This window comes from Ascaphus truei, chromosome 19, assembly GCF_040206685.1.
Source record: "Ascaphus truei isolate aAscTru1 chromosome 19, aAscTru1.hap1, whole genome shotgun sequence".
Taxonomy (NCBI): domain Eukaryota; kingdom Metazoa; phylum Chordata; class Amphibia; order Anura; family Ascaphidae; genus Ascaphus; species Ascaphus truei.
The window spans coordinates 28261410-28405588 of NC_134501.1; the positions used below are offsets into that span (position 1 = coordinate 28261410).

General features: G+C 44.8%; 1 protein-coding gene across 1 annotated transcript; it reads right to left on the reverse strand.

Moving 5' to 3' along the window:
* Positions 1-27830: 27830 nt before the first annotated feature.
* Positions 27831-108711, reverse strand: LOC142470110 (chymotrypsinogen A-like). Its single transcript, XM_075577047.1, has 7 exons — positions 108625-108711; positions 102741-102844; positions 101148-101227; positions 54400-54478; positions 33882-34062; positions 32305-32438; positions 27831-28957 (listed from the first exon to the last, which is right to left on the reverse strand). The coding sequence occupies exons 1-7, from the start codon at positions 108674-108676 to the stop codon at positions 28796-28798; spliced, it is 792 nt and encodes a 263-aa protein (XP_075433162.1). The 5' UTR covers positions 108677-108711; the 3' UTR covers positions 27831-28795.
* Between the last annotated feature and the right edge of the window lie 35468 nt (positions 108712-144179).

Sequence of the window (144179 nt, forward strand, 5' to 3'; positions counted from 1 at the left end):
AGATATACGGTGATGTACTCTCGACACAAAACGATTGGCAGCCAACCCATCGAATCCGCAGACCACTTCCTCCCATATGCTTCGACGACTCTGCTGTAGCTGTGTCGGAAATCTTCAGCCCGTCTTCTCCACCCCCATCTTCTCCGGTTCCATCTGACGACACTGCCGCCTCTGAAATCCACGGGTCACTGTCTCCTTTGCTCTCGGACGACTCTGCTTCTCGCCCGGAAATCCAAAGGTCACTTTCTCCATCCCTCTTCGACGACGCTGCTGCTTCTCCTCTACCGGGTATCCACAGGTCACCTCCTCCACTCTCCCTCGATGCCGCTTCTCTCCATGGAACCCCCATCTCATCCTTCGTTGTACCCATCCCCCCATATGTCCAGACGCCATGCACAAGAAGCAGCTCGTTAGACTGGATGCTGAATGGGATAAGTGTGGATCTCCCCTGGGAATTCTATTGTGCTGGCAAAGATAGATCTGCTTCTGGAGACATTGCTAAATGTGGAGCAATGGATGCTACAAATGGAGCAACGGATGGATCGACGGATGGAGAAGATAGAGGCTGACATAGCGGGCATACATTATTTGCTCGGTGCTAATGCCCCTGTTTCCCTGACGCCGGAGCAGGGGGGTAACATGGATGTGATGAATGAGACCTTCGACCCCCTTCCTTCACCAAGCGCACCCCCTCCACCAGAAAATGTAGTGTACATGTATGCCATTGAGGAGGACATGACAACCCCGTCAAGACCACACCATCAGACAACGACTGGAGGAAAGCTTCCTCCCAGACAACCTAATATCGCCATCGCCTCAAGCACACCCGCTCCCAAAAGACCTACACTCGCTCGCATCGAAACGGTGCCCGACATCTCCCTGTGCGATCTGCCACCGAAGCTCAGGGAGAAGTATAGGGTGAAGAGTGCTGGTGTACCCCACAAGTATGCCTTGTTCTTTTTTAAGCACCATGTTCCCTACTCGTTGTGCTGCGAGTTGTCCTTCAAAGTGAACTACGATGGGAATCGCGTAAAAAAGGCGCTTCCTGTCAATTTAAGGAAAAACATTGTGGAAGAAATGCGGCGCTTTTATCCAGTTACAGATCCTGTAATGAAAGGTGTTCGAGACTGCATAAATGGCGTTTTGCGCCATGCAAGGAATCGGCCGTGGATGGACAATGTGGAGGAGTTTCAGTGAGACCATACTTTTGTGCTGAACTGTATTGAACTGTACATGTTTTGCCCTACAGTACCTGCTGTACTTAAAAAAGGAGATGTTGTTGTGTGTTTTTTTACACAGGACATGCACAACTCCAGTCCCTGGGGGCCGAAAACAGGCACGGTTTTCAAGGTTGCCCTGAAAACCTGCCCTGTTTGCTGCCCTCTAGGACTGAACTGGTGCAGGTCTGACTGACAGTGTTGCGCACCATCCCACTGTACTGTACTATATACAGTACTGTGTTTCTTTAATAAAGGAGATGTTACTTAAAATGCTTCAACATTGTATTTGTAAATAAATGTTTTTGAACTGACTGCACCAATAAAAGAACATGTTGATTTGTCTTACTGTACTGTGCATTGTTTCCATTTGCTCCTTTGATAGTACTGTATAACAAAATACAGTGTTTCTAGAATGTCGAAGCTTGCTGCACTGTTTTTTTACTGCCAGACCGCAAAGCCGCAAGATCGGCAACATTGTAAAAATAGAGCAACGATCGCGCAATTGGGAACTAGGGCAATTGGCGTGGGAACTAGGGCAATTGGTGCGGGAACTTCTGTTCTAGGGCACCTAGAAATAAAATTCATTTTGCCCCTAGATGTTATGAACCCCCTCACTTCACCCCAACAGGGGACCAGTAATGGCGGCGAGAAAGGGTCACGTCGGCAAGGAGGGTCCTATCATTGAGCGTAATGGCGGAGAAAGCTTTGAACCGGCTAAGTCAGAATGAGCAGAAACCTGGAACCCACAACTCCGGTTCTGTTCCACCTAGAGGGCTCAGATTTGGTCACCGTGTAGTCCTAGTTGCGGCAAATTGCGACCCTCTCGTGGCAACAGAAACAGAGCCACTTTGGTAATGTGTTTTAAACTGTATTTTGGTATCTCCAGTTTCGGGGGTCGTGGAAGGCTGATATTTTGCCACTATGGCAAGGGTCCTTCCGCATGAGGACGAGGCGAATTTCAACCCGCTCAGACCCACAGAACGGATTATTTTAAATTATATTCGCGCAATTTGCGTGGGAACTACTTAGGGCCTCGGTCAAGTTCACGGCCAATCGGCGTGGGAACTTCTGTTCTAGGGCACCTAGAAATAAAATTCATTTTGCCCCCAGATGTTAGGAACCCTCTCACTTGACCCCAACAGGGTCCGAGCAGTAATGGCGACGAGAAAGGGTCACACCGGCGAGGAAGGTCCTATCATTGACCGTAATGGCGGAGAAAGCCGTTTCAAACCAGCACGGCTAAGTCAGAATGAGCAGAAACCTGGAACCCAAATCCTATGTTAGCGGAGAATTAAAAATAAGGTGGATGAAGGGTAGAAGGGTAGACCAAAGGGAGTATGTATCCCCCAAAAATTCTAGGCTACTGTAGCTCTATACCCTCTAACAGGGCAGGCAAGTACAGTATATGGAATGATACAGTGTAAGGTTTCCAAATGGTTGATACAGTGTGTAGCACTGACATGTGAAAGGAGATACAATATTGCCAAAAGGGCTACTCAAACAATGTCAGTAGCGACACTTCCCTTTACACTGCTACAGTACTGTACACGCCTATGCATTTCAACAATTGCAAAATGAGACATACATTACAGTACCGTACAGCAGCACAGCACGCAAATGCATGTACTGTACAGTACTTTAAAATAAATGAAATATGCAATTTTACTATTACTGCACGTGCACGCACAGACTGTTTACTGACGTAGGTTGAACCGCGAAGGTATTAGACTTCAAAACAACAGCTCGCAAACGCCCCCATGAGTTTTTACACGGCTTTGCAGTATTGCAGACAGCGAGAATAAAATGCTTAAATCACGGGCGCCAAAATAATGCAATACACTCCGGGCGAAAACGACACAAAACCGCACATAACCGGGATAATCTGAAATTCTCGGAGCTAGCCGAGTTAGAATAAAGGCTGTCGCCACTGTACACATATATATATATATACACACATGTATTAAAGATGCAACATTATTGCTACATGTTGTAGCTCCCCCAGACACTCCTGTGAGTTGCCATAGCAGCCCCAGCCTTTCTCTCAAATGGGCTAGTCTGCTTTCTCCCCCTCTGCTCTGGCCACAGATGGTCTGTCCCCAGACTATCTTACTACCCAGCATACATTGCTTTTTCCTTTCCACCATTGCTCTGGACTCGTGAGTACCTCGCTGTAACCCCTGTAATGGTGCTGCAGGATTATCTTTTCACCTCCCTTTACTACTAAGCACACACAGAGATTTAGACCTACACCTCTACACAAGAGACTGTATTTACCTACTTTCTCCAAAATAAAGTAAGAAAAGTAACAGACCTTGTCGTGCTTGGAAAAGAGGGCGAGTTGACACTATCTGAGCTAAGTCATCACCACGTGACCCTCTGGCTTCCAGAATAAACCTGGTTCAGGGATAACCTGTCTGGTGTAATCCAAGTATACTGCAATGAAGTAGGAGATCCAGAGCACTACGTATTTAGTAAAGAAATGTATTCTTTCAGTGGCATACACAACGTTTCAAGCTTCAATGAGATCTTTCTCAAGTGCCAGTCACTTGAGAAAGAGCTCATTGAGGCTCAAAACGTTGTGTATGCCACTGAAAGAATACATTTCTTTACTAAAGCCGTAGTGCTCTGGATCTTCTCCTTCATTGCAAAATGAGCTATTGTCCATATCTGGATAATAGTTATGATGCCTATATTACTATGTGTTGAGGGGGGGGGTATTTATTTAAATGTATTGCAAAATTTTCAGCGCTACCGACGTGGCAGATGGCGAGTGCGAGGGTTGTTCAGATCTCCGGTCTGATGGGTTGTCTGAGCCACCATGGAGGATATGGGAGCCCAAGGCACAGCTTATAGGCGGCGGGAGAAAGGTGACGCCTTACACTGGCGACACACTTTATTCGAGCTCGGCTAGTCCCACGAATTCGGGTATACCCGGGTGTATTGAGGTTTGTGACTGTTTTCTGCCCGAGTGCATTGAGTTATTTTCCGGCAGGGATTGAAGCATTTTATTCCCGTTGGCTGCAATACTGCACAGTACATATATATATACTGCATTACAATTCATGAATTTATGCCATCAGGTAGACACGCTAAGCATTGCAGCCTATTAAATCCTAATCATTATCATTTAACAGATCAGCCGCCCATCAGCCAGGCATGAACCCAGGCTGGGAAGGCAAATGCAACGGGGCTTGTCAGAGGTGAGGAGCGGCGCATTCCAGGTATCTGCCAGGTACATACCGGGTATTTGCTCGAATAAAGTGTGTCGGTGCAGTAGCTTGGTGAGAGGAGAACACGGAGGGCAAGCTAGACACCCTGTGAGGCTTCTGGAGACAAGGCACCGGCAGGTCTAACCGGGGGTAAGAGGTTGGCTCTGGCTCCTAAGTCTATCCCTGCCTCTATGGAGTTAAGTACCTGCACGTTAATTAGCCCACAGGTGGTGATGGAGGGATATAAGGCCCTGGGAAGCCCATCATTAATGCCCTGGCCATTATGTTCTGGGTTAATATATGGTGGCTTCTTGCTTTATCTGGGGGGCTTTCCTCCCAGGAACATGCCCCTGCTCAGGGGTGTACTGAGGGCTCTGGAAGGCCAGGGGAGGACCCCTAAAGAGGACCAAAGGGCCTAAATCCCCTCCCGGGTATCAGCTACATGGGGTCTGTTCACCCCCTGCTGGGACAGACTGAGGTGCTGGGGTCACAAGATCTAAGACGGCCGAGACAGTGTGTCCTGGAATAGGATTGTTTATTTCTGTTCCCCCTTTTGCAGCTCTCTCACAGCTTTCTCTATTTCAGTTGCATGCTTCTCTGCTCTGAAAACACACTGTGCCTCTGTAACTGATACATTTTAGTTACATTTCCCTCTCCAGACTGCCTATAGCTGGTTGCCTTGACAACTTCTTTAGTCCTCCTAGCTGAGATGGTTTATCTCAACACCCCTGTCTCTGTTCACAGTTAGCGCAGTCCAGTCACTTTTCCTGTGTGACAGGTATCACATACTTCCTTTTCCATCCATGCAGACTGAGTGAGTACTACTACTCTTACCTACCCCCTTGCTATAGCTATTCGTTTTGACCTTCCCTCTTGTGATGACCCAGGGGATTCCTTTCCCTTCTTTCTCTCCCACTGTCCCATCTCCTGCCAATCCTTCTACCCTTTCCACTCCTGTCCCGCTCCATCTACCTCAATCCCACAACCTCAGCGCTTACCCCGCAAGCCTCGCACACCCGCGCAGTCCCTGACCTCCTGCAGTGACACTACTCGCTCCCAGACACTCGTTATGCCCGCGGTCTGTGCCTTACCATCCCTGGCGGCTCCGTCTGCCCCCCTCCAGCAGTGCTCCCGAGGCGCGGCGCTCCGTGAGACTGGTGACGTGGCCTGTGCATGCGCGTACACGCTCCGCCTCTGGGCTCCGTCCCCCTTCTGCTTCCTCCTCCCGGTCCCTGCGGGCCATCTCCCTCTCGCAGCCTGTGCGCGCGCACCCTCCACTTACAGAGGGTTCATTCACACGCTCCTCTTCTCTGGTCTGCCACGATCCTGACTCCTCCTCCCAATCCTTACAGGTCACTCCCCTGACTGCCCCTTCTGTCTCCTCCTCTCATCTCCCTGACCTATCTCTGTTGTCTCCCACTTCTCTCTCTGCTCCTCCCCTCTCTCCTATTGGTGTGCCTTCCTTTATAATCCCTCTGTCCAATTCTTCCTCGCTCTGCATAGTTCCTGTTTCCCTGTGAGCTGACCTATGCTGTGCTCCATCTGTGTCCCTGCTGTATCCTGCTCCTGTGTTTACCTTGGATTTCCCTGGCTTTGACCTCTGCTTGTCCTGGACTACCCTGCTCTCTGTACCCCTTTGAACCTTGCTACGCTCTCGACCACGCTGCTCTCTGGAACCCTTGGACCTGGCTTTGTACACACACGACTCTACTCTCTGGACCCCTTGGACATTGGCACACGGACACGACTATCCCTACGCTTACTCCTACGAACGTTGCAAGTATCGCTAACCACTCTTTCTACAGGCCCAGCAACGCTATACCACACTCCAGGCCTGCTCCCACTGCTGTGGGTGTGTGGTGTAATACCATTCCCACCTCAGTAATGGGTCTTGCCAGGTCTGCAGGCATACAGGCGTGACACCTCTACTACAAAGCACCTTCACTTAGAGACGCACTCTCTACCCACACTACTACTACATCTAAAAGCACCTTTTATTTCTGTGACTCCCTCAATAAAGTTAAGAAAAGATAAAAGGACGTGTGGTGTTTTCAAAAAGGGATGAGTACAGCTACCTGGCTTCATTTATATCCAGCATATAACTCTGAAGCTTCAGAATAGTCCAAACGAAGCTGTGTGCTTTGGGGTCAGCACAGGAAGCTGCTACTTACACAGCCTTCATGCAAAGACAAGCTGCAGTGACACAGCTTCAGGAAAATCAGGCATTGCATAAGCAAGCAGCCTTATACAGTACACAGAGTGCAGCAGGCTCTATATAGCAGTACAAGCAAGCAACTTTACACAGCTAAAACAGATCACAGCCTCTATACAGCAAAACAAGCAGCAGTTTAAACAGCACAGGAAAAAAGAGCAGCACTACACACAGAACTTTCACTGCCCTATTCTGCTTGAGTCCACCCTCTGCACGGCTACACGGGGAGGTACTAACATCACACCCACCCCTGCACATGACCCCATGGCTGAGGTCATCCAGGGCCATGCCACCGGACACCCGCCAGGACAAGGGTCAGAGCCTCCGGACACCTGTAAATACAGCTACCGCTACGCTGACCACTGCAGGACACCGACCGGCACCATCTGAGACAGTCGTCCATTGCTGACACAGGTAACAGACCGCACACCACACACACTGGCTAAAGGCCTACATACACCTGCAGCATGGCATAATTCAGACGCTCACCAGACACCACGCAAGAGAGTGATAACTCAGACACTGAGAACGCTGCGGAACTGCAACAGACGCAGGAAGGTGCTAGGTCTCTAAGCGGACAGTCACACTGACACTAAAGGCCCGCGTAAAATATGAGACTGACATTGAAGCGCACCACACAAGGTTAGGAAAAGCCTGGGAAAAAACACACTTGAAATACGCTATGTTGCTAGCATTGGCAATTATGAAAGACAGCTCGAGCAGGCAATAACCCAATTAGGTGAAAGCCTGAAAGAAAGAGACTTACAGAGTAACATTTACCTGACATGTGACTGCCACGTGCGAACCACTATCGCGGAAGCTGAGAGTAGGAGAAAGGACCTGGCACTTGAGACCGCATCACAGCGCTCCTGCACATCCAGGCATTCATCAAGGTCAGTGCAATCTAATGTGTCCAGCGCAAGCGCAAATGCTACTAAGGTGCGAGCCACCGCAGAGGCCGCACGGGCAAGGGCCACATACGCTCAGAAAGAGGCAGCCATGAAACTAGAAATGGCCCACATAGAAGAGGAGCAGAGAGCCACTGCTGCCACTGCCGCAGCTGCTGCGCGTAAAAAGACAGAGGTGGACGTGAACCTAGAGGACCTAAATCAAGAGAGCGAAGCTGCTTTTGCCATAGCCCAAGCTGAAGTCCTAGAAGCAGCAGCGAAACAGGAGGGCGGGGAGCAACCGTACGGTCGGATTGCCTCAGAGAACCCGACCCAACGAACCGTAGACGACGTGAGGAGCCATCTCAGCGTAAACATTAGCGCACCGTCTAAACACGATGACAGTGTCTCTCTTAGCTGTTAGCCCATTGGAGCAGATGTCCCCGCTTCAGCACGGCCTCGCGTCCCACGTCCTTCCATCCGAGGGGAACTCGGCCCCATGTGAGCTCAGAGAAAATCTCCTCTGCAAGTCAAATACCAAGGACAGGACATCCCCGCTTCATCCCAGTCTCTCATCTATCTTTCTCTGGGACAGCAAACTCTCTCACTCTCTGTGTCACTCCCAGCATGGCAGCTCTCTGTATCTGCTTTAAACACTTCCTTGTTTATTCAAGGAACCCAGGCTGATTAATTAGTTTGCAGCTGCTGCTGGGTACTCTAGGGAAGATTAACTCTCTGTGTGTTGCAAGGTCTCATAGCTGCCCTATTCCAACACCTAGAGGATTATATATATATATATACACACCACAATTATTAAGGTTATGGTGATTAAAAAAAGTGACAAAAACCCTCCACAGTAAAGCATATAGCAACTGTAAATATTACTGTATGTTCATTTGCATGTCTTAGATAGGTCTGCAACACTGTCTTTCCCCATTAGCGCCCACCACACAGTGTTTCTACTGCAGCAAGGGATTCTGGGAAATTACATGCAAATGAGCACACAGTGCCACCTTTTGTCTCAAGCTCGTATTACACAAGCAAATCCTCAAGCCAACACATATGTAGAGAAAATGTAGAGACTTTGTGGATAGAAATTAGCAGTGGAGGTAAAAGTATAAAGACAATGTTTGTGGGAATATGCTATAAACCACCAAATATCTGTGAGATTGAGGAAGCTAAAATATTTCTGCAAATGGAGAAGGCATGAAAACTGGGTTATGTTGGCATAATGGGGGATTTTAATTATCCAGACATAGACTGGAGCAATGAGATTAGCGTTACAACAAAAGGAAACAGGTTTTTGGGGGTGCTTAAAGACAATTATATGACCCAAATTATTGAGGAACCAACCAGGAGAGGGGCAGTTCTGGATTTGGTCATACTGTATCAAACAACGTACAGTAGAAGTAATAACAAATATTCAAGTCCTGGAACATTTAGGTAACAGTGATCATAACATGGTCTCATTTGAAATAAATGATCAAAAAACAGATTACTTGGGTTCAACAAAGACTTTAAACTTTAGAAAGGCAGATTTTAATAAACTGAGGTCTAATCTAGTAGTAATACAATGGGATGATGTTTTTGCAGGGAAAAAAGTAGAAGATAAATGGGCAGTCTTTAAAACATTGTTAGAAAAGCACACTTATCAGTGTATACCCTCGGGTAATAAGTATAAAAGAAATAAGTCAAAACCAATATGGCTAAATAAATAGGTAGGGGAGGAAATGGAAAACAAGAGTAAGGCGTTTAGATTATTTACGTCAGAAGGGACAGAGACATCGTATCAGAATTTTAAGGAATGTAACAAAATTGCAAAAGGGCAATCAAATTAGCGAAAATGGATAATGAAAAAAGGATTGCAATATAAAGTAAGGTCAACCCTAAAAAGTTATTTAAGTACCTTAATATCAAAAAAATGAGAAAAAAAAATAAAGGACCCTTCAGTGTGAGATGGGTAGGCAGATTATTGGAGATAAGGAAAAAGCTGAGGTATTAAATAAATTCTTGCCTCTGTGTTTTCAAGGGAAGAATCAAGTTCAATAGTAGTGCAGCAGGAGGAAGCCACAACCTCCATATTAATGAACAATTGGTTAACTGAGGAAGAAGTTCATAAGCGACTTGAAAAAAATTAAAGTAAATAAGGCACCTGGCCCCGATGGCATACATTCAAGAGTTCTCAAGGAGTTAAGCTCAGTAATAGCAAAACCATTATATTTATTATTCAAGGACTCCATTTCCACAGGCTCAGTACCACAAGATTGGCGTAAACAGATGTGGTGCCTATATTTAAAATGGGAGCTAGATCACAACCAGGAATATACAGACCTGTAAGCCTGACTTCAATAGTAGGAAAACTACTTGAAGGTTTAATACAGGATAATATTCAGGAATACCTAATGGAAAACAAAATTATTAGTAATAGTCAGCATGGATTTATGAAGGATAGATCTTGCCAAACTAACTTTATTTGTTTCTTTGAGGAGGTAAGTAGGAATTTAGACCAGGGTAATGCAGTTCATGTGGTCTACTTAGATTTTGCAAAGGCTTTTGATACGGTTTCACACAAGAGGTTGGTGTACAAAATAAAGAAAATTGGACTCAGTCATAATATATGCACCTGGATTGAAAACTGGTTAAAGGACAGACAACAGAGGGTTGTCATAAATGGAACTTTTTCAGGTTGGGCAAAAGTCGTCAGTGGAGTACCTCAGGGATCGGTACTGGGACCCCTGCTTTTTAACTTGTTTATCAATGACCTTGAGGTTGGGATCGAGAGCAAAGTCTCCATCTTTGCCGATGATACTAAATTGTGTAAGGTCATAGAATCAGAGCAGGATGTAATTTCTCTTCAAAGGACTTGGAGAGACTGGAAACGTGGGCAGGTAAATGGCAGATGAGGTTGACTTTGATAACGTCACGGTTCAAGAGCTTCCTGAAATGCCGGGATTCAGAAGGTCAACGCTTCTAAAGGTAAGTCAAATATTGAATGTATGTAATTTTATTTTAACAGGTTTTTGTATTGTATTTTTTTTTTTTTAAATATTTTTCATTGCCCATTGCCTGATAATGTATTAATCTGGGTATGATGTACCACTAAGCCAATAAATGGGTACAGGGTGGGTATAGTGGTCCAGGGGTGGGTGGTTTGACCTCCCGAGGGGGTAGCGGGGGAGGGTGGGTTAACCCCTTAATTACTATAGCAATTATTAACCGCTAAGGTGATTAAGGGTTTAGGGGCCATTAGATTGTATTTGTTCATGTATTTTTGCTGGCATCGGAGGACATGGACCTGCAGTATGCTGACGAGGCCACCCTTCATGATGGCAGGGGTATGTACAAAAGTTTATTTACTTTATTTATGCTGTGTGATTTAATAATGGGCAAATGAGCTATTAATTGTATAGATAGCAACTATGCACACATTAGAGATATGAAGCAAAATACTTGCGCTTGAAGGTAGTACCGGTGCAACCTGGTTCAGGAATAACCTGTCTGATGTAATCCAAGTATACTGCAATGAAGTAGGAGATCCAGAGCACTACGTATTTAGTAAAGAAATGTATTCTTTCAGTGGCATACACAACGTTTCAAGCTTCAATGAGATCTTTCTCAAGTGCCAGTCACTTGAGAAAGAGCTCATTGAGGCTCAAAACGTTGTGTATGCCACTGAAAGAATACATTTCTTTTCTAAATCTGTAGTGCTCTGAATCTTCTCCTTCATTGCAAAATGAGCTATTTCCATATCTGGATAATAGTTATGATGCCTATATTACTATGTGTTGAGGGGGGGGGGGTATTTATTTAAATGTATTGCAAAATGTACAGCGCTACCAACGCGGCAGATGGCGAGTGTGAGGGTTCTTCGGATCTCCGGTCTGATGGGTTGTCTGAGCCACCATGGAGGATATGGGAGCCCAAGGCACAGCATATAGGCGGCGGGAGAAAGGTGACGCCTTAGCTTGGTGAGAGGAGAGCACGGAGGACGAGCTAGACACCCTGTGAGGCTGGAGACAAGGCGCCGGCAGGTCTCACTGGGAGTAGAGGTTGGCTCTGGCTCCTAAGTCTCTCCCTGCCTCTATGGTGTTAAGTACCTGCACGTTAATTAGCCCACAGGTGGTGATGGAGGGATATAAGGCCCTGGGAAGCCCATCATTAATGCCCTGGCCATTTTGTTCTGGGTTAATATAGGGTGGCTTCTTGCCGTATCTGGGGGGCCTTTCCTCCCAGGAACACGCCCCTGCTCAGGGGTGTACTGTGGGCTCTGGAAGGCCAGGAGACGACCCCTAAAGAGGACCAAGGGGCCTAAATCACCTCCCGGGTATCAGCTACATGGAGTCTGTTCACCCCCTGCTGTGACAGACTGAGGTTCTGGGGTCACAAGGTCTAACACGGTCAAGACAGTGTGTCCTGGACCAGGGTTGTTTATTTCTGTTCCCCCTTTTGCAGCTCTCTCACAGCTTTCTCTATTTCAGTTGCATGCTTCTCTGCTCTGAAAACACACTGTGCCTCTGTAACTGATACATTTTAGTTACATTTCCCTCTCCAGACTGCCTATAGCTGGTTGCCTTGACAACCTCTTTAGTCCTCCTAGCTGAGATGGTTTATCTCAACGCCCCTTTCTCTGTTCACAGTTAGCGCAGTCCAGTCACTTCTCCTGTGTGACAGGTATTACATACTTCCTTTTCCATCCATGCAGACTGAGTGAGTACTACTACTCTTACCTACCCCCTTGCTGTAGCTATTCATTTTGACCTTCCCTCGTGTGACGACCCAGGGGATTCCTTTCCCTTCTTTCTCTCCCACTGTCCCATCTCCTGCCAATCCTTCTACCCTTTCCCACTCCTGTCCCGCTCCATCTACCTCAATCTACCTCAATCCCACTACCTCTGAGCTTGCCCCACAGGCCTCGCACACCCGCGCAGTCCCCAACCTCCTGCAGTGACACTACCCACTCCCAGACACCCGTTATGCCCATGGTCGGTGCCTTACTGTCCCTGGCGGCTCCGTCTTCTCCTCTACCCCCCTCCAGCGGTGCTCCTGAGGCGTGGCGCTCCGTGAGCCTGGTGACGCGGCCTGTGCACGCACCCCCGCAGCTCACGGAGGGCACACGTACACGCTCCGCCTCTGGGCTCCGTTCCCCTTGTGCTTCCTCCTCCCGGTCCCGGCGGGCCATCTCCCTCTCGCAGCCTGTGCGCACGCACCCTCCACTTACAGAGGGCGCGTTCACACGCTCCTCTTCTCTGGTCTGCCACGATCCTGACTCCTCCTCCCAATCCTTACAGGTCACTCCCCTGACTGCCCCTTCTGTCTCCTCCTCTCATCTCCCTGACCTATCTCTGTTGTCTCCCACTTCTCTCTCTGCTCCTCCCCTCTCTCCTATTGGTGTGCCTTCCTTTATAATCCCTGTCTGTCCACTTCTTCCTCACTCTGTATAGTTCCTTTTTCCCTGTGTGCTGACCTATGCTGTGCTCCCTCTGTGTCCCTGCTGTATCCTGCTCCTGTGTTTATCTTGGATTTCCCTGGCTTTGACCTCTGCTTGTCCTGGACTACCCTGCTCTCTGTACCCCTTTGAACCTTGCTACGCTCTCGACCACGCTGCTCTCTGGAACCCTTGGACCTGGCTTTGTACACCGAAGACTCTACTCTCTGGGCCCCTTGGACATTGGCACACGGACACGACTATCCCTACGCTTACTCCTACGAACGTTGCAAGTATCGCTAACAACTCTTTCTACAGGTCCAGCAACGCTATACCACACTCCGGGCTTGCTCCCACTGCTGTGGGTTTGTGGTGTAATACCGTTCCCACCTCAGTACTGGGGTCTTGCCAGGTCTGCGGGCATACAGGCGTGACATTATGCAGAGCCCAACAAACGCAGACCCTCCTGAGGTGGGTACCGGTATCGCCATAGAAATTTCCTTAGAGGCTTTGCAATGTGTTAGTTCTCAATTATCTACGGTCTCCCAGCAATTGGCCACGTTCTCCCCTCAGGAGACCCCCATGGCTCGCACGCCACCTGTGGCCACCTCCTATGCCAATTCTGGGTCCCGGATTCTTTCTCCGAATCGCTACGATGTGGACCCCCTCGCCTGCCGCGGTTTCTTAAACCAATGTGTGGTGCAGTTTGAGATGTCCCCCTCTCTGTCTCCTACTGGCCGCGCAAAAGTAGCATATATCTACGCTTTGCTCACCGGAGATGCTCTAGCCTGGGCCTCCACACTATGGGAGCGCAAAAGTGAAGTAACGCAAGATTACTCTCTCATCAGACACGAGTTTCAACTTGTATTTGATACTCCTGCACGGCGTTAGACAGCCGTCTTCTCTCTTTTTCACATTTCTCAGACCCGAAGATCTGCTGCCAAATACGCCATCGAGTTCCACACACTGGCCTCAGAAGTCCAATGGAACGATGAGGCACTCGTTGCCTACTGGCATGGACTCTCTGATACGTTGAAAGACGACCTAGCGACGCATGCCCGGCCTTCCTTCCTGGAAGAATTGATTACCCTGAGTGTACGCATGGATCAGCGTACTCAGGAGCGACGGCACGAAAGGCACTGTTCTCGCTCTCCTTCTTCTGTTGTTTCTCACAGGTCGCCTACAACACCTCTCCTGGCACTGGAGCCTCCGGAACCGATGCAGGTTGGCAGTCAACAACTTCGGGCCAAGGAAAGAGCGCAGCGTCGCCTGAATAGACTTGTCTTCTACTGTGCCTCTCCGTAACATCGTCTCTAGAATTGTCCTCTGAAGCCGGGAAACGGGCACACCCAGTAAAGGTAGAGGGGCTTCTACTGGGTACTGTCTCTCCTTGCCCCTCATCTTCCGAAGCTCTCCCAAAGAAGTTGATGCTTCCTGCCACGTTGGAGGGTCCGAACCTTTGTCTGTAGGTGGAAGCTTTCGTCGACTCGGGATCGGGTGGTAACTTCCTGGACCAGAACTTCGCGTCGGAGAACCAAATTCCCCTGGTCAGCAGGAAGACAACCATTGGCCTAGAGGCCATCTATGGCTGACCACTCCAGCTGGCATTTATCATTTGGGAGTCTATTCCTCTTACGTTGACCATGGCTGATGGTCATAAGGAGGTAATCATCTTCGATATTTTTCAATCTCCTACTGTGCAAATTATTTTAGGATTGCCTTGGCTTCAACTCCACAATCCGCATATTGACTGGACGGGTACTCGGCCTCTCCAATGGCCTTCATCCCCAGATGCCGCTCCTGTGAAGTCTCCTGTTGCGGTGCTGGCTGGTCTGGATTCCGTTTCTTCCTATCTATTGACCCTTCCTACTGTGTATCATGAATATATGGATGTGTTCAACAAGGTACAAGCGGAGATTCTCCCTCCACATCGTCCATACGATTGTCCTATCGATCTCATTCCCGGGACCATCCAGTCGAAGTCTAAATCTTATCCACTCTCCGTCCCGGAGACCGAGGCCATGACGTCCTATATTCAGGAAAACTTAGAGAAGGGATTCATCCTCAACTCTACCTTCCCTGCCGGGGCTGGTTTCTTCTTTGTGAAGAAGAAGGATGGATTGCTTAGACCGTGCATTGACTTCCGCGGACTCAATAAGATCACGGTGAAGAATCGGTATCCTCTTCTGCTTATCTCAGAACTGTTCGATCGTCTCCAGGGGGTCTCTATCTTCTCAAAGCTCGACTTAAGAGGTGCCTATAATCTCATTCGCATAAGGGAGGGGGACGAGTGGAAGACTGCATTTAACACATGTTCTGGACATTATAAATATCTTGTTATGCCCTTTGGTTTATGTAACGCTCCTGCCGTTTTCAAGAGTTCATGAACGACATCTTCCGTGATGTATTGGGAACATTTGTTATAGTCTACCTAGACGACATTCTAATTTTTTCTAAAAATCTGGAGGAACACATTCAACATACCAAACTGGTGCTTTGTAGACTCCGTTCTAATCACCTATATGCCACGATGGAGAAGTGTTTGTTCCACCAGTCCTCTACTGCCTTCCTAGGCTATATCATCTCCAGCCAAGGCTTCTCCATGAATCCAGAGAAACTAAAAGCTGTTCTCGATTGGCTGCTGCCTAATTCACTCAAGGCTTTGCAGCGTTTTCTCGGCTTTGACAACTATTACAGGAAATTCATAAAAAAATTCTTCAATTGCTCTTCCCATCACCGCACTGACCAAGAAGGGCGCTGATATTGCTTCCTGGTCTCCTGAGGCTATTCGTGCTTTTGAGGTTCTTAAGAAGGCTTTCGTTTCTGCACCCATCCTTCGTCATCGTCATCCCTTCACTTTGGAGGTCGACACCTCGGACGTAGGAGCCGGCGCAGTCCTTTCCCAGAGGATTTCTCCCCAAAAGAAACTTCACCCCTGTGGTTTTTTTTCACGGAAATTTTCATCTGCCGAAAGGAATTATGATGTTGGTAATCATGAACTTTTGGCCATAAAACTAGCTCTTCAAGAATGAATACACCTCTTGGAGGGGTCCAAAGAACCAGTTTCTATTCTCACTGACCACAAAAATGTATTATATATTGAGGGGGCCCATCGGTTGGGGTCTTGCCAGGCTCGCTGGTCACACTTCTTTTCCCGCTTTAATTACACCATCTCATATATTTCTGGTACCAAAAATGTGAAAGCGGACGCTCTCTCTTGTCAGTTCGCCACCGAAACCGAAACTAACGAAACCACGGAGCCTATTCTTCCTGCCAAATGTATAATTTCTGCTAACAACTTTGATGTGTTGGACGAGATCAACAAGGCTCAAGCCCACATTCCCAGCAGATTCAGGGTAACAGAAGGACGCCTATATGCAGCTCCACGCTTTCGCCATAAAGTGTTACTTTAGGGTCATTCTTCTATAGCAGTCGCTCATCCAGGCTTCAAGAGGACAGCAGATCTAATTAAACTGACTTTTTGGTGGCCTAAAATGAACCAAGACATTCTCAACTTTACCACCGCCTGTCCTGTATGTGCCCAGAGTAAGACACTCCATCACAAACCTTCATGGACTTCTCTTACCTCTTCCCATTCCGGAACAACCCTGGAAACACATTTCAATGGATTTCATTGTTGAACTGCCCATTTCTAAAGGGATGAACACCATTTTGGTCGTAGTAGACAGGTTCTCTAAACAGGCACGCTTTATTCCCCTCAAGGATCTTCCCAACTCTGCCACATTGGCGGATGTCTTCTCTAAAGAAATTTTTAGGTTCATGGCATTCCCATTTCTGTTGTCTCTGACCGTGGATCACAGTTCATCTCGAAATTCTGGCGGGCATTTTCCCAAAGACTCGGTATCTCTCTATTGTTTTCTTCTGGATACCATCCTCAAACCAATGGCCAAACAGAGAGGATGAATCAAACCCTGGAACAATATCTACGATGTTTCATATCAGACTAACAAGACAACTGGGTGGATCTTTTGCCATGGGCCGAATTCGCTATAAACTCTCTTAGAAACGAGTCTACTCAGGAGTCAACCTTTTTTATTAACTTCAGTTTCCATCCCAGTAGCCTTCCTCTTTCGCCCTCCCCTTCAGGCGTTCCTGCGGCCGACTCTCACATTGTCAATCTTCAAGAATCTTGGAAAAGGATCCTCAAGACGTTACAATCGGCGGTGGCCAAGCAAAAAATCAAAGCAGACCGTCATCGTCAACCTGGGCCTTCTTTCAAAACTGGCGACCGGGTGTGGTTATCATCAAAAAATATCAGGCTGAAAACACCATCGCCCCAAACTATCTCCTAGATTCCTAGGTCCATTTAAAATATTGGAGAAGATTAACCCGTGGCTTACCGCCTCGACCTACCTCCTACCATGAAGATTTCTTCAGTGTTCCACGCTTCCCTTCTCAAACCCTTCATACCCAGCCCTCATTTTCCTTTCCCCTCTCGGAAACCCAATCCTGTCTCCACCCTTGGACAACAGGAGTATGAGGTTCAATCACTTATTGATTACCGCTGGTCCAAAAATAGGCTACAATTCCTGATACACTTGAAAGGGTACGGTCCGGAAGAACGTTCGTAGGTTACAGCACGGCATATCCATGCCCCAATGCTACTCCTCCAGTTCCACCAGAAGTTCCGTCTAAAGCCCTTGTTGGATCGCTCAGAGATGGATCCTCAAGGGGGGGATACTGTGACGACCCAAGGGATTCCTTCCCCTTCTTTCTCTCCCACTGTCCCATCTCCTGCCAATCATTCTACCTTTTCCCACTCCTGTCCCGCTCCATCTACCTCTTTCCTATCACCTCAGCGCTTGCTCCGCAGGCCCTGCGCACCCGCGCAGTACCCGACCTCCTGCAGTGACACTCCCCACTCCCAGACACCCGTTATGCCCACGGTCTGTGCCTTATTGTCCCTGGCGGCTCCGTCCACTCCTCTGACCCCCTCCAGCAGTGCTCCCGCGGTGCAGCGCTCCACGCGCCTGGTGACGTGGCCTATGCACGGGCCCCCGCAGCTCACGGAGGGCGCGCGTACACGCTCTGCCTCTGGGCTCCGTCCCCCTTCTGCTTCCTCCTCCTGGTCCCGGCGGGCCATCTCCCTCTGGCAGCCTGTGCGCGTGCACCCTCCACTTACAGAGGGCGCATTCACACGCTCCTCTTCTCTGGTCTGCCACGATCCTGACTCCTTCTCCCAATCCTTACAGGTCACTCCCCTGACTGCCCCTTCTGTCTCCTCCTCTCATCTCCCTGACCTATCTCTGTTGTTTCCCACTTCTCTCTCTGCTCCTCCCCTCTCTCCTATTGGTGTGCCTTCCTTTATAATCCCTGTCTGTCCACTTCATCCTCGCTCTGCATAGTTCCTGTTTCCCTGTGTGCTGACCTATGCTGTTCTCCCTCTGTGTCCCTGCTGTATCCTGCTCCTGTGTTTACCTTGGATTTCTCTGGCTTTGTTCCCCTTTGAACCTTGCTACGCTCTCGACCACGCTGCTCTCTGGAATCCTTGGACCTGGCTTTGTACACCGACGACTCTACTCTCTGGACCCCTTGGACATTGGCACACGGACACGACTATCCCTACACTTATTCCTACGAACGTTGCAAGTATCGCTAACCACTCTTTCTACAGGCCCAGCAACGCTATACCACACTCCGGGCTTGCTCCCACTGCTGTAGGTGTGTTGTGTAATACCATTCCCACCTCAATACTGGGTCTTGCCAGGTCTGCAGGCATAAAGGCGGGACACCTCTACTACAAAGCACCTTCACTTAGAGAAGCACTCTCTACCCACACTACTACATCTAAAAGCACCTTTTATTTCTGTGACTCCCTCAATAAAGTTAAGAAAAGATAAAAGGACGTGTGGTGTTTTCAAAAAGGGATGAGTTCAGCTACCTGGCTTCATTTATATCCTGCATATAACTCTGAGGCTTCAGAATAGTCCAAACGAAGCTGTGTGCTTTGGGTTCAGCACAGGAAGCTGCTACTTATACAGCCTTTATGCAAAGACAAGCTGCAGTGACACCGCTTCAGGAAAATCAGGCATTGCATAAGCAAGCAGACTTATACAGTACACAGAGTGCAGCAGGCTCTATACAGCAGTACAAGCAAGAAACTTTACACAGCTAAAACAGATCACAGCCTCTACTGTATACAGCAAAACAAGCAGCAGTTTAAACAGCACAGGAAAAAAAGAGCAGCACTACACACAGAACTTTCACTGCCCTATTCTGCCTGAGTCCACCCTCTGCACGGCTACACGGGGAGGTACTAACCTCACACCCACCCCTGCACATGACCCCATGGCTGAGGTCATCCAGGGCCATGCCACCAGACACCCGCCAGGACACGGGTCAGAGCCACTGGACACCTGTAAATACAGCTACCGCTATGCTGACCGCTGCAGGAAACCGACCGGCACCATCTGAGACAGTCATCCATTGCTGACGCAGGTAACATACCGCACACCACACACACTGGCTAAAGGCCTACATACACCTGCAGCATGGCATACTGCTGCGGCCGAGTTTATTCGAGCATTTGCCCGTTCTCGGCCGCAGCAGTAACCTGGCGCGCGCCGGAGGGTGCCGGGCGCGCGCCGAAGCAGCGGAAGAGCGCCCTCCGATCGGGGCGCTCTCCCTCCCGCTGCCGGGTCCGCCGGGTCCCCCGGAACCCCTTGCCGCCGTCCCCCACATCGCGGGACACCAGGGCTCCCTCGGGGAGCCCTGGACGCACGTGCAGGGGGCGCTGGCACCCGATGACGCGTGACCGCGCATCGGTGACGCGCGGCATGCCGAGGGAGTGGGGCTAGCAAGCCGGGGCATCCCCCGGCTTGCGGAACTAGCCCTGCTCGGATTAAGTGTGTTGGTAGTGTAACTCAGATCCTCACCAGACACAACGCAGGAGAGTGATAACACAGACACTGAGACCGCTGCGCAACTGCAACAGACGCAGGAAGGTGCAAGGTCTAAGCGGACAGTCACACTGACACTAAAAGCCCGCAAAAAATATGAGACTGACATTGAAGCGCACCACACCAGGTTAGGAAAAGCCTGGGAAAAAAACACACTTGAAATACGCTATGTTGCTAGCATTGGCAATTATGAAAGACAGCTCGAGCAGGCAATAACCCAATTAGGTGAAAGCCTGACAGAAAGAGACTTACAGAGTGACATTTACCTGACATGTGACTGCCACGTGCGAACCACTATCGCGGAAGCTGAGAGTAGGAGAAAGGACCTGGCACTGGAGACCGCATCACAGCGCTCCTGCACATCCAGGCACTCATCAAGATCAGTGCAATCTAATGTGTCCAGCGCAAGCGCAAATGCTACTAAGGCGCGAGCCACCGCAGAGGCCGCACGGGCAAGGACCACATACGCTCAGAAAGAGGCAGCCATGAAACTAGAAATGTTCTGCATAGAAGAGGAGCAGAGAGCCACTGCTGCCACTGCTGCCACTGCCGCAGCCGCTGCGCGTAAAAAGACAGAGGTGGACGTGAACCTAGAGGACCTAAATCAAGTCTATGTCTGGATAATTAAAATCCCCCATTATGCAAAAATAACCCAGTTTTGATGCCGTCTCCATATTTGGTGGTTTATAGCATATTCCCACAAACATTTTCTTTATACTTTTACCTCCACTGCTAATTTCTATCCACAAAGTCTCTACATTTTCTCTACATATGCGTTGGCTTGAGGATTTGCTTGTGTAATATGAGCTTGAGACAAAAGGTGGCACTGTGTGCTCATTTGAATGTCATTTCCCAGAATCCCTTGCTGCAGTGGAAACGCTGTGTGCTGGTCGGTAATGGGGGGAAAGACAGGGTTGCAGACCTGCATAAGACATGCAAATGAACATACAGTAATATTTACAGTTGACACACACACACCCAACACCTCACCTCACCAGATTTGATCAATATTATATCAGGTTTAATTCATCTGCAAGCATCAAGTGGTAAAAACAAGAAACATGGAGTAATGTTTCAGACCTCCCGGTCCTTTCTCAAGCCCCTAGGGCTTGCCACCACGGAAGCCTCTTCTCACACATTTTGTAAAATCCCTTTCCCCTCTGCCTGCTTCACAATTACCCCCCCACCCCTCCCCATAAACCCTTCCCATAAACCCTTCCAGCCCAATCATCGTATCCGACTGAGAAGGAACGCTGGGTCCAATGCTCGCCCACTCTACCCTCCCCCACAGCAAGACGGGACACCCTCCCTACCTCACATGGCCATTACACCCCCCAGATTTTCTGCTTGCTGATGTTCTATCCTGTATGGAAGGTCCTGGTCTGTCCGGTGAACATTTGATTGGGAGTGAGGGGAATTTGGCTGGGGAGGAAGCATTACTGAAATGCTGCAGCTGAAATGAATGTCAAAAATTTGCAGTAATGCCCATAATTCTGATCAATCAGCATGCAGCATTTCAATAATGCCCTCCTGTTTAGCGTATACAAATTATTATTATTATTATTATTATTATTATTATTATTATTATTAACAGATATCACTATTAAGTGAATTTCTTTCTAAAAGTAATTATTACTGTAGATCACATAGGTGTGTTTCTAGAAAGACATCTTAATAATTATAACGGGATTCTAGACATTTCTAGAGACATTGTTACATTGTGAAAAAACAAAATAGAAGTGCGCAACAAAAAAACCTCTACTGTTTTAACCCCTTAATCACCTATGTGTTAAATAAATACACAACCTCTGTGTTAGGAACTGGCGTCTGCAGCTGTATGTGTAGGGATGATTAACCCCTAGAACAACTAGAAAACAAGAAAAACAAAAGCACAAACGCACATAGTGAAGTAGGTAAAATCAAATGATTAGTGTTTATAGGGGTAATAAATCTGCGTACATCAGATTAGTAAAAAGACAGCATTTCATGTACATAGACATGTGTCACCAGACGTCACAGGGTAAGTGCTGGATCGAGGGACATCCACCTCACTGCCAGAAACTTTTCCTCCACTCCTGGATGGGCCGTCTGGGCACTTCAGGACGCAGCTTCTGCTTGGGGCTGTATGATTCGAGCTTCACTGGTTTGCTCGTTCTCCAGGGCACCCCTCCGTCCGGCTGCTTGCCAGTGCAGGCACTGATGGAAATCAGAGAGGTTCCAGCCTCCGTTGAGCTGTTAGGTTGTTAGTCCATGTGTCCCGTATTGATTTTACGACGGCCGCAAAGTGCTGATAGCCGTAAGTGATGATTTTGCGGCACTTGAAGGTATACACCCCAATGTTCGAGATAAGCCACAGAAATAAAGGTTACGGGTAAAAAATCACCAATTGGACTTTCTAAAAACATATAATCTATCCAACGCATTTCGTAGCAACGCTACTTCTTCAGGGATATTGAAATTCCATTTATTAAAACTTATATAGCCCTACAACATCCCTCATTGGTCAAACTGTCAATCAAAAAGCACCAATCACAATATAGCAAGGTTAACTCACTCATGTGTACGAGTGATCAAGAGCACTACATGGCTCATAGTAATTACCAGTTTAACCCTATCAGGTATGGCAGGGGTACCATAGAACACTTCTTTATTAATTTATATACACCATATATTAACAAACAATTTATGTAAATAGTAAAAAGGTCAAATATTACAGAATAGCCTATACACTGTTGTAACAATGTGCAAGACTCTGAAAAAAAGCAGAAATTCTGTTATTATTAGTTGAGAGAACACATATTATAACACAATAAAATAATGACCTAGAAAACCTGTTTCATATGATCATTGGGTAAGGTAAAGACCAAGCACAGCAAAAACAGTCAGATAAACAATTATATTCAATACAAGCAACACAGATCTATATTCTCATTTAGACCGTTAACACCTAAAGTTTCTAATTTTTGTATCCAGTATGTTTCTTGGATAGAGACCTCCTTAAGTCTATCACCTCCTCGTCTGTTAAGGGGTATATGTTTAATTCCTTTATAGGTGAGAGAGGAAGGGTCTTTGTTGTGATAAAGAGAATAATGGCGACTTACGCTATGGGTCTGTAGGGCATTTTTAATATTTCTTACATGTTCCTGTATGCGGAGTTTTAAACTTCTTTTTGTGCGGCCTACATACTGTAGGCCGCATGGACATTCCAATAAGTAAAACAACAAATTTGGTGTTGCAGTTTATGAAATCAGTGATAGTAAATGATTTTTGATTCTTGGTTGACATAAATGTTTTCCTTTCAGGGTGAAGAAATTTGCAAGTACAACATTTTCCACAAGGGAAATTTCATTCCAGACTTAAACCCATCCAGGGTCGTCCTGTTTTAGAGTCGGAACGTTTCCCAATATCACTTGGGGCCAGTGCATCTTTCAAGCTTAGCGATTTTCTATATATGAATTTAGGGGCCAAGCTAATATGTCCACTGAGAACCGGGTCAGCTGAAATGATTCCCGAGTGCTTTTTAATGACTATTTAATGACTATAAACCTCTATTTGTCTATGCATTGTATTAAAGTTAGTAATAAAGGGATCAGTAATTTTGTCTCCACTAGTGTCAACTTTTTTTGAACACTTTGGCCTCAGCATTTTACTGCGATCAATTTTTCTAACCCTCTCTAATTCATATAAAAGCTTCTTATAATCATAACCTCGTTCTAAATACCTCAGAAAGAGAAATTGTGCCTGTTCTTCGAAATCTCCTTCGTTACTGCAATTCCTCTATATTCTCATAAATTGGCCTCCAGGTATATTATCAATCCATGATTTTTTTATGGTTGCTGGAGGCCAATAAGAGATTATTTGTATCAACCTTCTTAAAGAAGGTAGATATAGTTACACCCTGTTCCTCCGATGCCAGTAGATTTAGATCCAGATAGTTGACATTCTCTGTGTGTGTAACGTGGGTAAAAACCAAATTATGATAATTTGTGTTGACATATTTGATAAATTGGTCTACTGATTCCTCATCCCCTTCCCACACACAGAGAATGTCATCTATATAGCGGCGCCAAACCACTATGTGGTGTTTGTATGGATTATTATGCCATATTGATACTTCTTCCCAGTTCCCCATGTACAGATTTGCGAACCTGGGGGCAAATCGTGTGCCCATAGCAGTTCCACAAACCTGCAGGAAGAACTGGGAAAGAAAAAGAAAATAATTGTGTGTTAGCACATACCTTATAGATTTAAGGATGAATTGTCTATTTGGATCTGTAAGATGTCGATGTCTCTTCAGGTAATCCTCAACTGCCGCCAACCCCTCAGCATGTGGAATACTAGTGTACAGGGCTTGTACGTCGCATGTTAACCACCTGTAAGTTTTCTTCCATTTGAAATTGGAGAAAAGGTTAATGACAGCGGTGGAGTCCTTTAGATATGAAGGAAGCTCCCCTACGATGGTTTGCAGGAAGTAATCCACATACTGAGAGAGATTTGCAGTCAGTGAGGAAATACCCGAAACTCTTGGTCGTCCCGGTGGGTTTATGAGGGATTTGTGCAGTTTAGGAAGGTGATAAAACACCGGTATTTTTGGTGTCTTATTGTAAAGAAACCCATATTCTTGAGTTGTGATAACAGTTTGTAAAAGTGCCTCATCTAATAACTCTTTAAGGGATTTTAGATAGATATTGGTGGGGTCTGAGCTTAATTTTTTATAGAAGACAGGGTCACAAAGGAGTCGGTGTGCCTCCTGTTCATAGACTGAGCGATCTTGTAGCACCACACCTCCTCCTTTGTCAGCCTGTCTAATAATCAAATTGTAATTTTTTTGCAGAAATTTGAGTGCAAGGTTCTCAGACTTAGATAGATTTGGTCTGGTGTCAACAGATTTGTCATTTTCAATAGTGTCCATTAAGTCTTTATAAACCATATCAAAAAAGGTGTCGACATGGTTCCCTTTAGATTGATAGGGATAAAAAGTAGATTGTGCTTTATAGGGTGTATGAATACAAAAAGAATCCTCACTTATTGTTTGAGGATTTATAATTACGTCAGTAAGCTGACTTGGTTCCTTCTCTAATTTAAGAAAATGTCTCTTCAGAGTTATATTTCTTATAAACTTATTTAAATCTTTAAAGATCTGAAATGAGTTTGCTCCACATGACTTAGAAAAGGATAAGCCTTTTCTTAAAACACTTTTTTGGTCATTTGTAAGAATTACTGAACTTAAGTTAAAAATACCTTTATCATTAGATTTATCCAGACTCTTTAAAATTCTTTTCTTTTGGACCCCGGATCCTCCTCTTTTCCCTCTTCGGGTAAGGGTCTTTTTAACTTTGTCCCAGAGTTCAACTTTTTTTGATGCTCTGCGGTCTGGATCTCTTTCTCTAGCGAACCGTGCCTATTTCTTATCAGATCTAAAAAAAGGGAAGGGGAGGAAGAGGGGATAGGGGAGGGAGCAGGGCGAATCACATGTATAGGTTCTGGTTTTCTAGCATGGGGACAACAAGAATCATTATGCTGGTGGTAGTGCATATCTCTTTTTTTATTATAATGATAATTGTCATCGTAATTTCTCCCTTTGTAGTTTGGGTTTCTGGGATGTCCCTCCCTTTTGGGATATGATCTATCTCTACTTGGATAGTCTCGTCTATCCATATAGTAGTGTCCTCCTTGGTTTATTCCCCTTTCTTTTGATTGCTCATGTGATTTATGAACATATTTATGTTTTATGTTCTCACTGGGGCAGCTAGTAATATCCCCTTTAATTCATTAGTATTTTTATTGCCTGCTCCCTTACTCTTCCCGTCATCCTTTGCCCACGTCCTTTGTCTATTCGTATCGTAGTCGTGTTTATCACGGAAGAATTTGGTGTGCTTAGTCTTTACAGTCTCATCATCATGTTGCTCTAAGTTGGTGCATACTGTACAACATGCTCCATCTCAGAGCAATCAATACTGATGATAAATGGCTCCATTACTTTAATTTGCTCATCAATTTGAGCCCCCAGTTCTTTAAGAAATTTGGTTCTCTCAAAGATAATGAGGCGCACCAGGTCATTTGAACACTCATCTAATATACGTATCCACTCCTTCATGAAGTGCTCATTGTCCCTACCAAAGGTGGGGTTTTTTAAAATACGAAGTCCTCTTGCTAATCTCCCGCAGTCCAAGTACCTTTGCATAGTACGTCTCTCAAACCACTGCTTGCTCTCTGTTATTAGCAATTTTTCTAAGTTTTTAAAGTGTTCCTTCATTGATATTTGTTCATTAGGTAACTCATCAATTATGATCGGCTCTTCTTTAAAGAGAAGATCAAATGCCTCCTCTCTCTTAGCTCTGCATGCTGTCAAACTCCACACCATATTTAAATAGTGTTAAGATACACAGATATCAACTAAATATAAACTTAATATATAATATAATAAAAAACAGTGACAATGTGCTGCACTAATTAAAGTGGAAATACAGTGAAAAAACAAAATAGAAGTGCGCAACAAAAAAACCTCTACTGTTTTAACCCCTTAATCACCTATGTGTTAAATAAATACACAACCTCTGTGTTAGGAACTGGCGTCTGCAGCTGTATGTGTAGGGATGATTAACCCCTAGAACAACTAGAAAACAAGGAAAACAAAAGCGCAAACGCACATAGTGAAGTAGGTAAAATCAAATGATTAGTGTTTATAGGGGTAATAAATCTGCGTACATCAGATTAGTAAAAAGACAGCATGTCTGTTCTAATGGTACCCCTGCCATACCTGATAGGGTTAAACTGGTAATTACTATGAGCCATGTAGTGCTCTTGATCACTCGTACACATGAGTGAGTTAACCTTGCTATATTGTGATTGGTGCTTTTTGATTGACAGTTTGACCAATGAGGGATGTTGTAGGGGTATATAAGTTTTAATAAATGGAATTTCAATATCCCTGAAGAAGTAGCGTTGCTACGAAACGCGTTGGATAGATTATATGTTTTTAGAAAGTCCAATTGGTGATTTTTTACCCGTAACCTTTATTTCTGTGGCTTATCTCGAACATTGGGGTGTATACCTTCAAGTGCCGCAAAATCATCACTTACGGCTATCAGCACTTTGCGGCCGTCGTAAAATCAATACGGGACACATGGACTAACAACCTAACAGCTCAACGGAGGCTGGAACCTCTCTGATTTCCATCAGCACCTGCACTGGCAAGCAGCCGGATGGAGGGGTGCCCTGGAGAACGAGCAAACCAATGAAGCTCGAATCATACAGCCCCATGCAGAAGCTGCGTCCTGAAGTGCCCAGACGGCCCATCCAGGAGTGGAGGAAAAGTTTCTGGCAGTGAGGTGGATGTCCCTCGATCCAGCACTTACCCTGTGACGTCTGGTGACACATGTCTATGTACATGAAATGCTGTCTTTTTACTAATCTGATTGTACGCAGATTTATTACCCCTATAAACACTAATCATTTGATTTTAAATACTTCACTATGTGCGTTTGCACTTTTGTTTTTCTTGTTTTCCAATTGTTACATTGTACAGTATAGTGTATAGAAACACGTGTCGTTGTGGACAGCGCAGGAATAGGCAGAGATATTCAAAGCGCCATCTGGCGGACCCACACTGAAATGCAGTTACATTAATAAACCCCACAAATAATTCTGCTGGTTCATACGTAACGGAAGGGGTGGACCGGCAAAATAGTTTGTGGGTTTATTCTGGCACATGGTCTGAGACAGGTCTGCAACCCTGCCCTTCCCCATTATCTCTTAGCATGCAGTGCTTCCACTGCAGCAAGGGATTCTGGGAAATATATATGTAACGAATCATAATATTCAGCAGAATAAAGGTTTAAAAGAGCATGTGTAAAGTGTGTGTGGTTCTATTGTATGATGTAAAGTTAATAACTATGACATAATAGCTTAAAAAAGACACTAAGAAATAAGTAGAGAAAGACGTATAACATTTTGTAGTTTAAGTCTTTTATTTCCATTTTACAAACACAATCAGTTTGGACTCTCTTTGGGATCTATGTATCACGGGTAACAAATATTTGGCCCTGATTTTATGCAGATATTTTAGATGTTGCCGACGTTATGAAAATATCGCACACGTTACATTGGTTTCGCGTGTAATACACACATCTTGTTTGCGTTAACAAGCGGAATAACAACTGATCTGATTTCGTTCCTGATACATAAATGAGTACATTTTATACTCCAACTTTCCCTTGGTGTACAAACAAACCTGGGTATCGTGTGTCCCGGCGCATAATAAAAACACCCATGTCTATCAAATATTGTAAAAATTAGGCTCATTTGGTGGTTGTTTTGTCCTGCGCTATGTCACACGTTGCAGATATAAATGTAAAACATTGCTTTGTTACACAGCCCCCTCTGGGGGCAGACTGGGGTACCACACGCGGCTGTTTCAAGCATTGTCAGCCGAATATCCTTATTGACATCAATATGTATTTTTGTCTGAAGACGGCCCGAATGAGCACTTTGGGCCGCAATCGGATAATTGGTTGCGGCCATCTCGCATATTAGGTTGGTTCATTTAAGGTTTTTTTGCGGTTAGGGTAGGGGGTTAAGGATAGGGATTAAGGGTTTTATTGTAGGGGATTAGGGTAAGGGGTTAGGGGTTAAGGTTAAGGGGTAGTGTTAGTATTTGGGGTTAAGATTAGGGATTTTTAGGGTAAAATTTGGGGTTTACCCTGGCAGCCAAGCAACCAGGAGAGAGATGTCCCGATGGCGAGGTGTGTGGCGGATAACCGCCGGTGGCGGATTAGTCGAGGAAAAACAGCAGCCACCAAATATCCCACAGCACTTCGGACTGTATAGAATAAGGCTCTTTCACTCATGACAAATGGAAACAGATATCAGACTGATAAAAGATTAAAAAAAGAGGAAATCCTGTTTCTGGGGAGTTGAAAACTAATTCCGGGCAATCATATTGTTAACCCAAGCTTGGATGGAGGGGACATAAGTGTACAATACTGGGGTTGAGGTGCAACAGGAGTTAGTTCCCAAAGACACAATGCCAAGCAGGGTCCAGATTCCATTCTTCAGGCAAACAAGGGGTCCTCCAGAGTCGTACTGAAAGTAGAAACAAGAAACTTAGTTTTCACAATTGTTCTTTACCTGTCTGTGGGTCTGGTCTACTTACACTCAATAATTACCCATCTGTGGGGTCTGGTCTACATACACTCAGTAATTACCTGTCTGTGGGGTCTGTTCTATGTACACTCAGTAATTACCTGTCTGGGGGGTCTGACCTACATACACTCAGTAATTACCTGTCTGTGGGGTCTGGCCTACATACACTCAGTAATTACCTGTCTGTGGGGTCTGGTCTACGTACACTCAGTAATTACTGGTCTGTGGGGTCTGGTCTACGCACACTCAGTAATTACCTGTCTGTGCGCTCTGGTCTACATACACTCAGTAATTACCTGTCTGTGTGGTCTGGTCTACATACACTCAGTAATTACCTGTCTGTGGGGTCTGGTCTACATACACTCAGTAATTACCTGTCTGCGGGGTCTGGTCTACGTACACTCAGTAATTACCTGTCTGTGGGCTCTGCTCTATATACACTCAGTAATTTCTGGTCTTTGGGGTCTGGTCTACATACACTCAGTAATTACTGGTCTTTGGGGTCTGGTCTACATACACTCAGTAATTACCGGTCTCTGGGTCTGGTCTATGTAAACTCAGTAATTACCTGTCTGTGGGGTCTGGTCTTCATACACTCTGTAATTACCTGTCTTTGGGGTCTGGTCTACGTTCACTCAGTAATTAACTGTCTGTGGGCTCTGGTCTACATACACGCAGTAATTACTGGTCTGTGGGGTCTGGTCTACGTACACTCAGTAATTACCGGTCTCTGGGTCTGGTCTACGTAAACTCAGTAATTACCTGTCTGTGGGTCTGGTCTACATACACTCTGTAATTACCTTTCTGTGGGGTCTGGTCTACATACACTCAGTAATTACTGGTCTGTGGGTCTGCTCTACGTACACTCAGTAATTACCTGTCTGTAGGGTTCTGGTCTACGTACACTCAGTAATTACCTGTCTGTGGGTCTGGTCTACGTACACTCAGTAATTACCTGTCTGTGGGGTCTGGTCTACGTACACTCAGTAGACCCTAGACTTGGACTGGTTGCAAATAACCTTTTGTCCTGTATTACTAAGCACAGCATTTGATGGGTTATAATTGTTTGTCAGATATCTCGAGCTTGTGTAGCACACATTTGTAATTGTGAAAATAAGAAGCTATTTATATAAACACCCCGGCGCCAGCCCTGTGCAAAATGTGGGGACTACTAATACAAAAACACCCTCCCCAGATGAATCTTGTGCTATTTTTGTATTTTGACTGATAAATACCCCCTCCTTAATTTATACGCGCCAAAGGGGTATTACATGCCAATGGGACTCTTTCCTTTCATGTAGAGATGGGCCCCAGCGTTTTGATTTCAGTTTTCCTTCTTAAATGTTTTGATTTTGACAATCAGAATTTGATTGTAAATCAATCAATCAATCGATAATAATACTAATAATAATGAAATTATGTCATCTGGAGCTGTTTATTTTCTTATTTAAATATTTTAATTCTAGTTAACAAAAAGAATATTAATAATAGTCATGATAATATTAACAATAAATAATGTGGTTAATTTAGTAGAAAAATAATCGCAAATTAAAAAATGCTCTTAAACTTATGTTCTTTTCTTGGTTATTTGTTACTTACTGTATCTCCCTCCTTTAATGATAATTGATTGTTCTTGCATAGCACTGCTACTATTATGTAGTGCTTTACAGAGACATTGTGCAGACACATTCCCTGTGCTGTGTATTTTACAATCTATGTTTTTGGTGCCTTAGGCATATGGAGATAAGGTGACTTGCCCAAGGTCACAAGGAGCTGACACTGGGAATTGAACCAGGTGCGTCAAATGCAGTGCCAGTCAGTGTCTTTAATCACTGAGCCGATCCTTCAGCCTCTGATATCTGCGTAGTTATTATCTCTGTACCTCTCTCACCATACCACCCTCCATGCCCTTGGGCACCCTGATGCTTTAGACATGTAGAAAACACAACAAGAACGCTTGTTCTAGTGGAGTTCCACAACAGCGCTGGTCATTCCACTTGGATTCAGGGAAGATTAGTTGATTCACAGTTTGGAAACATTGGAACCGCGGCATATCTGAGGCTCTGCTTTAACATCCCAAGCGTACCCATCAAAGTGCCTAATATTTAGCCATTTTCTGACCCTTTACCGCCTCAATTTTGCAGTCTGTTCCCCAATGTAAGTGTACAAATGAATACAATACCAATGGACAAAATATTCTGATTTGAAATAAAGGTTGGCTGTTTTTTTTCACCTTTCACCTACTGTATTTGCTGAAATGCTATAAATCCGTGTTAAACTTTCCACGGAAGGAGGAACATATCTGTATGTATGTTATGTGTTATGGGATTTGGGGCACGTAGTGTAGTGATAATGAGTTCAAGCTTTTGGAATTTTTCATCTAAGATCGGTCTAGCTAGAGAGAAGAGACTTGTCAGATACTGTCAGAGTATTTCACAGGCTGTGCGTGAAGGAGACTGTGTAGAAAGCTGGTGGAGCACTGCAAAGAATTAGGGCTGGAGGCAGATCCGTGAAAAGTAAAAATGCTTTATTCCAGATGCATGGTAGCAACAGCTACATTAAAAAGGGTGCTCTAACGCGTTTCGCGCTATGATAGCGCTTTATCAAAGCTATCATAGCGCGAAACGCGTTAGAGGACCCTTTTTAATGTAGCTGTTGCTACCATGCATCTGGAATAAAGCATTTTTACTTTTCACGGATCTGCCTCCAGCCCTAATTCTTTACAGTGCTCCACCATCTTTCTACACAGACTTCCTCTACAAAACGGAACGGATGCACGCAGTCATGGAGCAGAAGGGGTTAATAAGTGAGTGACTTACTATTTTTCTATAGCTACTGTGACTATAGGGTATGTGCAGGGCTCCAGCCTATGATACAGGATATGATTATCCACATAGTGATTGCACTGGGAGTTTCTTTATATAAGGGCTTCCATGTGGTTTCGCTTTTAAAAGTGGTTATGTTTACTCTGTCCATGTTAGGCTTCATATGGTGAGCCATATACCCTGTCACACATTCATACATTTATACAATTAACATACCCCGGACTCCCAGGCATTATGGCCAACATTGCACAATCCTGGATTTAGAAGCACCATCAGGAGATTCACTTCTCATATTTTGCTGTGCGTGAAGGAGATATTAGGCATGAGAATGCAGTAGAGACAAATGGGATAGAAAGGAGACAGCCTTGAGCTGAGCGCATAAGCTGAGTAGTTGCACAGGGAGAGATCGGAGGCTAATGTACATTGTAATATGGTCCAATGGAAGAAAAACGAACATCGTACCACGCAAGAGGAAGCTCCCGCCGCTCCAGCACACATCGAGGTACTTAAGATTTTTTTATCCCAGAACGTCCTACATTCACGGTTGGAAATCAATGGGAGGGAAACCTGCTGCAGTTTGTTTGGGAGTTGTTCAGCTGGAAAAAAAATCAACATGCCGCAACATAAAGCAATACTAAGCAGCACTACCTATTTCCAGTTATCTTTAGTTTTGAGAACCCAGGCACTTATTGGCTTCTAATAGTAATTACAGTTACTGACTCCAGTTGCCCACTTGTAATGATATCAAATGCCCTCAATCTCCAGTGGGTTGTTACAGGGGCAGTACAAATATAAGGGTAACATGTAAAGGATTAAATAAATATCACATCCCTCGTGAACTACCACATAGAAGACAGAATAATCTGTATAACCTGTATTTCATTCTTCATTCCTTTGTTTATTCACTAAAGTGTCATAGCCATCATTGGGGCCCATTCATCGAATTCTGGTTATCACACCCATTCCAGCATTGACTCCTATTGACGAATGGGCGTTAACAACAGAACGTGTGCGATAACCCGAACCGGCACTTGATCCACGTGCTCCATTGATCATTAATGGCCATTAATGTGACACCAGTTAGGGCCATATTTACTAAGCTTGCTTCATAAGACGCCTTCAATGCTAAAAGGCAACTTACAGCCCCATTTAAATGAATGGACCACAAGAGGCCATAATTAACCACGTGGCGTATCTCCAGAAGACGCCTTACGGGCGCATGATATTCATTTGTATGACTTATAAATGGCCCAATTTACTAAGCCGTGCTGGAAGGAGCCTTATGGTGTAGCGCTGCTTAGTAAACACAGCCCTGAATATTGATTCTTCCTTAAATAGACTCCAGTCGAGTTATTTACTAAAGTGTCTCAGCGGCAAAACTGGGGCAAAGAATTGAATCCGATTTATCAAAGGATAAACTTGAATTATTTCCAATTGAATTTGTTTTTCTTGGTAAATCTGGTGCTGTTTTTGCCCCAGTTTTGCAATCGGGACATTTTATTATATAACACACCAAGGAAGCCCCCCAATGCCCTAAAAATGTCCCCGACCTGGCAGAGGCATACATACCGTTGGTCCTGCCACTCTAGAAGCCCTTCTGCTATACTAGGCACTTGGTCACTTTCGAGGAGGTGATCGGACAGACTGGCTCCCTGTCCACTTCTGTTTCCAGCAATCCGGGCTGTGTTGTGTCGTGCAATTTTTTTCCCGGAGCGATCACATGACTTGGAAGTGCCAGAGTGCCAGTTGCACTTCTGGTAACCACTGGATATTCGGCACTCTAATTGTTAAAGCGTTCAAGCCGATAACCAACTACAAAATGAGCAAGTACCCATGACATTCTGTACCTAGAACATCATAACGGGCTCTAGGTGCCAGGGCCCATGACATGTCAGTACAATGCTGTGAAGTCGTTTCCATGTGCTGGAGAAGATGTTGGTTCCATTCAACTCTTCTCCAGCTTGGGACATTGAATCAGAGTGTAGAGGAGAATATTACAAGATATCCAACTGAATGCTCCATGTTACGGTCTGTCTTACTGATTGGGTTGGTGTAGCCCCATCCAGTGGTGACACATTTATAGCCAGCTGAGAAACCATGACTTGAAGCTGCGAGGCACACAGGGGACACACGGGCGGTATATTCCGCAGGGCTTGAAAGCTTCACCAGAAGGACATTATTCGCTATGGATTTAGCATTGAACAGTGGATGTCTGATAACCTAGAGTAAAAGGAAGGGAAAAAAATTGTGATGTGGATAGCGCTAATGGAAATATATATTATACCCTAATATGAGGGTGGCCCTAGTGGCAAGCTAAGCAGCCGGATGATAATCTGATGGTACAATCAGAATCTGAAGAAGTGTGTGTACGCACACGAAACGCGTAGGGCTATTTTATTTACTGTTGGACATTATAGGACATTGAAGGTGAAGTAGGCTCTGTGCTGATTTTCACTACCCGGTGAGGAGTAGCAGAGGAGTCAGGATCGCCGTTCCTTTCAGTATCGGCAAAAGGTTCCGCCCGCGTGTGACGCAACGTCCGGTGACGTCACTACCGGTCCCGAATTGACACAGGAATTGGAGAAACACACCGGAGACGTCGCTTTCGGGTCCAAGGAACCAGGATACACGGGAGAGCTGACGGTGATCTGGGGGCCCAGCGAATCCTCTACACGTGGACGATAGATTTCATCAGTCTAGCTGACGTGCATTGCCTTTACCCTTCTGCCGTCCTGTGAGTTGCATTCAGGTTTTACCCAACCGGATTGGTGTTCCTGCTAATGTCAAACATTTTATTCATTATAGTTATATTAAAACTAACTTTTATTCCTTAGCTTTGCTTTTGTGGTTGTCAGTCCTGTCTGTGTTTGTCAGTCCTGTTTGTGTTGTTGGTATGTTCTGTGAGTTCATGTCTGTATGAATCATCATAGCTGTGTTGCACTAAATATCTCTTATTTTCATTTCCTGTTCCACTCCCTATGAATGAGGTTGCATCTGGTCATCACAAGAACGACAGGTTGCTGATCATTTTGGAATTTGAACTACCTTCACTGGATATCCAGGAATCCACCTAATTGGACTTATTAGGCGCCGGTATCCCTCTTTGTTTAATTAGAGTAAAAGGAAGACCTATCATACTGGTGATACTCTTCTGAAGAAGAGATCCCTGGGATTCTGAAACTGCAGTCCATCAATGTCGGTCCAAAAAAGCAGGGGGCTCAACTCCAGTCCTCATGCCGCCCCTCCCCCAAGAAGTCAAGTTTTCAGGATATCCCAGATTCAGTACAGGTGGCTCAATCAGTCCCTGCTTCAGCACAGGTGGCTCAATCAGATGCTCAGTCTTTGCGGAGGCAGGAATATCCTGAAAACCTGACCTGTTTGGAGGGGCTTGAGGCCTAGTGTTTAGCGCCCCAGCGTTAAAGGGTCAGTCACACGTAGTGAGCTAAAAACCTCTTATCCGTGTCATCATTTGCTCCCATCAAAAAGATGAAATCTCACTCAAAGTAACTGTGTGACGTTTTGTATTTGGAGAACCCTGAATTAATGCATATTCGCTATTTGTATTTATGTGTTTGACTAATGGTGGCTTCTTAATTACAAAGAAGATTTTACCTGTGTCACTAAAAGACTGTGTCTCACACCAATGTGCTCACACGTGGTATTTTTATTTACTGTACGGGGGAGGGGTTTTGTCACTTTCTTTACATTAGATTCAGTCGCTTTTAATTAACAATGTTACTTAGTGGTCTCTTGTGTAAACACGAGTCAGTTTATATTGTATTCAGGTCTGCTTTATCTGATTACCTGGTTCCTCATTATCTCTTTAAATTAATTAATTAATCAATCAATCGTCAAACTCAATTCAATGGGAAAGACGATGGATGAACAATCTGGTAACAGTTGTATGGAGGTAGGTGGCACGTACCCGAAGAGCTCACTCCTCCTCACCTTTTTAACTTGGGAAATCTTTTCACTTTGCTGCAAAGAACATAATCTACTATGGTTGTTTCCCCTCATACAGCGGTAAAGGGAATTAACAATTGAATGAAAAAGGTGACATACAGTAGTCACAAGATCATTCACAGAAAGTACATTTGTGGTGCACACCACAGTAACATTTTTTAATTTTTTGTGAATATATACAGTGAAAAACCATGGTGGAAAAGTGAAAAACTCTGCTCCGATCACGGTACACAACATACGTCATGCGCTCCTGCAATAGCACCGGCTGTATCAGAATCAGCTGCACCACGTGATGTGACGTCACCACGTCAAAACGCCCACGCCCTACGCATTTCTCTCCAGGCGGAGCTTCGTCAGGGGCAGGTGGATGACGGGATAGTACACCTAGCTATGTATTTATAGCCATTTGCCAATATACTCATTGTTAGCGCTTATTCAGAAGATGACTACCAATCATATATTCACATAGCAGGCTGGACTTAATCATGTTGGGTATAAGTATATAGCGGCTTGGTGTATATATACCCGAGTGGTGTTACACTGTGTTTGTTCATCACATAACATATTGATAAAAGAAAGAATAATAAATCAATCCCGAATTTAATTATAGCAATTAATTAAGCCTGCACTATAAGAGATTATCAGTATAATACTTCAACTGGATACAATCTGAACATTTTGGTGGTAGACCATGGAGAGGGACATGGCAACATACTAGCACAATGAATCATATCATATAACAACATACCAGACTGTCACATGTAGCTAATATTTACAATTTACCACAAGAGAAGGGAAGAACAGATAGAATAGGGACACGCTTAATGTTTTTTCATCAAATGAAGCAAATTCACAGTCTCATAAGATGAATGAAGCAAACAATTTAGATAAATGGGGTGAATGTAAAGCCCTCGTTGAGGCCATGTGGATATAAAGTTTTTAGGCGATATATCCACTCAGCCTCTCTTTACAGCAGTTATTGATCAATCTCACCACCTCTAATGGTATTTTTCACACGATCTATCCCTACAAATTGAAGACATTTAGGGTTACCCATATGTACCAAGTTCACATGGCGTGCAACTGGCGTGTCTGCTTTGTTGATAACAGAATTGACATGTTCTAAAACGCGTCTTCGTAGCTCACGTATTGTTTTTCCCACATATCTGCGACCACAATCACATAGGATAAGATAAACAAAATTGTAACTTTTGCAATTCACAAAGTGTCGTTTTTTATATATATAGATATACACACACACACACACACACACACACACACACACACACACACACACACACACACACACACACACACACACACACACACACACACACACACACACACACACACACACACACACACACACACACACGTTTCAGAGAAGCCTAGTTAGATCAATTACCAGTCATGGCCTTGAACTGGCCCTTAGACTCTCAGCTGTCCCAGCAACAAGTAGGAAGTTAGCAAGAACAAAGTACTATTTTTCACACTAAAACTTACTTCTGAGTAAAGATAATGTAATATGTATATAGTACAGATGTTATAAATTCTTGTAACATTTTTAAATGGTATCATTTTCAAGTTTTTAAAATGTATCTAAAATTACAATACAAAAGGCTTGTGGCCCGTTTACTCCTGAATGTTTTCTGATCGGGCCCCTTTTGAGAACTGGGTGAAGAGCTCGGCCTTAAACCTATCATTGTACTGCTGCGGCCAGCTTTATTCGTGCATTTACCCGTGGATACCCGTAGCTTTTTTCAGCTGGCGCCGAACTTGGCTGTGCGCCAGCCACATCTTCCCCTCCCCTCGCGAACCCCTGGCTGCTCTGCCTCTGCTTCTCCTGATTCACCTGATGCCCAACACATCCCCCTTACCCCGCCTACCCCTTCAACCTCCATCCATCTTCGGGGATGCCGGCAGAACCCTGGCACGCACTCTGGCATGCGTGACCGGCGCACCAGTGACTCGCGGAACGCGTCAGAAAAAAAAACAAATCAGCCGCGTCTGCCCGCACATTGCGGTGGCGGCCGCAGGAGAATAAAGGCGGCCGCCACTGTAATCCTAAATGTGACTGCACTTTTAACCCTTTTCACAGTGTTAAGCTGCTCGGGTGGAGTAACCTTTCATAAAGTATATTAAACACATATTCAATCTTATATAACACAACCAGTGATATATGTTGTTGTATGGTGTTATTGTAATGTAAAATCTACAGCCTGGGCAGGCATATTTACATAAAGGGTTAATGAGAAACCCCTCCTGCTGTGGTCTCCATGGAGAGTTTGTTTGAAATAGATCTGAGCTGCTGTGTTCTAAAACCTCAGAGTTCTGCTTCATCTGCTTGTAAAAGCCTCATTCTGTGTCAGCTGCTCCTCCAGTCAGCAGCAGACCAGTCCTTCTCCTGCTCGCTGACTTGGGCTTTTCATATATGTTGGCCCCTGAGATACAGTAGGTGACTTTAATCAGTTATTCTTTAGCTGACTTAAATTCTGGGTCCATCTACAATATGGATCCAGTGTAGGACTTACAAAAGATGCCACAGCGTAGCTTGCGTCTAATGATGACCAGAGAAAATGTAAGTCTGCCAATGATATTGGCAGCACCACCTCTTGTGATGGTGAGTGGGTAACCAGGCTTTATAATAAAGGTTAAACCCACTTGGTTGCCCCTGAACTGTGTTTTGGGGGTCCTAGAGTGCCAGCACTTGGACCCGAGTATTGTGCCCGAGATTTTTCTGTGCTATACCTGTCCTGGGGTGCTGGGACCAGGAGATTGCTAGGCTGTGAGTTTCAGGGTAGGTTTGACGGAGACATTTCTTTCAGATTGCATCTATCTAGCGGGGTTCCAAAGTTACTGGAGACCCCAAAAATGTACCCAGGATTCAGGTTAGATTTCTGGCTACATTAAAGACCAGTGCTCCGGTCAAAATCCTACCATGAAAAACAGGAGGTCTTGTTTCAGCATAGACCAGAACAGGTAAATGGGGCATGAAGGGGTTAATGTGTCCCAAAGTGTAATGAGGGGTTGCACAGTTCTTACCCAGGTCACCCTAACTCAGGGGTAAGCAGTTTAGGGTTTACTCCAGCCCAAAACTGAGAAGGTTTGATGAAGATAAGGCTGAGCAGGTTTTTATTAAATTAAGAAGTTTATTTATTGAGTGTCGGAGATATGGCTGGTGGGAGAAAAACACAGGTACAGTTTCACTCTATCTCCCACATCAAATAAACTTAGCACGTTTTAATAAAAAAGAATAGAAAAGTATAGGTTATTAAAGCTGTTATATTTTAATATGTTGTATACTGTGTCTATGAAACAAAACATACAGAACCCCAATAAGCTCATATTGAACCCCCAAAATAACCACAATATATATGCGTATAGGTGTTAAAGAGGAGTGCTACTGAGCATGGCAATATATATTTTAAACCACAGACAGAACAGTGTATGTATATATATATATATAGGAAACGCTGTATTTCTCTATACTTGGGGTTTATTTACAAGGATAAATAATATGAATAGGCCCATCGTCCCTTTAAGAAAAACCAAATAATAAAATCAAATCCTATTTCCATTAGGAAAGCTAACTACACATTCAGCTCCAACCCTTACTAATCCGGGTGGATAGCTAAGCTCATTCCACCCCAAACAGATATTATTGCTGAGCATATAAAGTCTTTGTATACAGCAAATAAGGGTTTCGCTTATCTGTAAGTCCAGCCGGCGATGTCACTGCTTCAGCACAACTCTCTAAGCAGTGTCTCTCACACTTCTTTAGCCAGCCTCCGTTAGCTGGGGGGCTCCTCTGTCTCCCCCCCTTCACTGGGGATAACTGTCTCTCAGTGCCTTGCTGCTTCCATACTCTTAAGGCACTCCCTGATTAAATCAGCCAGCAGGTGAGCAGTCATTCCAGAGAGGATTAACTTAACTCTCTGTGGTGAAAAAGTCAAATAGCTGCTCCATTCAGCACCTAGAGGACAGCGATGGCACCACATATCCCTCCCCACAGTGAAACATTATCCTGTGAGCGGCCTGTGCACTATTCCTGTGCACCCACCTCTTTGTCAGACATCAGCCCTTCCCTCCCCCTTTTTTTTCTTGCCTTCCAATTTAGGCATTTTCTTTTTGGGGTAATTACCAGGCCATCTGGGCCTGAAGACTGGTACCTCACAATCTCCTTGTCTTGTGCCATCTGTGCGGTCTTCCTCCTCTTACGATCACGGGCACACTTCTGTCTCATTCGGGGCTGTCTCTTCACAGTGACTGCCCTCATGGCAAGGAATCCACTTTGGGTCTCCTGGGCACTGCAGTATGACTGGATTTCCACTGTGCTACTCCATAGCACCTTGGTCTTCCCATTCCATGCCTTGTGGAAAGTAGACTGTAGTACTGCAATGGTATTGTAGTCATTCTTCCTTGAGCGCCTCACTTGCCTAGGCAGTTCAAGCTTTGTCATCTTATTTTCCAACTGAGCGGTGTCCTCATGGTACCGTTGTCTTCACAGGCATTTGTTTCTGTGGGATACAGACGCTTGGGCTGGGCCAATACCTTTTTCTCCAACTTCAGCTGAGAAACCTCCTGTTGGGCAGCAGTAGAGTCCAACATAGCCTCATGCTCAGTCTTTAGGGCCTCGAGTATCTCGTCCAGGTCATGCTTTTGTTTGGCGGTCAGCACGCTCAGACTCCAGGTCCTTCCTCAGGTCTTAAAGCTGTCCTTCTGTGTTTCTTTTTTCACTCAGTGTTGCTGCCAGTTCAGCTTCTTTGGCGTTGATTCGCGACTCCACATCTCCTAGCTGGTTCAGCGCAAGGCTTAAATCTGTTTCTTTTACTCTATTCCTGCAAGTGCCGGTGCTCCTGCTAGACCTTGTCCAGCTCCAGCTGCAGTCGGGCCCTCTCATTGGCCGTGTGGTCCAGCAGCTTGCGGGTATCAGCCATCTCGGTTTCATAGCGCAATGTCAGGAAAGCCACCTGACGGACGGTCACCTCCTCCCTCTTGGCGGGCTGTATTTCTGCTCAGCAATCTGCATCTGCAGCTCTTCAATTTGATCCTGCAAGTCCCCTCTCTGGGCCTTCACCTCTTCCCGGTGCTTGCTCTGGGCTTGCATCAGCGCCTCGTTCATCTTTTGGAGCTCTGCAGTTTTTATCGCTAGGACCACCGCTGCTTCTGTTTTCCAGGCCTCTTTCTCCTTGGCGTACCGACTCATGGGGATGGAGCTGTCTCTCTGCTTCTCCAGCTCCTGCTCCAGTCCCTGGACCTTCTCCCACTCCCTCTCATATAGAGTCACCTGGCATCTAAGCTCTGCCCCCAGCGATGCTCTTGTGGCATACAGCGTGGCCCTCAGCTCCTCTGCTTTTCTGTGGGGACATACTGGGTACTCAGCCGTTCCTGTAGCACTTGCTGCTTCTCTTTGGCCGCTTGCAGACTTGCATGTAGCTCTTGCAGCTGTCTCTGCTATAGGTGCGCTGCTTGTGTGTGCTGCTCCAGGGAGACACGTTGCATCCTCACTGCATTGTGTAGTGCTTCCTGCACCTCCAGCATTTCCTGGATCAATTGCTTCTCCACTTTCCCTGCTTGGTGAAGCTTTTTAGCACCTCTACTGATCTGGTCAGTCAAGCCTGAATTTTTCTGTCCCAGGCCTGTATTTGCTCTTTTTACCATTACTAAACGAGTCAGGATCTCTTCCTCAGCATCCTTCAATTCACAGACCTCCCGGCGTGAGAGTTCCAGTTCTGTTTTGAGCGCGCGAGCCTCTTGCTGCGAAACTTCTAAGTCTGTGTTTAAGTTTTGCACATCTCTCTTGGACATCTCATAGCATAGTCTCCAGTCAGGACTTGTTCTCTCTGGTACGCTCGGCTCTCTGCACATGGTGGTAGCGGCAGCCTCTGTCATCTCTAGGCGTGTCGTCGTTCCCGTGACTATTGCGCCAAGCGCTCTGGGCTGTAGCTCATCTCGGGTCTCGTGTAGGGACATAGTCATCTGCTGCAAACTCTGCTTTAACATAGCAGTATTCTCATCATGGCTCCGCTGTAACTTCGGTTTTAAAGTAGCAATACTGGGCACACATTCTCTCTTATCATTACCGTCATCATCATCATCAGAGTCACCATCCTGCCTGAAGAGACAGTCTTTGGTGTGGTTCCGCTTTTCACACCATAAATATCCCGGGTGCGGTTCCTTTTGTGGGACCATGCCAGGATACCCATTCCTGAAAGGACATTGTTTTGTGTGGCCAGGCATATTACACATAAAACATATTGTATCCTCCATTTTCTACCTTCAGGTGTATTCTTCACCTTGAACTATTGGAGGCGCTATTTCATTTATACACAGCACTTGCTAGCTGCAAATTCACTCGCTTCAGAAAAAAAAATTGGTTTTCTGCTTGAGTTCAGTACCTTTAAATCTTCTGACCTCTGGGTACTATTGCATCCACACTTCACACATTCTCTGTGCATGCTGTAAGCACAACTGGTCCTACACATTGGGACAAACTTTGCTTGCTTTTAACTTCAGTTGGGCAGCCATTTTAAACCCCCGCATTTATCTTCAAACCCATAGTTTCCGCTGCTTCTGCCTTAGGGACTGCCCTCATTCTCCACCATATTGTGATGCCGACACCAAATTGCAGTCTCTTTTGTCCCAAATGAGGCAGGAAACGCTGTATTTCTCTATACTTGGGGTTTATTTACAGGGATAAATAATATGAATAGGCCCACCGTCCCTTTAAGAAAAAACAAATAATAAAATCAAATCCTATTTCCATTAGGAAAGCTAACTACACATTCAGCTCCAACCCTTACTAACCCTTACTACCACCGTTGATGCTTTGGATAACAAATAAACACTTGGTTTCTTTTTTTATGTTTTTTTATTTTATGGGTTCCTGTTGCTGTGTGTGGATTGGTTGGAGAGCTTGCTGTTCGACGGGAGTCGGTGAGTGGGGCAGCTAATGTTAAGTTATCAAAAGAAATTTATATTTTTGTAACTTTTACAGGTTGTTTATTTTTTTTAATGAGATAGTATTTTTTTTATTATCATTTTTTGCCACTCTATGTATGTATGTTTGTATGTATGTATGTATGTATGTATGTATGTATGTATGTATGTATGTATGTCTAGATCGATATACTGTATACACACAGGGTAAGAAATTATTTTGTTGGAAATGCTTTTTTTGCAGTATTTAAAATGTATTTTGCTATGCAAATGTATCACGCTATGTAGTGTTCTCTTATCTCTCCTACATACATCTACATATTGCTGAGTGTGCCCTTGAGGGAGATCCAGACTGCATTTATTCCAAACGGGTAGCAGCCCAAATTGCAAACTGCTTACTATACTTCTGAATCTTGTGAGTTGGCTGAACACTCGAGCCAAGATTACAACATAAGCCAGATTTCTGCATTCCATACATCTGCACTTAAATTTGTGTATTCTCTCTTTCTCTTTATCCCTTATATGCTCCTCCTGGATTGTTCGAAATATATCTTACGCTTTGGAACCCGTGAAACAGGTCCCACCAGAGGGTTTCAGCTGGGTTATTAATTATCACACATCATTATATTATTAAATATTACGTTCTTAATTCATTTTAATTTTTTCACTATATCTTCTAATATTGTATTTATCACTTTTAAGTTGTTTTGCGCCTGAGTTCACTTAATTCACAATGCAAGTATGTGAACAAATGAACATTGCATATATCCTATGCATATGTCAAACATTATATAAAAAATTATATAAACAATTCTCATTAGTTAAATGAATTTGTGAAAAGAATATTAAATCTTATTGTGTGCTATTTATCAATTAAAATCATATGTGTGATATATTATAACCTCTTGAATAATACATACTAATATATGTGATGATAATATGTGATGAATAATAAGCAATAAACTGAATATTATAAATGCGATGAATGTAAAGTGTTAAATATAAAGAGTGCAAAATATGATCCCGACCAGGGGCCCCCTCAGACGACACCACATAGGGAAACAGAGGGAACATGGTAAACATGTTCAAACCAGACCTCTGTGACCCTACTGACAATGAACAGAGGAAAATAGCCACTACACAATTGTACTTGTATCGATGCAATTATTGAGACCCCCTGGACTTAACGTGTCCAATATATAAATCCAGTAGGTCTCCCTGATATTAAGTTTCTTATGTCTATCACCGCTAAGTAATGTGGAAGGGATTAATTCTAACCCCATAACAGAAAGTGAAGAAGGCTCTTTATTATGTTTTTCAAGGTAATGTCTAGATAGACTATGTGTAGTCAGACCATGAATAATATTATGCCTGTGCTCTAGAAAGCGTGTGCTCAAAGCACGTGCTGTCCTGCCAACATATTGATAACCACACGGGCATATAATAATATAAATAACAAATGTGGATAAACAGTTGACCTTTTACTGCATGGATAGATTTATTGAAGTGTGAAGAAATGTAATCCACTTTTTGTAGATGTCTACATGTTAGACATCTAGTACAGTACATCCACAAGATGAATTACCATTTTTGGGTATAACACGTGTACAATGATCGATGTTTTGCTTCAAACGACTAGGAGCCAAGAAAGTTTTTAGGTTCCTTGCTTTTTAAAATATTATAGGAATTCTTGGTGGTAATTTTGGACCAATAATAGAATCTCTCAAAATAATACTCCAATGTCTATTTAAAATAGATGTTATACCTTGCGCTGCATTGTTATATGTGGTAACAAAAAGAGGAGATATAGCAGATGTTCTTAGTTCACCCACACTTTCAGTATTACCTCTCAAATAATTCTTTTTAGACTTCTTAAACAGATCCACACGATTTAAAGCACCAACCTGTCTAAAAGTCTCATGAATGATGTGTATATCGTAACCTTTGGCTATAAATTTTTGGACTAACAATTCCCCCTGGGCCAGAAAATCAGAATCAAGAGAACAATTTCTCCTGATTCTGAGAAACTGGCCCCTGGGGGTGTTGTCTAACCACTTTCTGTAATGGTTATTCTTGTCATGTAAATAACTGTTTGCTGCAACAGACTTGAAATGAGTTTTGGTAATCATTTCATAATCCTCATTAATATCTAGTTCTAGATCTAGAAAGACTATCTTCTTCTTATTGATGTCAAATGTAAATTTCAAATCCATGTCATTGTTGTTAAAAGAATTTAAATTTAATTCCAAATCTTCCAATTGCCCATCGAAAAATCATAATAATGTCGTCTATGTAACGGCCATAGAACACCAGGCCGGCCCCCAGATCCGCATCCCCCCAAACATGGCGTTCCTCCCACAAACCCATGTAGAGGTTCGCATAGCTGGGGGCAAACATTTTATATTTTTTATGATCAGATTTTTGAGATTTTTTAATTATGATACATTATATGTTATTCATATATATATGTAAAAATATATAAGAAAGCGCCTGTGATAACATACACCTAAATTGCTGCAACCCTGGTCCTGACTAGCAAGATGCCCCACCCTGCAAAGATGCCTATTAACAATCATATAAGTATATCAAATTGTGGTATGAAACAGGATGATGGAGATATATAAAATATATACGTATTAAAAATAAAAATAAAAAAGTGAAAAATAGTGCAAACAAATGAATAACATATAATGTATCATAAATAAAAAATCTCAAAAATCTGATCATAAAAAATATAAAATGATTTATATATATATATATATATATATATATATATATATATATATATATATATATATATATATGCATGATGAAGCCACTGTACAAATGAATGGGTGAAGGGTGGGTATCAGGCCAGGGTGGCTTAACCCCTTCATTACCTTTGCGGTTATTAACCGATAAGGTGATTAAGGGGTTAATTGATATCAGAATGTCTTTGCAATGTATTGGCTATGTATTTTGTTGGCAACGGAGGACAGAGGGAATTTGCTGGCGAAGGGGCTTCATATTGATGAGGTTAGTAGAACTTTATTTATTTTATTATGCTAGTTTATGTGTTTAATAATGGACAAATAATCTATTAGCCATATCTGGATAATAGTTATTTTGCCCATTACTTTACTGTATGTGTGTGGCGGGGCGAGTGGTGGGGTATTTATGTATTTACATGTATAGGACAGGTTTATTTTTTTTAAATATAGGGTTGTTTCCTTAGGTCTCCTCGGATGCTCACGGGTAGCGGGCTGGCGGGTCCACGGGGGAAACCTGCGGGGAAGAACCGGTGGCCCCATCTTTGGGGGCACCGCAGACCCATAGGGACCACCCGAGGCCTCCCAGACACCTGTGGGTCTTACCCAGGGACCCACAGACACCTGGGGGCCTACCCGTTTAGACCCCATTGTGGCCAACGGTGACCCGTGGAGACCACCTGGCAGACCACGGCGCCTGGTGGGGACCACCCATAGGCCTCCAGACCCTCTTTGAAACCTTTTTCTGGTCCACTGTGAGGTTTACAGTCACCCATCAGGGCCACCGGGGACTCCCGTGGGCCTGGGGTATTAACCTTGTATGTAAAATAATAAATCATGTATTTATGGGGGGGGCACAGGGGGTGGGTTATGTATTTAATAAATATAATGATGTTTATTGTGGGCTGTGTATTGTTTTTATTGTGGGTTCTGGGGGTGGGGGAAGGGGGTATTTTCCCCAAGGGCATGCGGGTAGGCCTCCCGCCTGGGTAGTGGGTGAGGTAGTATAGGCCTTTCGAGTGGTGGGTAATGACTGCTAAGGTGATTAAGAGGTTAGGGGACATTACATTGGCTTTTATTATTCTTGTTTATGTTTTGCAGCATCGGAGGAGGGCATGGACGATGATGAAGATGAGGATGTCCTTCATCGTGCCAGCCGGACATGGGTGAATGCTATATGTATTTATTGTATTTATTGTGCTTTATGTATTTTAAATGGGCAAATTCACTATTATCCATATGTGGATAATAGTAATTTTGCACATTACTATACTGTATGTGTTAGGGGGGGGGGTATTATTGAATAGTATTTATGTTTTGTTTAATTTTTTTGGGGGGGGGCACAGAATTGGTACTGCACGACTGCGGGGAACATTCGAGGGCCACCACCGGCCTAAAGTATCATTGCTGTGCATCCCAAATATTTAATATATGTAATGGGGGTATAGGGGTTGTTGGGGACACAGGGGGTGTATGTTGTTTATTGCAATGTTTATTGGGGGCAATTGTCCCCAATAAACATGCTATTATGCCTTAACCCCTTCATTGTTTTAGCGGCTATCTGCAATGGTAATGAAGCAGCATTAATGTATTTTAATAATATTGTGCGGGAGCAGAGGGGGTCCCCTGAGCTGAACTGCATTGATTTCTGGCTCAGGGGCCCCCTGCTTCCTGCTCCCGTACACTATTATTAAAAATACATTAATTCCGCTTCATTACCATAGCAGATAGCCGCAAAGGTAAGGAATTATTCTTTATTGATATGTGTGTTTTACTCATAGTGTAGATGTGCAGAGGGTCTCTGGAGCTGTACCGCATTGGTTTTAGGTATGGGGACCCCCTGCTTCCCGAGATACAGGCCCCTTTATGGGGTGCCGGTATCCCTCTGTTTTGTTTACATTCCGCGGTCACATGATCGGGACATTTAGATGCAGAGGGATACCGGCACCTCATAAAGGGGCCTGTATCTCAGGAAGCAGGGGGTCTCCGGACCTAAAACCAATGCGGTTAAGCTCCGGAGACCCCATGCACATGTACACGATGAATAAAAATTGGTTGCAAATATTTTTTATTTTGCCGATGTTTGCGCAGAGAGAGTGGCGGATCTCTCTCTGCTGCAGGCTGATCTCGGTAGGGGACGGCGTATCTACAGACTGTCTCGCCACCGGCTACTCGGCGTGTTGCTTTCGCAGTGATTCGCCAGGGATTTGGCCCTTTCTGCATACTGCGAGGGCAACACGCCAAAATCATGCCGATATTGAACCCCTGCATAGAGTGCTTTTTCGGTGCTTACTGCATCGAGCCCATAATCGGAATGTAGCATTTAGAACTAACACCCTAAATGAGAACTTTGCAAAATTAAAAAAGGAAAGGGAAAAGTTCATGGCGGATTCCATTTCTAATCAAAAACAACATGAGTGGAGCATAACACATCTGGAAGATCTTTGGAAACAACTATGTGAGGAGGTCCAGGAGACATCGGAATTGAAGAAAAAAACAACGGCCAATATATGGGATGTTCAACACCTTTATGAAAGTGTGCTCCATCTGATGCAAGACATGGAAGAGCTCAAGACAGAGCTTCAAAAGGCATCGACCACAAAGACCAGCTGTGCCTAAGCAGGATGTGGTCTTGTTCAATTGGATGCCATAGGGAGAGAGACTGTACAAAAGATATTTAGAATGTTACGTTTCTATATATATTGTACATGTTAATAAAAACAATAAAATATTAGATATATTCAAATATAGAATTCTTTTTTGAATGTGTAATATTTGAGAACAGTAACACATGGTGGATTCCTTTTCTGTATAAGCGTGATGCATTGAAGGATATTGTAACGGTGAAGGGGTACCCAGGCCAATAATAAAGGTATTATGCCCGGCTGGGTGCCCCTGAGCCATATTGGGGAATCGTAGATTGTCAGCTCTGCAACCCAGGAATGGCATGAACACTGTCATTTCCATATACATGTATATGTGTCTCCCACCAGGTATAAGCTGGTGAGACTAATGTGATTTATACATGTAAAAAGTATTTTTGTGGCAGTATTTCCCCGTAACTGCACAAAGGAAAAATGGTTTTAAAGCCCAGCACCCAGCATGGCAGGCGGCGTTTTGCTAACTTTCGCTAGGAAGCTCCTAGCGTACTGAGATTTGCTGTAAGCGCTGTAGGGGTAAAATCAGAAAATATCATATCGCACAATTTTTATAGAGTTAGATAAAAATTGATGAAAGAAAGTCCCTCTATTTTAATTGTACCAACATGTTAGACATATGGGGATTTTCATCTAACACGCCAGAGACAGAGGAAATGCTTCATTTGTCATCACTGTTGTTAGAAATGTATGGCAGGAAATTCCTGCAAAGGTAACAGCGCATTTTCAGCCATGGACTTCTAAGACACCCCGCTGGCGTGAGGCCAGGATGTCTGGAAAAAGTCCGTAGTTGAAAGGCTCCCACTCACCAGAGTGTTGCTGGGTGGGGTAATGCAAGTATATCCATCTTAGCAAATGTATGGGCAAATGGGCCAGATGTCCGGCCAGCTCAGACAAAATGTCGCCAGGTAAGGGGGACGGGTCTGGTATGCTAAGCAGCAAATGTGCGAGGTTCGCACATGCCCTTAGCAAACTAAGAAGACCTCTGCCAGCTTTTGCCAAGTATGGGCAACTTTGGGATAGGTGGGAATATTTGTTCCCACGGAGAGATTGGCTGCAGAGTTTAAGATAGGATTTATGTTGGAGAGGATGTGGCCAATAAGGGGATATGGTCCATATATGGTGGACATGCCCAGGAGTCCAGAGATCCTGTTCTATGATCCAAAGACTAATATTTGATGTCACGAAGCTGAGAGTTCCCGTCGATCCTTTGACGTTTTTGCTGTCAAAACCAGTAGACGATCTACCCCCACCAATGGGGAAGCTGGTTTCTTCCATACTAACTGCCGCAAGGTGCTCTATAGCCGCGGCCTGGAAGAAATCAACCCTCCCTCTAGAGCAGAGGACTACACAACTTGTAACGCGAGAAGGGCCGAACTGCTCCAAGGAAAACAGATTCGGGCCGCACGGGTAAAATCATCATCATCATCATCATCATCACCATAGCTCTCCCAGCACCTCTCATTATCATCATCATCCTCATATCTCCTCCAGCACCCCTCATTATTCTCCCCCAGCACCCCTCACCATCCACATATATCTGCCCCAGCACCCCTCATCATCAACCTTTGCGAGATTCACCCTCTCTCACACCCCCATCTCTCCCCCTCACCCATACACAATACTCCCCCTCCACATAACACACAATACCCCCCTGAAGACCACACACCCCCCCCCTTCACCTCACCCCCCTGCACCTCACATCACTCTCCCCCCTACACCTCACCTTCCACCCCCTGCACCTCACCTTACCCCCCTGCACCTCACCTTACCCCACCTGCACCTCACCTTACTCCCCCGCACATCACCTTACCCCCCCTGCACCTCATCTTACCCCCCTGCACCTCACCTTATCCCCCCCCTGCACCTCACATCACCCCACATCATCCCCCCCTGCACCTCACATCATCCCCCTGTACCTCACATCATCCCCCCCTGCACATCCTCCCCCGCTGCACCTCACCTCACCTCCCCCCCTGCACCTCACATAACCTACACCTCACCCCCGGCACCTCACATCACCCTCTGCAACTCACATCAACCCCCCTGCCCCTCATATCAACCCCCTGCAACTCACCTCACATCACACCCCTGCACCTCACATCACCCTCCGCACCTCACATCACATCACCCCACTACACCTCACCCCCCTTGCACCTCACATCACCCCCCCTGCACCTCACCCCACTACACCTCACCCACTCTGCACTTCACCTCATTCTCCTCCCTGCACCACACCTCACCTCCCCCCCTGCACCTCACCTTCCCCCCTGCATTTCCCCCCCTGCACCTCACCTTCCCCCTCCCCTGCACCTCACCTTTCCCGCCCTGCAACTCACCTTCCCCCCCCTGTACCTCACCTTCCCCCCCCCCGCACCTCACCTTTCCCCCCCTGCACCTCACATTCCCCCCCCTGCACCACACCTTCCACCCCCCCTGCACCTCACCTTACCCCATTAGAAGAATAAACAAAGTAATGATTATGGAAAAGCTGACAGCTCTACAAATCAAACTACAGATCAGTACTATAAGATATGGGAACCGTGGCTTCAGAGCTAGGAGTTCTGGAGGATATGGTTCAGAGGGTGCATTGGAGGCCTCTGTTGCCCTCCTCTACCACTGCTCCCTTCTTCCTTCCCCCCTTACGACTCGCACCCTGTATATGGACCCTCTCTTCCCACCCCTCCCCCCTCTTCTTTTCCCTTCCCCCTTCTGTTGTTACTTCTTCTCTTTCTGTTCTCACCTAAAAGCGCTGAGACTGCCGCTCATTGAGATCAAATTGAGAAAGATAATCGTAATGTTTTTAAGCAGTTGTAATAACTTGTATGTTTTTGATCTTTAATAAAAAAAGATTGAAACAAACAAAAAAAAAGATTGGGGTTTTTACTGCATAAGAATCCCTGCAGCCAATCAGGAGGCAGTTCCATCTAAGATTCATCATGTAACAAGATTCAACTAAGCTTCATTTTAAGACTTTATACCATCGTAACCAAAGTCAAGAGTTCGTAAGAACTAAGAGTTCCAGATCCAATACTACAGCGGCAGAACGAAGGAAGCAGCACCGGCGGAGTAACAGTGGTTGCGAGAGGCGCCACTGACTAAAGACTGTTTCCAGCTCTATTCACGTGTAACTCCCACTCCAGGGAAATTGTGTCTAGAGACTCAATTTCCACAGATTTCGTTTTGGGAACAAGATTTTTCATTTGCCCCCGTCCCAGTAAGTGTATTTTTAGTGTAATTGTAAACTAATGTGTGTGTGTGTTTATTCTGTAAATAAATCACAATTTATTTTACCTCTTCGCTTTGCTGAATAAAAGGATCCGGGTATTAAGGTGTTAAAAGTGCTGGTCTCCCATGACAAATATCAGATAATGCAATTTGCTCACTGACACAATGTAAGGATCTGCTGTATTGTACTCTCCAGGGCTCTGCATAATGGGTCATAAAGTTATATTATTGGGTGCTGTGTAATTCCTGCTATTGAACTCATTTTTTAATGTTATCTAAACTGGAGGATCCCACAGAAGCCGATTCGTAGCTACCTCCCCCCCCCCCCCCCCACTGCTGATAAGCTATCTGCTGGAGCCAAAATTACTCTCATGCTCACATATCCACACGCTAAGTAGGTATTGAGTGGCAAAGTCTATTTTGCTGACAAAATGTCTTAGGACAGGTCACAATCAATTGTGTAAACAAAAAAGTAATGTTACAAACGGCCCCCTATACCAGAGGTGCAACCTGCGGCTCCCGAGCTATCCTACATGCGACCCCCAGCTGCTTCCCCTCTCCCCCCCACTATCCTGCCATAAAACCTAATCTGGCCTGATCCACAGAGGGGGCCAGCTGAAAGATGTCTGTGGAGGTGCCTGTCCAGGCAGCATGTTGTAGACTGGTTGAAGGGAGGTTCCCCTGACAGGCACCTCTGTGGACACCTTTCAGCAGGCAGCTTGGCAGACCCCTCTATACAAGTTTCTAAAAGGGCCCGTCACGCCTCCAGGGTAGTTAGTAGGGAGCAGGCACACTCAGATCCTCTCTTTCTATATCCCTGTCCCCTCTCTCTCACTCCTCTCTCTTCTAATATCCCTGTCCCCTCTCTCCTTCTCCTCTCTCTCTCACTCTCACTCCTCTTTCTTCCCCTCTCTCTCCTCCCATCTCTCTCACTCCTCTCTCTTCCATCTGTATATCTCTTCCCCTGTCTCTTTCTCCTTCCCTTGTCTCTTTCTCTCCTTCACACCTTCTATCTCTCCTTCCCCATCTCTCCTTCTCGCTATCTGTCTCCTTTCCCCCTTTCCTTTTCTGTCCCCCTCTCTCTTTTCTTCCCCCCTCTCCATTTTCTTCCCCCTCTCCCTCTCCATCTCTATCTCCTTCCCTTTTCTCTCTCCCTCCCCCTCTCTCCCCCTTCTCTCCTCACCCCTTTTCTCCTTGTCCCTTTATCTCCCTACCCCCTCACCCTCACTCCCCCTCACCCTCACTCCCCCTCACTCCCCCTCACCCCTCACTCCCCATACCCTTCACTCCCCCTCCCCCTCACTCCCCCTCCCCCCTAACCCCCCCCTCGCCCCCTCACTCTCACCCCCTGACTCTCACACCCCCTCACTCTCACACCCCCTCACTCTCACTCCCCCTCCCCATCTCACTCCCCCTCCTCCCTCATTCCCCCTCCCCTGCTTACTCCCCCTCACTCTCACTCCCCCTCACTCTCACCCCCCTCACTCTCACTCCCCCTCACTCTCACACCCCCTCACACCCCCTCACTCTCCTTCCCCCTCTCTCCTTCCCCCCTCTCTCCTCCCCCCTCTTTCTCTCTATTCCCCCTCTCTCTCCTTCCTCCCATCTCTCTCCTTCCTCCCCTCTATCTCTCTCTTTCCCCCTCTCTCCTCTTCCTCCCCTCTCTCTCTTTCCCCCTCTCTCCTTCTCCCTTCTCTCTCCTTCCCCCCCCCCCTCTCTCTTTCCCCCTCCTCTCTCCTGCCCTTCTCTCTCTCCTGCCCTCCTCTCTCTCCTGCCCTCCTCTCTCTCCTGCCTTCCTCTCTCTCCTGCCCTCCTCTCTCTCCTGCCCTCCTCTCTCTCCTGCCCTCCTCTCTCTCTTGCCCTCCTCTCTCTCCTGCTCTACTCTCTCTCTCTCTTCCCACCATCTCTCTCTTGCCCCCTTCCTCCCCCTTCTCTTCTTTTTCCTCCCCTCTCTGTCTCTCCCCATATCCCAACATAGAATACACTGTGCATGTGGGGTTTAATAGGGGGGGGGGGGGGGAGTGGTGAGATGTGGTGATTACAAGGTGAAGATGGGGGGAGGGGGATTAATCAGGGGGTGGGGGTTGCTCCCTTAATTTGACCTGGGCCCCAAGATTTCTCTTGGCGTATGTAGACCAGGGCCGCTGACAGATTTCCCGGGGCCCAGGACTAGAGTTACATCTGGGCCTCCCTCATGCGGTATTGTTAGCAGCCCACATTCGACACCTCACGAGCCCCCTCTATTTCCCCCCTCTTCCCATGTCTTTCTCTCCCCTTCGTCTCACTCCCTTTTCCTCACTCACCCCCCTCTACCTTGCATGTATTTTTCTCCCCTGCGTCTCACTCTTAGGCAGTGATTACAGTGCCGGCTGCAGGGTGCGCACGCGACCGCGTGACGTCACTCACGCGAAACCTGCACTGTAGGCAGGAGGCATCGGGAGGCAACATGGAGGTGTGGCAGAGGCGTTGCGGTGATGTCACATGAGCGGTTTGCGCTCATTGGCCGAACTGCCTCACGTGACGCTGATGTCACGTGAGCGGTTTGCCTCATTGGCTGAACCATTTCACGTGATGCTGACGTCACATGGCTGTCCGCTTGGAGAGACAAATTCATTCTGCCTGTCTGTCACGCCTCTGCATGGTCGCAGGGCACTATGAGCAACTACATTGGAAGCAAGGTACTTGTTTCTGCAGCTACGCGAGCCATTGCTGGCACTATAATCGCAACCTAAGGATCAAAGCCCTCATTACCTTCTGTATCTGTTAGTGCACATCTGTCCTTACCTGTATGTCATTCAGTTTATGTAATTTACATCTCGCGCACCCGCATCATACCGCGCTACGGAATATGTTGGTGCTTTACAAAGAAACAATGATAATAATAATAAACACTTCAGGAATGCAGGGAAAAAAGTAGCAAACTTGATCGCCTCCCCCATTCCCCCCCCGGCATCAAAACTTTTAGAGAAGCCCCCCGCCCCCTTGTTTGCCTTCCATACAATCTTCATCTATCAGTACCTTACCTTGGAGATGCTTTTGACCTGCCTGGCTTCAGATGTGGAAGCCCGATCGTACATACCCAAAACAGCAACATGGGAAGTTCTGTGCAAGAGAGAAAGACGTGGAAATACCATCGTTAATACCAGAGGTCACAGCATGAGGGTATTAGAGCGTATAGGTGGCGCCGGAGTATCAATAGGTTTTTCAACTTTCAAATCTTGAGTACCACACCCTCCTCCAAATAACATAGGGAGAGACACATGTGCTCATAAAGGAGCTCACCTGAGATACCGGATAAATATTCATTTTTTTAACTTGGTTATTTAGACTTAACTATAACTGTCACACAGTAGCACAAAGTATTTTGGGTCAAACTAATTGGTTACCCTCTAATTACTCTCTAACATGTATGTGTTCATCCAGTATGCCTGTCATTTAGGAGCACATGGGTTAATTTTATCCTGAAACTAGGGTCACATTTGAAGTATGAATAGCTCCAGTTAGTGAAAAAAACACAGAAGCGCACCAAGGGTTAAGAAAAATGTATTAGACAATTGGTATAATAAAATCTAAGAACTTACACATCATATTAAAAATGTCCAGTAGCGGCCAGTATAAGAATGGTGGAGCCAAGGGGATGGGTAGGCGCAGGAGGTATTGCCTGATGTTTGCAGTTCAGTCCCGCGCGCTGGGGCTGGCTTGCCCGGCAAGGCTCAGATCTTACTTCCGGGTTGCGGCTGTCGCAGGACCCGTATGGAGCTGCACTCCAATCGCCTGTGTACTTCACGTCCCACTCGAGCAGGTAAAACCAGCTCAAAGCTTTGTAAGAAGCTGGAACTTGTACAACCAAACGTCTGGGCACCAACAAGTACTGTATATACTCCGCAACACGTTTCACACTATTCAGTGCTTCATCAGCATCATAACAAGTCCTCAATATCTTTTTAAATTTTATTGCAGAAGTAGAAAACAACGGGTACGTGTAGGTGTAGTGTGAGTAGAGATTGCTTCTCTATCTGGAATGCTTCTATGAGGTGGACTATGGTAAGACAGAAAGGCCTTACCAGGGGTAGATGCAGACAGGTCTGTACTCACTGTGATCTAAGGTGGAAAAGGAAGTGTGAGTGTACTCTGGGTAAGATAGCCTGGGAACAGACCATCTGTGAGCAAGGCAGAGGGGGAGAGAGCAGACTAGCCCATTCTGAGAGAAAGGCTGAGGTTGCTATAGCAACACACTGACTATGTCTGAGTAAACAACATGTGTAGCAAAATGTTGCCCTTTCACATGCAGCAAACTGCTGTGACAGGGGAAATAACAGACAGCTGAACTAGAGAGAAATTAATTCCATGAACTGCAAAGGGAGACAGAGAAATATGGAATCCTGTTCCATGACACTCCCCGTCTGGTATCTGGAGATACCACTATAATAAAGTATGTGAACAGTCCATTTGTCTCTGTAGTTTCACCTACTGTCGCGGCCGAGTTTATTCTTACCTTTACCTGGTCTCGGCCGCGACAGTAACCGGGCACACGCCGGGGTGTCCCGTGCGCGTGCCGAAGCCTCGGAGGAGCGGTCCTCCGATCGGGGCTTCCCCCTCCACTCTCCGGGTCCGCCGGGTCCCCCGGGACCCCCCACCGCCGTCCCCTACATCGCGGGACACCAGGGCTCCCTCGGGGAGCCCTGGGCACGCGCGCATGGGACGCAGGCACCCGATGAAGCGTGACCGCGCATCGGTGACGCGCGGCACGCCGAGGGGATTTGGCTAGCAAGCCGAGAAATCTCCCGGCTTGCGGAACTAGCCAACTAAAGATTAAACGTGTCGCCACTGTACAGAGTGCATCCCCTTGTAGGTATGCCAGTCGTGGTAGCCTGTCACTCTATCACCTGGCATTTGGCAGAAGGAGATGGCTTTTGGTTCCTTGCAGAAGCGGATCAACACTCCTAGAAGACTGGTTGTCAAGTCTGGTCCAGTGAAGAGGGCGTCGTTCAGGGAGACTCCCTGGTGCTGAGCGCTGGAGCTGAACACTACCCGGATTTGATATGGTTCCTGAAGGTGGTAGACCCCAGCTGATTGGAGGTACCAGCGTTTTTCGCCTTCCTTCAGTGAAGGTGCTGGCTTTGCATGGCCGCTAAGGAATGTCATATGGGTGAAGGCCACAAAGTTATGTTTGGTCTCCGGTTTCCTTTGTAGGTCGCAGCGGAACGAAGTGAGCCTAGAGATGGCATGTTCTTTGTTGTTTGGGAGGCGTCTTCTTGGTGAATGGAATGGTAGCGGGGTCCCCCAACTGCCCGATCTGTCCTGAAGAGCTCCTTATCCATTATCTTCTGGGATTCTCCATCTTCCATCGATGGTACTTGTATGTTACCGTCCCTTGTTGTCTGGAACGCTATACACCCTAGGTCATCGGAACGTTTCTCTTGCACGAGAACATCTCCACGTATTTTGACGATACTCCTTTGTGTCTCTTTGTTAACTGCCGTCAGGAGGTTGTTTTCTCCCTGGACATGACGAAGAACAGTCTCTTTTGTTCTTGTAAATGCCTTTGTGAAATGTCTCTGCGACTGTCCCTTTTTTGACGTGTGAGAGGACAGTCTTTTTGCCACTGTGGCTTCACCTGCAGGGCGCAATCTTTTGCGGCTATGCCAGCCGTGGCAGCTGGCTGCTTTGCCACTTGGTATTCTGCGGAGAGGAACAACTGTACGTCTTAGCTGTGCAATTGCTCGCGGGAGGACCGTCCGATTGTTTATTGTCTTTTGGACGATCCCTTTGTCGGTCACCCTCAGGAGGTTATTTTCTTCCTTCGGTGGAGTCGACTCGTCATCCTTGGTTGTCTGAACCACTAAGCATCCTAGGCCATTGTCACATCCCCCTGATGTGAGGATGTTTTTGTTGATATCAGGGGTATGACCTTGTCTCTTCTCTTCACTTGGCCCTCCTGTCACTTGGAGATGGCCAAGACATGGTTCAGAGAGGGATGTGTGTCCATATTCTGTTATTACCATTCTGCGGGCGTCAACATAATCTTGTCCGTGCCCTTTGTCAGTGCACACGTTGCCCACTATCACCCATCCTAGGTCAAGTCTTTGGGCGTGTGGTGCATTGTGGGGTCCGTTACGCTGTTTACGGACTTTATGTACCCTCAAGAAGTTCCTAATAAAAACAGATAAACCGGCGCCTAAAGGAAATAAAAATCTGACCAAATATAGTCCAATTCAAAAGGCTGGGATGAGTTCCATGGAAGTGTCCTCAATGTAATCTCAGACAAACAGACATGTAAGACGACAACATAAACGAGAAAAAAAGAAAGAAAAAAAGATCATAGTGCAACTAAATACAAATAACAAATCACTGATATAGTAGGCAAAATAAGACAGCAGTTTAATAATACAATGATTAAAATGTAAATATAAAAACAACAAACATGTGCTTGTTGGGCAAAAACCACTAATGAAGTGATGGCATCCAGTGGGGCTAAAATTGAGACCCTACTTACAGCAATGCTGATGTGTATACGCCTGTAGCTCAATCACACTTAACACTCCGGGGCCTGGAGGGAGGATGATACAGCTCGACCGCCTAGAGACTCTGCACCGCTGGGAAGCACAACTCCTGTAGCTCCACGCCGCCAGAGTCTCTAGGCGGTCGAGCTGTATCATCCTCCCTCCAGGCCCCGGAGTGTTAAGTGTGATTTGTGATTTGTTGTTTGTATTTAGTTGCACTATGATCTTTTTTTCTTTCTTTTTTTCTTGTTTATGTTGTCGTCTTACATGTCTGTTTGTCTGAGATTACATTGAGGACACTTCCATGGAACTCATCCCAGCCTTTTGAATTGGACTATATTTGGTCAGATTTTTATTTCCTTTAGGCGCCGGTTTACCTGTTTTTATTGTGTTTTCTGGTTTGTGTCACCAATTTTTCCTGGCTGCCTTCACCTCAATATTGAGGGGTGTATTTAAATTTATTAGTTGTCTAATTGTAACTAATTTTTTATTTTCATTGCATTAGCGCTGTTCCCACTGCCCTTCCCCTCAAGAAGTTCCTACCGAGCAGCAGCAAGATCTTGGCACCTTGTTCTACCGGCGGGATGTAGTTGGCTATTCCTGAGGTGCGGGTGATGGCGTGCCATGTCTGGTGTGGGAATCTCGTCCCTGTTTGCGGCCATGTGGTTGCACTCGATGAGTGTGGGGAGAGCTATCTTCACTCTGTTATCCACTGAACGTATGACGTAACCGCTTGCTCTTCTCTTGTTGGCTCAGTTGACCCTGCACAGGTTGTGAGGGTGTAGGGTGAGGCATTGTCTTGTGAGTTGAATAAGTTGAAGAATTCCGTCTTCGCCAATGATCTGTTACTTTGATTGTCGAGGATTGCATACATCCAAATTTTCTTCTCAGGTTGTCCCTGGGGGTGCACTGCGACAAGGCATATTTTGGAGCAGGACATTTTGTCACTTCCTTTTCTGCAAACCTCGGTGCACTGAGACATGACAGATGTTGGCTCTCCTCCTTCCTCCCCAACATGCTCCGCTACGGAGGATGGGTTGTTGAGTTGGTGGAGTGTCAGTGCCTCTGGATGTAGAGATGTTACGTGCTTGTCACTTTTGCACACTGCACATTTGATGTCTTATTTACAGTCTCTGGCTAGGTGAGTCATGGAATTGCAGCACCTGAAGCAAACTCCGAATTCTCTGAGTAACTTCTTGCGTTACTCTAGGGACTTCATCCTGAACCCAAAGCACCTGTTAAGTGGGTGTGGCTTCTTGTGTATGGGACATTCCGTGCTTGGGTCACTTGGTTCCTCGTCTCCGGCGACCGACTGATCGGGAGTAGTTTGGGTCGTGGGGGACATGTCTGTCCTGTGGACCGAGATGGGTGTTTGAGTGTTACTGTATCTCGCCACTGGTCTCTCATTCCTCAGGCTGCTTGCACTGTGTGTGGTTTGCGCACCCAAGATGAAGCTGGGATCGTTCCTTGTCCTTGCCGCTTCGCAGATAAAGCTCAAGAAGAATGAGAATGGGGGGAAGGCGACTTGCTTCTCCCTTTAGTATTTGGAGCCTTGTGAAATCCATCATCTTGGAGGTTGTAAGGTAGCTTCTCCAAGATTGGTCTCACTCCGCGAGCTGAGTCTAGGACGTTGAGACCTGTCAAGGAATGGTCTGTTCTTGCAGACTGCAGCTCTTGCCGCAGGTCCCCGAGTTCTAGAAACTTTGAGTAGTCTTTAGCTGTGATCTTGGGTAAGCTGTCCACTCTTCGATTGCTTCGGGGCTGCCGTAACACTCTTCTAGCCTTTCCCATACTAGGTCAAGACCTACTTGGGGGTGGTTCGCATTTGCTGCCCCGAGTCTCTTCGCGTGTTCCATGGATTATTTCCCCAGCCATTTGGCTAGCAGCCTGAGTTCTTCCATAGCTGAGACATCCAGGCTCTTGATTGCGTCCTTGAACGCGAACTTCCACATTCGGTAGTTCTCGGGACGGTCGTCAAAGTTGGTAAGTCCTGTTTGCACCAGGTCACAGCGGATCATGTACTTGGCCATATCTGTCAGGCCTGAGGCATCAGTGTGTTGGTCACGTTCTGAGGTAATTGCGGGGAGGGTCCGTGCGGTTGCCTCTTCCTTGGTGTGGACGTGTGATGACTGCTGGTCAGTGTGGGGGCTGTTTTCTCCCGTGTGGGTGTACCTGGATTGTGAGCCTCTTGTAGTGCATCCGTGTGCGCGCTGGCATGTGGATCACTGTTGCAGCTGTGGCTATCACAGGCAGCATGTACCATTGAAGAAACAGTGTCTTCTCCTCGTGGACCTAGCAAGTCTTCGGTGTCTGTGGAGTCACTCCCTCCATGTTGAGATGGTGTGCTGGTGTTTACACTGAAGAGGCTCCTTACGTAGTCTTCAGTGCGTTGGGCTGGATCCTCAGACGTAATGGCTAAGCTGGTTAATTGTGGTGAATACCTAGTCTAGTCTCAAACCAGCTTAGCCATTACAATCAACCTCACACTGATGATACCCATCAAGGTTGAAACATGTCTGTGAGTGGGTTTAATGGCTTTGCATCTCATCCCAGTCTCTGTCTAAAAGCTGTATTTATAACAGCATGCATTGGCTTGAGGATTTGCTTGTGTAATACGAGCTTGAGACAAAAGGTGGCACTGAGTGCTCATTTGCATGTCATTTCCCAGAATCCCTTGCTGCAGTGGAAGCGCTGTATGCTGGGCGATAATGGGGAAAGACAGTGTTGCAGACCTGTCTAAGACATGCAAATAAACATACAGTAATATTTACAGTTGCTTTATGCTTTACTGTGGAGGGTTTTTGTCACTTTTTTTACCCACCATAACCTTAATAATTGTTTTATACACACGCACGCACGCACGCACGCACGCACACACACACACACACACACACACACACACACACACACAAGCAGGCACTTCCAAGGCTTCAGAAAGGCAGGTGGTTGTTCAATAGAAGTCAATAGTGACCCAAGTGTCCCACCAGGAGACAAGAACAGCAATCAGGATATGATGCAAAAATTGTATTGAAACAACAAACAGGCACAAACAAGTCCAACGTTTCGGTCCTGTATAAGACCTTCCTCAGGGGCGTGCTAGAGAGCACTGCCCAAGGAAAACATATATACCCACCACCAACCTGTGCAAGCAATTGAGAACAGCTGTTTATAATTAAAAACGGGAGTACTGTAGACGCCTGGGTGCCCATCATCACTGCGCATCAGTCAGGCTTCACTGCTGTTCTGTTTACATCCGGCTGTCAGATGCCATTAACACCGCGCATGCGCATCCACGGGCGGAGCCAGTAAGCACACCAGACTTCTATGGCGTCCCCTGTTGCCATGGCAACGTAACCGAAGCATCTTTAACCATGAATGCGAAGGCAGAAGCAGACTGCAGCAGAGAGCAGGAGCACAAAACTGTGCATATGCGATGACGTCACCTCACCACTCGTTACGATCCCTATAACATAAATGGAAGTGCATAATTAAAAACATGTTGAAGGTTTAAAAGCATATTCCAGATGCATGGTATTACAGTGGCGGCCGACCTGAGTCTAAGGGCATCATGCAGTAAGCAGCGGAAAAATGCATTAGTCTGTTTAGCAATTAGCCATGTTTTTGGCGTGTTAAACTCGCTGTATGCTGTAAGGGGCGAATCCCTGGCGAATGAATGCACCACCATTTGATAAAATAGCTAGTAACCGGTGGCGAGATGGCTGCCTGGCGAGAAGCTACCGAGAAGCCTTCCCCTGCCGAGTTGTGTTTGCAGCAGAGAGAGATCCGCTGCTCTCTCGGTGCAAACATCGGCACATTAAAAATTATTTTTAAAACCATTTTTATTCTTAGTGTACATGTGCAGGGGGTCTCCGGAGCTGAACCGCATTGGTTTCAGGTCCGGAGACCCCCTGCTTCCCGAGATACAGGCCCCTTCATGAGGTGCCGGTATCCCTCTGCATTTAAAGGTCCCAATCACGTGGCCGCGGAATGTAAACAAAGCAGAGGGATACCTGCACCCCTTAAAGGGGCCTGTATCTCGGGAAGCAGGGGGTCCCCGGACCTAAAACCAAAGCGGTTCAGCACCGGAGACCCTCTGCACATCTACACTATGAGTAAAACACATATATCAATAAACAATCATTCCTTACTTTTGCGGCTATGTGCTATGGTAACGAAGCAGCATGAATGTATTTTTAATAATAGTGTACTGTGAGCAGGGGGTCCCCTGAGCTGAACCGCATTGCTTTGTGGACCAGGGACCCCCTGCTTCCCGAGTTACAGGCCCCGGTATGTGTGATCAGATGGGCAGTGTTGCCGCCATGTTTATAGCGTCCCGTACGCTACGTGCCCGCAATAAACATGGCATCTACACTGTAACTGATGCCCCAAACCAGGGCCTGTAACTCTTGAAGCAGGGGGTCTCAGAGCCACAAATCAATGCTGTTGAGCTCAGGGGACCCCCTGCTCCCGCACAATATTATTAAAATACAGTAATGCTGCTTCATTACCATAGCGAATAGCCGCTAAGGCAATGAAGGGGTTAACGCATAATAGTATGTTTATTGGGGACAATTGCCCCCAATAAACATAGCAATACACGACATACAATACAGTAATGGGCAACATTACTATTATCCACAAATGGATACTAGTGCAGTTGTCCATTTAAAATACATACAGAACAATAAATACATTAAATGCATGTAGCACTCACCCATGTCCGGCTGCCACGATGAAGGCCATCCTCATCTTCATCCTGCTAATGCCCCCTCTGCTTCTGCAAAACAGACACAAGAATAAAAACATCCAATGTAATGTCCCCTAACCCCTTAATCACCATAGCGGTTATTAACCGCTACAGTCATTAAGGGGTTAACCCACCATCACCCACATACCCTACCCCACTACCCCCCCACCCCATGAGGCCTAACCACCCACACCTACTACCCACAAGGGAGGCCTACCCATATACCCTTGGGGCCAATACCCCCTCCCACCACCCCAACACATACAGTACAATCATGTGCCAAATAACTATTATCCACATAGGGATAATACATTATTTGGCCATTATTAAAAACATTAAATACCATAGTAAAATAAAGAAAATTCTACTAACCTCATCAATAAGAAGGCCCCGTCGCCAGCATCATCCTTGTGGTCCGTTTCCAAAATAATACATAGCCAATACATTGCAATGACATTCACATATCAATGAACCCCTTCATCACCTTATAGAATACTATTCGCAAAGGTAATGCAGGGGTTAAGCCATCCTGGCCACTCACCCACCCTTCACACATTCCTTTGTACAGTGGCTTCATCATGATAAAATACAATAAAAATAAAAGAAACAATATATATATATATATATATATATACTAGCTGAGAGCCCCGGCGTTGCCCGGGATGTTTGTGGTGTGGGGGTGCATTTGGGTGGGGAGTGGTCCACGCGGCCCATGGCGGTGTGCGGTGGTACTGCTGCTGTACTGATGGTGATTGTATGGGGGTGCTGATTTGGGAGGGTTTGGGTTGTGTCTACGTGTGTGTGTGTCTACGTGTGTGTGTGTCTACGTGTGTGTGTCTACGTGTGTGTGTGTCTACGTGTGTGTCTGCGTGTGTGTGTGTGTCTACGTGTGTGTGTCTACGTGTGTGTGTGTCTACGTGTGTGTGTCTACGTGTGTGTGTGTGTCTACGTGTGTGTGTGTCTACGTGTGTGTGTGTCTACGTGTGTGTGAGTGTGTCTACATGTGTGTGAGTGTGTCTACATGTGTGTGAGTGTGTCTACATGTGTGCGAGTGTGTCTACATGTGTGTGAGTGTGTCTACATGTGTGTGAGCATGTCTACATGTGTGTGTATACATGTGTGTGTATAGGTGTGTGTATAGGTGTGTTTATAGGTGTGTGTGTGTGTGTCTACAGTACATTTGTGTGTGTATACGTGTGTGTGTGTATACGTGTGTGTGTATACGTCTGTGTATACGTGTGCCTGTGTGTATACGTGTTTCTGTGTGTATACGTGTGTCTGTGTGTATACGTGTGTATATGTGGGTCTGTGTGTATACATGTGTCTGTGTGTATACGTGTGTCTGTGTGTATATGTGTGTCTGTGTGTATGTATAGAGGTGTGTGTGTATAGGTGTGTGTGTGTGTGTGTGTGTGTGTGTGTGTGTGTGTGTGTGTGTGTGTGTGTGTGTGTGTGTGTGTGTGTGTGTGTGTGTGTGTGTGTGTGTGTGTGTGTGTGTGTGTGTGTGTGTGTGTGTGTAGGTGTGTGTGTATAGGTGTGTGTGTATAGGTGTGTGTGTGTTTAGTTGTGTGTGTAAACATGTGTGTGTGTAAACATGTGTGTAGATGTGTGTGTGTATTTGTGTGCGTGTTAGTGTGTCTACGTGTGTGTGTGTGTGTGTGTCTGTCTACATGTGTGTGTGTCTGTCTACGTGTGTGTGTCTGTCTACGTGTGTGTGTGTGTGTGTGTGTGTGTGTGTGTGTGTGTACATAGTGTGTATATGAGTGTGTGTCTCTGTGTGTGTGTGTCTCTCTGTATATATATATATATATATATATATATAGTTTGTGTGTGTGTGTGTGTGTGTTTATGTATGTGTGTGTGTGTGTGTGTGTGTGTCTGTGTGTCTGTGTGCGTGTGTGTGTGTACGGAGGGATCAGGCCGGAGATGAAGGAATGTGTGTGGGGGGGTTGCAGCTTACCTTACAGCATACAGCAGCTCCCTCCTGCAGGCCGGGAGCCTCGGACGGGAGCCGGACAGAGGGCATGTGGAGGGGGAGAAGCTGCATGGAGGGCAGCACGGGGCACTTGAAGGTGGGGTGAGCTGCACGGGGCATTTGGAGGGGGTGAGCAGCACAGGGCATGTGGAGGTGGGGTGAGCGGCACGGGGCATGTGGAGGGGGGAAGCTGCATGGGGCATGTTGAGGGGGAGTGAGCAGCACGGGGCATGTGGAGGGGGGGTGAGCAGCACGTGGCATGTGGAGGGGGGGTGAGCAGCACGGGGCATGTGGAGGTGAGGTGAGCAGCACGGGGCATGTGGAGGTGGGGTGAGCAGCATGGGGCATGTGGAGGGAGGGTGAGCAGCATGGGGCATGTGGAGGGGGGGTGAGTAGTACGGGACATGTGGAGGGGGGGTGAGCAGCACGGGGCATGTGAAGGGGGGTGAGCAGCACGGGGCATGTGGAGGGGGTGAGCAGCATGGGGCATGTGGAGGGGGGTGAGCAGCAGGGGGCATGTGGAGGTGGGGTGAGCAGCACGGGGCATGTGGAGGGGGTGAGCAGCATGGGGCATGTGGAGGGGGGGAAGCTGCACGGGGCATGTGGAGGGGGGTTGAGCAGCAAGGGGCATGTGATGGTGGGGTGAGCAGCACGGGGCATGTGGAGGGGGGGTGAGCAGCACAGGGCATGTGGAGGTGGGGTGAGCGGCACAGGGCATGTGGAGGGGGGTGAGCGGCACGGGGCATGTGGAGGGGGGGTGAGTGGCATGGGGCATGTGGAGGGGGGGAAGCTGCATGGGGCATGTGGAGGGGGGGAAGCTGCACGGGGCATGTGGAGGGGGGGAAGCTGCACGGAGCATGTGAAGGGGGGGTTAGCAGCACGGGGCATGTGGAGGGGGGGTTAGCAGCACGGGGCATGTGGAGGGGGGGAAAGCTGCATGGGGCATGTGGAAGGGGGGGAAGCTGCATGGAGAATGTGGAGGGGGGGAAGCTGCATGGGGCATGAGGAGGGGGGTGAGCGGCACGGGGCATGTGGAGGGGGGGAAGATGCACGGGGCATGTGGAGGGGAGTGTGTGGCATGGGGCATGTGGAGGGGGGGAAGCTGCACGGGGCATGTGGAGGGGGAGGAAGCTGCACGGAGGGCAGCACGGGACATGTGGAGGGGGGGTGAGCAGCACGGGGCATGTGGAGGGGGGGTGAGCTGCACGGGGCATGTGGAGGGGGTTGAGCAGCACGGGGCATGTGGAGGGGGGGTGAGGTGCACAGGGCATGTGGAGGGAGGGTGAGCAGCACGGGGCATGTGGAGGGGGGGTGAGCGGCACGGGTCATGTGGAGGTGGGGTGAGCGGCACGGGGCATGTGGAGGGGGGATCAGTGGCACGGGGCATGTGGAGGGGGGGGTGAGTGGCACGGGGCATGTGGAGGGGGTGTGAGCAGCACGGGGCATGTGGAGGGGGTGTGAGCTGCATGGGGCATGTGGAGGGGGGGAAGCTGCATGGGGCATGTGGAGGGGGGGAAGCTGCACGGGACATGTAGAGAGGGGGAAGCTGCACGGGGCATGTGGAGTGGGGGTGAGCGGCACGGGGCATGTGGAGGGGGGGTGAGCGGCACAGGGCATGTGGAGGGGGGTGAGCAGCACAGGGCATGTGGAGGGGGTTGAGTGGCAAGGGGCATGTGGAGGGGGGGTGAGCGGCACGGGGCATGTGGAGGGGGGAAGCTGCACGGGGCATATGGAGGGGGGTGAGCGTCACGGGACATGTGGAGGGGGGGTGAGCGGCACAGAGCATGTGGAGGTGGGGTGAGTGGCACGGGGCATGTGGAGGGGGGGTGAGCGACACAGGTCATGTGGAGGGGGGGTGAGCAGCATGGGGCATGTGGAGGGAGGTGAGCGGCACGGGGCATGTGGAGGGGGGGTGAGCAGCACGGGGCATGTGGAGGGGGGGTGAGCAGCACGGGGCATGTGGAGGGGGGAGGCTGCACAGGGCATGTAAAGGGGGGGTGAGCGGTACGGGGCATGTGGAGGTGGGGTGAGCAGCACGGGGCATGTAGAGGTGGGGTGAGCGGCACGGGTCATGTGGGCATGTGGGGGGGGTGAGGTGGCAGTGAGGTGGCGTTCCCGTGGGTATCTGTGTCAGCGGCTGGTGAGTGTGACCAATGAGAGGTGTACGGGGGCGGGCCGGCCAAGTGCCATCTCATTGGCCTAAGGCGGAGTGACAGCCAAAGGTCCAATGTGATTGCCCCTAGGGACAGGGCGACACAGTACAGACAGGGAGACATACATACAACGGTTTGAGATATACACATATATACATACACACATGATGAACCAATATACAAATAAATGTCTCCGGGTTAACAAAAACAAGCTCCAATAAAAATACCACTTATCCATAACATCCTCAATGAAATACAATGCTATTTCGTTAAACAAATCAAATGTAATCATTCAATCTAAAGCATCAAATGCCAATCCAAAGCCTCAAATGCCACTTAAAACATTGCATTTACATTGTATACATGCTGCATAAAATGTAAGCTACATGTAGACGCTGCAAATCAATGTTAACAATACAATATTCCAACTAAAATAGCATTATATCAAAAGAAGTATACAATGTAATCCAATAAAGTAACCATCAATCAATTAGCATACATTAATTACATCCCCAAACAATTACATTGGCATCCATACCAATTACACAATTAACTATAGCAACCGTTAAAGAGAACAAGTTAGCATCATACAAAATAGGACACCAAAAATTACAATATAGAAAAGCAAGGCTCACTATGACCTAAAGTACAGCATAGAAGCCCAAAAATTACATCTATCTAATTATAAAATACATTGAACACACCTCTATGCATAGCAGCATAGCCAAAATCATTTACACAGGCGGCACACTTTATCCGAGTGCGGCTCATTCCGCAAGCCGGGAAATGTCCCGGCTTGCGAGCCGCACTCCCTCAGCGTGCCGCGCATCACCGATGCGCGGTCACGCATCATCGGGTGCCTGTGCCGCCTGTACGCGTGCCCAGGGCTCCCCGAGGGAGCCCTGGTGTCGCGTGGATGTCACGACGGCGGCGGGACGTTCCGGGGGACCCGGCGGACCCGGTAAGGAGAGGGGGAAGCCCCGATCGGCGGGCCTCTCCTCCGAGGCTTCGGCGCGCACCCGGCACCCTCCGGCACGCGCCAGGTTACTGCTGCGGCCGAGAACGGGCAAATGCTCGAATAAACTCGGCCGGAGCAGTACAATAGTGCAAAGAAAGCTTTTACAACACTATCATTTCTTACCCTGTATGTATATATCTCTCTAGACATACATACATACTGCTGCGGCAGCTTTTATTCTAACAAATCACCGTTTTTTCCCTGGCTTGTTCCTGGAATGTGACGCTGTTCACCTGGCGCATGCCGCGTTCATCTTGCGTTCCCAGCCACGGGTCATGCCGGCTGATACGCGGTTGATGTGTTTATTGATAATAGTTCGAATTTTAATAGGCTGCAATGCTTCACGTGTCCGCCAGATGGCAGATATTCATGAATTGTAATGCGCATGCGCTTTAGTAATGTGTCGGCTTGCAGGTGTTTTGTTTAAAAAAGATACTGTACCACAGTGTGCCATTGTAACTTGGCCTTGAGACTGAAGGAAGAGGTTGCAAAAATGTATCAATTTAGGCTTTTCATATTAAAGAAAGACAAAGACCAGTTTCAGTTACAGTATTCTCCAGAGACCCGCCCGCCATGAGTGTTCAAGTGCAGCCCGCTTTCCAAAAACCCGACAGAAGTTACGCGTATTTGATATGGGCCGCGATTAATGCAACAGAGGATAAAATGGCAACAGTTGCTCAAATTTATCAGTATTTTATCGAAAACTATTACTTTTACAAATTTTCGCCAACTTCTCATACGTGGAAGCGTGCAGTAAGGAAAAGGTTATGTAGCGATAACTGTTTTCATCGTATTGAGCCACAATTTGTTGGAGGGTATTGGTGTGTATCACCGGATTTTTCCGGTATCTATGATCATGAAGGCGGCAAAAGGCGAAGGGTCGTGTTAAAACCAACTAAGAAGCGACAGTCGCTTCTAAGCAATGCACCAGCACCGGCTTCCAATAATGGTCCCACCGTCAGTGACAAACCTGAGCCTGAGGCTGAGCCGGATTTCGCGTGCAGTTTTGATGAAGCTTGCATGTACCTAAGCAATTTCCAGACTCACCAGCTGACTACAGGTGGACTAGTCCCGCTGCAAACTATCGACGTGGATGATCAAGAACGCTGGACTGGCAGTGGACCGGCGCCGGCGCCAGCTGAATGGGAAATTCTATGGTGAGTATTGTTGCCGTATTATTTTCTGTGTTTTTTTTATTTTGATAATACTGTATAAATATCGGTGCGATTCCAAAGTCAAGCGATTCTCCTGTAAGCAATATCATTGGCTGAGAGGCTTCTACAGTACTGTACTGCAGATACTGAACTATTGGTGGAACGCTAGGCGCATGCGCATACTGCTGCGGCAGCCTTTATTCTTACATTTGCCACTAATTGGCCGGGGATTTACTCCGGCTGGCGCCGTGACAAAACAGCGTGCCAACCGCATCCCCTCCGTGCACCCCCTCCACTTCGCGCGCATTTTTGTTCCCCTTCCCGACCCCCTAGCTGCTCCTGCCTCTTCCCCACTGCTTCCCCGCACCCCCGCTTACCTCACTTCAACTTCAGGGGTGTCGGGGAAGCCGGGCGCGCAGTGCGCGTCTTGTGACAGTGACATCACAGTGACGCGCCGACATGCCGCCGTCACCACGCGGCCCGCACGCATCCAGCCGTGCGGGAAAGGTAAGAATTAAATGTGACGCCAGTGTATGAACAGGAGATAATTATTGGTGGGGCTGGCTGGGTACTTCTTTAGGGGGCTGACCATTACTGTACATTAAAACCTTTCTTTTTGTTTTTCCTCAGAAAAGAAAACGGCTAATGGGGGGATTTCGATGGATAATATTGTACTGTATGCTGATGTTTTCCGGCCGTACAGTATACTGTGTAATAAACCCCAAAAAATAAAACTATGCATTTATTCTACATGTACAGTATCATTTACATTATGTGTCTTATACAATATACAGTGGAATACAGTGCCAGGTTCCTAACATCTATGTGCAAAATGAATTTTATTTCTAGGTGCCCTAGAAAAGAAGTTCCCACGCCAATTGGCCGTGAACTTGACCGAGGCCCTAGTTCCCACGCCAATTGCGCGATTACCCTGACTCCGTTCTGTTGCCAGGAGAGGGTCGCTATTTGCCATACAATCCTGTCTGAACTAGGACTACATGGTGACCGAATCTGAGCCCTCTAGGTTGAACAGAACCGGAGTTATGGGTTCCAGGTTTCTGCTCATTCTGACTGAGCCGTTTCAAAGCAGCACAGCTTTCTCCGCCATTACGGTCAATGATAGGACCCTCCTCGCCGGCGTGACCCTTTCTCATCGCCATTACTGGTCTGACCCTGTTGGGGTCAAGTGAGAGGGTTCCTAACATCTAGGGGCAAAATGAAATTTATTTCTAGGTGCCCTAGAACAGAAGTTCCCACGCCAAATGCCCTAGTTCCCACGCCAATTGCGCGATCATTGCTCTTTTTTTACAATGTTGCCGATCTTGCAGCTTTGCGGTCTGGCAGTAAAAAAACAGTGCAGTAAGCCTCGACATTTGTTACACTGTCAAAGGAGCAAATGGAAACAATGTAAAACAAATCAACATGTTCTTTTATTGGTGGAGTCAGTACAAAAACATTTATTTACAAATACTGTACAATGTAGAAACATTTTAAGTGCACAGCAAGTCAAAACATCAACAGGTGTATGGTTTACTGCTACATGTGTGAAAACATTTGTCAGTCAGTATGGTTTACAGTCACATGTTTTAAATACAATACAGTACAGTATATTCTTTAATATCTTTAAAATATAAATATATAAATATATAAATATAATTTAAAATAATCCATTCTGTGGGTCTGAGTGGGTTGAAATTTGCCTGGTCCTCATGCGGAAGGACCCTTGCCATAGTGGCCAAATATCGGCCTTCCACGTCCCCCGGAACCAGAGATACAAAAATACAGTTTAAAAGCACATTACAAAAGTGACTTTTTTTCTGCCATGCAAGTCAATGGCAGAAACCTAAACTTTACCATTACCCTGACTCCGTTCTGTTGCCACTAGAGGGTCGCTATTTGCCATGCAATTCTGCCACAATTAGAACTACATGGTGACCGAATCTGAGCCCTCTAGGTTGAACAGAACCGGAGTTATGGGTTCCAGGTTTCTGCTCATTCTGACTTAGCCGTTTCAAAGCAGCGCGGCTTTCTCCGCCATTACGCTCAATGATAGGACCCTCCTCGCCGGCGTGACCCTTTCTCGCAGCCATTACTGGTTGGACCCTGTTGAGGTCAAGTGAGGGGGTTTGTAACATCTAGGGGCAAAATGAATTTTATTTCTAGGTGCCCAAGAACAGAAGTTCCCACGCCAATTGCCCTAGTTCCCATGCCAATTGCACGATCATTGCTCTTTTTTTACAATGTTGCCGAGCTTGCGGCTTTGCGGTCTGGCAGCAAAAAAAACAGTGCAGTAAGCCTCGACATTCTAGAAACACTGTATTTTGTTATACAGTACTATCAAAGGAGCAAATGGAAACAATGTACAGTACAGTAAGACAAATCAACATGTTCTTTTATTGGTGGAGTAAGTACAAAAACATTTATTTACAAATACTGTACAATGTTGAAATATTTTAAGTAACATCTCCTTTATTAAAGAAACACATTACTGTATACAGTACAGTACAGTGGGATGGTGCGCAACACTGTCAGTCAGACCTGCACCAGTACAGTCCTAGAGGGCAGCAAACAGGGCAGATTTTCAGGGCAACCTTGAAAACCGTGCCTGTTTGCGGCCCCCAGGGACTGGAGTTGTGCATATCCTGTGTAAAAAAACACACAACAACATCTCCTTTTTTTAAGTACAGCAGGTACTGTAGGGCAAAACATGTACAGTACAATACAGTTCAGCACAACAGTATGGTCTCACTGAAAGTCCTCCACATTGTCCGTCCATGGCCGATTCCTTGCATGGCGCAAAACGCCATTAATGCAGTCTCGAACGCCTTTCATTACAGGATCTGTAATTGGATAAAAGCGCCGCATTTCATCCACAATGTTTTTCCTTAAATTGACAGGAAGCGCCTTTTTTACGCGATTGCCATCGTAGTTCACTTTGAAGGCCCAGTCGCAGTACAACGAGTAGGGAACATGGTGCTTAAAAATGAACAAGGCATACTTGTGGGGTACACCAGCACTCTTCACCCTATACTTCTCCCTGAGCTTCGGTGGCAGATCGCACAGGGTGATGTCGGACACCGTTTCGATGCGAGCGGGTGTAGGTCTTTTGGGAGCGGGTGTGCTTGAGGCGACGGGCGAAGGTAGGTTGTCTGTGAGGAAGCTTTCCTCCGGTCGTGGTCGCCGTGTTGTCTCCTGGCGTGGTCTTGACGGGGTTGTCATGTCCTCCTCAACGGCATACATGTACACTACATCTTCTGGTGGAGGGGGTGCACTTGGTAATGGAAGGGGGTCGGAGGTCCCATTCATCACATCCATGTCAACCCCCTGCTCCGGCGTCGGGGAAACAGGGGCATTAGCACCGAGCAAATAATGTATGCCCGCTATGTCAGCCTCTATCTTCTCCATCAGTCGATCCATCCGTTGATCCATTTGTAGCATCCGTTGCTCCACATTTAGCATGGTCTCAAGAAGCAGATCTATCTTTGCTAGCACAATAGAATTCCCAGGGAGATCCACACTTATCCCATTCAGCATCCAGTCTAACGAGCTGCTTCTTGTGCATGGTGTCTGGACATCTGGGGGGATGGGTGCAATGGAGGATGAGATGGGGGTTCCATGGACAGAAGCGGTATCGAGGAAGAGTGGAGGAGGTGACCTGTGGATACCCGGTAGTGGAGAAGCAGCAGCGTCGTCGAAGAGGGATGGAGAAAGTGACCTTTGGATTTCCAAGCGAGAAGTAGAGTCGTCCAAGAGCAAAGGAGACAGTGACCCGTGGATTTCAGAGGCGGCAGCGTCGTCAGATGGAACCGGAGAAGATGGGGGTGGAGAAGACGGGATGAAGATTTCCGGGACAGCTACAGCAGAGTCGTCGAAGCATATGGGAGGAAGTGGTCTGTTAATTCGATGGGTTGGCTGCCAATCGTTTTGTGCCGAGAGTACATCACCGTATATCTCCTTCACATAATGAGGCTTACGTCTAAGAAAACCCTTAACCTTTGGGGTCAGCAGAAGGTTTTCTTTATTGGCCTTAGCCTGTTGCTTTGGAGTGGAAACGGCAACCGCCTTTCGATTTTTCAGCTTAACAGGCACGGCAGAGGCGTCCATAGAATCGGGGTTGCTCCATGGAAGCAGGTGGCACAATGCAGTATCTGGACAAGGGCAAGTTCAGATTAAGATCATCGAGTGGTGGGGCAAAGTGTGTAACCTTTTATGCATGGCTGCGAGGTACAGGTGTTGAAAGTGGGCATACTCTAATGTGAGTCATTACCATATAAATACACCATCCATTTTGTGGATTCACTGCACATTGAATACACATCGACTAAACATTGAATATACATTCTTGTGTTTGTATTTCTTTCTACTCGCAGAAATGCCTGTTAAATTTTTTTCCAAGGATCTCAGCATGCGAATTAAGGCGATGTACACGAGCGGACACCGAATTGCTGCTATCCAACGCTGGTTAGCTACTTCTGGCCTCATTGTGCCAGCAACCACCATGAGCTTTCATGTACACGGAAAAAACAGAGACCGCAAAAGGGCACCAAGGGTAACTAACGCATAAGTATATTTATAAAACTTAACAAAAAAATATATAAAACTGTACGTATTGTACTGTTCATACAGTACAGTAAATCTACAGTACAGTTCTGTGTCTGCTGTAATACTGTTGTTATTTCTGTTGATTTATATTACAACATAGTTTGTATATTTATATTTATAGTACAACAGTATACATTTTTTGTATATTTCTATTTATCTTACAACGGTATATATAGGATGTATATTTATATTTATATTACAACAGTATATATATTTTGTATATTTATATTTATAGTACAACAGTATATATTTTTTGTATATTTATATTTATAGTACAACAGTATATATTTTTTGTATATTTATATTTATAGTACAACAGTATACATTTTTTGTATATTTATATTTATCGTATAACAGTATATATTTTGTGGTATATTTACATTTATATTACAACATTATATTTATATACATTTTATATTGCTGCATATTAATAAAACAATATATTTTCTTTACATTGTAGGGAGACAACTCTTCTGGTGGACAAAATAAGTGAGGAGAATGATGAGAGGAGTGCATTAAGGGTTAAAAACACTCTGCAGGAAAAGCACAATCTGACATTATCCGAGAGCAGCATAAAGAATATGAGAAGCAGCATTGGATGGAAATATGGACATGTGAGGTTAGTACTGGACAGTACAGGAGGTAACAGTGTTGTTTAGCAAACTGTACTGCACTGTGCCGCTAACATTTTTTATTCCTTGTCATTACAGAGCGTACCCCATGATACGGGACGCAAACAAAATCAAAAGAGTGGTCCAGGCCCAGGCATGGATCGACAGTGGGGAGACTTTCCAGGATTGCATCTTCACTGATGAGTCTACTGTGTCGCTGGAGAGATTTGCAAGATTTGCGTTCCACAAAAAAGATTGCATATCTTTGAAGCCGCGTCCAAAACACCCTGTGAAGCTGCATGTGTGGGGTGCCATCTCTAGGCATGGACCGGGATGCATTGTCATCTTTGAAGGTAAAATTTATCAAATATAATGTCGCCTAATGCACCGTACTTTACTAGTGTTGCCTTACCGTATGCACTGTACTGTACTATTGTGCAGTTTTTTGAGCACTTTTCTTTTCTTGCTATAGGAATCATGAATAAAGCTTTCTTCTAAGACAACATTGTGCCCCACACACGAGTTCCCCAATGGTCACCGCTTCTACCAGGACAACGATCCCAAGCACATCGCATCAACTGCGCATATCCTTGAGCGCGGCATCAACTGGGTGAAGACGCCAGCGGAGTAAGTGCAGTAGACCGTGTCCCATTTTTGTTCCCCACTGTTTTTAGCTCTTAAATCAATTGTCCTTTTTTTCCAATGACAGATCGCCAGACTTCAATCCGATCGAAATGGTCTGGCATCAGCTGAAGGACCATATCCGGAAAGTGGCGAAACCCTCCAAAAAGGACGATTTGTTAAAAGGCATAATGAGTTTTTGGAACGATGTACTCACCGTGGAACGCTGCAATAAATATATAGACCATATTGCCACTGTGTTGCCCATTGTGATCGCGCGTAATGGGTAAGCATCAGGAAAGTAGTACTGTGCTGTAGTATTGTAAGTACAGTATGATACAGGTAAGTACTGTATGGCACAGTTTTTTTCTTTCCAGATAGTCAGAGTATACAGTAGTTAGTTTTTTCTTTGCAGAGAGAGCAGCACCAGCCATCAGGTCACAGTACATAGAATTTAACAGTAGTCAGAGTATACAGTAGTTCCAGTATACAGTAGACTAGTTTGACAGTACTACAGTAACTGCCTACTAACTGCTCAATTTTTTTCTTTCCAGAGAAAGCAGCACCAGCCACCTACAGTAGTTCTACACATCACACAACGCCATAATACAGTACGCACATACAGTACAGTACAGTAACTGCACTAATTTTTTGTTTTCTTGTCGTTTCAGGAAAAAAGGGTGGCCTGGGGGGAGGTGGGTTTTTGTGTCCAGTCAAATCTGTTTGTACAGTAAAATGTACAGTATATAAACAGCAGTAATGATGTACACAAAACCTCTCCTCTCTCAATGAACTACTGTACTGTAGACAGAATGAGGAAAAGATAAAGACGGAAAAAATAATATTACTATACAGTATATACAGTATACAATATATATATTATACAGTACATTACAGTATATATTATTAAATAATATTCTTATAAATGTGCATTATTCCTGTTTCCCCATGTTTTAGAAATGTTTTCTAAATGGTTATCCAATTTCAATCTGCCAAAAGAACTTAATAAAGACTGCATTATGTATTATTCATGATTATTTTTATATTTGTATTTTTTGGGTCCTGACAAAATAAAATAAATATTTATTCACTTTCCTGCTAATCATAATCATTGTCAACAACCACACCCCCCCCCCCGCAGTATAAGAATGAATGACAAAACAACATGAATCAGTTAATGGTTTTTTTACTCTCAATTCTCACAATGCTGTGCACATCAGATTTACATTTCAAATTCGAGAGGGGATTTTCCAAAGCGTTACCGTAAACAAAGCCTCTAAGGGTTGGGGGGGGGATGGTGTGATAACACACAGGCGCACTGAGGCTGTGTAGCTCGGCTATGGACGGATTAAGAACACAATGGCAATATTCACAAGATTAACGACGCTATGTAGAGAGGGGGTTGGTAGGGTGACTCATGCGCTGTAAGCAGCAAGCTCCCATCTCTAAAAGGATTAGAGTACACGCAGGCGCAGTCAGCCGATTGACGCTTGGCTAGGGACGGATTAAAAACACAATGACAAAAGTAACTGCAGAAAAGGAGCAAAGCGTTGTTGTGTGTTTTTTTACACAGGACATGCACGACTCCAGTCCCTGAGGGCCTCAAACAGGCATGGTTTTCAAGGTTGCCCTGAAAACCTGCCCTGTTTGCTGCCCTCTAGGACTGTACTCGTGCAATTTCAACCCTCTCAGACCCACAGAACGGATTATTTTAAATTATATTTATATATTTATATTTTAAAGATATTAAAGAATGTACTGTATTGTATTTAAAACATGTGACTGTAAACCATACTGACTGACAAATGTTTTCACACATGTACTGTAGCAGTAAACCATACACCTGTTGATGTTTTGAATTGCTGTGCACTTAAAATGTTTCTACATTGTACAGTATTTGTAAATAAATGTTTTTGTACTGACTCCACCAATAAAAGAACATGTTGATTTGTCTTACATTGTTTCCCTTTGCTCCTTTGACAGTGTAACAAATGTCGAGGCTTACTGCACTGTTTTTTTACTGCCAGACCGCAAAGCCGCAAGATCGGCAACTTTGTAAAAAAAGAGCAATGATCGCGCAATTGGCGTGGGAACTAGGGCAATTGGCGTGGGAACTTCTGTTCTAGGGCACCTAGAAATAAAACTCATTTTGCCCGTAGATGTTAGGAACCCTCTCACTTGACCCCAACAGGGTCAGACCAGTAATGGCGGTGAGAAAGGGTCACGCCTGCGAGGAGGGTCCTATTATTGACCGTAATGGCGGAGAAAGCCATGCTGCTTTGAAACGGCTAAGTCAGAATGAGCAGAAACCTGGAACCCATAACTCCGGTTCTGTTCAACCTAGAGGGCTCAGATTCGGTCACCATGTAGTCCTAGTTCAGACAGGATTGCATGGCAAATAGCGACTCTCTCGTGGCAACAGAACGGAGTCAGGGTAATCACGCAATTGGCATGGGAACTAGGGCCTCGGTCAAGTTCACGGCCAATTGGTGTGGGAACTTCTGTTCTAGGGCACCTAGAAATAAAATTCATTTTGCCCATAGATGTTAGGAACCCTCTCACTTGACCCCAACAGGGTCCGACCAGTAATGGCGACGAGAAAGGGTCACGCCGGCGAGGAAGGTCCTATCATTGACCGTAATGGCGGAGAAAGCCGTTTCAAACCAGCGCGGCTAAGTCAGAATGAGCAGAAACCTGGAACCCAAATCCTATGTTAGCGGCGATTTAAAAATAAGTTGGAGGAAGGCTAGAAGGGTAGACCAAAAAGGAGTATGTATCCCAAATAAATTCTAGGCTACAGTAGCTCTATACCCTCTAACAGGGCAGGTAAGTATATGGAATGATACAGTGTATGGTTTCTAAATGTTTCTAAATGTTTGATACAGTGTGTAGCACTGACATGTGAAAGGAGATACAATATTGCCAAAAGGGCTACTCAAACAATGTCAGCAGCGAGGGTTCCCTTTATACTACTACAGTACTGTACACGCCTATGCATTTCAACAATTTTCAAATGAGACATACAGTACCGTACAGCAGCACAGCACGCAAATGCATGTTCTTTAAATATGCAATTTTACTATTACTGCGCGTGCACTCACAGACTGTGTACTGACATAGGTTGAACCGCGAAGGTACTGTATTAGACTTCAAAGACATGGTACATGGTACGATAGCCAATCAGAGTGTGGGAAGTCTATCCCTACTCTGATTGGTTCTAGTACCATGTGACAGGCTTTCAATGACGTCATATCCGTTCTTACCCAAGCCTCTGTCACATGGTCTACTAGAGCCATTCAGAGTTGGGATGGAGTTCCCACGCTCTGATTGGCTGCCCTACCATGTGAGGCCGGCCATGTTTCTTTTAATGACGTCATCTTAAAGGCAATTGAAGAAAAGCCATTCTGATTGGCTGTGCTTTCATTGCCTTTAAGTGACGTCATAATTTTTTTTTGCATCGGCCAAAACACATGGTTTTCACGGCCCAATCAGGGCCGTGGGAACCATGACGAAAATGTGACGTCATAGGCCTTTAAAAACCTATGTCGTCTCATTTTGAAGCCAGACGCCGAGGAGGAAGGACCTCCGGAGAAGAAAGAAGACCAGAACGTGGCAGCAGATGCTTTAGATTGGATAATTACATTAGATTTGTTTTAGAAATGGCATTGTATTTGATTGAGGATGTTATGGATAAGTGGTATTGTTACTGGAGCATGTTTTTGTTAACCCTGACACATTTAGCTGTACAGGCATACCCCGCTTTAACATACGCAATGGGACCGGAACATGAATGTAAAGTGAAAATGTACTTAAAGTGAAGCACCACCTTTTTTCCACTTTACATTGCATGTACTATACTGCAAACATCATATATGTGCATACTGCTGCGGCCAAGTTTATTCGAGCATTTGCCCGTTCTTGGCCGCAGCAGTAGCCTGGCGCGCGCCCGAGGGTGACGGGCGCGCGCCGAAGCAGCGGAAGAGCGCCCTCCGATCGGGGCGCTCTCCCTACCGCTGCCGGGTCCGCCGGGTCCCCCGGAACCCCCTGTCACCGTTCCGCGATCGCGGGACACCAGGGCTCCCTCGGGGAGCCCTGGACGCGCGTGCAGGGGGCGCAGGCTCCCGAAGACGCGTGACCACGCGTCTATGACGCGCGGCACGCCGAGGGGCGGCCACTAGCAAGCCGGGAAATCTCCCGGCTTGCGGTACCAGCCACACTTTAATAAAGTGTGTCGGTAGTGTAACTGATGTAAATAACGCATTTGTAACCAAAATAAATACAGTAGGCTTTATTGAAATAATATCTTTAATGTATGCTGATTTTTCTTATGTGCTGACAGATACAACATGGATGAATGGAAAATTATTTAAAAAAAATGTAGGAAGGATGAAGGAAGGCATATCTTCTACTGTACAGTATTTTTACTGAAAGGGCATGAAGGTGAGGTGCATTTATTTGACTGCCTGATATATTTTTGGGACTAATTTTTTGTGACTTTGGTGAAAACAGTACAGTACAATACTGTACAGTACAGTGTTTTACAATGCTGTGCTTCCGTAGGCCACGCGTATAGTGCCCGCGACCGGCGACATCACCCATCCCCGCTAGCGAAAGTTATATTTCGCTTTGCGGCAGCGTCGCAGGCTCCGGGCATTTGATTTGTTCAGGGGCTGTTACATGAGGTGACAGTCCTTGAAAATCAAATATTCCCGGCTTCCAAAGTCCGCTCCGTCGCATTGCCGCTCTCGCGCTTACTATAAGCGCACGCGGCGGCGGCAATGTGTTTGTTTTTGAGCGGCATCGCCGGCACTATACGCACGGCCTTACTCAGGTCCTTGATCAGCTTGGCTTACACGCACGCACTCCCTCAGTCACACACGCACTCCCTCAGTCACACAATCTCTCACGCACTCTCACTCAGTCACACAATCTCTCACGCACTCCCTCAGTCACACAATCTCTCACGCACTCACTCAGTCACGCACGCACTCTTACTCAGTCACGCATGCACACGCACTTAGTCACGCACACGCACTCAGTCACGCACGCACACGCACTCAGTCGCACACGCACACAGTCGCACACGCACACGCACTCAGTCACGCACGCACATGCACTCAGTCGCACACGCAGAGACACACTCAGACACACACTCAGACAGACACTCAGACAGACACACTCAGACAGACAAACACACACAAACACACACACTCAGACAGACAAACACACACACACTCAGACAGACACACACACTCAGACAGACACACACACACTCAGACAGACACACACACTCAGACAGACACACACACACACACTCAGACAGACACACACACACACACACACACACACACACACACACACACACACACACACACACACACACACACACACACACACACACACACACACACACACACACACACTCAGACAGACACACACACTCAGACAGACACACACACACACACACTCAGACAGACACACACACAGACAGATAGACACAGAAACACACACACAGAGACACACACAAGCACAGAATGCAGAAGAAGAGCACCTCCTCCTCCCCCGTAGCCTGTAATTCACATGCAAAGTTCCGTTCTACAGCAGCAGCAGCAGCAGCAGCAGCAGCAGCAGCAGCAGCAGGCTGGAGCGATCTCTGAGGAGGAGGGAGGGGCAGGAGTGAGGAGGCAGGAGGAGATCAGAGGGAGAAAAGCCAGGAGCTGCCGTGCGGGCAGAATCACTGCTATAGCTGCTGATTGATGGCGTGCCCGATCTCCCCGTTCCCCCTGCCATCTGGCCCCGTTCCCCCTCACCCCTTACCTGCACTCCGGCTCAGTTAGGGACCACAATGAAGGAGGTTGCAGTATTGATGAGAGGTGCGCACGCACGCACGCCGCCCCCTGGTGTCCGTACTCGCGAAGCATGCGTACGTACACAGGGGTATGGTGCAACTAAAAATAAATGTACGTACTTGCGAGTGTACGTAAAGCGGGTGTACGTAAAACGAGGTATGCCTGTATATTGGTTCATCATGTGTGTGTATATATATATATATATATATATATATATATATATATATGCATATATATATATATATATATATATATATATATATATATATATATATACATACATACATATATATATATATATATATATATATATATATATATATATATATATATATATATATATATATATATAATCAAAAAATAAATAGATGATACCTTTCTGTGGCTAACGAAATGCTTTTATTTGTGCGAGCTTTCGAGATACACTGATCTCTTCTTCCGGCGATGTTACAATGAATGAAGCAAGCAAAAGCTATACTATAAACAGTGTCTATTGGAATGTTATCTGTGCTGGTCCTTCCCCCGGTGTGGATGTGTTTTATGGCTGGAGGTGTCAAAAGGTTCCTGAAAGCAAGTGATGAAAGAGTGTGTTTATGTGTATCAGTGTGAATTAACATGAATGGAGAGCCCACAGTACAGTATATACAGTGCTTTACAAAAGGTGTGTGTGGAGTGGGAGCAGATATAAATGGTGTGGGTGGGTGTGGAAATTTGAGAGTTAGTAGCATAACTAAAAGTGTGTGTGGATACTATGTGGTCCCTATTGGTGTATAGGGATGGAAAAACAAGGAGTACAAGTATGTGTGAGAGACAGCTGTGTGTGCATACATATAGCAAAGGAATGGAAGCAGGCACACGGTCTTTCTAAAGGTGCAGTTTATTGTGCCACCAAAGGTCCAACGTTTCGGCAAATAGATTGCCTTTAGCCCTCTCCTTGATAAAGGCAATCTATTTGCCGAAACGTTGGACCTTTGGTGGCACAATAAACTGCACCTTTAGAAAGACCGTGTGCCTGCTTCCATTCCTTTGCTCAAGTACCTCTGGGATGTCTGGACCTCCCTGGATACAGCGCACCGGCAGATAAGTACCCCCCCTCCTGCACCTACCAGCGGTGTGCATGTGCTTCTACATATGTGTGCATACATATAGCACAGTATGTACAAACATGGCCTATAGCGCTCATGGGAAGAGAGTTCACTTGTGTCAGTAATAAAATTTCGATCTCTGTTTAGGCCACTGCTAAGTGTCCTGAACAGTTGCATAAATTGTGGGCTCTCCATTCATGTTAATTCACACTGATACACATACACACTCTTTCATCACTTGCTTTCAGGAACCTTTTGACACCTCCAGCCATAAAACACATCCACACCGGGGGAAGGACCAGCACAGATAACATTCCAATAGACACAGTTTATAGTATAGCTTTTGCTTGCTTCATTCATTGTAACATCGCCGGAAGAAGAGATCAGTGTACACTGGCGACACACTTTATTCGAGCTTGGCTAGTCCCACGAATTCGGGTATACCCGGGTGTATTGAGGTTTGTGACTGTTTTCTGCCCGAGTACATTGAGTTATTTTCCAAGCAGGGATTGAAGCATTTTATTCCCGCTGGCTGCAATACTGCACAGTATATATATATAAACTGCATTACAATTCATGAATTTATGCCATCTGGTAGACACGCGAAGCATTGCAGCCTATTAAATCCTAATCATTATCATTTAACAGATCAGCCGCCCATCAGCCAGGCATGAACCCAGGCTGGGAAGGCAAATGCAACGGGGCTTGTCAGAGGTTAGGAGTGGCGCATTCCAGGTATCTGCCAGGTACATACCGGGTATTTGCTCGAATAAAGTGTGTCGGTGCAGTATCTCGAAAGCTCGCACAAATAAAAGCATTTCGTTAGCCACAGAATTGTATCATCATTTTTATTTTTTGATTATTGAAGCTCGGCTAACACGGTACTGATACCTCTACATGTATATATATATGTATATATATATATATATATATATATATATATATATATATATATATATATATGTATATATGTATATATGTATATATGTATATATGTATATATATATATATATATATATATATATATATATATATATATATATATATATATATATATATATATAACAACAAAAAGCAGCAGCCAGCACTCCAAGCAACAAATGTAAAGTCAAGGTGCATGCTCCATAGAAATCAATATAGAAACCCTGTCTTCCCATAAGAGAAGGCACAAAAGCAGCAACACTCAGATAAAGCAAAAAGACATGTATTAGCAGTTACAAAACAGCACACTATAAACCCAACGTTTCGGTCCTAGGCAGGACCTTCCTCAGGGGGGTGCTACCAGACAATGACACCCAGAGAACATATATACCCCATAGTTCACCATGTGAGGACAATTAGAGGCAGCTAATTGTACAATCCTGGAGCTCCACGAGTGCAATCAGTGTATGAGGTAGTACGGCGGCCATCTTGGAAAGCAGGAGACAGAGCAATGTATGCTATCTCACATGGGCAGATGAGTACAGGCTCCCCCGGTGGACAAAAAAATCCTAGCGTCCAATGTTGCTAGGAAACGCATGTGTGGCGTCATAAAGTCCTGGGAAGTCAGCTCAAAGTAAAGTTGCGCATGTGCAAGGCTCTCTGACAGCACCATATATTTTGTTTCTTTTATTTTTACTGTATTTTTTCATGATGAAGCCACTGTACAAAGGAATGTGTGAAGGGTGGGTATGTGGCCAGGATGGCTTGACCCCTTCATTACCTTTGCGGTTAGTACCCGATAAGGTGATGAAGGGGTTCATTGATATGTGAATGTCATTGCAATGTATTGGCTATGTATTATTTTGGCAATGGACCACAAGGATGATGCTGGCGACAGGGCCTTCTTATTGATGAGGTTAGTAGAATTTTCTTTATTTTACTATGGTATTTAATGTGTTTAGTAATGGCCAAATAATGTATTATCCCTATGTGGATAATAGTTATTTGCCACATTATTGTACTGTATGTGGTGGGGTGGGGGGAGGGGATATTGACCCCAAGGGTATGTGGTAGGACTCCCTTGTGGGTAGTGGGTGAGGGTGGTTAGGCCTCAGGGGGTGGGGGGGTAGTGGGGTAGGGTATGTGGGTGATGGTGGGTTAACCCCTTAATGACTGTAGCGGTTAATAACCGCTATGGTGATTAAGGGGTTAGGGGACATTACATTGGATATTTTTATACTTGTGTCTGTTTTGCAGAAGCGGATGGGCCATTAGCAGGATGAAGATGAGGATGGCCTTCATCGTGGCAGCCGGACATGGGTGAGTGCTACATGTATTTATTGTATTTATTGTTCTGTATGTATTTTAAATGGACACATGCACTATTTATTTATTTATAAAATATTTTACCAGGAAGTAATACATTGAGAGTTACCTCTTGTTTTCAAGTATGTCCTGGGCACAGAGTAAAACAAAATAATACATGGTTACAAATACAGTTACATAAATGAACAAGGTATACATTATATACAAGACATTGCATGCACAGTTAAAGAAAATATATATTATGAGCGTATGAAACAGTTACAGACCAGATTAAAGTGTGAGACAGCCTTAGATTTGAAAGAACTTAAGCTGGTGGTGGATATGAGAGTCTCTGGTAGGTTGTTCCAGTTTTGGGGTGCACGGAAGGAGAAGGAGGAACGTCCGGATACTTTGTTGAGTCTTGGGACCATGAATAGTCTTTTGGAGTCTGATCTCAGGTTATAGGTACTGCATGTGGTAGGGGTGAGGAGCTTGTTCAGATAGCTGGGTAGCTTGCCCAGAAAGTATTTGAGGGTGAGACAGGAAAGGTGAACTTTGCACCTAGACTCTAGTGATGACCAATCTAGTTCTTTGAGCATTTCGCAGTGATGTGTGTTGTAGTTGCATTGGAGAACAAAACAACAAATTGAATTGTAGAGGGTGTCAAGTTTGCTAAGGTGGGTTTGAGGAGCCGAGCCATAAACTATGTCTCCATAGTCAATAATTGGCATTAGCATCTGCTGTGCAATACGCTTTCTGACCAGGAGACTTAGGGAGGATTTGTTCCTGTAAAGTACCCCTAGTTTGGCATAGGTCTTGGTTGTCGATGGCTTTGGGTTTATGCATAAGGCACCATGCCCTTAGTTCATCCAGTTTGGGCAGCAGGCTCCGGATGTTTATATGGGCGACAGATAGCCCTTTTTGGAATTTAAAGGTGGAATTCTCAGGGGCATGGGACAGAGTTGAAATGGGAGGACCTGGGTTAGTTTCAACATCACCTGCTAGAGAGAGTAATAGTATGAGTAGAAATTTGGTTAGTTGTTTGCAAGTTGTAAATTTGTGGTGTTTTCCATTAGAGTGAGCAGTGGTTGGTGTGCTGGTTTTTAGAGTTCTCCACCAACATTCAGTAGATAGTGCAAGGCTTTTCAATAGTCCAGGGTGTATGGTGATGTTGGGTGTGGGCCAGGATGGAGGAGTTTGTAGTGGATAGAGGGAGTAACATCTCCATGAGGCCAGGAGAAAGAAAAAAGTTAGAAGACATAGCAGGTTCATGATGCCAGAGGTAGGCAGTGCTGCAAGGAGCTATTGTGAGCAGAGTGAGTGTGTGCAGACTAAACAGCAGGGGTGGGCCTGTGCCTTTTCAAGTGTTTTGCTGCATTGCAATGCTAGGGTCAATTCAGGGTTTCAGTGTTTTGTGCAGTCAGTTTTGGGAGAGGCTGCAGTGAAAGAAGTTGTAAAGGGGTGGGGGGTTAAACTATGCAGGCTAACAAGCTTGGGATCATAGTGTGATCTGAATAGCTTACCGTTTGTTGTCTTGAGTTAAAGAGTTTGCAGAAAGAAGCAGTCCCCAGTAACCTCTAGTCAAACTGTAGTCTAACTGTATCACTTAAAAAGCTCACTTTAAATGCCTCACTGCCTAATGCAGTTCCTGCCCAATGCATAATAGTATTGTGCCCATTACTATACTGTATGTTAGGGGGGTATAGGTGTTGTTGGTGTTATATATATATATGTATATATTTATTTATATATATATATATATATATATATATATATATATTTCTTTAGTTAGTGTGGGGCTGTCGTGTGTGTTTTCTTTTTATTGTGGGTAGCGTGGGTGGGTGAAGGGGGTATTAGCCCCAATGGTGTTTTGTTTAGGGCTTGCGGGTGGGTAGCGGGAGGCCTTAACCCCTTCATGACTGTAGCGGTATTAACTGCTACGGTCGTGAAGGGGTTGAATGCACCCGCAAACCTCCCGCAAGCCCTAAACAAACAACAAGGGCCAAATACCCCCTTCACTCACACCCGCTACCCACAATAAACCTGGCACTGCTGTTTAACCCCTTCATTGCCTTAGCGGTAAGCCGCTAAGGTAATGAAGTGGCCTTTAAATGCATTTGTCCTGCCTCGGATGCATGCCGGGGGGGTCCGGTGCTGGTATTAATGGTATCAGCTCCGGAGACCCCCGGCATCAATCCCAGCCAGGAAAAAGGCCAGAAATTTTTCTAAGTGCCGATCCGCCACTCATCAGCAGCCTCACACCATCAACTTGCCAACTTTTTCTTGCGTGGCTGATTCGCCATAAAAACGCCATTCTAGAGTGGCGAATAGCTCCGCTAAGCTACTCGCCACTACTAGAATACAGCGTGGCGGAAAATGTTTCAATTTTAGGCGGGAAGTGCCTTCTCACCTCGCCATTGGCGGAAAAAAAAACCCGCCAACAAAACTGATGTTTTTTTTTATTCTCGCCCCTTACTGAATAGGGGTAGCCATTTGTGGCGGGAAAGTGGTGAGAATTCCCTTTCCGCTTCTTACTGCATGATGCCCTAAGTCGGCTAGATCCGCGGCTCTCAAATTATCCCGGTTAGGTGCGTTTTTTTGTCGTTTTCGCCCGGAGTGAACTGCGTTGTTTTCTCGCTCGTGATATTAGAATTTTATTCTCGCTGTCTGCAATACTGCAATGCCGTGTAAAAACTCAGGGGGGCGTTTGCAAGCTGTTGTCTTGGAAGTCTAATACCTTTGCGGTTCAACCTACGTCAGTACACAGTCTGTGTGTGCGCGCGCAGTAATTGTAAATTTGCATATTTAAAGTATACATGCATTTGCAGTGCTGTTCTGCAGTACAGTATGTCTCAATTGAAAATTGTTGAAATGCATAGGCTTGTACTGTACTGTAACAGTGTCACATTTCGGCATATACAGCGCTCTCCTCTCGCTCAGGATAATTAACTGCACTGCAGGGTATTTCAACTTCTTATCTTCTCTACGATGCAGTACATCTCACCGACACCATTCCTTTGAACGTGTGTCTGGTTTCAATCACATTCCTGCTTGACAGCAGGAATTTACTGCGCATGCGCCTGTAACTTCGCAAACCACTGCTTGCTTGAGTGAGTGAAAAAAAATAATTTTATATTGTAATTTTTTTTTCTTTACAAGCCCGCAAAAACCATCTTACTGTATTACGATATTCAATCTGTGCTGTAGCTTTTGACTGCGACCCTGTGCGTTTGACTACACATGGTTGATTTGTGTGCTTTTTACGTACTGTATATGGGGGTGTATTATTATGATGAAATGCCTTTTGAAATTAAAGTATGTCTTTAGCTTTGAACTTCATGCAGCTGTACCCTGTAGCCCCCTCCACCACGAACACACACAAGGCTAGCTCAAGGATTTGAAATTCCACGGAGTCGTTAATTTTCTGAATCTTACCATTGTGTTCTTAATCCGTCCATAGCCGAGCTACAAAGCCTCACTGCGCCTGCATGTAATCCTTTTTCAAATGGGAGCTAGCTGCTTACTGCGCATGAGTCACCCAACCCCCCCCTCTCCACAAAGTCGTTAATTTTCTGAATCTTGCCATTGTGTTCTTAATCCATCCATAGCCGAGCTACAAAGCCTCACTGTGCCTGCGTGTAATCCTTTTTGAGATGGGAGCTAGCTGCTTACTGCACATGAGTCACCCAACCCCCCCTCTCCACAGAGTCATTAATTTTCTGAATCTTGACATTGTGTTCTTAATTCGTCCATAGCCGAGCTACAAAGCCTCACTGCGCCTGCATGTAATTCTCTTTGAGACAGGAGCTTTGAGGCTTTGCTTACGGCAACGTTTTGGAAAATCCCTTCTCGAATTTGATTTGCACAGAGCATCACCATGATATTACGATATTCAATCTGTGCGTTTGCCTGCACATGGTTGATTTGTGTTTTTTTTAATGTACTGTATTTGGGGGTTGTATTTGGGTGTTTAGGGATCAAATTATTATGATGAACTGCCTTTTAAAATTACTGTAATCTACTCTACAGTATGTAATTTTTTTGAACTGCTGCACAACGAATCCTTCATCCCTCCCCCACGCACACAAACTCTTATCGACAGACACCTCCACAGAGTGATTCATTTTCTGAAGTTAGTCATTGTGTTTTTAATCCGTCCCTAGCCGAGCGTCAATCACCTCACTGCGCCTGCGTGTACTCTAATCCTCTTTGAGATGGGAGCATGCTGCTTACTGCGCATGACTCACCAAACTCCCCCCCCCCCCACAGAGTCATTAATTTTCTGAAGCTGGTCATTGTGTTTTTAATCCGTCCATAGCCGAGCGTCAGTCACCTCACTGCGCCTGCGTGTAATCCTCTTTGTGATGAGAGCTGGCTGATTACTGCACATGACTCATTCCCCCCCAATCCTTTGAGGCTTTGTTTACGGTAACGCTTTGGAAAATCCCTTCTCTATATTGAAATGTAAATCTGATTGGCAAAGCATTGTGAGAATTGAGAGTTAAAAAAACCATTAACTGATTCATGTTGTTTTGTCATCCAGTCTTATTCATTGGTGTACTTTAGGGGTGGGGGGGGGGGGGGGTGGGTGTTGTCAATGATTATGATTAGCAGGAATGTAAATAAATATTTATTTTATTTTATCAGGAACCAAAAAATACAAATATAAAAATAATCATGAATAATACATAATGCAGTCTTTATTAAGTTCTTCTGGCAGATTGAAATTGGATAAACATTTAGAAAACATTTGCAAAACATGGATAAACATGAGTAATGCACATTTATAAGAATATTATTTAATAATATATACTGTAATGTATAATATATATATATATATATATATAGTAATATTATTTTTTCCGTCTTTATCTTGTTCCTTATTCTGTGTACAGTACAGTAGTTCATTGAGAGAGGAGAGGTTTTGTGTACATCATTACTGCTGTTTATATACTGTACATTTGACTGTACAAATAGATTAGACTGGACACAACCTCCCCCCAGGCCACCCTTTTTTCCTGAAACGACAAGAAAACAAAAAATTAGTGCAGTTATATGCGTACTGTATTATGGCATTGTGTGATGTGTAGTACTACTGTACATGGCTGGTGCTGCTTTCTCTGGAAAGAAAAAAATTGCGCAGTTACCGTAGTAGGCAGTTACTGTACGACTGTCAAACTAGTCTATACTGGAACTACTGTATACTCTGACTATTGTTAAATACTATGTAACCAGATGGCTGGTGCTGCTTTCTGTAAAGAAAAAACTGTAACTACTGTATACTCTATTAGGAACGAAAAAATCTGTGCCATACTTACCTGTATCATACTGTTCTTACAATACTACAGTACAGTACTACTTTCCTGATGCTTGCCCATTACGCGCGATCACAATGGACAACACAGTAGCAATATGGTCTATATATTTATTGCAGCGTTTCACGGTGAGAACATCGTTCCAAAAACTCATTATGCCTCTCAACAATTCGTCCTTTTTGGAGGGTTTCACCACTTTCCAGATATGGTCCTTCAGCTGATGCCAGACCATTTCGATCGGATTGAAGTCTGACGATCTGTCATTGGAAAAAAGGACAATGAGTTTAAGAGATACAGTACACAGTAAAAACAGTGGGAAAAAAATGAGACACGGTTACCGCACTGACTCCGCTGGCGTCTTCATCCAGTTGATACCGCACTCAAGGATATGCGCTGTTGACGCGGTGTGCTACGGATCGTTGTCCTGGTAGAAATGGTAGATGAAGTATAGGCGGTCACTGCGTGAATGGAACTCAGCCAAAGGAATGAAGTAAAATCAGCTTTATTAAACGATGGTGCTGTACATCACAGAGAGACCTCTGACGCGTTTCGTACCGTTATAATCACTCTTTGATAAAGTCCCACGACGGGATGAAACGCGTCAGAGGTCTCTCTGTGATGTACAGCACCATCGTTTAATAAAGCTGATTTTACTTCATTCCTTTGGCTGAGTTCCATTCACGCAGTGACCGCCTATACTTCATCTACCCTTTGTTATCTTTTGGCTGGAGCACGCAGACAATCCAATTTGCATTAGGAGCTGGGTCTCCCTTTCCACGTGAAGATACGGTGCCGCCCCCTGAGGTTGTAAGGAGCGCCAGAACACAGGACACGTCGGAGCCCGTCTCAGAGTAAGCTGTTCAGTTCCTGTATTGACGTCACACACAAGCGCAGCACCTGCAGAGCTGGGACCGGCAAAGAAACGGAACGAGCAGTGAAGACACCAGGTCGGGTAAGGCAGCAGGCTTTTGTATTCTGTGAGTACAGGAGAGGGGCTTCCACGGCTTCTCGTCCGGTCTCTAACTATTCCCTGCACACTAGCCTCCCACTCAGGTTATAAGTCTGTCTCCCGTTCTTGTATTATAGTTTTAGCTCTGACATTGCATTATCTTCAGCAAGATTGTCACTTTCAGATTGACATACACATCAGAGGTTGCACATAACCAAATACAGTCACATACACTGATTTTGAGCACCGGACATTATGGGGTTTATTCCACTTACTCTGGTAGAAATGGTGACCATCCGGGATCTCGCGTGTGATGTATTGCACTATCTCAGGGACAATATTGTCTTGGAAGAAAGCTTTATTCATGATTCCTATAGCAAGAAAAGAAAAGTGCTCAAAAAACTGCACAATACAGTAGTACAGTACAGTGCATACAGCAAGGCTACACTAGTAAAGTACAGTGCATAAGGCTACATTATATTTGATATATTTTACCTTCAAAGATGACAATGCATCCTGTTCCACGCCTAGAGATGGCACCCCACACATGCAGCTTCACGGGGTGTTTTGGCCACGGCTTCAAAGATATGCGGCCTTTTTTGTGGAATGCAAAGGTTGCAAATCTCTCCAGCGACACAGTAGACTCGTCAGTGAAGATGCAATCCTGGAAAGTTTCTCCACTGTCGATCCATGCCTGGGCCTGGACCACTCTTTTTATTTTCTTTACGTCCCGTATCATGGGGTACGCTCTGTAATGACAAGGAATAAATAATTTTAGTGGTACAGTACAGTTTCCTAAACAACACTTTTACCTCCTGTAATGTCCAGTACTAACCTCACACGTCCATATTTCCATCCAATGCTGCGTCTCATCTTCTTTATGCTGGTTTCGGATACAGTGAGATTGTGATTTTCCTGCAGAGTGCATTTTACCCTTAATGCACTCCTCTCATCATTCTCCTCACTTATTTTGTCCACCAGAAGAGTTGTCTCCCTACAATGTAAAGAAAAACAATCCGGTAAGTAAAAATATTAGAGACAGTAGATCAACAGGATACAATATATTGTTCTATTAATATGCAGCAATATAAAAATATATATACTGTTGTAATATAAATATAAATATAAAAAATATATATACTGTTGTAATAGAAATATACAAAATATATATACTGTTGTAATATAAATATAAATATAAAAAATATTTATACTGTTGTAATATAAATATAAATATAAAAATGTATATACTGTTGTAATATAAATATACAAAATATATATACTGTTGTAATATAAATATAAAAAATATATATACTGTTGTAATATAAATTTACATATACAAAATATATATACTGTTGTAATATACATACTTTATAAATATAAAAAATATATATACTGTTGTAATATAAATATAAATATACAAAATATATATTCTGTTGTAATATAAATATAAATATAAAACATATATATATATATACTGTTGTAATATAAATATAAATATACAAAATATATATACTGTTGTAATATAAATCTAAATATACAAAATATATATAGTGTTGTAATATAAATATAAATATATTTACTGTTGTAATATAAATATAAATATAAAAAATATATATACTGTTGTAATATAAATATACAAAATATATATACTGTTGTAATATAAATATAAAAAATATATATAATGTTGTAATATAAATATAAATATACAAAATATATATACTGTTGTAATATAAATATACATATACAAAATATATATACTGTTGTAATATACATATAAATATAAAAAATATATATACTGTTGTAATATAAATATAAATATACAAAATATATATACTGTTGTAATATAAATATAAGTATAAAAAATATATATACTGTTGTAATATAAATATAAGTATACAAATATATATACTGTTGTAATATAAATCTAAATATACAAAATATATATAGTGTTGTAATATAAATATAAATATAAAAATATATATATACTGTTGTAATATAAATATATAAAATATATATACTGTTGTAATATAAATATATATATATAAAAAATATAAATACTGTTGTAATATAAATATAAATATAATAAATATATATATACTGTTGTAATATAAATATACAAAATATATATACTGTTGTAATATAAATATAAAAAATATATATACTATTGTAATATAAATATAAATATACAAAATATATATACTGTTGTAATATAAATATACATATAAAAAATATATATACTGTTGTAATATACATATAAATATAAAAAATATATATGCTGTTGTAATATAAATATAAATATACAAAATATATATACTGTTGTAATATAAATATAAATATAAAAATGTATATACTGTTGTAATATAAATATACAAAATATATATACTGTTGTAATATAAATATAAAAAATATATATACTGTTGTAATATAAATTTACATATACAAAATATATATACTGTTGTAATATACATACTGTATAAATATAAAAAATATATATACTGTTGTAATATAAATATAAATATACAAAATATATATTCTGTTGTAATATAAATATAAATATAAAACATATATATATATATATACTGTTGTAATATAAATCTAAATATACAAAATATATATACTGTTGTAATATAAATCTAAATATACAAAATATATATAGTGTTGTAATATAAATATAAATATAAAAAATATATATACTGTTGTAATATAAATATATACAAAATATATATACTGTTATAATATAAATATAAATATAAAAAATATAAATACTGTTGTAATATAAACATAAATATAATATATATATACTGTTGTAATATAAATATAAAAAATATATATACTGTTGTAATATAAATATAAATATACAAAATATATATACTGTTGAAATATAAATTTAAATATAAAAAATATATTTACTGTTGTAATATAAATATAAATATAAAAAATATATATACTGTTGTAATATAAATATACAAAATATATATACTGTTGTAATATAAATATAAAAAATATATATAATGTTGTAATATAAATATAAATATACAAAATATATATATTGTTGTAATATAAATATACATATACAAAATATATATACTGTTGTAATATACATATAAATATAAAAAATATATATACTGTTGTAATATAAATCTAAATATACAAAATATATATAGTGTTGTAATATAAATATAAATATAAAAATATATATATACTGTTGTAATATAAATATATAAAATATATATATTGTTGTAATATAAATATACATATACAAAATATATATACTGTTGTAATATACATATAAATATAAAAAATATATATGCTGTTGTAATATAAATATAAATATACAAAATATATATACTGTTGTAATATAAATATAAATATAAAAAATATATATACTGTTGTAATATAAATATAAATATACAAAATATATATACTGTTGTAATATAAATCAACAGAAATAACAAAAATATTAGAAATTAAAAAAATTTAAGTTGTATAAATATACTTACGCGTTAGTTACCCTTGGTGCCCTTTTGCGTTCTTTGTTTTTTCCATGTCCATAATAGCTCATGGTGGTTGCTGGCACAATGAGGCCAGAAGTAGCTAACCAGCGTTGGATAGCAGCAATTCGGTGTCCGCTCGTGTACTCTCCTTAATTCGCATGCTGAGATCCTTGGAAAAAATTTTAACAGGCATTTCTGCGAGTAGAAAGAAATACAAACACAAGAATGTATATTCAATGTTTAGTCGATGTGTATTCAATGTGCAGTGAATCCACAAAATGGATGGTGTATTTATATGGTAATGACTCACATTAGAGTACGCCCACTTTCAACACCTGTACCTCGCAGCCATGCATAAAAGGTTACACACTTTGCCCCACCACTCGATGATCTTTATCTGAACTTGCCCTTGTCCAGATACTGCCTTATGCCATCTGCTTCCATGGATCAACCCCGATTCTACGGATGCAGGAACCCACTCGCCTCTGCCGTGCCTGTCATGCAGAAAAAGCGAAAGGCGGTTGCCGTTTCCACGCCAAGGCAAAAGCAACAGGTTAAGGCCAATAAAGAAAACCTTCTGCTGGCCCAAAAGGCTAATGGTTTTCAAAGACATCAGCTTTATTATGTTAAGAAGATATACGGTGATGTACTCGATGCAAAATGAATGACAGCCAACCTATCAAATCCACAGACAACTTCCTCACATATGCTTCGACGACTCTGCCGCCGCTGTCTTGGAAATCTTCAGCCCATCTTCTCCACCCCTCGTCCTCGACGCTGCGGCCGCCCTCCCGGAAACCTACAGGCCATCTTCTCCAGTTCTATCCGACGACGCTGCCGCTGGTGCCTCTGAAATCCACGGGTCACTTTCTCCTTTGCTCTTAGATGACTCTGCTTCTCGCCCGGAAATCCAGAGGTCACTTTCTCCATCCCTCTTCGACAACGCTGCCGCTTCTCCTCTACCGGATATCCACAGGTCACCTCCTCCACCCTTCTTCGACGATGCTGCCGCTTCTCTCCATGGAACCCTCATCTCATCCTCCGTTGCACCCATCCACCCAGATGTCTACACGCCATGCATAAGAAGCAGCTCGTTAGACCGGATGCTGAATGGGATAAGTGTGGATCTCCCCGGGAACTCTATTGTGCTGGCAAAGATAGATTTACTTCTGGAGACCATGCTAAATGTGGAGCAACGGATGCTACATACGGATCAACGGATGCTACATATGGATCAACGGATGCTACATATGAATCAACGGATGCAACATATGGATCAACGGATGGACGGATGGATGGAGAAGATAGAGGCTGACATAGCGGGTATACATCATTTGCTTGGTTTTCATACCCCTGTTTCACCGACGCCGGAGCAGGAGAGTGACATGGATGTGATGAATGGGAGAATCGACCCCCTTCCATCACCAAGTGAACCCCCTCCACCAGAAGATGTAGTGTATATGTATGCCGTTGAGGAGGACAGGACACCCCGTCAAGACCACGCCAGGAGACAACACGGCGACCAAGACCGGAGGAAAGCTTCCTCCTAGACAACCTACCATCGCCTCAAGCCCACCCTCTCCCAGAAGACCTACATTCGCTCGCATCGATACGGTGCCTGACATCACCCTGTGCGATCTGCCACCGGCGCTCAGGGAGAAGTATAGGGTGATGAGTGCTGGTGCACCCCACAAGTATGCCTTGTTACTTTTTAAGCACCATGTTCCCTACTCGTTGTACTGCGACTTGGCCTTCAGAGTGAACTACGAAGGAAATCGCTTAAAAAAGGCGCTTCCTGCCAATTTAAGAAAGACCATTCTGGAGGAAATGCGGCGCTTTTATCCAATTACAGATCCTGTAATGAAAGGCGTTCGAGACTGCATTAATGGCGTTTTGTGCCATGCAAGGAATCGGCCATGGACGGACAATGTGGTGGACTTTCTGGTTTAATCATGGGAACTGTAAGACCATACTGTTGTGCTGAACTGTGCTGTACATGTATTGACCTGCTGTACTTAAATAAAGGAGGTGTTGTGTGTTTTAACTTGTATTTATACAGAAATGTTTTAACTTGCTGTACACACACACAGGTCATGCACAATTCCAGTCCCTGAGGGCCGCAAACAGGCACGGGTTTCAAAGGTTACCCTGAAAACCTGCCCTGTTTGCTGCCCTTGAGGACTGTACTGGTGCAGACTGTTTTGCACACCATCCCACTGTACAGTATATGTTATGACTTGCCGTTCTTTAATAAAGGAGATGTTGCGTTTTATATATTTTATGAATAAAGAATTTGCTTTTATAACATGTGACTGTAAACCATACTGACTGACATAAATGTTTTCACCACTGTAGCAGTAAACCATACACCTGTTGATGTTTTGAAATTGCTGTACACTTAAAATGTTTCGACATTGTACAGTATTTGTAAATAAATATTTTTGTACTTACTCCACCAATAAAAGAACATGTTGATTTGTTTTAAATTGTTCCATTGGCTCCTTTGCTACTGTAACAAAATACAGTGTTTCTAGAATGTCGAGGCATACTGAACTGTATGCTGTAGGCATGCTCAGTATTAAAAAAATAGAAGACACAAACTGTACTGTACTGTATGTACTGGCACTGTATAGAAGACACATAATGTATGTACAATACTGTGATACATGTAGAATAAATGCATAGTTTTTATTTTTTCGGGTTTATTACACAGTATACTGTACAGTATATAAAAAAGTATTGTATACTGTACGGCCGGAAAACATCAGCATACTGTTTCAGGTACAGTATTCTATCCTAATCAATAACAATCTGATTCAGCAATGTGCAGGCATTGTTACACAAAGCGATATTATCCATCGAAATCCCTCCATTAGCCGTTTTCTTTTCTGAGGAAAAACAAAACGAAAAGTTTTACTGTAATGGTCAGCCCCCTAAAGAAGTTCCCAGCCAGTCCCACCAATAATTTTCTCGGGGGGCGTCTCCTGTTCACATGCGCATGCGCCTACCGTCGATATAATGACACGCATATGCGTTTCAAGAAGGTGCCAATGCGCATGCGCCTAGCGTTCCCCAGTTGTTCAGTATCTGCAGTACAGTACTGTAGAAGCCGCTCAGCCAATAATAATGCTTACAGGAGAATCGCTTGACTTTTGAATCGCACCGATATTGATACTGTATTGTCAAAATAAAAAAAACACAGAAAATAATACGGCAACAATACTCACCATAGTATTTCCTATTCAGCTGGCGCCGGCGCCCGGCCACTGCCAGTCCAGTGTTCTTGATCATCCACGTCGATAGTTTGCAGCGGGACTAGTCCACCTGTAGACAGCTGATGAGGCTGGAAATTGCTTAGGTACATGCAGGCTTGATCGAAACTGCACGCGAAAATCTGGCTCAGGCTTGCTGGATAGACAGCAAGGGTTGTCACTGACGCTGGGACCGTTATTGGAAGCCGGTGCTGGTGCTGGTGCATTGCTTGGCAGCAACTGTCATTTCTTAGTTGGTTTTAACACAATCTTTCACCTTTTGCCATCTGCATGATCATAGATATAGGAAAAAGCCGGTGATACACACCAATACCCTCCAACAAATTGTGGCTCAATACAATAAAAACAGGGATCGCTACATAACCTTTTCCTTATTGCACGCTTCAACGTATGAGGAGCTGGCAAAAATTTGTAAAAGTCATCGTTTTCAATAAAATACTGATAAATTTGAACAACTGTTGCCATCTTATCATCTGTTGCATTAATCGCGGCCCATATCAAATACACGTAACTTCTGTCGGGTTTTTGGAAAACGGGCTGCACTTGAACACTCATGGCGGGTCTCTGGAGAATACTGTAACCGAAACTGGTCTTTGTCTTTCTTTAATATTAAAAGCCTAAATTGATACATTTTTGCAACCTCTTCCTTCAGTCTCAAGGCCAAGATACAATAGCACACTGTGGTATCTTTTTTAAACGAAACCCCTGCAAGTCGACACATTACTGAAGCGCATGCGCATTACAATTCATGAATTCGTTGTCTACTTTATCCGCTGCCCGTATGGACTATACTATGTCGGGAAAACAACTCGGATGCTGAAAGAGCGTATCTGCCTCCATACTGTAGATCAGCTATCAGGAAAGCTCTGACCGACAACACAGGACTTGAAGATTATAAATTACAACCGGTTGCGAGGCACTTTAAAAACTTTAAACACAGTCTCGCAACCCTGCGATGTATGCCTATCTTGCAAGCGCATATCCCCTCTCGGGGTAGAGATAGAGGGAAACTGCTCCTACAATTGGAAATGAAGCTCATTTATGAATTAGACACTATGGCACCCAGAGGGTTAAATGAGGATTTCAAGTTGGGGTGTTTTTTGTAATATCAGTTGTGCAATAATAGTGGGGTATCTACAGTAGTTTATGCTGGGGATCCCCTTGATATTTCCCTCTCTGTGTGTTTTGCATTCCCTGTTCTCTCACTCCTGTTGGCTCTATCTTGTTTTCCCCTTTCCCTTTCTTTTGTTCCTTTATCTTGTTTTACTTTCTTTTTTTCGCTTCTTCCCTTTGCTCAACAATAGCCACTGTGATTTTTTGATTTGATTGCGGTAGCTTAGCGTAGTTATGATAGATCATTTATATGCACTTATTATTGATTTTGTTGTAGTTACTTAATTAATACCATGCATCTGGAATATGCTTTTAAACCTTCAACATGTTTTTAATTATGCACTTCTATGTATGTTATAGGGATCGTAACGAGTGGTGAGGTGACATCATCGCATCCGCACAGTTTTGTGCTCCTGCTCTCTGCTGCAGTCTGCTTCTGCCTTCGCATTCATGGTTAAAGACACTTCGGTTACATCGCCATGGCAACGGGGGACGCCTTAGAGGTCTGGTGTGCTTACTGGCTCCGCCCGTGGACACGCATGCACGGTGTGAATGGCATCTGACAGCCGGATGTAAACAGAACAGCAGTGAAGCCTGACAGATGCGCAGTGATGACGGGCTCCCAGGCGTCTACAGTACTCTCGTTTTTAATTATAAACAGCTGTTCTCAATTGCTTGCACAGGTTGGTGGTGGATATATATGTTTTCCTTGGGCAGTGTTCTCTAGCACGCCCCTGAGGAAGGTCCTATACAGGACCGAAACGTTGGACTTGTTTGTGCCTGTTTGTTGTTTCAATACATTTATTGCATCATATCCTGAGTGCTGTTCTTGTCTCCTAGTGGGACACTTGGTTCACTATATATATATATATATCACAATTATTAAGGTTATGGTGGGTAAAAAAAGTGACAAAAACCCTCCACAGTAAAGCATAAAGCAACTGTAAATATTCCTGTATGTTCGTTTACATGTCTTAGACAGGTCTGCAACCCTGTCTCTCCCCACTATCGCCCAGCACACAGCGTTTCCACTGCAGCAAGGGATTCTGGGAAATTACATGCAAATGAGCACACAGTGCCACCTTTTGTCTCAAGCTCGTATTACACAAGTAAATCCTCAAGCCAATGCATACTGTTTTAAACACAGCTTTTAGACAGAGGCAGGGATGGGATGCAAAGCCAGTAAACACACACACACACACACACACACACACACACACACACACACACACACACACACACACACACACACACACACACACACACACACACACACACACACACACACACACACACACACACACACACACACACATATATATATTAAACAAAAAACAAGCAGCTGGCACCCTAGATAATAAACAATAATGGTGGTGCAAGTCCCATAAAAATGAATAAGCCCCAGTAGTCCCAATGGGATTGGTTGTTTGTCTTCATATGCCTTAAAACACTTTTTATACCTTGGAAGTGAGTCCTGCCTCTTTCTTTGCCTGACGTAAGGAGGGTAAGATTTTTTGCTTATGTAATATATATATATATATATATATATATATATATATATATATATATATATATATATACACATGTTCTTGTATAGTGCTGCTAGTTTTAATACATTTTAATGTATATTTAATATAAATATAAATATATATACATGTTCCTGTATAGCGCTGCTAGTTTTACGCAGCGTCTTACAGAGACATTTTGCAGGCACAGGTCCCTGCCCTGTGGAGCTTACAACCTATGTTTTTGGTGACTGAGGCACAGGGAGATAAAATGACTTGCCCAAGGTCACAAGGAGCCAACACCAGGAATTTAACCAGCTTCCCCTTCAAACTCTCAGTGCCAGTCAGTGTCTTACCTCACTGAGTCTCTCCCTTGATATTTATTGGACAAAATCACACTATTAAATACAATCTAAGGAAACAGACCTATCCATCGGTTATCCAATATTCAGAGTGATTTCCTATCCATGGCTTCTATAATCACATAGGTTCCTCTTCCATGTTTTGTTTTTTAATTTAATATATCTATTGTTTGTATATTGAACAATATTCAATGTTATGTATTGAGTTACTAAAAGTTACGTTCTAAATGTTTTCTACGTCCAAAAATATTGTTTAGTTTGTGGCTCCAGCAATAAACCATTCCCAGCTAGGTCAAACTCCTACACCCACCACATTATGAAAATATATTTATGCCAAAATGAGTGCTACTGAGCGTGGCAAATGTATATAACAAAAGACAGGGGTGCCCAATGCTACATCAAATTGACAAAACATATATGGTAATACTGTAAGTATAACGTATAAATATACTTAAATATTTAGCTGAATTGACAAGATATACTGTAGTTGCTTCCCCTCATACAGAGGTAAAAGGAAGGGTTCACCGTTTTAGTGTAGCATTGGGCTCCCCTGTCTTTTATAATTAACCATTGTGCCTGACTTTAGTAGGCGTGTTCCAACTCTAAAAGAGATGGTTTTCTCTGTCTCTAAATCCAAGTACTGCTCATCACTATGATTCCCTAGGCAGCACCCTGATATTAAGAGTCATTTAAAGGGTACCATATTAATAAAAGGCTCCCCTCTGTTACTGTGCAACACTAACACCAACACCTGCAGCTTTGTAACAAAGAAACAGCCCTGATTTAATCTACTGTATGGGATTCTTATGTTTCATTAAAATTCTCTTACAGTTTTTCTGCAGACAGACTGTGTCTCATATCTACAAATCGGTGCTAAGCGTTAGCATTTATATGAATGGAAGTAAAGGCGTGCTAAAGATTAGCCCCCTTTGGTGCACCTGGACCTGGTTGGTGCAGATTTGTAGGCAAAGGGATTTACAGCAGAAAAAGAGAGTACGAAAAATGATGCACTTAGTTGTAGAATTGAATAGCTTATTATAATATGTGTGGCATGTAAATCCTTCGGGGGACTCCCCAAATCCCAAGGAGGCGCGTGCAAAACACCCAGATATAAGAATATAAAAATACAGCTGTTCGGGGGCAATTTCACTCCCCCAATTTCCTTGACACGTAAAGTTCTAATCTCACACATCCCCAGGCAGGTTTGAGATACTCACAGGACATCGCAGTGAGCGGCCGTGATGACCCAGTTAGGGTTGAGGAGAGATCCTCCACAGAAATGGTATCCAGTGTGCTCCTGTTAATCAAACATCAAAATGATTGGAAGCTGGTGTATTTCTTACCTGCATTCTCACCCTATTGCAGGGGTGGGCCACTCCAGTCCTCAAGGGCCACCAACAGGGCAGGTTTTAAGGATATCCCTGCTTCAGCACAGGTGGCTCAGTCAACGACTGCACCACCTGTGCTGAAGCAGGGATATCCTGAAAAACAATCTGTTGGTATCCGTTGACGACTGGAGTTGGCCCTGCCATATTGGATTGGGATCCATAAGAGGAGTGGCTGGAGTAATTTACTAATACTACAGTTAAAGAAACATTCCCTGATAATACCCCCCTCACCGCCCTCATCCTCCCTGGATTAAGAGCGGTGAGCCTGTTACCGATAAGTGTCCAGTCGTCAATCATGGGTTTGCAATATGGTGTCCGGGGTCAGTACTTGACCCCCCGCTGACCGCGTTTGTAGCTCGTGACTATATTTGGTTTGTACGTGTCCGTGCGGATGGGAGTTGGGACCTCGGCGCTGACTAACCTAACATTTCTCAATCTGCGCCATCAGCGGCAAAAAATAACCAAATGTAAATCACTTTGGTCGCGTCGCGTTGAATACCTGATTGGTGCAATTTAAATCCATTCAGAATGATGTGTATTTTATTTATTTATCATCAGAGCTAGTAAATGTAAAGCGTTACTGTAATATTATTTCTATTACCCATACTGGGAAAATAATTCATTTTGTTCCCCTATATAACTAAACGCCCGCGCTGCGTCAAATAAGTTTTATGGGTTGGTACATAGCAACTTCATTCTGCGCTAAACATACTTTTTAGGGTTTCTGGCAACTTGAACGATTTGTGTTCTGCTTATTTTTGACCCCACTGAAATAATATTTTTTTCAGTATGAAGAATATACAAATGCAGCGGTCGTTATTTTACGGCATCACGGTGCCGTTTTAGTGTGCACTGCTGTACTCCACGCGGCATTAATGCGACCAATCGCCCCAGGAACATGAGTTTATCGCGGTTGCTTTGTTTGAATTTTATGGATTGTGTGCCATTATATGTAATGAAATGAATTCATTGTACTGTGCTACTGTGTCAATTTCAGGTGTTTATAAGCCAGAACACTAAAATGCCATTTTATGTACTCGGGTCTTAAGGCGGTATGGTTCGAAGTAATCCCGCACCATCATATGGCTATTCCGAGGTATAAACCGCGTGATTTCGTAAAATTATGGCCGCTGCATCTGTAATATATTGATCCGGAGGAACGACTCCAGTATTGGCAATCAGATATCTCCCCGGATCAATATTCTTCTTATGCCCCCACACTTCCTATTTGTTTTTACTCAGCTTATATAACTGCTGTTCCCACATTGTATCATGTCACTTTATAAATAATAATAATATTTGGCATATCCCTGTATATCTTTCCCTTGTAAAACGATGTCTCGTCCGTCCATAAAGGTATCTAGTGTATCGGTTTCCGTGGGTGTTACATGCCACGTTTAGAAGAATATCTAGGGTTCCTACCTGTAGGGACACCTGCCACGGCCACGACCCCGACACGGCGTTCTGACCATTCACAATCCTGGCGTGCCCAGAAATAAACGGTTTAATGGCTGGGACACCGCAGCCTGAGAAAGGAGAAAACAAATCGCATTATTGCAAAATATATTGTCGTCTTCTCAACTGCATTTTCTTTTGTGTGATGTTGTTTTTATGCAGAACCCGGACACCTTGATGCATGGCACCCACTATATAAACAAGTCTCCCTCACTGCAAATGGGTGTTATGGGTCCAAGTTCTGCTGGTTCTTTGGATACAGGAGAAGTGTGAAAATGTTGCACACGGGAAGGAGAAATGTGTGAAGAATGGAAAGTTCTGTACATTAGAATTCTATGTATGAGCAACTATAATACCAGTCCCGTGGCACAGGGGTGCGTGACCGCATTGGGGCTGTGGGCAAATTTCTGGGGGTCACCAAAGAACCCCCCATGATGTTAATCTTCTGATAGAAATTACAGAAATGAACTTGCTTTACAGCAGCAGCAGCAGCAGCGTCTCTATCCCTCTGTCTCTCTCCCCCCATGTCTCTTTTCCATGTCTCTCTCCCTCTATGTCTCCCTCCCTAACCAAATCTTCCACCCTCCTTCCATATCTCTCTCATTTTGTGTCTCCCTCCTAGTCTTCATACCTCCCTGTCCCTGTCCCTGTGACAGGGTGAAGTCAACCCCTATCAGTTATGCCTGGGAAACATATGTCTGAGTGCTTCATCCAGCACTCATAAGGGTTAACTCAGGTGGAAGCTAGCTAATCAGGATGTAAGCTGACACCTGAGAGCCAGCAAGGTAGATAAGGATCTTGTTACCAGTAGTAGCTGGCTGTCTGAGATGAGAGCACATGGATAGATGTGCTGCTAGCCAGAAGGATACAGCACACTACTTACTGCAGCCAAAGTAAGATTTCTTTCATTTGTTTGCATGACTGCTTAAAAAGACTCTTACGGTTTGGGTATGGTTTAGCCAGCCAGCCTGCTAGCTAGGACTGCTGTGTTAGTCAGTTTTCTCCCAACGTGGAGCAGGATTTATTTGCTTAAAGGGACAGTGTACCCGCATGTTATGTTGCTGTGGAGAAATAAAGCCACTGAACGTTTTCATTTATCCTGAAACTACACGTGTGGACTGTTCCCTGACCTCGTCCTGCCACACTGCCCATGTCTCTCTCCCTCCGTGTCTCTCTCCCTCCATGTCTCTCTCTCTCCGTGTCTCTCTCCCTCCGTGTCTCTCTCCCTCCGTGTCTCTCTCCCTCCTTGTCTCTCTCCCTCCTTGTCTCTCTCCCTCCTTGTCTCTCTCCCTCCTTGTCTCTCTCCCTCCTTGTCTCTCTCCCTCCTTGTCTCTCTCCCTCCGTGTCTCTCTCCCTCTGTGTCTCCCTCCGTGTCTCTCTCCCTCCGTGTCTCTCTCCCTCCGTGTCTCTTTTCCTCCGTGTCTCTTTTCCTCCGTGTCTCTTTTCCTCCATGTCTCTTTTCCTCCATGTCTCTTTTCCTCCATGTCTCTTTCCCTCCATGTCTCTTTCCCTCCCTGTCTCTTTCCCTCCCTGTCTCTTTCCCTCCCTGTCTCTTTCCCTTCCTGTCTGCTTCCCTCCGTGTCTCTCTCCCTCTGTCTCTCCTTCGTGTCTCTCTCCCTGCCCGGGTCTCTCTCCCTGTCTGGGTCTCCCTCCCTGTCCGGGTCTCCCTCCCTGCCCGGGTCTCCCTCTGTGTCTCCTTCCCTCCATGTCTCCCACCCTCTTTCTATCCCTCGATCCATTTCTCCCTAACTCCATGTCTCCCTCTGTGTCTCCCTCCATCTGTGTCTTCCAACCTCTGTGTCTCCCTCCCTCCGTGTCTCCCTCCCTCCGTGTCTCCCTCCCTCCGTGTCTCCTTCCCTCCGTGTCTTCCTCCCTCCATGTCTCCCTCCCTCCGTGTCTCCTTCCCTCCTTGTCTCCCTCCCTCCATGTCTCCCTCCCTCCGTGTTTCCCTCCCTCCATGTCTCCCTCCCTCCCTCCGTGTCTCCCTCCCTCCGTGTCTCCCTCCCTCCATGTCTCCCTCCCTCCCTGTCTCCCTCCCTCCATGTCTCCCTCCCTCCGTGTCTCCCTCCCTCCATGTCTCCCTCCCTCCGTGTCTCCCTCCCTCCGTGTCTCCCTCCCTCCTTTTCTCCCTCCCTCCGTGTCTCCCTCCCTCCGTGTCTCCCTCCCTCCGTGTCTCCCCAGGAGTCTCTCTGGCTCCAGACAGCCTGGATGATACCGTAGATGCCTAAATATGGGCATATCCATATTCTAACCAATCCATATTTGGGCATCTACACCATCCCCAGGCTGACTGGAGCCAGAGAGACTGCTGGGGAGTCACGGAGTGAGACAGGGAGGGAAAGACACAGGCAGGGAGGGAGACAGAGAGGGAGACTGGATGATGTTGTGGATGCCCAAATAAGGGCATATCCATATCCTGATATATCCATTGTTACGATGAAGGGGTAACCAGGCCATCAATAAAGGTGTTATGACCGGATGGTTACCTCTGAACCATATTTTTGTGTTTAGAGTGTCAGCTCTTGGACCCATTGGTTGTACATGAAATGTATGTGATTGTGCAACAATAAAGAATGTGTGTGTTTTACTTTTCTAGGAGAGCTAACCAGTGGAGATTCCCAGGCTCTGAGTTTCAAGGGGGGTTTGGGGACATACAGGCACATACCTCTGGTTAATATCCTCCCCTGGAAACAGTAACGCCAAGTTCCCTGCTTCAGCACAGACCAGAAAGGTAAAAGAGGCATAGGGATGTGAGGTGTCCCTGACACAGTCAAGAGGACCCTAGGTTAAGGGGGATACTCATTTAATGCTCAGGTAACCCAGAAGCGGTATAAGTCATGACTCACCACTAAGTTCCCTGCACAGCACAACCCAGAAAGGTAAAAGGGGTGTAGCCCTGGTCCCCGGCGGCTCCTAGAGACCCCCCTCCTTTGTGGCAGCGCGGTTTCAGGTGTCGCCGGAGCTAGCGACGGACCCGCCGGCTGCTTCCAAAGGTGGTGGGCTGAGCAGGGAGTGTTGCGAGCATTAGGATGCTCGGCGGCGCACCCGGCTAGCGGGGGCCGCATTGCGGTTGCGCACGCATGCAGCATGATCGCACATGCGCGGATGAGGCCAGGGAGTTGTGGCGGCCATTAGGGAGATGCACATGCGCAGTAAAATCGCGCACGCGGCCCCAATACAGAAATAGCCTCCATGGGACTACAATTCCCAGGAGGCTAAGGGGGGAAGATACCAGGTGCCCCAGAGTGGTCAATAGGGCTGGAGGATTGCCCTGCCAGGAGAAGAGATACATTTTGCGGGGTTGGGAGCAGAGAGGCAGTCGGCGCCAGAAGAAGCTAGGGGAAGGAGGTAGGGTGCAGGAGTTTGTGACTCCCTGCATTAGGCCAGCTGCCCCCAAGGCCCCAGCTAGCCCTGTGCCACCCAGTAGTGGGAGTTGTGTCAGGGACAGGCCCCAGATTAGGGACCCTGCCCCTTACTATCCAGAGCCAGTTAGGGACCCAGCAGATGCTGCACGTCCATCAAGAGGTTTGGGCTCAGACCTTCGCTGTCGCTGCAGCAGCCATCCGGGTGGGATCACCCCGGATGGTAGTTCCGGTATAAAGCCAACATCAGGATCCTTTGTGAAGTTCCATGGCAGGCCCGGGCACCGAAGTGCCCGGCAGGTAATCAACAAGTGCACCAACGAGTCCTATCATATTCACACGGGACATAGTGGCTGCGCAGTCACCCATACATATCTCACTTGAGGGTGGGATAATACTGTATGGGGTTACTGGACACTGGGTGGGATCATCCGGTGGATGTGGAGGTAGCGTCCTGCAAGACGCAGTAGTTAGTGTCTCCTCTAGTGAGGGACACCTGTTGATCATTTGCAAAAGTACGGTTCCTATGCTCACAAGTAAAGTCATTGGTTGTTTTACATACTACGTGTGGAGTGATATATACAGTGTCCTGCGAGGAATCACTCCCCCTCTGGTGGGAGCCATCGCAGGTGGAGGCGCTGCACAAAGTACGAGTTTATTCATATTGTCATACGTGCTCCAGGCTCTCCGTGGCGGAGGCTTAGGCCTCCTGCGAGCCTAAAAGGTAAAGCACCATACTGGGTAATACATATAGAACCCCTCACCTACACCCTTTCTGCGATTGGAGGGGGGGATATGGGTTATAGGGGCATAGGAATGTGAGGTGTCCCTGAAACCGTCAAGAGGTCCCTAGCTTAATGAGGATGCCCAGATCACCCTGAACCCAGTATAGGGATTCAGGGGGTGCTCCAGTTATATATAAGACTGTGGGGTGTGGTAAGGTATATTTTATTAAACTGTGTGTTTTAAAACATATGCTTGTGCACAGAAATGAGCTGGGACTTTCAGAACTAATGCGCTGACAGGCCTCTAGGCTACCAAGTGGTGCCAGGAGGTGGCAGGACATCTGGGAATAAAAGCCCAGGGGATGTCCAATGAGTGACAGACATTTGGACAGGAGGGTGGGATTCAATTATCCACATCCTCAGATCAATGGACACAATGTGCATGTCCATTTGGCTTCCCAGACTGGTCGGGGTCTGTCACCGTGAGTGGCATGGAGGGATCTCCTATGCCCCAGGGTTCATTCAGATTTTCAGGTAACCCTGTTTGTCCTACCAGCCCAGCATTGATTAGCTGCTGAGAAATTTCTCAGGCTTTTCGATTGGGCTATAAGTGTTCTGTGAATGAAACTGAGAGTTTTATAAACCCTTACGCAGCGTTGTTGTTTCTAAGGAGTTTACTAGTTGTTCTCCAAGTTCTCCAAGTTCTGCAGTGTTCACCAAGTGTGTCCAGTCCTCTAAGATTCTCAGATGCTAAGTGTCCAGTTTCAAGTCTGCAGCAGAAAAGGGCTGCTTCAGCGAAAAGCTGCCTGGAATATTTTCTGTCCTCTTTTTGTAACCGTTATAAGGGTGAGGATTCCCTGCACTTAGGAGAGTCTATGCTGTACCCCCAAATTCCCAAGTAAGTGTGTTTTTTTACTGTAAATTGTGTAACATTGTGTGTTTGCCTTTTCCTGTGAATAAAGGTACTGTCCCGGCAAGCTTTATTCTAAAGCTTGCCGGGTGCATAGCGGGCTAACCGCTGGTCTGTTCTCCGTTTAAAAACGGAGTTTCCTGCGCGCCGGCCGCTTCAATAGATAAGCGCTAATGGTGCTTACTATTGATAGCGCCCGAGGCGCGGGAAAACCGGACAGTTTTCAGCCAAAGACAGCCACGCTCCGCCCGCGCTATTTTTAAACTGCGGGGGCAGCCGCATTAGATATAGCCCGGCCGCGTGTGTACAATTTATTTCATTAACTCGTTTTGCTCAGTGATATGATCCCAGTATAAAGGTATAATTGCCTGTTCCCCCGTGACATTCGTATCCTGACATATCCATATCCTAACATATCCAAATCCTGACATATCCAATTCCTAACATATCCATATCCTGACATATCCATATCCTGACATATCCATATTTGGGCATCTATGACATTATCCAGGCTGACTGAATGCTGCTGAAGAGACTGCTGGGGAGACACAGAGACACAAAGGGAGGGAGACACAGAGACAGGGAGAGAGACACAGAGACACGGAAGCAGGGAGAAAAATTTCACTAGAAGATTAACACTGCTGGGTCCCATTTGAAGTAGGGACCCACAGAGTTAATTCTCTATAATATTTTTGGGGGCCATGTGTGTGTGGGGGGGGGAGGAGGGAGGTTTATGGGGGGGGCATTTAAATTGAGGGGTTGTACCTAAAAAATAAGTTGCGCACCCCTGCCCTAGAAGGTATAAACACATCTAGAGTAAACTTATGAAATACTAATGGTTTCTTTGCACTTACCATAGGCAGCCCTTGTGATGGCAACGCAAGTCAGGAGCCAAAAGAGAGTCATGTTCCTTCCTCACCTCTGCGTCTCACTTAAACCAGGGGACGCTGGGAGGCTTCTTATACTTTCAGGTGACCAATCAGTGCTCAGCTCTATATTTAGAGCCCCTATGAGTGAGGCACATACCTAATTTTCCCATAAGGTTTTTCCTCAATAACATTGCGAGAGCTCATAGAATCTGCACCAATGTCTTGGCTAAAACCCTACATGGAAAGATAACACATACTGTAATTGCCCAAAGCTGATTCAAACGTGAAATTCCCTTAGGCTTTTCTTACTTCCTTGGTGATAAGGAGTGAAGGAGTGACTCAGTGAGTTAAGACACTGACTCTGACACGGAGTTTGAAGCAGGGGAATAAAAAACAAGATTGTAAACTCCACGGGGCAGGGACTGTGTCTGCAAAATGTCTCTGTAATGCACTATATAATACTAGCAGTGCTATACAAGAACAAACAATTATTATTAATATTAGTTTATTACAAAATAAGGGGGGTAATCATATAGTGAACACAATATAGATGCTGATAATCAGCAGCAATTGGGTCAAACCGTAGTGTATTTGTGTAGCAGACGGCAGGTTGATCTATTCATTGACGGCAATTATAGCACCCTAATTGGTGGAATAGGAATAAGTGCTACAGACATAAAAGTAAACAGTAGGGAAATGGGTGCTTGCCCGAAAAGCTTACAATCTAATTGATGTGTTACGTCAAATGGTGACATACTTTAGGATCGCATTGTAAATATGATCCATAATCCAAATATTATATAGATATATATGACCTCAGTTAACAAGGTAATGCTGAACATAATGTTGAAATGGACTGGGGGGGTCTCTAGAGAAGAATTATTAGCAGTATTCTGAATCCATTTTGTCTGTCATGTCTTGTCTCAGTATCCATTTTGTGTGAATTAATGAGTTAATTTAATGAGTGTTGCTGTCAGTAGATTTCACGGTCATGCCTGTGGCGCAACGCCCAGAATTATAGTGATAAGACATATTCTGTTGTACAGAAATATAGGGATACGATGTACCCTGACATACCTTGTTGTTGTACTGAGCTTTTTTGTTACAGTTTTAGTAGCTTTAGGGACCTTGAAAGTGATAGACGTAGTATAGGGAGACGCCTGTGTTATCACTGAATATATGCATCACGTCATTATAATATGCCTAGTAAACAATGTTAGTCTATACTGTATAATAGGAATGGAGTAGGGGTGCGCAAATCGTGGAGGATGCACAGAAACAGAAACAAATAATAAACCAGTTAATATTGTTTCTGGCGATACAACTGAGGTAAACACATACACAACGCAGTGGATACTGCTAAGTGATACAAGTGTGGCATGGGGCTAAATGCACCACTAAGAGGATACAGCTGTGTTGCATGCAGCGAGATGCACCATGCTGCATGGTGCTAGATGGTCGGTGAATAATACAAAAGGAAGCAAATTGATAAACACGACCATGTGCAAGTCTGTGCTCAAATTGGTGTCTTTCCCTGGACAGGTAATCCCGTACCTCTTGGTATGTTGGTCCTCGGGATGGGAATTGTGACCCGTGTGGATGACACATATCCACGTATTGACGGTTAAAATAAGTATTTATTAAATACAAATGCAAGTGCAACAGAGAACTTACATATAAACAGAACACGTTGGATGTTCCTGGCTGCTCGGGTCTGTGTGTAGCGGTGGCTCCCCTGTTCACCGCATCCGGTGTGCAGGACTGGAGTACAGCTGTGCTGAAACACTACGGAAGCCGGCAGGGATCAAAATGGTACACGCTACTCGAACTACGTGTTTCACATCGCCAGATGCTTCATCAGGTTCGGTAACGTGTACAGCCGTAAGGGTGGTGGTTTAAATGTGCTCACAATTAATTAATTGTATATGAACACTGGAAGATCATTACAACAGGACTATGCCGGCAAATGTAATCAGTATAAAATGGTCAGAGTACAATTTAAAAAGGTGGTCAAGACACTAATTAAAAACTGTAAATACTATACGGTATAAGACTGCTTGGGACCGCCCTCTTGCAGTTTGGCGATCAGGATGGAATTCCAACATCTCGGACATTTGGACCAAAGGAGACGGACGACTCTCATTGGGACACTCAACTGTAGGGCCATTTGACAAGGTAAGGCTGCACTTATAGTGCCGGCGACGTCACTTTGGGACTGTGGGGGGCTGGCAGCTGGTGGGACTGTGGGGGGCTGATGGGTGACGGGGGCCCGGCGGCAGGTCACAGCAGTTGTTGCCAGCCCTGTCCCGCTGCAGGCACTTGTCTGTCCCACGCTGGCTTCTCACGCGCATGTTGGGCCTCCCTGTTATGCTGGCATGCCAGAAGCTTAGCCCAGCTGACTTCCGGTACTGCCAAAAGAGACCCGGCACCGGGTGCTGCGGGTTTTTTTTTAACTCACCGCGCCAGGGACGCCACCACTGGCAGCACCGCCAGCTACCGTGCCCCCGCCAGCCACTGACCCCCCACAGCACTGCCCCCCCATGCAGCCACCGGCACACCCTCCCCCCCCTGCAGCCACCGGCCTGACCTGAGTCTGATTTTTATATGTATTGGTGGTATATTTGATAAATGTATTGGGGGGGTTGGGGTATTTTTTAAGATGTATTGGGGGGTTGGGGTATATTTGTATATGTATTGGGGGGGTTGGGGTATATTTGTATATGTATTGGGGGTTGGGTGTGTATTTTTATATGTATTGGGGGGTTAAGTAAATGTTGCCCGTTAAATTTGTTTTTCCGTGGTATGTGGTCTATGTGTTGGGGGGTTTTGAGGGGCCCCTGCTCCTTTCTTTTGTCCTGGGCCCCATGATTTCTGTTGGCAGCCCTGATTGTGTGTGATTTTGTGTGTCTGTCAAGTGAAACACACTATATGAACAATTTTAAAATAGTAAATTCTCCCGTAATTTAAAGTAAAGTACTGTAAATTCAGCATACAAACAGAAATTACAACTCCCCTCCATTTCAGCCTTCCCCCTTGCTCTTGTCCCCGCCCCCCAGCCTTCCATCACTCCCCTTGTAGCAAGAGACGTCTCCCAAACTCAAATTACAACTTTCGCTTGGGCTACGGAGACGGGAGACGTCATCCGTAGCTGTAGCTGTAGCCGTAACGGCACTATAAGTGCAGCCTTAGGCACCTTTTGAAATGCATTCAGTTGAATATTTTGAGTCTTTCATGAATTTAGGATGTCTCTTTGAAGTCTAGTCCGGGTGACGGAATCCCTTATTGAGTAAGTTATTGTATCTGTTTATTAATAAAAGCTTTGTGGATAGAGGTTCATAGTGAGAATAACTTAAATCTGCAGAATAACGTAAATCTGCAGAATAACGTAAATCTGCAGTTATAATTTGTGTGGTGTTTTACAAATTGGGTCAAAAGAATTCTGTTGAGGAACAGGAGGGTCCCGAAAAAGCAACTCCAAGTTATATTATTGTCCCCATTGTCCCCCTAGAGGTGTTGTAACTGCTGCATTTACTTTAACCATTGACTGGACAAAAATTAACACAACAAAACAAAATAAGGAACAAACAGCAAGTGAATTTGCTGATAGATTATTGAAAATGATCAAGGCGTATGGAGGTATTGGGATAGTAGAGACGAACGCAAGATCACTTATAGTGGCGGCATTTGTGAAAGGTTTACAGGCAGAAATTGGGACGCAAGTACAGACTGTGTGTACTATTTGGAGGATAAAAGATTGTAAGAAATTGCTACTGTGGTAGAACATATGCAAAAAGGAGCAGGGAAGCTAAGAAAAAGGCTCAGGAAGTGAAACTTGTTACGGCACAAACTGTGTTCTTTTCTCAAAATAGACCGGTAAACGAAAGTGTTATATGATAGGACCCGAGAGGAGTCATCGGGAAGGTATCAAGGAAGGGACAGAAAGTGTTATAATTGCAGAAAGCCGGGATATTTTGCTAAAAATTGCAGAGCTCCTAAAAGAGATAACCAGAGAAACCAGAATGACCGTTATCGGAACAATGGTGATAGAAGAGTACAGGATGACAGAGATAGAGACTTTTGAAAAATGGCTCTTTAATTTTGTTACAGGCTTTAGCTGAAAAAGGGCATTAAGTAAATATGCAGAAAATACAATTTTACCAATCTAAAGTTAAATATTTGGGGCATCAAATCACTAAAGGAAAGAGATCACTGACCCAAGATAGAATCACCCCTATCCAGAATGCTGCCCAGCCTATCTCTGTTAAAGGAGTACAGGCATATAAGAGACATCTGCCTTGGTATGCTTCTCTGGTTGTATCCACCTGGTACATAAGTCTATTAAGCGTTGGGCAATGACCCGGGGTCTGTCTCAGTTTGTGTATTTGACCATCTGGAACCACTATTGGTAGGTCTCTGGGGTGAGGCGTAGGCGATCCAGAATAGCAGCCTTTAGTCTCTGATAGTTCATGGCCTCGTCTGCCAAAAGAGCCTGGTAAGCTGACTGAGCTTCTCCTATGAGGAGTGGAGCCAGAGTCGTTACCCAGCGATCAGCTGTCCAGCTGTGGGCTGTGGCTACCCTTTCGAAAGTGATGAGGAATGCCTCTGGGTCAAAATTCCTCCACAACGATGTGAGAGACTGATAAAGTCACACAGAAAAAGATTACTTCAAGTTATTGCTGTTAAAGGTGGTTCTACAAGCTATTGAATCATAAGGTATACTTAGTTTTTCACACATAGCTTCACCTTTTTGGCTTTTTTTTTGTTACATAAATCATGACACAGTGTAATATGTCATGTGTTGTTGTTCATCTGAGGTTGTATTTATCTAATTTTTAGACCTGCTAAGGAACAGTTGATTGTTATTATGTCCTGATATGTAAAAACATAGAATTCAGAGTGTACTTTCTTTTTCACACCCCTGTATAAATATGTATAGTTCCCTATATAAAAGTATCCTGTTATCTGTGCAACCCTAAACCCCTGATGAAGTCTTTAGATAACACAAAACGCATAGGGTAGTGGTTCTAATACTATTATTTAGTCCTCTTTGATTCTCCGGATCGTCAGAAATGGTAATTTGCTGTACTGCCTTATGTACTTTTGCTAGACACTATTCCCTTACTTTACCCCGTCACCGGACGTAACATTACGCTGACGTCAACCTCGCAATCCCGCGAGACCTTGAGAACAGTGAGGAAGAGATTGGAAGCAGCTGCAGACATATATGTTACACCACGCTGAGTCTCGGCGTTCCATGTGGAGTCAAGACAAGCCGCCATACAAATCAGCAGTGAGGAGAGGATTGTGTATATCCTACACCAGGGGTGGGCAACCTATTTTTCAATGTAGCCACAGGTGTGGCGTATTAGAAGTGAAAATAGCCACACCATGTAAAAATTGAGGTATTATGTTGCGCATGTGAAAATTTTAAACACACAGTTTAAACAAGTTTATCAATTTTCACGGCCGTTCTATAGTGTGTGCGCGCATGCCTGTGCAAACGCGCGTGCACGTGACACATGCTTTTCGTGTGAACAGTATGCTGTGAGCGAGTGAGGTACTGTGTGTATGCATGTGTATATGTATAAGTGTGTGTTATAAATACGTTTGAAATAAATAAATTAATACTTTAATAAATTATTTATTAACATTGTACATGCGTACATACACACAAATTTCAGCGGAGGTAGCAGCGCGAAATATTTATTTTCCTCATCTTCCCCCGTTGGCTGGTTACACGCTCACTACCGTGTGCGCGCGCGCGGCACCATTATAAAAAGGCTGGCTAACCTCAGCCAACTATAACTGCCGCGCGCGCACGACGCAGCAAGCGCATGCACTATAGAACGGCACTAGAAAACAAAATACCCGGGCGCTACCTGTGTGTATAGTAAGTGCGGGATAAGGTATAATAACAACCTTGGTAGTAGGCAAGGTGGCCCTCCGCTTCTTTTCCTCCTGTGACTCAAACAACCCCAAAAAAGGATCTACCCAGAATCCTTAAAAGTAGAGGAGACAAGAGAAAGGGATGGGGGAGCACAGGTGGAAGGGTGAAATGGAATACAGTCTGTTTCAGGTGTGTTAGACTCTGAAGCAATAAAGGTGGAGTTTTTAGGTGTATAATAATTCTTAACACTCACACGGCCTTGTGCAAATGCTGTCGCATCAAGGTATCTTTAGGTCCTCTCTTCTCTGTCTTGTAGATTCGTTTCCGCTTTGCGTCTGCGCTCTTCTTCTCCTTCTTCTTTGGTGTGGTCTCACCCTCGGAATAAATGAATAGACATATGAACAGAATGTATTCACAATTTTATGATGTTTCAAGGGATAAAAAACAGGGTTAGAATATACCATAAACACTCACACGGGCATGTGTGCGTGCACTCTTTGGGGTGGTTTCTTTGGACTCCAGGGGACAGTCCCGCTTCCCAAATAGAGATTTTAAGAGTCTACGGTCAAAACATAAATCAGTGTCAGTTGATGGAAAATAAATAACAAGGTATTGCTACTCACACGGCCAAGTGTGAGTGCACACTTGGAAAGGTATCTTTTGTTGCTCCTCCTGTAGTCCCCGGATAGGAAATCAAAGCGGGGTGGGATGGTGATTTCACACTCCAAAGTGATAAAGAAGGTTCTAAGCCCAGAAGGTCACGGCCAAGGTCTTTATTACAAATAAATAAAAAGGACAAAAAACAACAACGCTAACTCAACCAGTGAGCTGCGCTGTAAATAAAGTAAAAAGCCAGTCTTTGGGGAATATAGTGCAGGACTCGTGGTATTGCAGCAAACTCTCTCCGCGTCCGGATGTAGCGCTGCACTTCCCGTGTCCCACTCCCGACGGTGGCTGCAAAGGGTCAAAAATCTGGGGGATTTCGCAATACCACGAGTCCTGCACTATATTCCCCAAAGACTGGCTTTTACTTTATTTACAGCGCAGCTCACTGGTTGAGTTAGCGTTGTTGTTTTTTGTCCTTTTTATTTATTTGTAATAAAGACCTTGGCCGTGACCTTCTGGGCTTAGAACCTTCTTTATCACTTTGGAGTGTGAAATCACCATCCCACCCCGCTTTGATTTCCTATCCGGGGACTACAGGAGGAGCAACAAAAGATACCTTTCCAAGTGTGCACTCACAGTTGGCCGTGTGAGTAGCAATACCTTGTTATTTATTTTCCATCACCTGACACTGATTTATGTTTTGACCGTAGACTCTTTAAATCTCTATTGGGGAAGCGGGACTGTCCCCTGGAGTCCAAAGAAACCACCCCAAAGAGTGCACGCACACATGCCCGTGTGAGTATTTATGGTATATTCTAACCCTGTTTTTTATCCCTTGAAACATCATAAAATTGTGAATACATTCTGTTCATATGTCTATTCATTTATTCCGAGGGTGAGACCACACCAAAGAAGAAGGAGAAGAAGAGCACAGACGCAAAGCTGTGAACAAATCTACAAGACAGAGAAGAGAAGACCTAAAGATACCTTGATGTGACAGCATTTGCACAAGGCTGTGTGAGTGTTAAGAATTATTATACACCTAAAAACTCCACCTTTATTGCTTCAGAGTCTAACACACCTGAACCAGACTGTATTCCATTTCACCCTCCCACCTGTGCTCCCCCATCCCTTTTTCTTGTCTCCTCTTCTATAGAACAGCACTCAGACCACAAACCCCCTCATCCTCTCACCCCCTTCATCCTCCTCTCACGCCACCACCACTACCCTTATCATCATCATCTCCTCACCCCCATTATCATCATCTCATTTAACCCTCCCTCATCATCTCCCCAGCACCCTTGTCCTCCCCCCAGCATCCTTGTCCTCACTCCAGCAGCCTTGTCCTGCCCCCATCACCCTTGTCCTGCCCCAGACCCTTGTCCTCCCCCCTACCCCTTTCAGCAGTCCCCCTCATCTGTGTCCCCCCCTCCCTCCATTCCTACCAGATCGCGGCACAGAGGCGATGGAGGCAGTGGTGGTGGGAGGGAGGGAAGCGCGTCAGCACGTCAACTTCAGCTGGAGCCGGCTCGGAGGGGAGCGCGGCAACTTCTGAAGCCGGCTCGGAGGGGAGGGAGCGCGCGCATTTGGAGCCCTGGAGTGGGCGCGTCACGTACTGGAGTGGACGCGCATGGCACGCATGTGCTGGAGCAACCGGGGGTGAGGGAGGGGAGCGCGTCACACCGCTGGAGCGCGCTCCTTCCCTACCAGGGGAAAAGAAAGGGGGGGGGGGTGTCCCGGTGACCCTGTTCGCCACAGTTTCAGTGCCAATTCGCCACAAGTGGTTATTGGTTTCTACAATTGTCCCCAGTCTTTTTTAGTCCCTGGTACTTTGTATCGGTACAATACCTATCATTATTTGCGCCTTTGTTTTTGTTCCTTTATCTATTTCATTACTACTGTACCCTCTACAGTTCCTGACTGATATCACTGAGTTTATTGGCTTCATTTCCTCTCTTAATGAGAAGAGTGAGCTGCTAGTTCTTGGGGATTTCAACTTCAATTGGCTTGACTCTAAAAACCACAAAATCCAGATACAAATCAAATTGCTTAACCTATCGCAACTCATTTCCCAACCCACACGGACAAACCTGAAATCGCACAACCATTCCTTGCTAGACTGGATTCTCTCCTCAAATCCCAACAGAATCCAATCCTCTGGCATCCAACCTGACATTTTCAGTGACCTTGCAATAGTGTACTGTGTAAGGAAAATTAACCACCCCAGTTCTCCTCATTAGAACATTTAGAAACTTTAACCCACAACAGTTTCTGGCTGACCTTACCAACTGCCCTTGGCATAGAATCGATTTAATTCCCGACCATGATTATGCGCTCGACCATTTCCAGTCCGAGTTCTTAAAACTCTGTGATACCCATGCTCCACTACGCAGAATAAGGTTACGGGGTGCCCACCTTCCATGGGTTACAACTGACTATATAGCACTCTAGCAGTTCAGGGATACCTTGTGGAAAAGCTACAAAGTAACTGGCACTACCAAGGATCTCAATCACTACAGATGCCGGCGGAACATGTGCACAAGGCAAACAAGGCATGCAAAAGCACAATATTACTCTGACAATCTCCTCCAGAATACATCAAACCCAGCTAACTTCTGGAAGGTTATCAACAACATATTCCAGCCTTCTAACCATCAACAGCCAAGTAATATCACTAAGGGGGATATTACTCTGACAAACCCCACCGACATTGCAAATGCATTCAATGACTACTTTGTGGGGTGTTATACTAACTTATTAGCGAAACGCAACCCAAACCACAAACCTGAATCTCATCCCTGGATTACCCATATAGTCCCACCCACTCCCAACACTGCCAAAAATTTTCAATTTGGCCCAGTATCCGAAGAGGAGATTACACAAGCGCTCCTCAAATTAAAACTAAGTAGCCTATGTGGATCTGATTTACTACAATCTAGGTTCCTAAGCCTTGCTGCCCCAGCAATTGCCAAACCAATTGCTTCCATAGTCAACTCCATCCTGTCTGCAGGCCATATCCCTAAGACCTAGAAAATTACCAGAGTTGTCCCAGTCTTCAAAAAACACTGTCTCAAACTACAGGCCAATCTCCCTTCTCCCAATCCTATCCAAAGTCATGGAAAAATGTGTCAACTTCCAATTAAGAGATTACTATACCATGACAAATTTCCCTAGCCAATTCCAATCTGGCTTTCGCCCCAAACACTCTACCGTAACTACCCTGCTAAAAGTTTGCAATGAAATCCAGTGTGGAATGCAACGGGGTCAACTCATTGGTGCAATTTTCCTAGATTTTGCAAAGGCTTTTGATACTGTTGATCATGCTATCCTGCTTAACAAACTCCAGAGCTCTGGAATAGGGAAGCATGCTTTAAAATGGTTTCAGTCCTACCTATCAGGTAGATCCCAACTTGTGTCCATCTCAGGCTCTAACTCCAACCCCCTGGATTTCACCTGTGGCGTCTTGCAAGGCTCTGTTCTGGGGCCCCTACTCTTCTCAGTGTTCATCAATCATCTTCCCACAGCTTGCAAGGAAGCTTCAATACACATGTACACTGGCGACACACTTTATTCGAGCTCGGCTAGTCCCACGAATTCTGGTATACCCGGGTGTATTGAGGTTTGTGACTGTTTTCTGCCCGAGTGCATTGAGTTATTTTCCGGCAGGGATTGAAGCATTTTATTCCCGCTGGCTGCAATACTGCACAGTACATATATATATACTGCATTACAATTCATGAATTTATGCCATCTGGTAGACACGCGAAGCATTGCAGCCTATTAAATCCTAATCATTATCATTTAACAGATCAGCCGCCCATCAGCCAGGCATGAACCCAGGCTGGGAAGGCAAATGCAACGGGGCTTGCCAGAGGTGAGGAGCGGCGCATTCCAGGTATCTGCCAGGTACATACCGGGTATTTGCTCGAATAAAGTGTGTCGGTGCAGTATGCAGATGACACAATCCTATATGCCCACAGTCATAGCCTCTCCGACTTTGAACACGTACTTCAGTCTGACTTTTTGAGACTTGAAAACTGGATTTCCCAAAACAAACTGTTTTTGAACCCTGACAAGACTATAACAATGATATTTGGGACCAAGACTAAATTTTTTTTTTTTGTAACAATTTCTTTTATTGGTCATGTTCACATATTAGTATACATACATTGTTGTCATGGGCCCATGACCTTTACCATTGTTTAGGTACATCATGACCAACATCTTTTTTCTCGTTTTTCTAGTGTGAGAAAAGAGGTGAGAAAGAAAGAAAAGAGCAAGGAAAAGATGCAGAGGGCAGGAGGGGGAGGGGGGGGAGGGCAGACTAACAGAGGGTAACAGGGGGTGGGAATTTGGGGCCCCGAGCCCGTTCCAGGATCCTCCCCTTAGAATCATTATAGATTTGTCTAGCTCAGGGTTTCCTCCGCTTGTCGTTCTTAGAACTTATCTCTCTATCCAAGGGTCCCAGGTATTTTGGTATTGAGGCATCCTCTTCTGGAGCATGGCAGTCAGCTTCTCCATAGACATCACTTCCTCTATTCTCCTGATCACTGAGGTTCTCGAGGGGGCCCTGATTTGTTTCCAGGCTGCTGCTATAGAGCACCTGGCTGCCGTTAGTATGGCCATGATGAGCCTGGACATTGGGGAGGGGACATCTTCTATTGGTTTGTTCAGCACCAGAGTCAGTGGGTCGAGGGGTAAGGAGATTCCTGTCACTCCAAAAATAAGCGCCTGGATCATGGTCCAGAACCTTTGTATCTCCGGGCATGACCACCAAATGTGGGCCATGTCCCCCTTTTCACCACATCCCCGCCAGCAGAGGTCCAGCGTGCCGGGGTAGATTTGGCTCAGTCTGACTGGAGTCAGGTACCACTGATACATAATTTTATAGATGTTTTCTTTTGTTATTGTACAGATTGAAGTTTTTGTTGCTTGCTCCCAGATCTCTGTCCAGTCTTCTCCATCTATTTGGAGTTGGAGGTCCTCTGACCATTTTTGCATATATCTATGGTCTGGGTCGTGAGATGTAATCTCCAGACCTTTGTAAATCTCTGATATCAGTCCCCTTTGATGGGTGGTCTTAGTGCAGAGGGATTCAAATCTGGTGAGTGGAGGGAATTTGGCGGTTGGGGCGAGTGCCAGCAGGAAGTGGCGTACCTGGAGGTACTTAAATAGGTGTAGGTCTTCTATCTGATATTTATCTTTTAGCTCTTGATAGGTCAATATCCTTTCCTTCTGCAGCAGATCAGCAACCAGGCTAATATTGTGACCCTGAAATTGGTCAAATTGTCTTGGGGAACACCCTGGTGGGAAGTTGGGGTTCCCGAAGAGTGGTGTGAGCTGGGAGGGGGATGCTAGCAGACCGTACTTCCCTTTGCTTTTAAGCCATACATTCCACTTGCATCTCATTGCTCCTAGTTCGTACCTCTGTGAACCCATCTCGCTTTTGCTCTGGGACCACATTGCCACCTGAAGGGGGTTGTGTCGCGCATAGTGGGTCTCTATTTCAAGCCAAGAAGTCAAGGCCGGGTCGCAATTCCAAACTACAGCCTGCTTCAGTTGCGTCGCTTGGTAGTATTTAACTATGTTGGGGACACCCAGACCTCCTCTCTCTTTTGACGAGAGCATTACTGTTCTGGGGATTCTAGGTTTTTTGTCGTTCCAGATAAATTGGGAAAATTGAGATTGGACGTTTTTTAAGATTGCTTGTGGGACGGGGATTGGTAGTGTTTGGAAATAGTAAAGTAGTCTTGGAAGGATATTCATTTTTAACGAGGCTATCCTTCCAAACCACGATATCTGGTACTTTTTCCATGTTTCTAGATCTTTTTTGATTTGATCGAATAGGGGGGGGTAATTATATTGATAAAGTGTATTATAGGAGTTGGATATTTTAACTCCCAGATATTTTATACAGGTATTACTCCATTTATACTTATAGTTGGCTTGAATTAGTTTCCATGTTTGATCAGATAGGGACAAATTTAGGGCCTCTGACTTGTCCATGTTTACTTTGTAGTCAGAGACTGCTCCGAATTGGGTTAGGGCTCTTTGGAGGTTAGGAAGGGAGACATGGGGGTCCACAAGTGTCAAAATCACGTCATCCGCAAACAGGGAGATTTTATGCTCCCTGTCTGCTATTGGGATTCCTTTTATACTTTTTTCGTCCCTAATAGTGGCTGCGAGGGGCTCAATGGTTAGGGCAAATAAGAGAGGTGATAATGGACAGCCCTGTCTAGTCCCATTCCTGATTTGTATTGGGTCTGTGAGGCCCCCTGGGAGTTTTACATGTGCCGTGGGGTTTTGGTAGAGGGCTCTCACTCCCTCTAGATAGGGTCCACAGAAGCCAAACCTCTGCATGGTTTGATCTAGGAAAGACCACTTGATTCTGTCGAATGTCTTTTCGGCATCCAGACTTAGGATCATTGCTTTGGAGCCTGTGAGATGCACGTGGTCAATTATATCCACAATTTTGCGGGTATTGTCGGAGGCCTGTCTTCCCGACACAAAACCAACTTGATCAACGTGTATAAGTCTAGGGAGAATTGGGTTTAACCTGTTTGCTAGGATCTTGCTGTAGATCTTGAGGTCTGTATTTAGTAGTGAGATGGGCCTATAATTCCCGCAGAGGAGCGGGTCTCTACCCTCTTTGTGAATTATTGCTAGATTAGCGGCTGTAATTGTTGTGGGGATTGGTTCACCTTGGAGAAATGAATTAAACATTTTGAGTAAGTGAGGTGAAAGGATAGACCTGAACACTTTATAGTAGGAGTTAGAAAAGCCACCCGGGCCCGGGGCTTTGGATAGTTTCAAAGAGCTTATGGCTTGTTTTAGTTCCTCCTGTGTTATCTTTTTATTGAGTGTCTTTATTTCCTCATTGGACAATGTTGGAAGGGAACATTTCTCCAAATAATGGGAGATTGCGTCAAGACTGACCTGGTCTTGTCCCGGGGGGTGTAGGTTATATAGATCGGAGTAGAAATCCGCAAATTCCTGCGCTATTTCTTTTTCAATGTATGTAACCTGTCCCTTTTTGGTCTTAATACAAGTTATCTGGGACTTAACTCTGGTTCCCCTAAGTTTGGCGGCCAGCAGTCTATCTGCCTTGTTGCCCTTGTCGAAGTATTTTTGTTTAGTCCACCTGAGTGCCTTTTCGACATCTTCCAACTGAGAGTGTTTGAGGGCCGACCTAGCTAGGTTTAGTTGTTTAAATATTTTTTTAGACATTGTGGCTTTGTGTTGTTGTTCAAGGTGAGCAATTTTGTCTGTTAGTTCTTTTTGGAGTTTGTTTTTTATTTTCTTTTTGTATGAAGCTAGGGAAATTAGATCTCCTCTAATTGTGGCTTTATGGGCCTCCCAGAGCATGGCTGGGGTGGAGGCAGACCCCGTATTCTGCTGGAAGTATAGTGAGATTTTCTGTCGGATAGTTGTCTCCGTGTCTGGGTAGTTTAGCATGGAGTCGTTTAACTTCCATTTGTATTGTGTATTTTTAACAAAGGGTAGGGATAAGGTGAGATCTATGGGTGCGTGATCAGACCAGGTGATAGATCCTATATTAGACTGGGCAGAGGCCTGGAAAACATTTTTTGTACCTAAAAAATAATCGATCCTCGAGTAAGACTGATGAGGGGAGGAGAAAAAGGTGTAGTCCCTCTGACTCTGATGCTGGGCCCTCCAGATATCCACTAAAGCGAATTCCTCCATAATGTCCCTAAAGTTCTTGGCTTTTTTTCGGGATTGTGAGATATATGTGGCCTGAGAGGGTGGAGTGTTGACGGTGGTATGGCTTGACTTATCTTGAGTGTGGGAGGCCACCATGTTAAAGTCTCCGCCTATGATCAGAGATCCGAGGGATTGCCTATCCAGTGACTCAAGAAGTTTTCTGAGGAAGGGGATTTGATTTTCATTAGGGGCATAGATATTGACCAATGTGATTGGTGTGCCTGATAATGTCCCTTGAACTATTAAAAATCGGCCGTCTGGGTCTGATTGAGTCATGGTTAGCGCAAAGGGGGTCCCTGCTCTGAAGAGAATAGCTACTCCTCGTTTTTTACTTGGGGACGAGGCGAAATATGCCTGGGGAAATACACTTCTGAGTGTGTTGGGGGGGGTCGGGGAGTTAAAGTGGGTCTCCTGGATCAGAATTATATCCCCTTTGGAGTTTTTCAAATCCCTTAGGACTAGTTTCCTTTTCCTCGGGGAGTTAAGGCCCTTGGCATTAATTGATATCAGTTTAATGGAGGACATTATTTTTGTTTGTTTTCTTTCGGGGCTTTGGGCTCCGAAACTCTTGGAATTCCCATGTCAAGAGTTTTGTCTTGGATTTTAATTCACCTAGGCAGGGTAGGTGTGAGCTGAGTGCTTCAGTAGGCCTCGGAGGAGGGGGAGAGGGGAGCGGCACACTATGTCGCCTGGACCTGTCTAGATCTGGGGGGGATACTTCATTGGGCCTCGGGTGTGGGGAAGGGTTTGGACACAGCAGGATAGGTACTGGAGGGGGGGAGGGATAAAGGGCCTGACGGGACAGAATCATCAGGAAAGAGTAGAGTGAAAAGAGGTCTCCGAGGGATCCTCTGCATTTGCTACCGGTATTATTAGCCGGCATTTGGGCTTAAGGCCCGTTGGGAGAAATCCGTTAACCCCTTAACTGGGGAGCAACAAGCCGAGGGTGCAGACTCAGCTAAACTATGTACATGATACCCTATCCTGTTTGCACTTAGCAGGGCAGGATCCTTGTGGGCAACCTTATTTTGGTGATGCTTAACCGCGGGTTTTTTAACTGGAGAGCGTATGGGGAGGCGGGGGGAAGGGGAAGTGGGATAATTGGGGGAGGGGGGCTTTGGGGAGGGCCGAGGGGATGGGGAGAGGGGGGGGTGGGTGGGTGAAGGGATGGGAGGGGAGGAGTGGAGGGGAGGCAGTGGGGGAGGGGGGGAAGGTGGGGGTAGAGGGGTGGGGGAAGAGGGGGTGGGGAGGGGGGGGGGTTGGGGGAGGGGTGGGTGGGAGAAAGAGGGGGAGGAGGAAGGGAGGGGGGGAGAAGGAGGGGAAAGGGAGAACATGTTGCTCTGCTTTTTACATTTGGGACAGACATTTTTATCTAACAGTTCTAATATATGTATAGGTGGTACATTTACATGGTTAATCTTCAAGGTCGTGCGCCTTTGCGTGGTTTGTGACCACCAAACATGCTTGACACATATCATATATATTCACGTCTGTGGGTGTATTATCACAGTTGACATACAGTTCCGGTCTGGAGTATTTCAAACGTCTCTGAAGTACACAATTTGCCTTAAGTAACCTTAGGTGAAGGGGGGGGGGGAAGGGGAGCAGGGGGGGGGTGGGGAGGCATGCTGTTCTACCATTTACATTTGGAATGAACATTTTTATCAGATAGTGCAACTGTATGCATGGGGTGGTACATTTACCTTGTTAACATTCAAGGACGTGTGTCTTTGTGTGGTGTGTATCCAACGAGTATGCTTAGCAGGTTTCATATATGTCTACGCCTGGGGATTTTTATCACAGTTAACATTCAGTTCAGGCTAATAATGTTTCAAACGCCTCAATAGTATACCGTTTGCCTTGAGCAACCTTGGGAGAAGGAGGGGGGGGGGGGAGTGTTGGGGGGGGCTTTTTGTGGGAGCAGTACTTACTGTTCGGAGTCTTCCGCCATGATGTTGTGGGTTCCACCATCTAACACCATCTAACACCACCCTAACTCCTGTTATTAGTTTTAAATACCTGGGCATAAGGTTTGACTCCCACTTCATTCAGAATGCATATTGATACCCTGACATCCAAAACCTACAGCCGCGGCCCCTTTTATTTTAAAACTTCTCGGATATATTTTGATGACTTTTTCCGTATGCCGCGGGCTTCACCGTGTTCATGCGGCGCTCATGCGACATTCATGCCGTATTCATGTCGCATTCATGCCGGCGTCACCCGCACTTGATCTGTTTAATAATAATGGTTCGGATTTAATTTGTTGCAATTCTTCGCGTATCCGCCAGGTGGCAGATATTCATGAATTGTAATGAATTCTAAGTTGTACACTACATCTGTTTCGGTAATGTGTCGACTTGCAGGTGTTTAAAAACAGTGGCCCATTGTGAATTGACCTTTTGTAAGGAATCCGCTCCTGGGTTTTGCTGAAACCTTGTCCTTACAGAATCTTGCAGCTTCTAGGAAACTCTCCCATGAACCTGCAATCAAGAATCACCTGCTTGTGCAATTAGACTGCAGCTCTGTCTCATTGGCTGTCTGTTCTATTTAACTCCTGCCCCATCCACCAGGAAGTTGCTGGATATAGAATTTCTTTAGTAACTGTGTTTTCCACAGCCTGTGTTTGGCCTGCCTGGCCTTCTTGTCATAGTTCTCAGTTACTGGCAGACCCCACCGCACGGCCGCGGTTACACTGAATCCTCAGTGTTTCTTGTCCTGTCTGCAGTACCTGTGCCCTGCTTCCAGTCCTGCAGAGGCCTGCATCAGTGCTTCCTGTTACCTGCTGCATACTCTCCATTGCAGAGGCCTGCATCGTTGTTCCTGATACCTGCTGCAATCTCCTGCTTCAAGTGGCGTCCGCTACTCACAGTTGTACCCGGCTAGGGGGTTCTGTTTGTGCTGATGTACTGAATCCCCTATCTCTCCTGCAGAGGCCTGCATCAGTGCTTCCTGTTACCTGCTGCATACTCTCCATTGCAGAGGTCTGCATCGTTGTTCCTAATACCAGCTGCAATCTCCTGCTCCCAGTGGTCTCCACTACTCACAGCTGTACCCGGCTAGGGGGTGCTGTTTTGTGCTGATGCACTGGATTCCCCGTTCCTGTTCCAGTCTTCGTTGGAGCACCTTCGCCCAAGCGTCCTGTTGCCGAACCCCAGCATGGATATCGTTTACCCAGCCTTCTCCTATCCTGACCCTGGCTTGTCCACGGATTATTGTATGCACGGGTGAACAGCAGTTAACCCCTCAGGCGCTCAAAAAGCGAGAGTGATAGCGGTTGAACCTTCTCAGCATATAACTTGGGGATAAGAGTCACAGGCAAACTACACACTAGTGAGACAGTCTTTTCAGCAATTGACTCGAAACGAGCTCCAAAGAGAATTGAGATAGAAAGAAACTCACGTAAACATGTGTAGTGCCGTGTCCCATGATCCTCGTGACGCTCAGTCAAACGCCAATCCTCCGGTCGCACCTCAGTCAGTGTGTTTGATCACCGTGTCTGCACGGTCCTCTGATCCTCTCTCCTGCCGCCTACCCTGCTGTGTCGGCTCCTTCACAGTGGGTGGTCATGTGACCAGCGGGGATGCGTCATGTCCGGTAAGAGGAGTGGTATAGCAACAGCCCGGCGTGCTAGCCAAATGCAAGAACATAAAACTCCTCCGGTGGGAGGCGAAGCAAAGCACAGCCGCGAGTAGATCAAGGAGGAAGGCTGGTGTAGTGACTAAGTAATCTTTATTAGCACAGTGTACTGACGGATCCTCTGACGCGTTTCAGCCCACTGGCCTTTGTCAAAGAGTGATCCGTCAGTAGAAGAAACACCCTAATATAATATGTGGTAACACACAACACCTGAACAATTTGCCAATCAAAGGATAGGCAACAGTTGTGTGTAGTTACATAATCACATATGTTACAAAAACATTAAAACATGGACCAAACATATAGAATATGTTAAACATAACCATCATAGTTGGACAAAGATAGGATATGGCATCAGTACATAGGAATGGTCCATGATATAAAAACAACATCAATATATAAACATGTATACACTATGCTCAAAAATGATAATATCTGATATATATTCTTAATATTTAAACTATACCCATATGTAGAATCAAACGTAACAGGACAGAGTATATCATAGCAATATGTTATAGTGTAACCAGATGAATGTAATATTGTATAATTGTTATTGTAAAAATGATCAATAAAAATAATAATAATAAAGTTTTAATGATAACCTCAAAGGGAACCAAATAATTAGAAAGAAAAAAGGGGGGGAGTGAGAGGGAAGGGGGATGAGGGGGAAGGGGGGGAGGGGGAGGAAGGTGAGAGAGGGGAAGGGGGAGGGGGGCAGAGGGGGAAGGAGGAGGGAGGGAGAAAAGGAAGAAATTAATCATGGAGAAAGTGTTGCAACTCCCATTCTATGTTTAAACCATGGGGTTGCAACGTGTTAAGGGAGAAAATCCACGACATCTCTTTTTGATTCAACCGATTTAACCTATCTCCCCCTGTAACAAGGGTGGGAATATGTTCGACAGCAAAGAACTTAAAGTTACTTAATCCTCCATGTGAACAACGCGTAAAATGTTTGGACACTGGGTGAAACAGGTCCTGTTTGTTAATGAAAAAAAGCTGTGTGTGCTGTGCACGCGCATAGTAAGTGAAACTTCTTTGACTTTTGTTACACAAATTGTATTTGTGTTGGTGATGTTTTAATTAAAAATCAAAATACAATTTCATTGACAAAACGCAAATAAATTTGACTTATAACGCGCGTGCTCGGCACACATCCCCTGTATTAGCTATTTGCACTAAGTGTGAATTCCTTGTGTGTATGTGTGTCAATCAGTGTGTGTGTGTGTCAGTCAGTGTGTGTGTGTGTTTGTCAGACAGTGTATATGTGTATGTGTGTCAGCCAGTGTGTGTATGTGTATGTGTGTCAGTCAGTGTGTACAGGTATGTGTGACAGTCAGTGTGTATGTGTGTCAGTCAGTGTGTGTGTGTATGTGTGTCAGACAGTGTGTGTGTGTATGTGTGTCAGTCAGTGTGTGTGTGTGTGTGTGTGTGTGTGTGTGTATGTGTGGCAGTCAGTGTGTGTGTGTATGTGTGTCAGTCAGTGTGTGTGTGTGTGTGTATGTGTGTATGTGTGTCAGTCAGTGTGTGTGTGTATGTGTGTCAGTCAGTGTGTATGTGTGTCAGTCAGTGTGTGTATGTGTGTCAGTCAGTGTGTGTGTGTGTGTATGTGTGTCAGTCAGTGTGTGTGTGTGTATGTGTGTCAGTCTGTTGCTAGGATACGGCAGGTGCTGGGTAGACAATTACCCTCTATTGGCTATAGAGGGCAGGGTATTTGCCTACAGTGCACAGATTTCAGGGCAGCTCCCTCTTTGCACATGAACACTGACAGGAGAGGGTTTCCTGGGTGGGGACAGTGAGAGGAGAGGGTTTCCTGGGTGGGGACAGTGACATGAGAGGGTCCCCTGGGTGGGGACAGTGACAGGGGAGGGACCCCTGGGTGGGGACAGTGACAGGTGAGGGACCCCTGGGTGGGGACAGTGACAGGAGAGGGACCCCTGGGTGGGGACAGTGACAGTGAGGGACCCCTGGGTGGGGACAGTGACATGAGAGGGTCCCCTGGGTGGGGACAGTGACAGGGGAGGGACCCCTGGGTCTGGACAATGACAGGGGAGGGACCACTGGGTGGGGACAGTGACAGGTGAGGGACCCCTGGGTGGGGACAGTGACAGGAGAGGGACCCCTGGGTGGGGACAGTGACAGGACAGGGTCCCCTGGGTGGGGACAGTGACAGGTGACGAGGGACCCCTGGGCGGGGACAGTGACAAGAGAGGGTCCCCTGGACCCTGTGCCTCATACATCTGTCCTTAAGCCCAGGTCACAGTCCTGAGCCAGCCCTGGCTTTCTATCCCCCCATTACTCCCTGCCTAAGGTCCCATCCCAGGGGTGGATGCACTCATTGTCTAACAAGTGAACCTGCCTCCATACAGGAGACTGGGGACCCGGAAGTGTGTGTTCAGCAAGAACCACAAGTACCACAATGCACTGGGGAGGCTGGAACCCGGAAGTGGGGGTCTCAGCCTGACATGCGCCCATTCGCTACACCCCGATATGTGACCCTTTCCCCTGCCCCCCGCTCGGACATTATTGGGGGTCTCCCTCACCTAATGGGGGCGCGCATGGCTCCTCCTCGCAGCTGCTGCTGCCGCCGCCACCCTCTCCTGGCCTGAGGGACCCGGCGGTCACATCTGTGCATGCGCCTCAACATGAGGGACCCGGCGGTCACATCTGCGCATGCTCCTCAACCTGAGGGACCCCGCGGTCAAATCTGCTCATGCGCCTCAACCTCCCATGTCTGTGCAGATGTGTGGGGAGAATGGCTGCCGTTAGGAGCAGCGCCGGCGGCTATCGCCGCCGCCACATATGTTAGTGTGGGGTGAGCGGCAGCCATTAGGAGCGGCACCGGCGGCTATCGCCGCCGCTGCCGCATGTGAGAGCAGGCGTGTGGGGGAAGCGAGGGGGGGGGGGCCATGATGTCACTTCCATTTCATATTTCATCTCCCATCTCTCCAGTTTTGCCCCATCAGAAGTAGGTGCCACTAAAGAAGTTTCACTTCAAAAAAATAATAGCAAAATGTGTGGTGCTCTAAACGAAAGCCTATAACAAGAAATCACATAACTTGATTGAAGAATCCTGAGGTGTGAACCCCCCAATGGAATAGAATGGGATAAACCCCAGACAATACAGATAACAGCTCCTTGAGAAAGAGCTAAAAGAAAGAAAAAAAAACCTTGAGAAAGAGCTAGCGCTCGAAACGCGTTGGTGGGGGGCTCTGTACCCCATAATGTTGTTATATTTTTTCTTGACAGTTTATACATTAAACTATTTTTTTATGGGAGCTAGCTCTCATTGGAATTCTTCATGTACTTTTTGATCTTGTGCTGTTGGTGCCTGCTTTTTCCTATCTGCATGCTTCCTGTTTGTTAATGAGCCTAATGTGCTCAGAGATTCTTATGTACAATGGTCTAATTGTCCTGCCCACATATTTACGGTTACAGCCACAAATGATGACATAAATTACGTGGCTAGTTTTACAGTTTATAAACGTGTTGATCCTATGTTTAGTGTTTGGAAATAATGTATGTACGTTTTCGTAGGGAGTGCATATTTACAATATTTGCAAAAGCCACATTTGTGGAATCCTTTAGGTATGTTCTTTATACAGGATTGGCATGTCGATTGGAAAAGACTTCTAGAAACTGAGGCAGCTAATGTTTTCGCTTTCCTGAATGAGAATCTCGGCCCAGATTTTGTGATGGATTCTAAGTCAGAATCCAATCTACTGTAAGTATATTCCAATGTTTGGATATAATCTGTCTTATTTGTGATGCCTGTTTACTGTATCTCGTAATTAACAAAGGACTTTCAGAAAATTGTTTCTTGTTCTTATGGTTCCTATTGTCCTTATGTTTAATTAAACCGGCTCTATCTGTAGAGTCTGCATTCAGGAAGGCTGAATCTATATCTTTTTTGGAGTATCCTCTTGATAGGAATTTAGAACTCAATGTTTCAGAATGTTGTAAAAATGTATCTTGGTTTTAGCACAATCGTTTGTAACTTAAAAATTGCCCCTTGGGGATCCCGCGGATCAAAGATTTAGGGTGACTGCTATTGGCATGTAAATAGGAATTTCTGGCATGAGTCTTTGTAAAAATATCAGTTTGAATGCCCTTAGATGGATCACCATGGATAGTAACATCAAGATAATCATTTTTTGTAGTGTTAGTTTGAAAAGTAAATTTAAGATTGATGTCATTAGTCTTAATAATGTGAACAAAATTGTGCAAACTCTCTAGATCACCATCCCAAATGAAAATCAAATCATCAATAAATCTTTTAAAAAAAATAATATTAGAACGAAACTTATTAGTGCTACCGTAAATGTGAACAGATTCCCAAAGACCCATGAAAAGATTGGCATAAGAGGGTGCAAAAGAGGTCCTCATAGCCGTGCCTTGTTGTTGAAGAAAAAACTGTGAATCAAAAAGAAAATAATTGTGAGTTAATAAGAATAAAATTGAATCATTAATAAAAGTGATCTGTGCTGTGGAAAGTGAAGATAATTGTAACTAGTGATAAATGGCATGAAGGCCGTGTCGGTGTTGAATAATGGTGTACAGAGAAGTGACATCCATGGTGACCCATCTATATCCATCCTTGTATCCATGTAACATTTTGTAAGGCAATCAATAAGGCAATCAATAAGACCGTTGTATCTTCAATAAATGAAGGCAAAGCACAATCGGCTGAAGAAATTTATCAACATATCGTGATACACCATCCCCCAAAGACCCAATACTGGAGACAATAGGACACCCCGGAGGGTTCTCCAGTGATTTATGGATCTTTGGGAGATGGTGGAACACAGGTATGACTGGGGAATCGCATGCCAGAAATCGTCTCTCAATTTTTGTTTAAAACATAAAGCACATCACCCAATTCAAGTAATTTATTTAGCTCTCCAAGAAACATTTTTGTGGGGTCAGTTTTCAATTTGATGTAAAACTCAGTGTCACTCAATAGTCTTAAAGCTTCCTCTCTGTACCTGATGGACGACTGAACTACAATTGCACCCCCTTTGTCCGCATTTTTAATTGTAATGGATCTATCATTTTTCAATAGTTCAAGATCTAACCTCTCTTGTCTGGTGAGGTTGTCAGATATATAATACGAATCAGAAATTGAATAACCCTTAGCCAGAAGTCTCAGGTCTCTGTCCACTAACCTTTCAAAGGTTGAGACACATGGTCCCTTGGAATTATTTGGAATGAACATGGAACGTTTTTTTAAACCTGAGTCCACCGGACCAAAGAAAGGGGGGTTGGTGATAGTATCAGTACAACCTTCATGGTAGAGTGATTGCATGTCCAAGTTGAAAACATCTTCTTTAAAAGAACAAACATTTCTATCAAGTTATTAATCTCTGAAACAGAAACATTAGAAGCATCTAAAGCAATGTCAGACAAGTGTACAGTATTATCTCTCTTGGTAAACATTTTCTTTAGTGCCAATTTCCTCGTGTATTTTTGGAGGTCAATTATTGTGTTGAATAAATCAAAGTTCTCATGTGGAGCAAAATTAAGTCCCTTTTTTACCTATAAAATCTGTTGGGATGTCAAAACAATATCAGAGATGTTAATCACATTATTAATTGTGGGATATACGAGCATTTTTTTCTATTGTTCTCGGAGCCATAAAGTTTTTCTATTTTTCTTCCTCCTTCTGCACCTTTTGAGTTTTTTGCATGGACATTGTCCGTGTGAGAGGAAACTCATCTAGATCGATCATCTTTGAAGCTATTCATGTAGGTTTTATCAAAGTAGCCACCTTCAGAATCTTTATTAGCATGTTTATCATGTGTATAAAAAGATACCGACGGTCTCTCATTATTATCTGAGGAATCGGTATCAAAACTAGATCTACGATCTGAGTGTGGCGACTTTAAGATAGACCTAGTGTTAGATCTTTGGGCAGTGTTGACTTCCTCGGAAGACCATTTGCGGGGTGTGGAGTGAGAGGGGGTTCTTGGTTTAGCATAATCTCGAGTGGAAACGGGCCTCTCCCAGAAATAGACCTGTTTTTTTTCATAATCGGTCTTATCCCTTGAAAATTTGTCCTGTTTTTTTGCAACCACCCCTTTCTCCATTTTCTCAATGTTTTGCAACAAAATGTTATCATTATGAGAAAACCGCTCCATGTCTTTATATTTAAACAGTCCCTTTTTCAAGGCTTCAATCTCCACAGATAAAGATTTTTTCTCACTAATTTTGGCACGAACAATCAGTTCCATAAGTTGCATAGAACATTCATCAAGTATTTTCCTCCAATGTACAGTAATTGAAATTCTTTGTTGGGAATTCACAACCCAGATCAGGCTTCGTGGTCTAAGGTCGGTGTATATCTATCCCCACCTCAGCCCCGCGGTCCGGTCCAGGTTTGTGGTGAGCACGTACGTTACACCTTTGTACTGAAGAAGTTACAATAATGTATCAATTTAGTCTTTTTATATTAAAACTAAATGCGCAGTGTCTGGTGTTCTATTGTCCTGAGAGTTCAGAGATGAGTGCACCACTGCAGTCCGTGTTCAAAAAATCCGACATAACGTACGCTTATTTAATATGGGCTGCGATTAATGCAACAGATGATACGATGGCCACAGCTGGTCAAATTTATCAATATTTTATCGACAATTATGACTTTTACAAATTTTCACCAGATGCTCGTATGTGGAAGCGTGCGATAAGAAAAAAATTATGTATCGATCCGTGTTTTTTTCATTTTGATCCCGCTCCCGGTGTTAGAAGAGGAGGGTATTGGTATGTTGATCATGGAGACTTCAAAAGGCGAAAGGTCATGTTAAAACCAACTAAGAATCGCCAGTCCCTGGCAAGCAATGCGCCATCGCCAGCACCGGCTTCCAATAATGGTTCGACCGTCAGTGAAAATCTGCTGACCGGCAACCCTTGCTATCTGTCCCCACCTGGATACCTGCTGCATTTGAGCGCTTCAGCTATTTTCCATAAAATATATGACACAATAGGTACTATATCAATTGTTAGTACCCTGGTACAGTGGTCTGGCTTATTATCATTTTGAGATATACCTGCATTTGAGCGCTTCAGCTATTTTCCATAAAACTGGTGCGCTTTTTGGTCTCCCTTTTCCCTGTATTGCATTGAGTAGCTGCACAGCCTGCCTGCCTGCCCTACCAGGATGTGAATATTTGCATATTTTTCAGGGGAACCTGCCAATGAGACTGATGGTGAGTGGGTTGCACCACACACCACCTGTCTTCAGGAGGATAGTACCCATTATATGACACAATAGGTACTATATCAATTGTTAGTACCCTGGTACAGTGGTCTGGCTTATTATCATTTTGAGATATACCTGCATTTGAGCGCTTCAGCTATTTTCCATATTGGTATGTTGATCATGGAGACTTCAAAAGGCGAAAGGTCATGTTAAAACCAACTAAGAATCGCCAGTCCCTGGCAAGCAATGCGCCATCGCCAGCACCGGCTTCCAATAATGGTTCGACCGTCAGTGAAAATCTGCTGACCGGCAACCCTTGCTATCTGTCCCCACCTGGATACCTGCTGCATGGGCCGGATTGCACGTACAGATACCAGCAAGCTTGAATGTACCAAAATTATTTCCAGCTTCATCAGCTGTCAACTACAGGTGTAGCAGGCCCGCTGTCACATGTCAAATACATGTATAATCAAGAATACGGGAATGGCAGTGGCTCTGCGCCAACCAAATGGCAACGTCTATGGTGGGTACAGATGCCGTATTTAAATCTTTTTTTACCATATCAATATCAATGCACAGTAAAGCGATTTCTCCTGTAATCAATCGCTTTGCTTATGGTTATTTACGTAGTTCTTTTAGTCACAATTTGCCAAAATGTAGTCAAGCAATATCATTGGCTGAGCAGCTTCTTCAGTAGAACTGAACAATTGGTGGACAGCTAGGCGCATGCGCATTGGGACCTTGTTGAAACGCATATGCGTCTCATCACATCTACAGTAGGCGCATGCGTGTATGTGAACAAGAGACGCCCCCCGAGAAAATTATTGTTGGGACTGACCGAGGGGACTGCGGGGACTGACTGTGGGAACTTCTTTAGGGGACTGACTAGTTTGAACTAACCATTACAGTAATACTTTTATTTTTCTTCCTTAGAAAATAAACTTTGTCATCAGGCTGAGAACAGCAAATGGAGGGATTTCTATGAATAATATCGCTTTTTGTAACGATGCTTGCACACTGCTGAATTTGAATCAGTGCCATTTTTACTGATTAGGATAGAATAACTGAGCTTTTTTACATACTTTTTTACATACTGTACTATATAATAAACCCCAAAAATAAAAAGTATGCATTTATTCTGTACATGTATTACAGTACATTATGTGTGTTTGTGACTGTTCAGGGGATTCCTTCCCATTCTGACTCTCCCTCTGTCCCATCTCCTTCCAATTCCTCTCCTCTTTCCCACTCCTGTCCCGTTCCGTCTGCCCCACTGCCTCAGCGCTTGCCCCGCAGGTCCCGCGCGCCCACACGGTCCCCGAACTCCTGCACTGACGTTCCCTGCTCCCAGACACCCGCTATACCAGCGGCCAGTACCTTATCTCCCCGGGCGGCTCTGTCCGCTCCTTTGCCCGCTCCATCGGGGTGCCCGCAGCACGGCGCTCCGCGCGCTTTGTGATGCGGCATGTGCACACGCTCCCTCAGCTGGCGGAGGGCGCGAACAGTCCCGCCGCCCTTCCGGCTCCTCCTCTCAGTGCCTCCGTGCCATCTCCCTGTCACAGCCTGTGCGCGCACACCCTCAACTTACAGAGGGCGCGCGCACACGCTCCTCTTATAGGGCCGGTCACGTTCCTGACTCCTCCTCCCAGTCCCTACAGGCCATTCCCCTGACTGCCCCTTCTGTCTCCTCCTCTACTATCCCTGACCTATCCCCGATGTCTCCCACTTCTTTCTCTGATCCTCCCTTCTCTCCTATTGGTGTGTCTCCCTTTATAATCCCTGTCTGTCCTCTCTATCGTCGCTCTGCATAGTTCCTGTTTCCCTGTGTGTACTGACCTATGCTGTGCTCTCTCTGTGTCCTTGCTGTATCCTGCTCCTGTGTTGTACTTTGGATTTCCCTGGCTTTGACCCCTGCTTGTCCTGGTCTCTCCTGCTCTCTGTACCCCTTGAACCTCGCTACGAACTCTACCTTGCTGCTCTCTGGAATCCTCGGACCTGGCTTTGTACCCTGACGACTCTACTCTCTGGGCCCCTGGACATTGGCACACAGACACGACCATTCTTACGCTTACACCAACAGACGTTGCAAGTCTCGTTAACCACTCTCACTACAGGCCCAGCAACGCTATACCACACTCTGGGCTTGCTCCCACTGCTGTGGGTGTGTGCTGTAATACCGTTCCCACCTCAGTACTGGGGTCTTGCCAGGTCTGCGAGCATACAGACTGACAGTGTTCTAATAATGATACAAATACAGATAATGCGTTTAATACTGTTATTATGTACTGTAATGGGCATGCCTACAGTATACTGTACAGTACAGTACTGTACATTATGCCTCATGGAACTGTATAGTACACTACATTTTTACAGGTGGGTGCAGTAAGTAAAAAAACATTAATGCTGTCCAGTAAATACAAACATACATGTATATTTAAAAAAAGCAGCAATTTATTTTATTGGTGTAAGTAATAAAACATTAATGGTGTCCAAGTACAATAAAAACATTGACTGTATGAATACAATCTACAACAATCAACATTATTTTTATTGGTGGAGTACTGTAAGTTAAAAAACATTTCAGGTGTACTACAATTAAAAACATATTAGAATAGAATTTTAAACAATGAACAAGTCAGAAATGAATCAACATTTTAACAGACGACCAATCACGCAGCGAATTTCGATCCCCAGCAGATTGTCCATCCAGGGCCGATGCCTTGTGTGCCGAAAAATGCCGTTAATGGAGTCTCTCACGATTTTCATTAAAGGATCGGTAATTGAAAAGTAGCGCCGCAATTCGTCCACAAAAGTCTTTCTTACATTTTTAGGAACATCATTTTTGTCGCGATTCCCTTCGTAGTTTACATTGTGGACCCACCCTCAGTACACCGGGTAGGGCACGTGGTGCTTGAAAATTAACATGGCATGCTTCTGGGGTACATCAGCACTTGTAAACCTATACTTCTCCCTGAGTGGCTGGGGCAGGTCGCGCAGGATGATGTTGGGCACCGTCTCAATGCAAGCATATGTGGGTTGGATTCTGGGAACTGGTGTTCTTCTGGGAGTGGGTGTACTTGTGGCGGCAGGCGAGGGTAGGTTGTCTGGGAGGATGCTTTCCTCCTGTCTTAGTCGCCTTGTCAGTGTTGTCTCCTGGCATGGTCTTGACAGGGTTGTCATGTCATCCTCGTCAATGGCATACATGAACACATATTCTTCTGATGGAGGGGGTGCGCTTGGTGATGGAAGGTTGAAGGTCCCATTCATCCCATCCATGCCACCCTCTCTTCTCCGGCGTCTGAGATACAGGGGCATGAACTCCAAGCAAATTATGTATCCCTGCTATGTCAGTCTCTATCTTCTCCATGCGCTTATCCATCGTCTCCATCAGTTGATCCATCTTCTTCATCCGTTGATCCATCTTCTCCATCCGTTGATTCATATTTAGCATGGTATCTAAAAGAAGATCTATCTTTCCCAGCATAGAGTACCCAGGGATATCGACACTTAACCCATACAGCATGCGGTCTAATGAGCTGGATCTTGTGCATGGGGTGCTGTGGTCATCTGGATGGATGGTTGCATAAGAGGATGAGATGGTGGTTCCCTGGAGATAAGCGGCTGCGTCGTCGAGGAGTGATGGAGAAGGTGTCCTCTGGGTTTGCGGGAAGAAGCGGCGGCGAGGGCTGATGGAGAAGGTGTCCTCTGTGTTTCCGGAAGAGAAGCGGCAGCGGCGGCGAGGGCTGATGGAGAAGGTGACCATTTGTTTTTCTTTGAGTGTACATCACGAATTTCTTCTTAAAATAATAAGGTTTCTAAAAAGCCTTAGCCTTTGGGGTCGTCAGAAGGCCTTAGCCTTTCGCTTAGGCCTTGGCTTGGAAACGGCTGCCGCCTTTCGCTTTTTCTGCACGACAGGCATGGCAGAAGACAATGGGTTCTTGCGTCCGTAGAATCGGGGTAGTTCCATGGAAGCAGATGGCACAATGCAGTATCTGGACAAGGGCAAGTTCAGATACAGATCATCGAGTGGGAGGCTATGCAATGTGTGTCACCTTTTATGCATGGCGACGAGGTACAGGTGTTAAAAGTGGGCATACTCTAATGTGTGTCATAAAAGTATAAATACACCATCCATTTTGTGGATTCACTGCACATTGAATACACATCGACTAAACATCAAATATACATTCTAGTGCTTGTATTTCTTTCTACTTGCAGCAATGCCTGTTAAAAAGTTTTCTAAGGATCTCAGCATGAGAATAAAGGAGATGTACACGAGAGAACAATGAATCACGGATATTCAACGCTGGCTAAGTACTTCTGGCCTCGTTGTACCAGCAGCCACCGTGAGCTATCATGCCCACGGTAAGACCAAATAACTCAAGAGGACCCCAACGGTAACTGCCGCATAAGTACTGCACTTCTGTTTACTGTAAAGTATTTTGAATACTGTACTGTATGTTTTCTGTACCGTGCAGTACTGCAATAGCACTTTTATTGGTTAGATGGCTTATTGCTTTTAACAGAACAATTTCCCTAGCAATTACTAGATATACTGTACTGTACAATTTGTTTTTGTCTTGCACCTCCTTCCTCACTTATCATAATTGCGTTCCTACATTCTTATAGTCAATTGTCACTCACTTCATTATTACTCATTATTATCACGCACTCACAACCCCCCATTTCAGTACACAGTTTACTCACATTATGACACACACACACACACACACACACACACACACACACACACACACACACACATAAAGCACTGTTAATATTATATCTGTTATATATATGTTATATATATATATATATATATATATATATTATACTGTATACTGTATATATATATAGTACAATATTGTTATCGCTGTATATTTATATAACTCTATTCTATATCTATCTATTATTATTATTATTATTATTGCTGTATATTTATACAGTATAACTATTATATTAACGTAATATATATATATTTGGCCATACTGTAGGCCTGAGCATAAATGATGTACTGTACCTGTACTTGTGGCCTACTGTAACGTATTGTTGTTTGTCCTTTAAACTGTAGGGAGACAACAGAATAAGTGACAGAATAAGTGAAGAGAATGATGAGAGAGAGTCTTAAGGGTCAAAGACACTCTGCAGAAAAATCACAATCTAACTGTATCAGAGACCAGCATTAAGAAGATGAGACACAGAATTGGATGGAAATATGGACATGTGAGGTTAGTACTGGACAGTACAGGAGGTGAAAAGTGTGGTTTAATAAACTGTATTCTACCTATAAAATTATTCCTTGTCATTACAGAGCGTACCCTATGCTAAGGGATGTCAACAAGATCAAGAGAGTGGTCCAGGCACAGGCATGGATTGATCGACAGTGGCGAAACTTTTCAGGATTGCATCTTTAATGACGAGACTACTGTATCGCTGGAGAGATTTGCCACCTTTGCATTCCACAAAAAAGGACGCATATCTATGAAGCCGCGTCCAAAACACCCAGTGAAGATGCATGTGTTGGGTGCCATCTCTAGGCGTGGACCAGGATGCATCGTCATCTTTGATGGTACAGTATAATAATGCACAAAGTCACATGCTGTAGCCTTATGCACTGTACTGTACTACTGTAGTGTGCATTATTTTGAGCACTTTTCTTTTCTTGTTACAGGAATCATCAATAAAGTTTTTTTCCAAGAGCAAATAGTGCCTGAGATTGTGGAATACATCACACGTGAATTCCCAGATGGTCACCGTTTCTACCAGGACAACGATCCGAAGCACACAGCGTCAACTGCACATATTCTTGCCTGCGGTATCAACTGGGTGAAGACGCCAGCGGAGTAAGTACGGTGACCGTGTCTCATTTTTTCCCACTGTTTACTGTGTATCTCTTTAACTAATTCTCCTTTTCCTCCCTCCAATGACAGATCGCCAGACTTCAATCCTATCGAAATGGTCTGGCATCAGCTGAAGGACCATATCCAAAAAGTGGTGAAACCCTCAAAAAAGAATGAGTTGGCGAATGGCAAATGAGTTTTTGGAACAATGTACTCACCGTGGAACGATGTAATAAATATATCGACCATATTGCAACTGTGTTGCCCATTGTGATAGAGCGTAATGGGCAAGCATCAGGAAGGTAGTATGTTACAGTACTGTACTGTAGTATGGTACGTACAGGCACACCAAGTACAGTATGATACAGGTAAGTATGGCACAGATTGTTTTACAGTAAACAGCATGCACTTTACTGCACTAATTTTTAATTTTCAGAGAGAGCTGCACTACCAATCTTGTTACAAAGTATTTTACAGTACAGTATTTATACAGTAGTTCCAGTATACAGTACAGTAGTTTGACAGTAGTAACTGCATAGTCCAATATGGAGTAGTTATACTGTACACAATGCAATTATATGCACTTAACTGCACTATTTTTTTCTTTCAGAGACAGCTGGCTGCACTACAAAAGGACGGGTGGGGGGGGGGGGTGTCATGTGTAAATTGTGTGAACTGTGTGTATAGTTTATCTACAGTCATGATTTACACAAAAAAAACCTCTCTCAATGAACTACAGAGTGCAATGTGGCCATTACGAACAAGAGAAGACTAAAAATTTGTATTACTGTTTTTATTATTATAAATGTGCATTATTCATGACTATTTGTATTTTTCATTCTTCCATGATTATGCACCGGCCCTCAAATTTCAACAGACAGAAGAACTACAGTACACTACTGTAGACTACTGTACTGTACGTGTACAAAGTAGATAAACACTGAAAATGATTATTTGTATTTTTTATTCCTGATAAAATAAAATAAATATCTCATTACATTCACGATAATCATAATCATTGAAACAGCCACCCCCGCCCTCTAAGAATAATTTTTAAATCTCATTTTTTTCTTTGAACTTTAAATTCACTGTAAATGTGTGTGTGTGTGTGTGGGGGGGTATTATTCAAGGAGGCTTTGGGTTTGTGTGTGAAGTGCTTAGGGGTGGGCGACTGTACACTACTTACTATAGTTGCCAAGAAGGGTTTATCAGATTAACATATTAAATTAGGGAAGGTGTGGATACACATTTTTATTCATTGGCTAATCAGATTAACATATTCAATTCGAGAAGGGTTTATCACAAGTGCACATGCGCTACCGTAAACAAAGCCTCAAAGGGTTGGGGGGGTGGATGGATGAGTCACCATAATGGATTAGCGTAATGGATTTGCCAAGCATTTGAAAATGAATGGTTTGCGAGAGGTGTCGATAAGAAGTTGAAATCCTTGAGCCTTGTGTGTGTCTGTGGGGGTTTGGGGGGTAAAGCTTCATGAAGGATTAGCTGTACTGTAGTTCAAAGATATATTTTCAACAGGCCATCATAATGTTTTGATCCCCACACCCCCAAATCAATAAAAATCCCATAAAGCATGTGAATGACCAGTGTCGCATTAAAAAGCTACAGTACCGATAGAATATCAGAATCATAAGAATTTTTATGCAGGCACACATGTCTTGAAACGAAACAAAAAAACTAAATTTTGTTTCAGACTTGAACTTCCACATTAATGTGAAGTTATGTACTGAAATGTGACACCAGGCTCTGTACGTTATACACGCAGGAATGTGATGACAGGTTCGGGATGATTGAAGCCAGAAAGCCATCTGGCTGGGAGAGGTGTACTGTACTGTAGATAAGAAGTTGAAATAGTACTTTAGCCATGTGTGTGCGGGGGCGAGAGCGAGAGCGCTGTATGCGCCGAAATGTGATACTGTAACACGCCTATGTAACACGCCTTCTTGGCAACTACAGTAAGTAGTGTACTGTAGCCCACCCCTAAGCACTTCACACACAAACCCAAAGCCTCCTTGAATAATCCCCCCCCCCCGCACAAACACACACATTTACAGTGAATTTAAAGTTCAAAGGAAAAAAAATGAGATTTATAAATTATTCTTAGGGGGCGGGGGTGGCTGTTTCAATGATTATGATTATCGTGAATGTAATGAAATATTTATTTTATTTTATCAGAAATAAAAAATACAAATAATCATTTTCAGTGTTTATCTACTTTGTACATGTACAGTAGTTCTTCTGTCAGTTGAAATTTGAGGGCCGGTGCAAAATCATGGAAGAATGAAAAATACAAATAGTCATGTTTCAACAATGTTCAAATGAGACATACAGTACTGTACGGTACACGCATAATATAAAAAGAGTATGAAAACAAGTAAAAGTACTGATTACAAAAAAATACAGTACATACAGTACTGTATAGAAATGTGATAATTTTATATTCGAAGAAGACGCGACGCTATATTTTTGTAATACTGTATACTGTAAATCTTCCATTTTACAAATACTGCGCGCACACACATAGACATGCATTAGACTTATTAGACTTTTAAGACAAAAGCTCGCGAACGCCCACCTGTGTTTTTAGACGGTATTGCAGTATAGCAGACAGCGCTAAAAATCCGAGCGCTAACATACCGGAAACCGCTATGGAAAAAAAGAAAATATACCGCATCTGGCAGCGGTTATCAGAGCGCCGCGGATCCGTCCGCATTAGGATAAAGCAAGGAAGAGACAGCACACTCAGTAAATGTATCAAAAGTGATATAAAATAAAAAGCTGGCACAATCACCAACGTTTCGGTCCTTCAAGCAGGTCCTGCTGTCTCTTCCTTGCTGTGTGGCCCTGAGACTCTGGATCTGCCTGGTAAGGAGCTTGTACATATATATATATATATATATATATATATATATATATATTAGCATCCCCTGACGAAGCCCAAGTGGAGAAACGCATAGGGCCAGCGTTGATTTGCAGCAGAGAGAGAGAGACACGCCGAGGAGCCTCTGTGGAGAGACATTCACGGAGAGTTCCGGCAGTGGCAGACAGTGAAGCTCGCGAGAGCCGGGCCGCGTCACACACCGCGTCATACGCTACGGCCGAACACGTGACACGGAAGTAGCAGAGATTGCGGAGAGGACTGGTAACCGGCGCTTCTACACGGGTGTGAGAGACTCGCTAAACACTCTCTACTGCTTGATATTTACTCACACAATGTGAGTTGATTACCTATATTTTAATAAGTCTTTTTTAGATTAAAACGATTTTACACATATATTGTTCCCTTCCATTATTTCCTCCCCATCCTCCCCCTCCCCCCCCCTCTTATGAGATCCATCCATAGAGACACGTGAGTGCAAGAAATAAGAAGTGCATGCAGCAGCTGCAGCTGAGTTCCGTGGAGAAGAAATCTGGAGATCCAGCAGTTACAGAGTTAAAGCTACGTTGGCGAGTCCCATAGAGGATTACAGGCTCATACTTATCTTATCTGTGTAAGCGCATCTCTTACCATCATATATTCTATGTATTATTAGATATACTGCCCTATGATCTCTTTTTTTTGTGTTTTTTCTCTTCCCTGTCATATTTGCGCCTAGGTCACTCTTCTACAGATCTTCAAGGCGGCGATTGTGAAGCCGCAGACCTAAATTGGCTGCAGTTTGTAGGGATAGGTGTACACCAGGGTATGTACCTCATTTAAAAACATTGGCTCCTTAAGTGGTGTGAATTATATATTCCACAGGAACAAACTGTTTAGATTTGCGCTGTGTGTTTCTTCTTTTTATATATATATATAGATATATATATATATATATATATATACAGTATATATATATATATATATATATAAAAGAAAAATCTGCAGCACTCACCAGATTTGATCAATATTATAACAGGTTTAATTCCTCTGCAAACATTAAGGGGTAGATACAGTTAAAAATGGAGCAACGTTTCGGACCTCCCGGTCCTTTCTCAAGCCCCTAGGGCTTGCCACCACGGAAGCCTCTTCTTACACATTTTGGAAAATCCCTTTCCCCTCTGCCTGCTTCACAATTACCCCCCCCCCCAGCCCTTTCATCCCCAATCATCGTATCCAACTCAGAAGGAACGCTGGGTCCAATGCCCGCCCACTCTACCCTCCCCCACAGCAGGACGGGACACCCTCCCCACCTCACATGGCACCCCCCAGATTTTCTGCTTGCTGATGTTCTATCTTCTTGTATGGTAGGTCCTGGTCGGTCCGGTGAACGCCTGATTGGGATCGAGGGGAATCTGGCAGGGGAGGAAGCGTTACTGAAACGCAGCAGTTGATTGGAGGCCAAAAATTCGTAGTAATGCCCATAATTCTGACCAATCAGCATGCAGCATTTCAATAATGCTCTCCTGTTTAGCCTATACACACATGCCTGTGCACATTGGAGCTGTGTGGAAGTTGGAGCCAGTGTCATTTGACACCAACAAACACTGACTTTTCCTACAAACAGAGTGCCAGATGATTTCAAGCCTCAGCAGTGGTATTGTACCTCTTAAAAGCAAATAAACCCTTATGTGATTTTTACCTCTTGTTTTCTTGTAAGTGCGCATTACCATTTTGTTACCTTATAATAAACTCCTACTTTTGGTAATGCACTAG

Coding starts and splice junctions, on each gene's coding strand:
- LOC142470110 (XM_075577047.1), bottom strand. CDS start 108,676: ATGACTCTCTTTTGGCTCCTGACTTGCGTTGCCATCACAAGGGCTGCC. Junction 102,845..108,624: donor CATCACAAGGGCTGCCTATG/GTAAGTGCAAAG, acceptor CTCCTTTCTCAG/GCTGCGGTGTCCCAGCCATT. Junction 54,479..101,147: donor GCCGCTCACTGCGATGTCCT/GTGAGTATCTCA, acceptor TCTCTTGCACAG/AACTTCCCATGTTGCTGTTT.